Genomic DNA, 144,179 nt, shown 5'->3' with positions numbered 1-144,179 from the left:
AGTGCCAATTCAAACCCTAAAAAAAAAATGCTACAACTTGTCCATGATGTAGGGCAGTGCTGTCCAACTGGCGGCCCGCCTCTGTGTGGCCCCCCACCTGTCTGGCTGCTTTGATGGCTTACCTTTGAGTAAGCATTAAATGGTATCAATACTGAAATTAACTGGCCCCCTGCATGGTTCTCACCTCAGATTCAGGCTGTAATCCCTCTGTATTGTTTAAAAATGTAATCCCCTGTGTTTTTCACACCTTTTAATACCTGCATTGTTCACCCCCTGCAGAGTTCACACCTCAGGCTTAGACTGTAATCACTCCCATTGTTCACTTCTTCACACCTCAGAGATAGGTACTGTAGGCAGAGTATGGCACATACAGCCAGCATAGCGCAGGTAGAGTATGACACACACAGGCAGCATAGGTCAGGGAGGATATGGCACACACAGGAAGGGTAGGGCAGGCAGAGTATGGCACACACAGTCAGGGTAGGGCAGGCAGAGTATGGCACACCCAGTCAGGGTAGGGCAGGCAGAGTATGGCACACACAGGCAGGGTAGGGCAGGCAGAGTATGGCACACAGAGGCAGCATAGAGAAGGCAGAGTATGGCACACACAGGCAGGGTAGGACAGGCAGAGTATGGCACACACAGACAGCATAGGACAGGCAGAGTGCTGCCTGTGTGTGCCATACTCTGCTTGCCCTATGCTGCTTGTGGGAGGTGAACCTGGCAGGGGTTTGTTGTGGGAGATTGTTAGCAGTTGGAAATAGCCATTAAATGGTCCCTAAGGTGTGTAATTATGTACTGGGGGTTGCTGTGCTATCCACAGGGGAGGAGGAGGCATATGGAATTTAAGGGTATATCTTAATATGACATAATTCTTTCACATATGAATGATGGTTGATATCCCCACAGTAAGGACCAAGCATTTGGGATTTTGCTGTGCTACCACCATTGTGATGAAATAGGTGTGGTTTGAAGTGGGTGTGGTTTCAAAAAGGGGAGTGGTCAAAACTGGCTTCCATTAGCGGCCCTCCACCATGTATGCTAGAGAAATTACGGCCCTCGGCACCGTAGAAGTTGGACAGCACTGATTTAGGGAAATGAATGCTAGTTTGCCTCATATTGGTTATAATAAGTACAGTTGGCTCCTAGATATTGCACATTGCAAGTGCATTTGTAAATGAGTCCTCTGAAAATATCTGCCTTCCAAGCAACACTCCATTGAGCCTGCAGCGGACAGTAGGCCCCAGAAGCGATTTTGCCCCAAAGTGATAACATCCACTTTGGAGAAGTTGGGGACAGGGCCCCACGAACGAGGAATTAGCCAGCACAGCAGATTTTTTGATAGCACTTTCCAGGAAAGTGACATAGTCAGCTCTAGAAAGCAAGGGCAGTCTTAATAGCCCCACCAAGGAGAGATTAGATCCAGGAGTATTCTCCTATCCGGCAATGTTGCCTCAGTGTAGGGCCGCGGATTTAGAGATAGAGATAGGACTAGAATAACCCTGATCCCTACTCACCGGAGGACTCGTATGCTAGAGGTTATCAACCTGAAGGAGCAGATACTGCCCACAAGTCATGTCTGGAAAATATTGCATAGAATAATTTTCCTTTTTGCCAGTTCAATGTGTTGTTTGTTTTTATTTTGTAATGCTAGTAAGATGATGTTGTTACTGCAGCAGCACAAGGTTGCCTATCTTTGGACTACTCTAATGGAAATCAATCTGACACTTCTGGTACAGATGGATTTCCATTATAGTCAATGACAAGCAGTTTGATAAGAGCAACATTTTATAGAAATTTGCAGTGTAAACATTCCTTGGTGTCAGCATTTGTGTCTAACAGCCCTTAAGAAAACTTGTATGCAAATATTACATAACAAGAGATTCCCTTAATGATGGCTGTGAAACTTTTTATGAAAGGGTGTTCTTTGAGTTCTGTTTATAAACTAAAAACCCTGCTTGATTTCGGCAAAAATAAAGGTAAAGATCTTGTTTGTTTTTGTTGTGTAAAATTTCCACTGTCTTTTCACAGTAGTTTCTATGGAAACAGGCTAAAAATTTGTATAAGTGTGGGAAGCATACAAAATATCTTTATTCTCTTCTGGTAACATCAGAATAGTAAAGTGCTCAATGCGCAGAATAATTCTTTAGAATAAGTAATGGGAGAAGGAGGAGGTATAAAAAGGCCTAATATTCTACATTTCCAGTTTTACTGCAGCAGTGGAAGGTTTCTGTATATTAATGTATACCAACCAGACTCTGTGGTTCCTGACAATGAGGTTTCATTACACAAAAGCTGATTAAGAAAATCCATGGATCTCAGTGATGCCATAATAATATGCCTCATATGTTGTCACTGAACCTTTGAGTCTTACCCACAAAGTAGCTTTATACAGGGGTCTGCTCTTGCTGAGGCATACTGTGGATAGGCTGGAAAAAAATGAGTTATCAAAATGTGAGTTTAGAGTTAAAAACATAAAAACACACATACACACCAAAAAACAACAACATTCTATTCATTCCTATGAGATTTTTTTGAAGCGTATTTATTAAATGGTGAGTTATAACTTTCACCCATTGATAAATACACTTCTAAAATTCAGATAGGAAAGAATAGAGCGTGGGTGAGTTTTTATGTATTAATCTTTAAACTCTCATCTTGATAAATCTGCCCCCATAATATCTGCTAGTCCCTTTAATGGGGGGTTGGTGTAAAACATTTTGTTCTTATTCAGAATCAAAAAATTAATGAAGCTTACAATTCCCTTCTAGCTTCTAGCTAAATGCATTTTGCAAACAGAACAAGGACTATATATGGGTATATGTGTGTCTGAAATGTTTCCTTAACTTCTTCAAATTGACAGTTTTTGGTGTTGGTGATTGAGCTGTTGATAATTTTTCCAACTAAATTTTGGCAGTAGTAACAATTCCTCCATTTATGGTAGTTAAAAGTTTAGCATGAGTAAGGTACAGGTATGGGATCCCTTATCCAGAAACCCGTTATCCAGAAAGCTCCGAATTACGGAAAGCCCGTCTCCCATAGACTCCATTTTAATCAAATAATTCAGAATTTTAAAACTGATTTCCTTTTTCCATGTAATAATAAAACAGTACCTTGTACTTGATCCCAACTAAGATATAAAGATATTTAGTAGACTTAAGGTATGGAGATCCAAATTACAGAAAGACCCCTTATCCGGAATACCCTTGGTCCCAAGCATTCTGGATAATGGGTCCTATACCTGTACTTTTATTGTTTCTTTACAATACAGCAAAAAAAATGAATCTTCCTCACAAAATATCACCACCACTGCCCTCTGGCTAATAGCAGAGCATTCAGAGATGGTTTTGTTTTAAATAAATGTTCTAGAAATAGCCCATATATAATTTGTTTTTGACTGGTTCATGAAATATTTACAGTAACGGTGCTCCTATAACCTGTAAATAAGCCTGAAGTCACAGAACTCTTCTGCTGCTTTTAATATCCTTATATTTTACTAAATTGGATACATTTTTCCCTGTATAAGTTAAAGTCTACAACAGTAACCAGTAGAATGTCATAGCTGTCAGGATATAATTGCACTAATGTAATAAGAAGGCCTCAGGGCCATAACTAGGGGAAGGCAAAAGATGCACGTGCTTAGGGTACATGGGTGGGTTAGCGCTGTAGTAGACATATACTGTACCTCTTCTGCTTCCCTTTCCCTGGCTAACTGTATGGTATCAGCAAGTGTGCATGCTTTTAGTGGCTGCGCCATCACTGCTTGTGGCTTGGATGCCCTCAAACTTAGGCTTGGGGCAGGGAGGCCTGCGTATCCACTTTATTAAAACAAATAGAAATGAATCTCATTACACACTTCTGAACTGGCTTCAACCTTTAGAAGGGCATGGGAAGTGCGAAAACACGTAGGGTTATGCTCTCTCCTATACTTGCACAACAGGGACTACAGACAGTAAGCACTAAGGAAAATGGGCACACAATTACAACACTCGCTACAACTTAGATGGATTTATGACAGACATACATTTACAAAGAGGAAATTGAGTGATTTATTAGTTTTACAATGCTTTGTGCAAAGTAGTGATCATTTTTTTTAGTCCTAGGTGTTGGCCTAGGTAAGAGGTAGTGAAATCTAAAACTGCAGAAAGAATGATGTCACCAAAACAGAACTCACAGCTGGGGTAGTGCTTACAAATACACATACAGAAACTAAAACCTTTGACACATGATACTGGTAACCAGGGATTATAAACTGCATTCTAAAGACATAAGGGTCTGCCAGCAGAAACCTAGTAAATATGAAAAGACAAAAAAAAAAAAAGCAGGTTGGAGAGGTGCTTAAAAGGCTGTGTAACAGCATAACAGATTTTGGCCCCATATTTCTGATGATAAGCTCAAAGTAGGGATTCTAGGAAATTGTTTTTTTTTAAGAAATATTATAAAGTTTTAGTGATTTGCCAGAGAAGTTATTGGAGCATATTTTCACCTAAGGATGGCAACAGAACAGAATTCTTTATGCAGATTTCTGGAAGGGCAAAGAAAAATGAAACTACTTGAGGGTGCCAGTATGTTAATTGCTACTTTTTTTTCTGGGCCAGTGTTTTTCCTGAAAAATTAACAAGGAAAAAAGTAGAGCAGTCTCTTAACTTTTCCAGGCATCTCCAGAACAAACCTAATTTACGTATACACAGTTGAATGAAGTCTGAAAATTGTACTGTTCATGCATGAGTCTAAATCTGCTAAGGAATATATGAGAAAAGTGGTGCAGCAATGCAATGCACATTTTTTTCCAATAGGAGTATCGACCCAAAAACAAAACTTGAATTCATTCACTGGGGGTCCTTAAAAATATGACACATCCAGTGATTTTATCTTTCCGGCATTCCTTTCCTTTATTATATGTGAGGCTTTCTTGAAAATCTGGCAAAGCTGCTACACCTCTGCAATTAACTGCTTCTACAGTACTTTTACACAGAGCAGATTGGATGTGCAGAAACATTACACTGAGTTTATGACTTATTCTAATGTATGTAAGTTATACTATTAGTGATGTTATATTTGGTTGAGACCAAATTTGTCATTGACTGAAATGTGAAAATTGCAATTACAAAAATGTCAAAATAACAACTTTTGAACTTTCAAGACTTTGAAATTGCAAAGTCTATACAGATCTTTCAAGCATTTACAGAGCAGTCCTCCTGGATTTAATGATTGACATGCAAGCCCAATTTACTGCCTCTTCTGTATTATTGCTCTTCCAGTAGCAATTTTTTACCCCTTGATCATATAAAGAAAAGGCAATCATTCTATTGCCACTTGCAGTAGCAGTAATATAAAAATAGGAAAGTGATAGAGATCATAAGGCCCTTGGCAATGCTGATACATTTTTTTAAAGGGGATCTTAGATTCTTATTTTCAAATTCCCAATTAAAGTTTGTACAAAATTTAGGAGAACATTCCATTTAGCAGAAATAGTCTAGAGACCAGTAATCCACATATACTAGTGTTTTCCTTCTTGACCTAGGCTAATTTTAGTAATATATATGTAAGCAGAGATAATTGTGCCATGTTACTTTGTATCCTAAGGGTTTTAAATAAGGTTCAATTAAAACTTTATTTGAACAGTATAAACATGTCTCGGCGATTTACTGGCATCAGCAATCTCGTGGTATTGCTTGTCAATACACAAGGCTGATATACAAACTAATGGGGAAATTGTGAAAAAAATTACAAAACTTGCTACTGGTTTAATCACCTATAGTAACCTGTCAGCAGGTAGCATTTACTGTTCACCTGTTTGAAAGCAAGCATCATATTGGTTGCTATGGGTTACTGCACCTGGACAAAATGAGTGCCTTTTATTACATATGGGGAATACAGTAGATGCTAACTTGCATAAATGTAGTTTCTAATAAGCAATATGTTTTTATCAGTCTACTACAAGTTATTAAAGAAAAGCAATGGCCTGATTACTACTGCACTTGTGCAAGTTTAGCATCTCTGTTTGCCACTGAGCTCACTAATAGAGTTGAATGATAGCATGCTCCCCATAGAGGGGGGTCTCTCAGATACTCAGACAATCCAGCTGCTTCAGCGGTTTCTCTTCCAGCACTGTTGAGCAGGACAAAACTTGAATCTAGATTTCATGCAAGCAGTGAAATAAGTTGAAAAGAGTTAGAGCTACTGTATTTACACATTTGTGTTTTTCACATCTTGTCCATAGATGGCAGCATATGTGTAGAATTGTTGCTTTATCTGTAACATTCTTATTTTTCAGGAGTGGTAAAAAAAAATTGTTACATAGTTACATAAGGTTGAAAAAAGACCAGTGTCCATCAAGTTCAACCCATCCAAGTAAACCCAGCACACCTAACCCACACCTACCAATCTATACACTCACATACAAAAACTTTAAATACAACCACTAGTACTAACTGTAGATATTAGTATCACAATAGCCTTGGATATTCTGATTGTTCAAGAACTCATCTAGGCCCCTCTTAAAGGCATTAACAGAATCTGCCATTACCACATCACTAGGAAGGGCATTCCACAACCTCACTGCCCTCACCGTGAAAAACCACCTACGCTGCTTCAAATGGAAGCTCCATTGTTAGAAGGCAGTTTCCAAGAGCATACAAGTAAAACCTTGTTAAGTCATAACTGACTTTTATTGTGAATCACTTCAACTGAAGATAAATAAGTATTCAGCGTTTCAAATTTGAGGTAGCATAGTTATTTTGGTAGCATTCTTAGTTTAGACGCAGAGAAATCAACCCAGATCTAAAGCAATCCAGGTACATCTGGCCATGTCCAATTTGTCCAAACTCTATCCCTGGGCATTCACTCCCTTCACCTTTAATAGTGCTTCTTGCTCCAGCTGCTTCTGAAGATTTTGGATGTGACTTTATTCGATAGTGGTTCACCTTTAAGTTAACGTTTAGTATTGTAGAATGGCCATTTCTAAGCAACTTTTCAATTGGTCTTCATTATTTATTTTGTATAGTTTTTGAATTATTTGCCTTATTCTTCAGACTCTTTCCAGTTTTCAAATGGGGGTCACTGACCCCGGCAGCCAAAAAAACTATTGCTCTGTGAGGCTACAATTTTATTGTCATTGTTACTTTTTATTACTTATGTTTTCATTCAGACCCTCTCCTAATCATATGACATTCTCTCATTGCAAGTTCCTGGTTGCTAAGATAATTTGGACCCTAGCAACCACATAACAGCTATAATTCCAAACTGGAGAGTAAATAGTAAAATAATTAAAAACCCACAAATAATAAAAAATCAAAACCAAATGCAAATTGTCTCAGAATATCACTCTCTATATCTTGCTAAAACTTAACTCAAAGGTAAACAACCCCTTTAAAGGAGAACTAGTCTAAGTCTAAGAAAGAAGTCGGGTGGAAATGCTAAATATTATGTTTTAGGGTTTTATACCATCCCAAAGCATCCATTTACAACACATGCTCTGTACTGCTGTCAGTTATCTGAGCTTAGGGGCCAACTCACAATATACTGTACATAGAGAATATAAAAGTCATGATTAGGATTGCCACCTTTTCAGTTGTAGAATACCAGCCGGATCTTGATGAAGATGGGTTGATGATGAGAAGTGGCAGGGCAGGGACTTTTTGGGTGAAGCAATGATGTCAATGGGTGGGCTGCAGGCTGGATTCGGAGGGATCAAAACACTAGAGGAAACTAGAGGCATTGGGAAGATTGGGGCAGAACAAGATGGTTTTACTAGCCCAACCTTTGCCTGCTATGTTACCGGCTAGGTCAGTGCAATACCAGCTGGGTGGCAACCCTAGTCATGATAGAAGGATCATTAGTAATGCATTTAGATTCTTATTACATGACAGCTCTGGAATCAGCACAGTTAGCATCAGAATTTAATATTCTGTAGCATCAGCCTGTGACAGGCAACCCTCATTTTTCGCTAGATCATTTGTGAAATCCCATATGCTTAGCTTCCAAACAGCTGCTCAGAGCACACAGAGTTTATTGAAGGTGAGACCACAGCAAATATTTTGGTGCCATTCCCCATTCTATAAGTATTTTTATTCTTAGAAAAAAGTGATATTATATAAAGGCAATAGTAATAAAAAAGTAATATCTATAAAAATGTATGTATATGCTTAGAGCAGGAATTCCCAACCTTTATTAAAAATTAGAATTGCAGGCATACAGTACATATAAATACAGTACCTTTCAAAATAAACAAGAGTAATAAAGTTCTTTATCTAACCCTAATGGTGCCCTGTGTTCAACCTTTCTATTGAGACTTGGATTAACAGCCTGGGAAATGTACCACCTGTATCATCTACTGACTTAATTCTCAAATAGTCTGAAGTGTCTGCTTACAGGAGAAACTGATTTATCTTTAACAATCATGATCTTTTATGTTCTGGTTTAACCAGTCTTTTATTTTTCCCACCATAGGCATTCCTACCATGAGATTAAAGTAAAAATTGTGGTAGGTGAGGTCTCCAAAAATTCAAACAGAATACAAATACACCAGTTTTTAAAATGCAACAAATGTGAAACTTGAAAGCCTTTGTATTTATTAACAGGAGCAGACTCAGGCAATGCACTGGTTATTAATGAGTATGCAGCTGCAGAACACAGGACCAAAAGCAGAGTATCTGTATCAGTGCTCTTTAATGTGTCCAGTATGTTCCAAGGTTGAGTTTCAGCTGCCAGCATTCTTTATTGGGTTCAGATGGCACTGACTGCTCTGTACTTTGTTTTGGAATTTGTTGTTTACTTGACAACAGTGATCTATGAATACTGGGCGGTCCTTTTATTTATTTCTTTACACTCTTGTATGAAAGGCTATACAGACTACAAGCATGCAGATTTTGTATCTCAAAAAAATGTTGCAAAGCCACATTACTCATTGTGGCGTGCCAGTAAAAGAAAAAAAAAAAAAAAAGACCCAAACGTGATGTAATGTAAGAGAATGCTAAAGTTATTTGCAATATGTAGGCCTCTTCCTGTGCAGTGGTACATATTGATATCCTGTGTCTCTCCACGAGGAAGCAGAGCGAGAACACAAGAATGTATTTAATCAGTGCGGCACACAATGATTCTCTTTTTTTCTGATTACATATAGCTTTGTGTATTCATTGTAGATTGAGAAAGGGAGGCCATGGGCATGATATTCATTAGGCAGCTTTGCAGAGCATCCCTTTTTTTCTGGGATAAAGGACAAAGGCTTTGCAAGTTAAGCATGCTAGAAGGAAATAAACAGTTCAGTCATGCTTCATCGCTAAAGGGAAAGGGGGATAAGGAGAGGGGCAGGGGAAATGATGGCAGAAGGGGTGGGGAATGGAAAAATAAAAGTAAAATGAAGACAGCAGGATCAGTAGAAAACAAAAAGAAGAGGGATGGAAAAGGTATATACACATTGTTTTAAAAGAAAACTTTAAAATGTGTACATTTGGTTTCTACTTTCTCCTTGATTTGACTAATGTAAATATTAAGAGATAAATTCAAATATTTATATAAAAGACATGATTATGATTGCCCCTGTTTAATTGTAAAATACTGGCCAGAGATGAGGATGGGCTGATGATGTGAAGTGGCAGAGCAGGGACTTTTTGGTTGAAGTGATGATGTCAATGGGCACTCTGCAGGCTGGATTCAGAGGGATCAGAACACAAGAGGTAAGATTTTAGAAGGCATTGGGACAATTATGGGCAGAACAAGATGGTATTACTAGCCCATCCTTTGTCTGTTATTTTACTGGCTAGGTTGGTAATTAATTCAGATTCTCATTACATGACAAAACATTGTTCAAATATTTTGTTTTTCTTCTGTAAAAAAAGCATACATTTGAGCATAAGCTCAGTGAAAGGAGTACGATGTGACTCTGAAACATCAGCATTTTAATAAAGAATTACAATTCTGAGATAATTTTCTATAATGTTTTTATTGATTGAAATTAGCAGTTCTCTTCCAGAGAAAATTGAGTGGTAAAGCCATGCTGCTGTGTGCCAGGCTTTGACTTGCAACTGGATCTGTTTGTCCAGGTCTACCATCAGATGTCTCTGTCTTCAGCATATGTAATGTCAGTTTGGTATGTATCACGGACTCTCAAACTGTTATTGGATTACAGCTCCAATTTAATAGTTCAATACACAAATACAAATGGTCAAATAGAAATGAAAAGCTACACCAGTAGCTAAACCTGTGAAAAACACTCCAATTTCAGTTATAATAAAATAGTCAACCATATGCTGTCATTAATATCCATTGAAAAATGTATTGTGCCCTCTACTTAAATGTCTAGATCAGTGCTGTCCAACTTCTGTGGTACCGAGGGTCAGAATTTTTCAGACCTACGTGGTAGAGGACCGAAAATGGAAGTCAGTTTTGGCCAATTCCTTTTTAAGCCACACCTGCTTCAAACCACACCCATATTAACATTTTTAAAACTATATCCACATTCATGGTGGTAGCATACCTAAAAGACAAATGGTTGGGTCTCACTGCAGAGATATCACTCATCACTCCTATGTAAAAAAAAGTTCATTGAAAAGTTCATATTAAGCCATAACTTTAAATCCATATGGCTCCTTCCCCCCTGTGGATAGCCCAGTAACCCCCAACACGTAGTTTTACACACAGGGGGCATAGGGCAGGCAGAGTGTGACACACACAGACAGTATAGGGAAGGCAGAGTATTGTACACACAGGCAGCATAGGGCAGGCAGAGTATGGCACACACAGGTAGGGCAAGAAGAGTATGGCACACCTGCAGCACAGAGTATGGCACACACAATCAGCATAGGGCAAGCAGAGTATGGCACACACAGGTAGGGCAAGAAGAGTATGGCACACCTGCAGCACAGAGTATGGCACACACAGGCAGCATAGTTCAGGCAGAGTATGGCACACATGCAGCATATGGCAGGCAGAGTATGGCACAAACAGGCAGGGTAGGGCAGGCAGAGTATGGCACAAACAGGCAGGGTAGGGCAGGCAGAGTATGGCACACCTGCATCATAGGGCAGGCAAAGTATGGCACACCTGCAGCACAGGGCAGGCAGAGTACGGCACACACAGGCAGGGTAGAGCAGGCAAAGTTATAAGGAACCAGTGATGCAAAATCTGGCACTCAGTGAAAAGAGCAGTGTTAGCCGCAACCCAGCCCTGTCCTTACAGGTGCCCAATCACAATGCACCATACCATGCACCTCTTAAACACACCCAATAATTAAATTCTGCATGGCTGCACAGAAAGCAATTCAGTCTTTAGCATGTATTTTATATGGGTATCAGTGTAATGTGTTCAGACAGTAACTACTGTATACTCCAAGCTAAACTAAGAAACTCTTCTTAGTGGGGTTACTGCCTTCTTTCCAGTGTAGTGAAGTGTTTAGATTAATTAATAAGACAACATCTATGTCATATAAACAACCGCAAAAGATCCTCTGCACTCACCCATTATCAATATGTAGAAATAGGACATTAAGACATTCTGTGCATTCAGCTACTAAGAAATGCCCACCCCCCAGACCCAAAAGAGGGATTGTTTGTCCATACATTGCAATATACTTCAAGCTGGCCAACTACGTCAAAGTCATCCCTTCTGGCCAGTCCTACACTGACATATATAAGTAATTTAAGATTAGTACTGAGCAAAGGGACTAAGTTTTACCTGCAACATTCTTGCTTTCAAGGTTAAAACTCCCATATGGTTGCCCTTTTATTGGCTCCATTGGGATCACCTGACTGTAGCTGGGAAGAGTGGGGGCTACAACATGGAGCTGGCCACTGCTCCTGTATAAACAATAACACAAAAAAAGGGAAAAGTTGTGCTCAATCACTAAATTGTAAACCATTAGGCGGGGGTGCAATGAGGCTGTGACCACAAAATACATATAAACAACTGCAAAAGATCCTCTGCACTCACCCATTATCAATATGTAGATATAGGACATTAAGACATTCTTTGCATTCAGCTACTAAGAAATGCCCTCCCTCCCCAGACCCAAAAGAGGGATTGTTTGTCCATACATTGCAATATACTTCAAGCTGGCCAACTACATCAAAGTCATCCCTTTTGGCCAGTCCTACAATTATAAGGAACCAGTGATGCAAAATCTGGCACTCTGTGAAAAGAGCAGTGTTAGCCGCAACCCAGCCCTGTCCTTACAGGTGCCCAATCACAATGCACCATACCATGCACCTCTTAAAGACACCCAAGAATTAAATTCTGGATGGCTGCACAGAAAGCAATTCAGTCTTTAGCATGTATTATATATGGGTATCAGTGTAATGTGTTCAGACAGTAACAACTGTATACTCCGAGCTAAACTGAGGAACTCTTCTTAGTGGGGTTACTGCCTTCTTTGCAGTGTAGAGAATAGTGTTTAGATTAATTAATAAGACAACATCTATGTCAGTCTAAAGAAGGTATAGTTTTTATTTACAGGGGAGTTTCTGGGCCCCAGGCCTCATTAAGTTGACCATCTTTATGCAGCCCCCCTCAGTCCCCCCCGCCCCGGCAAGGTTGCCAAACAAGTGGATATTCCCCCGATATGCTCACCTGAGGTGGGCGGTATTGTTCTAATCCCATTGCTTGGCTTTAGGTCCAAAGGATTGCATTACAATAAATGGTTATCTGGACAATTTTTGGCCAAATGTCAGTTGGAAAGGCCCGTTGGAGGGCCCCATACACAGGCAGATAAGCTGCTGAATCGATCTAAAGGACCCAAATCGCAGCTTTAATCTGTCCATGTATGGCCACCTTAACTTTTACCCTGTAAAGAGAAAGCAATACAAAGACAACTTTCAATGCTGAAAAATATGCAATCAGAACCTCTCAGCCTACAGATGTTTAGAGATTTCCTTTCGAAAATGTTGTTAGTAGAAAATGAGAGGACAAGTAAAATAATACAAATCTGTTATTACTATAGACATAGATACAGCATGCCGGTCAGGGACAAATGCCTAATTTGTGGGCAGGAGAGCTACCATTTTGCTACATGATTCTTTTATATTTGATATATATATGTTCCCAGAGTCTTTTGTTTGTTTTTTTAGATTACAACTGCAACCCTTTTCTTATCGTTAAGGGAAACTGGGTGACATGTATGTGTATAACTTCTACTTCCTGTTCCCTGTGTCTGAATAGGCACCAGACTCTGAACTCCTAAATATTTTTTCCTGTTTGTTTAACTGTTTCTAACATTAGGCTGTTCTCTGATCGCATTGCTTGCTGTCTTTTAGAAGTAGTACTTCAGTTTTTTCAGTGATTTATGCAATACAGACCTCAAGTTAATCCTGACATTTTTAAATTTGATTTCAGTTTCTCCTGGTATTACCACACACACCTGGCAGATATGTTAATCCTAGATTGTATACCTTTGAATTGGTCCTGGTGGTTCCCAAGACTTGGATGTGGGGAGTTTCAACACAGATTAAAAGGTAGCTCCTATAGTATGTAGAAATAAAATGGGTGCTAAATGTAAGGCTACTGCCACACCAGGCTATTTTTCGGCCTGCAGATAATCTGCCAAAATTAAGTTGTATGTGCCTGCTAACGCAGTGGCTCTGGGAGCAGTGACAGTGGTAGGCTGAGGCGAGTGTAAGGGCTGACTCTTGGCCTGTGTTTATCCATAAGATGAGAATTAGCCTTGTGTAGCAGTAATGCCAGCGCCGGATTTGTGATGCGGGCACCCCGAGGCTGCCCCCCCGCCTCCCCCTGTGCGCATGCGTGAATCGCCAACCCCGCCCCCCACACAGCAAAAGCATGCGCATCCGTATAGGAGCAAAATTTAAAAATTTCATTGCGGCGGGGCGGCATGCCGCCCCTAAACTTCTGCCGCCCCTAAACTTCTGCCGCCCTAGGCCCGGGCCTTTGTGGCCTCTCCACAAATCCGGGCCTGAGTATTGCTTTATCACTTTTCTCTGATTGCCTGTTTGTGGATTTCTAGAGTGCATAGTAACCATTTCCTCTTTCACTGGTGTGGCACTAGCCACAGCAATACTGTTGGTATTTGGCCAAGCATAGTGCAGTACTTCCTCCTCCAGTATATTTGTGTTTTAATATCTGTGAAAACACTGCATTGCAACTGTTACTGGTCATTTGGTTTGGCACCGTGCGTGGTAGGGAAAGTTTTTTCCCTTCTATAGGGCTTATTTATTTATAATTAAGTGAAAGTGATAGGTACAATACAGGGCATAAAACTGTAGAGTTGGGAAAATAAAACAAATTCATTTTGTAATCCATTTTACATCCATTTTATCCAAATCATTCAAATTTGTATTATTCTAAGGTTTTTTTACTAACAGAAAATAGCACATTAAAATGTATTTTTGGTTTTGGTACTTTAAAAAAAAATATTTTAAATGTATTGTATAACTTATTTTCTTAACTCTATAATAGTTTGAAATATCATCTGGTGGTTTGTAAAAATGATCTTCTGGCAAAGAAATCCAAATTTTCAACTTAATGTTTTTCATTCATTGGGTGTGTACACTGGAAAGAATCTCCATTGTGTTCAAGGACCTCCATAAGTCATCCAGAGAACAAAAAATATTTTCATATAAGTAAACAAGTGTGTTGAGGATGAACAGACCTGTTTTCTACAGAGGAAATGTTTAACATAAGCCCACTAAAAAATGTTTATGAGGAAACTGTCTTTTCTATTGTTTTAAAAAACAAAATCACATTCTTTAGACACTGCCCTTTTCTCATTCATGATAAAAATATAAATGTTATCTAATTTGAAGAATAGGGGAATCACATTTACATTAAACACACGAAAAGCAGTAAGGGGGCCATTTACTAACTGCTAGATTTTTTTTTTCTGATTCAGATTTTTTAGTGGTAAAAGTTGGTGACTTTTAGTGGTAAAAGTAGTGACTTTTTCGAGATTTACTATGCGTTAAAACAGCTAGAAATCCTAGTTCGATAATTCACCAGCTAAAACTGGCTGAGATCATGTAAAAGTCAGTGGCAAAGGTCCCCTCCCTTCCCTGGTAGATCCATTTTAATAAATGCCAGACATTAGTGGAAACAAGTTTATTCGAATTTAAAAAGAATAAAAATAAATAAATAATCTTAGAGGTTTAGTAAGTCTGCCCCTATATTACTATCTTATTAATCAATATATTCTCTACAGATGCATATAGACAGCCTGTATTAAAATGCAAAGCCGACAATACTCTATCCTAACTACCTTTTGTTCTTTTTTGCAGACTTGCCTCTTCCTGTTCTGACAGTTGTTTTTTTGGAAAAGTCACTACCTGACCTTTGCGTTGGCCAATAAGAAAACAGATAACCTTCAGTGCCTTAAACAAGAGGGGTAATTTACAACTGCAAGTACAGTTGTGCTCCCACACCTTTTTCCTGGAGTTAGTTGAGTGTTACTTACCGTATTTTCTGGCGTATAAGACGACTTTTAAACCCCGAAAAATCAGTTCCAAAGTCGGGGGTCGTCTTATACGCCGGGTACTTACATATAGGGGAGGGGGGTGCCGCGGCCGAGTCCCCGCTCTGTGCAGGGAGTATGAAGCCCCACACACACGCGCGCAGCAGGGCATGTTTTACGGGCACTCGCGTTCTCTTCTGTGCGCTCTTCTGCGCTGCAGCGGCGGAAGTGACGTCACGCGCCCATTCATTTACGGAGATGTAGGTTCAGTGTCTTTTCCTAGCGTCTCGGTTACCATAGCAACCCGCTCCTACGGCGCACAGAACTTTACATGAGGTACCTGATCCAGTACAATATTATCCAGTATTGTGTAAACCAACAGAGATTATCAACGTCCCTGTATCTCCCTAAAAATTTTTTGATAGACTCAACGTAGTGTGTGAGTTGCAGTTCAGCTATACGGGTTGGTTTCCTGCATCTTGTTTATGCAACTCAAGTTTAGTGAGTGCAGCCTCAAAGCTCTAAGATTGGCAGCAATTTAAATTTCCCCATTAAAGTCAATAGGTGAAATTTGATTAGCTGTTGTTGGCTCCTCCCACTTTGGGGCCATCCAAAAATGTTGCTGTTTTATTTGGAGTGACCCCATGATTATGTTATTCAAGTTTGAAGTGTAGCTTCAAAGCTGTAAGAGTTGCAGCAGTTTGAAAATCTTCCCTGTCAAAGTCAATGGAAAAATTGGGGTTTTTGGGCTCATTTAGGAAAGCACAAGCAACCTGCTCTGGTGTAGGACAAAGAAGTGTGGAGAGTCTGGGTGTTGTACCCCTTAAACTGTAGGAGGAGTAGCATTTCAGAAAATGGGGGGTGCTAAGAAGAAGAAGCGGAAGAAGAAGCTGAAGTGGAAGAACAGTATGTTGTTTTTTTCCAAACCAACATAATAACCACAAGAGCATAAGTGGAGTTTGGTGCTGACTCTGGCCTATCACACCTGGTTCACAGCCAGATTTCCTTTTCATTCCATGAGTGTTCATGCGAATAGGGCTCTGGGCTTTGAACAAGCCAATTTTCATGGTGAAAGAGGAAACGATCTTCCCCAAACTGTTACCTCTGAATAAGTAACAGGAAATTTCCAAGTTTGTTATTGTTCACTGTACCTTAAAAAAACAGTGAATGACCATTATTGTAATGTTACTTACTGAGCAGGATGTTCCTCCTGCAAACCCGATCTTCTCCTCGGTGGCATATAAATGTGCACAGGTGCATAGGCACTCATCCTTGCCAATGCCGTCACATTCAATAGTGCGTCTGATGCTGATGCGTCAAACTTGACACATGCACGCTCTCTCCCTCTGGCCTTTAAATGCCACTGTCATTGCTTGGTTATCAAGTTTCTTTGGTCTCCTGGCATTGTTTTCCTGCTGCTTTGATTCCTGATCATGATCCTTACCTAAATATTGACCTTGAACGCTGCCTGCCCTGATTTGGGTTTGTTTCCCTCACCTTCGTCTAATCCCCTTGGTACTTCGTTTTATTGCTTTCCAGCTCTCCACTGCTGTGCTTTCTGTATCCATCCTCAGGCAAGTCTCCAGCCAGTGTGAGGCGCTTGTGAGCCTTCACACTTCATGTCTGCTGTTCCAGCTGGACAATTTTAGACCATTATTCTTAACCAAATTTTTCAGTTGACATTACACATATAAGTTCTCCTCACATCTTCCAAACCACAAAACCTGAATCATTGCTCCAGAGAAAGCATTTTCACTGCTCTGGAGTTCAATGTTATAAATATATACCTGTGTTGTAAATATGTTCTACTATACTTTGTTTTTGTCCCATATACATCAAAGATATTTAAATATATTCAACTCTACTTAAATAACTGAGAACAATGGCAATACTGTGGGGGCCTATTTATTATTCTGTGTAAAAAAAAAAGCAGCAAAATTTGCCACACGTCGCCAGGCTTTCCTACTTAAAAGAGAGGCATAATTTTGTTACCCATTTTTTCCTCCACCAGAACTTATTTAAGATAAAATCTGGCATTCCGGTGCCGAAGTTCAGCATTTACTTTATGCAGCTTTTTACACCGTTTTTTCGGGAGAAGTCGTTTTACACAGCATAACAAATAGGCCCCTTAAGGCTTTGCTCATAACAAAAAAAATTTGAAGATTATGAGAGTGTTCATAACACAAAAAATACATTAAAATATGGATGCTGCTATTCCCTCTCCTCTCACACTTCAAAAGCTAATTTTCCCACAAACCTTTATTTCTAATAAGTACCAAATTCTAAAGTGATCTTGAAAACTTGAATTGAAAAATAGTTTGAATTTCTGAAATTTAATAAATAAATATTCAAATGTAAAAATTTTGAATGAATGATTTTCACTTTAAAAAACTTGAATCATGGTAAAAACTTGAATTTGAATGCTGATAAATCTGCCCCATATTTTTAAAAAAGGACAAATTAATAGGACTTTTTCTGGGGATATATTTTACAATTAAGAAAGCTCTGAACAATAAATTAGAGCTGTATTTATCATGGATCATATTTCTTTTGCAATATCAGTTGGTTCCAATTTACTGCCTGATGCTTTAACCCTTACTTTGACCTCAAATAAGTAACTTAACCCAATTTTTATTCTTTTTTCAGAACAGGTGTTCAATATCCTGCTGCTGCTGCCAAACTCTAACACGTGACAGAAGGGTATTGTTGATTGCTTAAATCAGTTGATTAAATTCTGAGGAAATGATACATTTAAAAAACCCAGAAGGCTTTTATAAATGTGTAAATTCATTAAAATGCTCTTCTTACTGTTAGGGACGAATTCCTGACAGTTAGAAATTGTTAATAACTAATAACATTTGAACACATCTGCCTATAAAAATGAGTTTTTTGAATGGAAAATTAAAGGTAGTTCACTTTGACATTAACTATTTTTATTATGACAATTGTAGACAATCATCTTGGAACACTTCAAGCTACTGATCTTTTTTTATGATTTTCGTTAAATAGTTCTCCCATTTGTTGTTTAGATTTTTAGATTTGTTATTTAGGTTTTTTGGCTGCTAAACTTTATAGGACCCATTTGCAATGGCCCATGCAGTGTGCACAGAGATCTATAGACTGTTCTGTGCGTGGAATGCTTCCTGTTCCCCTCTGTCATCTATCAGCCCCCACCTTGCACATCATTCTGAGATGCAAGGTAGGAGTGGCAGAATGCCCAGCTTGCATTGTGGCCCTGTCCTTAGTGCCTGCTCTAAAGCTAAGTGGCACTTCCTGATTCTGCGCTTTTCGCTGAGTGCCATATTTTTCATCTTGTGCTCAATTCAGAGCGCCACTCTAGAGTTAGAGCTTAGGGGATGAACACTAAGGGGCATATTTACTAACCCACGAACGGGCCGAATGCGTCCGATTGCGTTTTTTCGTAATGATCGGTAATTTTGCGATTTTTTCGGCGTCTTTACGTTTTTTGCGTAAAAACGCGAGTTTTTTCGGCGTCTTTACGATTTTTGCGTAAAAACGCGCGTTTTTCGTAGCCATTACGAAAGTTGCCAAAGTCGCGATTTTTTCGTAGCGTTAAAACTTGCGCGAAACGTTGCGCCTTTTAAGTTTTAACGCTACGAAAAAAGGCGCGACTTTGCGCGCAAGTGTTAACGCTACGAAAAAATCGCGACTTTGCGCAACTTTCGTAATGGCTAAGAAAAACTCGCGTTTTTACGAAAAAATCGTAAAGACGCCGAAAAACTCGCGTTTTTACGCAAAAATCGTAAAGACGCCGAAAAAAATCGCAAAAAATACGAAAAAGTCGCAAAATGTTCGTTTCCAATCTGAATTTTTCCAATTCGGATTCGAAATCGTGTCTTAGTAAATCAGCCCCTAAGTGGTGCATTCTTGTGCCCCCTAGTGCTCTTGCACTTGAACCACCAATGGTCATGAATAACCACTTATGACTCCAACAACAAGTCATTGGTTTAAAGGGCACCTATTAGCCTAAAATTTCTTCCCCCACCAGTAGCGTGTGTTAATAGAGCCTGCTGCAACTTGTTCATTATGCACGTGTGTGTCGTAGGTAGGTGAGTCGCATTCACCACTACTATGTCACACACACTTGCGTGCTAAAATAACATGGCTTCCTGCACCGGGAGCTGTTGCAGGCAGCCTTGCGGTGGCAGGGGCTGTTTAAAAAAAATAAAAAATTATTGTTTCCCCAAAATGAAGTGCAGGCTCTATTAGCCTGCAACGTTGGTGGGTTAAGCAATTTCATGGTGATAGGTGTCCTTTAAGTGCCAGAATAGGAAGATAAGAATAAAAATAATAATACCAAAAAAATGTAGCCTCTAGCTCTAGCAACAAGGCAAGATTTTTACATTAACTTAAGAGAGAGGGAAATAACAGAATCCCACCTCCCTTTCCTCTAAAAATGAATTTCAGCTGTGAATTTGCTTAGATTATTGCAGCATCCTAAATGTTTCCAGAGACAATAGCTCTGTGGGCTGGCACAGGTCTGCAAAACTGTATGTCAGGTACTCCGTTTTACCCATCAACAAAATGACTGTGAGATACATAAGCTGCTTGTAACACATACGGCCAATGTTAATCCAGATAATATCATTATAATACATGTTTATATCCAATATTGATATGCCCACTGGTGGCGAAAAGCATCTGCTTCCTGCCTTTCTGTATCCTTAAAATAAACGGTACCCAAAAACCATCTGCTCCAAGCGACAGCCATGCGTAATTCATCATTCATGTAGTAAGTACAACTGTTGTGCCAATGTAAACCTCTGTGAAAGTAATAAAATCCAAAGCCAGTAAATTCTTTCTGCCTTTTGTGTGTAGCTTTGGTTTTTTTTTTTAATCTCTGTTGGTTTTCCTCAATAAATGTAAGACAGGCATGTATTAAAAAACATAAACAAAGCAATTTAATCGATATTTTTCTATATCAGACAGGCAGATGGTAGATCCAGATTATACTCCCTACTAATCGCTTAGGAAGTCTACAGAAGCATTGCCTGAAGAATTAGTCACCCGGCTACAGCTAACACTGCTGCTCTAGGAAGCTGGAAATCCTGTAACCCTTTGCTCTGAAATAGGATGTGCACTATATAGTTAAAGAAATACTAATAAATCCTCCCTGCTTATTCCTATATATAAGAATTCGACAACTGACACTGCAAAAATGTTTTTATTTTGCATGTGCAATGTGTAAACTAGCTGTGAAACATGAATTATTATTGTTTTATTTGCTTACTAACAGGGGGCTGTAATTTATTGAAGCTGACATTCAGCTTTTAAATGTAAGAGTTACTTTTGCAGTAAGCATGTAACTATTGGCAGTTATAAGGACCACCAGCTGAATAATTCACATGTTGAATGTTATGAAGGATGTTTCATAAAGAGGATGTCTTTATGACATAATCTCTCTATATGTGCTCTGCAAAGACTTTACTGGGGGAAGGGAGAGGCAGACCCACAGTTTACACTAGGTCCCATGCTTGTGCTTATTAATGTCACTTGACTTATTAAAATGTGTTGGTTATAAGAAATAGTGTACCCCTTCTTTAGAGTAGAAACCATTTCATGATATGCATTAAAAATACCTTTTTCATGTATGCGGTCATAGCACTCCCCATTGGCTTCTAATTATTTTACGAGATGCACAGACATGTTTAAAATGCTCCCTCTTGGTAACACCAGCTAAATAAACAGTAGCAGAGTCAATGCGTCTATTCAGAATTAGAGTTAGATAATAGGGGAAGACTAGGTACCCATGGGGCAGGAGGGTGCCATTCCATAAATTAGGAATGTTTACCAATAGAAATCTAAAGCAATAGCTCAGGGAAGAGCACTTATGAGTATTATTAACCTGTGGCTTCAAGATATCAAGCAAATGACTGCACTTTGATACTTGCATGTGCCTTCATTGTTAGTGTCATGGATGTTTATTTTCCAGAGTTTATTTTAGGGCACTAAAGCTACTGCGTTGACCCAGGAGCAGTCAATCAGAGCAGATTTTAGTGACCAAATCGAACTTCGGAGCCGAAAAAGGCTCCATGTGCCTGCACCCCACCCCTGATGCAGGCATATCCAAAAGCTGGTTGAAGCATAGGGGCTAATTGTTATGGGCTTATTTATCAATTTTCGAGGCTGTGAATTCTTTTTTTTTTTGTAACTTATAATTTTTATTGAGTTTTATAAAGAAGGGGGGGGGGGTGAAAGTAAAAAAAGAGAGAATATAAAGTACAAACAAGGTATATAAAACATATATGACACATTCATTGCATTTTTATTTTGGTAGCGATTGTTCTGTAAGTATGTTTGTTATTATTTATAAGTATTGTTTTACAGATCTTAGTCTCATATCTTGGGGGAATACCGGTCTGTGGAGCTTTAGAATGATGTTTTAGGGGTAGGTAACATATCCTTTTAGTTCCCATGTGGACCAGATGTTTAAGTAGGTAGTTGTTTTGTTTTGTATAGCGAGCATTCTGGATTCAAAAAGTCTGTTGTCGTTTACTTTTTTCGTAATCTCAGCGATTGTTGGTATGGTTGTTAACTTCCATTTGGAGGCTATTGCTAGCCTTGTAACTGTAAGAATTTGGTTGAGTAGTGCTTGAGTGTGTTGATGTCATTTGTCAAAGGGCTTGCCTAGTAGTAAGGTTGGTATTTCCTTAGGAACAGAGAATTCTAGAAGGTGGTTTAGCATGTTGGCTACTTCTGTCCATAGTGGTTGGAGAAGTGGGCATTCCCAGAATATATGGATTAAGGTGCCCTGTGCCCCACAATTTCTCCAGCATTGAGGAGAGCAATCTGGGAACAGTTTGTGGAGTTTATCTGGGGTGTGGTACCAGTGCATCATTACTTTGTAGATGTTTTCCTTTTGTCGCGCACATGTTAACATTTTTTTTTGTGTTGGACCATATGGAGTCCCAGTCCAAGTCGGAAAGAGGTGTTTGGAGTGCGGCGTTTCATTTGGCCATGTAAGAATGGTGAAGTGGTTGGTCTGGTGGTGGTTGAGTTAATATTTTGGAGGCTGTGAATTCTTTGTCGAGTTTGTCGAACTCCAAATAAAAAAAACTTGAATATCTCAAATTTTATGAGTTTATAAGCTCTAAAAACTCACAAAATTTAAGTTTCAGAATATGGCTTGACTTTGCCTAGGACAACTCCCATTGAGTTCTATAGAAACTTGCAAGCTTTTACATGGCAATTTGTATTTTTGTACAAATAAATGACCCGCTTAGTCTGTGTTTAACCATGAATAATTTTGCATAAATGCAAAAATATATAAAGGGTAACCTCAGCTCTCATTTAACTATTACAAATAGCATTTATAGAACAAAATGAATGTGACACACTTAAAAAATGTACCTTGTACTTTGTGTGTTCCTATAGATTTTAGTACATCTGTTTTGTCGTACATCGGAGCTTAGCTTGACCCCCCCCCCTTCTGCCCAGTGAAATACTATAACAGATTTTGTTGTATTCCAGTGTCCTCAGCTGAGCCTAAAGCACTGCTAATCAGAGCACAGATGCATGCTATGCAAGGAAGTAAAGCGTAAGCTGAAATCCTCTCTATTTGATACCATCCAACATTTCAGGATACAAAATTGTAGTGAATGTAAACACCTAAAATGATTGTGTAAACAAAAAGAAATCCAATCCATTAAGTTCTCTCATACCTGTTACGTTGCATTACACAGCAGACAACAGTCCACAAGTAAAAATTGTGTATCTGCACAGTTTTTCTGAAAATTATGTTTTCAATTATGTCAGGTATTAGGGTTGCATAATTCCACAAATAAAAGGATACTCTAATCCTATCATCTCTTTGTTGCAGAAAGAAGTTTACATAAAGGGTCATAAAGAAAAAAGAAAATGTGCTATTTACACATAATCTTCATTTATTTTGCCTTTTCCAAATGTTTTCATTTAAAAAAAAAAACAAAAAAACATAGTAATTTTATTTAAACGTAACAGGTTTTTTTCATTGTGCAGTACTTTCCAGATAGATGTATTATCTAAGTTTCCACTAAGGTTGATGCCACACAAGGCGGATTCTTGGAGCCATTGCATTGACCTGGGTGCAAGCAAACACAGCAGAATTCGGAATGAAACTGCATATGCGAGCAGTTTCGCGCCGAATTTCTCTGTGTGTGCCTGCACCTGGGCCATAGTTGTAAATGGAAAAAAATGAGCACAAATAAGAATAAAATACAATTTTCTAATATTCTTGGTTTGACAGATTTTGCATTGCTAACTTTAATTGCACATAGTGCTCTTTTAAGGCCTACTTGAAAGTGGCTAAAAAAATGTTTTTGTTATGATTTCGTTTGATTACATAGATTGGTACAAAATCTAAAATTATACTATAATAAATGATAATAATAAAAATTCACAATCTTTCTTTCCACTAGCAGAAGGGACACTAAACATATTCCAGATTCACAAAGCTATATTAACCTTTAGTGCCTCAGTTTGATTATTATGTGAATATGTGTGAGGTCACATGCATGTGCATAATAAGCAAGCTGCATGCATGTGACCACACCCTTTCAGCACTGGAAGCCTATGATTATTTGTCTGTGTGCACAAAAACTGCAAGGCCATGGTTTGTCTTAAAACTGTTTGAAATAAAGGTTTACTTTTCCTTTACATTGCCTCTTGTGGAATTTCCTTTAGGACCTGCTGCACTTTCTTAGTTCATGAGCATTTTCACTGCCAGCCTGCCATGTACGTTAATATTAGGAGAGATGTCTTGTGTTTAATCATGTAAAGCATATTGAAGAAGGCAACAGTTATTCTTTTGGGGTTTACTTTCTTCATTTAATTGAGCTGCTCTACGTACCACCCTTAGGGGCTGATTTACTAACCCACGAATTCGAATTGGAAAAATTCCGATTGGAAAACGAACATTTTGCGACTTTTTCGTATTTTTTGCGATTTTTTCAGCGCCTTTACGACTTTTCGGAAATTATCGCGACTTTTTCGTTACCAATACGATTTGCGCGAAAAAACGCGAGTTTTTCGTAGCCATTCCGAAAGTTGCGATTTTTTCATAGCGTTAAAACTTGCGCGAAAAGTTGCGCTTTTTTCGTAGCGTTAAAACTTAAAAGGCGCGACGTTTTGCGCAAGTTTTAACACTACGAAAAAAATCGCAACTTTTTGCGCAAGTTTTAACGCTACGAAAAAATCGCAACTTTCGGAATGGCTATGAAAAACTCGCGTTTTTCCGCAAAAATCGTATTGGTAACGAAAAAGTCGAGATAATTTTCCGACAAAATTGCAAAATACCTATCATTACGAAAAAAACGCAATCGGACGCATTCGGCCCGTTCGTGAGTAAGTAAATGGGCCCCTTAGAGTTACAGATGGAGAAAGCTCCTGCTCTGCCGCGAATGAAAGATGAAGCACAAGAGCGCAAAAAATGCTAAAAGTGCTGTCTGGTTCAATGTCTCCTAAAAAAAAAGAAAGAAAAAGAAGAAAGCTTTATTCTCATAACAGCGTCCTGTTAAAGTCCCCAAAGTGTTTTCTTTCCCTGATGCCTTTCACAGAGGTTGACTACTCACATGAAAACATTTGTAAGAATAGAAATTATCCTGGGAAATAAAAGTAGCTGATGTAATATGTTATATTACATTCAGTAACCAGCACAGTACCTTTCTATCTCGCTGCTCCTTACTTTTGGAACTCTATCCCTGAATCCCACTTGTCCGCCCTTTGTGTAATTTCGTATATTGTAAGATTGTACAGCGATGCGTACCCTTGTGGCGCTTTATAAATAAAGTTATACAAACATAAATACCAAGAATAATCTTACCGGTTTTATGGTACAGTAACCAGTTCCTATCTGAATGCATCCATATTTCAGAACTATGAAGAGATGTTTATGATAAGGCTATTAGATACATAAAACATAGCTGTTTCTTTTCTAAAAAAAAATATTTTGTTTCACATTCTGAGCATGCTATGACTTACTAGTGAATTGCAGTAAACATTAATAAATCTGCCCTTTTATAAATTCTGGCAACATTTTTTTTCTTGACTGCTGACTCTTTTTAAACATATGATCTCAAATGTGATCTGCTTTTCAAACCTAAAATGTGTTCTTTTATTATTTATTAATTAACTGTTGGTCAGTGCTGCGCTGCACATCAGTTTCAAAGGATGTAAGCCCATTCCTCTTTATAGAACAGCTTCAACAGGGATGTTGGTGAGCTTCTTGGAGGGAACTGCCTGCTTTAGGTTCCTACTCCATTTTAATGGGATTAAGGTCAGGTCGTTGTCTTGTTGCATTACCTGCTTTCTCCTGAGTTTCAGTTTATTTTATTCTCATCCATCCACAACACATTCTTCCAAAAGCCTGCTGCTGTATCCACCTGGTCTTTAGCAAGCTATAGATGGCTGCAATGTTCTTTTTTGGATAGCAGTGGCTTATTGCTTGCAAGCTTGTTCTTTAGGTGGTGGACTCATGAACACTGACATTCACTAATGCAAAAGAGACCTTTAGTTCCTTAGACTAGTCTGGAGTTCATTAAAAGAATATTGTCATGGAAACAGGTTAAAAAAATGCATCTGTTAATGGTGCAGTTCCTGCAGAATTCTGCACTGAATCCATTTTTTAAAACAGATTGTTTAATATTTAATTTTGAAATTTGAACTGGGGCTAAACATATGCTTAGTTTCTCTGATGCCTCCAGCTATGTGACCTGTCCTCTGATAAACTTCAGTCACACTTTACTGTGCTGCAAGTTTGAGTGATATCACTCATGTTCCCTTTCCCCCCCTGCAGCCTATCAAGAGGACAATGGGAAGGTAGAAAGATAACAGCTCCCTGGCAGCTGCATTGTTAAAAATGCTCCCATGCCCCACCTAGTGACAGAAATGACAAAAGCACACAATAGTAAAAATCCAAGTCCGGCTCACCCAAGTCATGACTCCTGCAATTACACTAATGTGTTACGCTGGCTCCTTCTGAAAGCTCAGATTCAGGAACAATGCACTGAGATGGCTGCCTACACACCAATATTGCAGCTACAAAAATTCATTTGTTGGTTCAAGAATACAATTTTAAGAGAATTATCAGCAAGGTAAACAGTGTTATTTAGAAATAAAAAGTATACCATAAAAATAATTTCAGACTCTGTTTAAGATCTTCAGGAGTATTACATGTGGTACTGTAGGTGTGATATTTCTTTGTCTACCACTCCTGGGGAGGGTAACAATAGTGTACCTCCATTTGTACTCAATCTACCTGATGGTAGAAATAGTTTTGTAACCTTTCAGTCTGGTAAGAATTGATAAATATTTTTTATATATTTTTTTGTTGGAGCCATGAGCACATTGCTGCAATTAGGCTTGGATAGTGTTGATTTGTTAGTGATTTTAACCCTTTATCCTTTCCAACACAAATCTCTTAACTGCTGGAAGGCAAAGGATTTTTTATACCAGTTTAGATACAAGATACATTCTTTAGCATTTTGAGTTAGAGGCACCGAAAACCTCTTTGGCAATGATCCAAGGATGCTGTCATGGCTGTTCAGCTTCATGATCATCACAGTATTGACCAAACAAACTTTGTCTAGGGAAGCTGAATTGCCGGCCAAGAAAATTCATATTCGCTGTTTTCATTTTGGGGCCTGTTCAAATAAACTATAAAACCTTAGAGGTTAACATACTTTTGCCCCACTCAAATATGTAATTTTGGATAATTTTCCGCATTAAAAAAATGTTTAATTATCTAGTTTTAGGACACGTGTATAAAACAGATCATGTTTAGGTCACATTATTGCAGATATATTGAAATATAAAAGGGTTTTCAACCTGTCAATCATATTAGTCTTCTGTTTATCTTCCAGTGTAAGAATGACCATTTAAAGGACAAGGAAAGGTTAATATAAATTAAAAGTAAGTCTAAAGGCATTCTTTTTAAGTACTTACTGCATATCTAAATTCCCAGATCCCTGCTTGCTTCTCTGAGATATGGTGCTGGCAGCCTACAGCAATGTAAAGACTACAGTGACATCACTGAAATCTCTCTCCCCTTCCTGTAGGCTGTTGCGGCAGCCTTCCTATTCTCTGAGCATGTGTGTAACTTGATCTTGTCTCCTGTTCTGAGCTACACATGCCCACCAGCCAATCAGAAGCAGATCTGCCAGGGGGAAGGAGGGAATGAAACACATGTGCAGTATGAAGCAAGGAGGGAAAGGAAGGGAGAATACTTTTTTAGAGATGGCTCCCTGTTCTAGAAAATGTGAAGTAAGTGTGACTGAGTAAATATTTGATTAGATGAGCCAAAAGTGTGGTGTTTTTACTAAACAATAGGAGGACTATTGGGCAGTATGCTTTTTAAATTTGACTTGTATTCTCCTTTAATTCAAGCTTATCTGTTATCTGCATATGAAACCCTTCATTTTTTTGGTGTTAGTGGCTCTTTAGAGAGGATATTGCAATAAATGTACCTTGTGTATCTATTTGCCTACAGCATCCATTACAGCAGTTGGAAAGAAAATGGCTAGTCGAACAGTCCTTATGAACTACCCACATATAATTAGATAATTCTATTAAGAGATATAACAGCTACATACAAAAAATATACGCAGAAAGTTGAAAATGATTTTACCACAGTGCTGGCAACTTTTTACATGTAGTGTTTTTTTGTCATTCTGCATGTCTTATAGTTTTTATTAAAATAATGGTGCCATACAAAGAACTCTATTGAGTTCCTGAACAAACTGGGGGCCTTATATATCTATTTAATTCCAAAACTTTTTAACACCCAAATAGCCATAAATGTCCTAAATGCTTTAGTGGATGTTTTCCATTGCCTGCCAATGAGTTCTGGTGTCACAGTTCTACCTGGTTTAAGAAGGGACATGATTCTAGGGAATATTAATTGTTTTGCATCTTGATACACATTAGGGTTGATTCACTAAAGTGCGATAAGCGGTATTGCATGCTTTTTTGCGCTAAAATTGACACAAAAAAGCACACTATTCGCTAAAGTATCGAGTGCGTTAAGTCGCATGCGCTAAATAACGCATAATCGCAAGGCGTTAATTTTAACGCATTGCGGTAATTCTCACGCAGAAATAATACTAATGCAAACACATAGATGCACTAAATATCGCATTAGTTTGTGCGAAAATTAACACCTACTTGGGGCAGGCTGTAATTATAGAAAAGTACAGTTCATGAGCTTTTGGTAACACAATAATGACTTTGCAGAGTGATTTATTCAAGTATGTGTTGGCCCTAGAGTAATGTATCCTCCAGTTTGCAGGGAAATGGTAATTTTCATAAAAGTAGTTTTCTGAAAGTAATGGCGTGTATGGCTAATATGGCACGCAGTTACAATTTGTGCGTGCTGCGTTAATTAGTGTGCGTTGCGTCAAATACCTCACGAAAATAGTCTTCACGACTTAAATAATGCAAACAGCATCGCATCTAAATTAACGCAAGTATGCTTTTAGTGAATCATGCGTTAAGTTGCGAAAAATAAGACGCGATAAAATTTTTAACGCATGCTATAAATAGCGCTCGTTTTAACGCACCTTAGTGAATCAACCCTATTGGGTGGTAGAAGGTGTGAAGGTTTTTGGTATTAAAAATATATATATATATGACTTACTTTAAAGAGTCATGTAATAATGTATGTAGGATTACTAGCAGCATGGAAAGGTGGTTTCCCTAGTTTAGAAGAATGTTTACCTTTTTAACAACTTCAATTGACTGTCTCAGATTTGTGAGGTAAAGTACTGAATAAATTTCATATGTGGAATAATTTGCACCACTGAATTTTTTGGGAGTCCACTAAACTGGAGAGGGCACCCTGGACCTTCATATAATGCCAAACGGGTTTCTTGGGACAGTAAAATTATTCTGAATTTATAGGGATTGATTAAAATGGTACATAAGTTTCTTCTTCAAAGCATCTATGGCACAGTGGCACACAAGTCAGTTGTTCCCTGTATTCTTTCCATGACTATATAATGGTTAAAGACCTCCTTTAGCTCTGGCCCCACAGATAAATCTTTTTTTTTTCATTTATTTTTTTTATTACTGCCTTTGCTAAGTAGTGACACGAGGTTGTATAATTGGAACAAAGGCATAAATGTTAATGAATACAACTGGCCTGCTGTGTAATGATTGGAAAATAGCTTACCCCAACAACAAAATAATAACTTCTGTGAGATATAGACCTTATTCCAAACTGAATAAAGCATTATACTGGAATAAAATGGCATTGTCCAGTGCAACAGATAAGCAGAATGCTCCTTTGTCTCATTACTATGTGCTCCAAATTCCTCAGCTCAGAAAGTATGGAATGGCAAAAAGTATGTCACTTTTTCTTTCTTGATAGCAAGTGGTCAACTGATTTACATGGTTATACTAGAAACTGATTCTAGTGTGCTTGTGTGTGTGTTGCCAGTGTGAATGAACAACAATCTCTGTAAAGCGATGTGTAAAATGCTGTTATTTTATCTATTTATATCCTGTTATTTATAAATCGCTGACACATTTCCGCAGTGCTGTACAGTGATTATTCATTATTCAAATCAGTCCCTGCCCCAGATGAGCTTACAATCTAAGGTCCCCATCACATTCACATATACTATGGGTGGTATGTGGGAGGAAACCCACACAGACACGGGGAGAACATACAAACTCCTTGCAGATAGTGCCCTGGCTGGGATTGAACTCAAGGCCCCAGCACTGCAAGGCAGAAGTGCCACCATGCTGCCCCAATGTAGGTCTCTCAAAATCCAAAACAAATCACTTACCTCAGGGGTGACTCAGGAACTAATTCACTAAAGGTGGATTGAGGAAAATACCAGATTGCTCTGTTTGCACGAAAAACAGTATGGAATACTGACTCAAGTCAGTATTTATTACTGCTGATTATTCATTATAAAATAAAGTTAAATAGACATTATTATGTGGGAGATCCCTTTGTTTACTTACATATAGAAAACATTTGGCACAGTACAACATTTTATATTGGAGCAAATATAATTTTGTTTTCCAAGATTTATATAGTAAACTATCTGCTAGTAAACAGTAGGAACTGTTGGCTTGATAAGTTGATCAAACATAAATGACTGACAGCTGTAGCCAGCCAATAATATCCCTAAAGCCCCTTTTTAACTACTGCACAGACTTGGCTTGTAGAGAGAAGGTGTGGCTTCCAAAAGGAATAGGTGCTACTGGAGCACTTGCCGTTATGTTGTGTTATTTTGCTGCGTGTCTGGGAATGTGATTGCTCAGTGGAACCCCCAGCATCCTATGAAGCCAGAGATTCTGAATTCTACATTACTTCTCAGATTTTTAGCACTTGACACCTAAGTAATCATTATAAGTGATGTTTAGGGCTGGAACGCCTTTCAGTATGAGAACTATTTATTAGTATACACCCCTATCTACTAGGGATGCAAGGAATCCAGGATTTCGTTCAGGATTCAAGATTCTGCCTTATTCAGCAGGATTCAGATTTGGCCGAATCCATGCCTCTGGCCGAACTGAATCCGAATCCCTAAAATCCTGTGACTTTTTGTCAAATAAACATGGAAGTTGAAAATGTTTCACCACACATGGTTTTCTTTAATGTTTTTGTTAATGTAACTAAACAGAGAATATAAAAAAAAGTTTCTACTACAAGCTCATTTTAAGAATTGGGCATTAGGCTACTAGGCTACTTCTATTTATAAGTCTGTTTATTAGGAAAGTTTGTTCTGCAGGATATCTTTATGTATGCATATATGTACACAGTTATAATAAACATTCAACCCACTAGCATTATAAGGCTGACTTTTCCTCTTTGCACATGGAAGAAATAGATATTTCCTTAAAAAAGTGAAAATGAAACTTTACTTTCAAAATTTTGACTTTGTTCCGTACTGAGATCTTCCTCAGAATCATCCAAAGTTGTTTCACTATATGTATATTCATGCATATTTATATTATATAAAACTATTATTTCAGTGGTTATGAAAAGGTTAAGAGGTTTTATTTCTTCTGATATAAAGTGAACTTGGTTGGCCTAACATAGTATAGCAAACAGCTTTTTCTGAAACCATAAATGTGTGCTCATTCTATTACTGAGAAATCTAGCAATGATAATAGCAAAGCATTTGTTAAAAGTATTAATATGCACAATTTAGTTCTTACCTCTCTAATCTGTGCTTTCTTCCGTTACATCTTCTTTATCATCTGTAGCATCTTTGGTTATTATTGCATTGGAAAGGAAGAGAAAACAAGTATTACTGTCTATACTGATATAACCGTAATTCAATTAGTGGGCCATTTACTAACCATGTAAAATTCCAACGCACATGACAAAATGTCCAAAAGTGTCATACAGAATTCTTCTGTATTTTATTGCATTTACTTAATTTAAGATAATGCAGCTTCATTTATTCCCACAATTTGTAACAATTAGGGGCCCATTCAATAATTTTTTTTTTCAGAAAAATTCGTATTTTTTCAAATTTTTAGAATTTTTCATATTGACCATGATAATATCGTTAAAATAGTACGACTTTTTACTGGTTTTCATTAACTTCTGCAAAAAAGGTTGTATTTTTCGCGAAGACTACAACCATTTCAGAATTCATTCAAGCTTTGGTATCGTGACTTTCTTTTGGCCAGGTGGAGCTGCAGAGTGCCATTGAGTCCTATGGGAGGCTTCCAAAATCATGCATTGAAGCTTCAAAGCCAGAAAAGTTTTCACGCCGTTTAAATCGTTCGGATACGAAAATTTAGTGACTTTCGGATCGCAACAACAAAATTTTAGTACGACCAAGAAAAGAATTTTCACGCAATTTTCACACATCAGAAATTATCGTGGTTACTCCGATTTTTTTTCCAATCGTGCTTTTAATTGGTTTCATGAATGGGCCCCTAAATGTTATATGTTTTATCTGTTAAATTATCATGCAAGTGATTGGTTGCTTGCAGTTAACTAAAGAATTCCATTTAAAACATATAAACATACTGTATATAAGACATTTTGGGCCTGATTCACTAAAGTGCGATAAAAATTATCGCACGCTTTTTTACGTTAAATAAGTCGCGATAATTAGCGCACGATTCACCATAGTATTATCGCGTGCGATAAGTCGCCATTTTCGCATGCGGTATTTTTCGCGCTAGTTTTAGCGCATGCGTTAATTTCCGCGCTGAAAAGAATACGATCGCATGATTCACTATAACTTTGACACGCTAAATAGCGCATTCGGCTATGCGAAAATTAATACCTACTACAGGCAGGCGAAAAATTATAGAAAAGTACAGTAAATGAGTTTTTGGCAATAAAATATGGACCTACAGTGTTATTTATTCAAGTATGTGTCTTTTTACTCAATTTTACTAAAGTCTTGGCATGTATGGAATTTCACTACTAATATACAGTACTATAGCGGTGAATATGTTGTCGCCAAAATATACAGTACTAATATTTTGTCGCGATAATGTACTGTACTGTAGTGGTGAATATTTTGTCGCGCAAAATACATTGCTATGTATATTTTGGCGATTTTTTTATCGCGATTTTGTAATCTCGCGACTTGCGGACATTTTGTGGCGATTTTGTAATCTCGTGACATGTGCGACTTGGGGCCATTTTGTGTCATTGAGCCTGCAGCCACCAAACTGAGAGGACCATGCCTGGGGTTTCTGATCTGCTACCAGGGGAGAGGCGCTATGTCATAAGCGTGCTCCTGCGTGCAGGATATGATGACCCGCCGCTGGGGGACTTAGGGGTCCACAAGAGGAAGAGGGCAATCCTGGGTGAGCTAAGAGAGGGTTTGCTCGCCGGGTTTGCCCTTGATGTGGACCCCCGCCAGCTCCAGAGTCTGTGGTCCGACCTGAAGCGCAGGAGCCCAGAACTGGTTGCTTAAATTGCAGAAGGTAATTATTGTACTTTATTATGCTTTTACAGTATACGTTCAGTAAAAGATTTACCAAGTAATTTGAACTAAAGGTACAAATGTAAGAAATGTCAGGGATGATGAAAGTAACATAGTAACATAGTAAGTTGGGTTGAAAAAAGACATACGTCCATCACATTCAACCATAATGCCAGTGAGGAACTGAAACGTTGGTCACAATAAACCTCTGAATATTATTTCACATCTTTGTGACTCCTTGTGAAAATCCTGTGTGTGCCGTCACCCCATGCCTGTCTAGATTTTGTTTTGCCACAGGCACCCAGGTATTATTGTTCCTTATGGTGTGCAGCTTCCCAGCACTTCCTATTGTAGGAAGTGCTGGGCCCGACCACCGGCCCCAGAGGCCCGACCTCAAGTGGCCCCACCACCGGCCCCAGAGGCCCCAGGACCCAGCCAGGCCCCAGAGGCCCCAGGACACAGGCAGGCCCCAGAGGCCCCAGAGGCGGAGGAGGCCATGGAGGCCCCGGACACCCCCCCCCCTTTATGCCAGCCACCAGGTTCTCCTGCTGACGAGGGAAGATCACGTCGGTCCATGCAGGAGGACCTGGACAATATGAAGGCCGAGCTGGCCCAGCTCTGGGGGGAAGTTGCTGAACTGAGGAGGGATGTCACCGAACTCAAGGGCAGCAAGCCCTAAGTTCCCCCCCCCCCTTTTTTTATTTTATACTATTAAGTAAAAGTTTTTAGTTTTATACTTTTGAACTGAGTAATGTCTCATTATTTTTCCTTCCTTGATATGGTATTCTATACTTTCATGTAGTTTCTCCTACACTCTTACATTTATCAGTAACAGCATCAATATGCTATATGGTTTAAATGTTTGCAAATATTCTGGCAACAATTTTGTCTTTAGCCCATTTTGCTGAATAGTAAAACTTGCGTTAATTAGTACGTAGCGTATTTTCTGGCGAGTGTGATAACTGCCAATCCAATGTTTTGTTGCCAGAATAATTGCAATATTATATTTGTCCCCATTTAATAAAGTGCCCATAACATATTTGCCATTTATTCTGTGTCTAAAATCTCCCACTTAATTTAAGCCACTTTAGCAAACGGACCCCTAAGTATTTGGCTAAATATTCTTAAATGCCCCCCCCCCCCATTTTATTATCTCTAACACTTGTTTTTTTTTCTTACTTATATTTTTATTGTTTTTTGGGGTTTTTTTTTGCAAATAAACTTTTATACAGCACCTCTCTAGCACTCTGTGATCTCCCAGGGCAAAATGTCGCCATTTTTATGCTGCCGATTGTCGCGTGCGTAATGTCGCGACAATTAGCGCATGCGATAAATAGCGTGCATGCGGAAAATACCGCGCACGCTATTTATCGCGACGAAAATATCGCATGAAATACCGCACGTAAAATAGCGCAAGTAGGCTTATAGTGAATCATGCGAAAATATACTAAATAGCGCACGTTTTATCGCACTTTAGTGAATCAGGCCCTTTATGTTATAGTGCAGCAATACATTATTTTTGTAATACTAAAACATTTTCAGCAAAATGGCAGCTCTGGCTTGTTTTGAAAATATATCCATACATTAAATATGGCCTTTGCAGTTAATTATTAATTAGCAAACAGTCTAGATATTCTAATGCCACAATTTAGTCATCTGTTTATTTAGCCAAGCTAAAAAGAAATTATAGTAAATTTGTAATTTGAAATCTACCAATGAAGACTGACTGTTACAGCCTATCTCAAGGCAGATCAAAGCAGGAATAATCAGAACCTGGGTGCCTTTCTGTGATGTTATAATGGTGTCATGTGAGATAAAAAACCTCCAATGTTTTTAGCCTGCTCTACATTATGATGTTATAATGCTTTTTAAACCCAGGGCAAGCCACTGTATCTAAGATACTAATTCTCATTGGATTCAGCTTACTTAAATAAGTCTAGATTTTCCCAGGTGCAGTAACCTATAGCACCCTCTCAGACATTTACTGGTCACCCGTTTAAAAGCAAAAATCTTATTGGTTGTCATGTGTTACTGTACCTGGGCAAACTTAGTGCCTTTTATTACAAATAGAGGTATGTTTAAATAATCCATTGAAACCAATAGTGACTATACTGCAAGCTAATCTTAGTGTATTTACAGGATATCAAAGATAATATATAAGTAATGTGATCATATAAAAGCAAAAGACCATATATAACATAAAATTCATACAGAATATATATTCACTTGTTTCCAGAATAAGCATTACTAATGTGCACATGTATGAAGCATTGCTGTTACCATACTGGAAAAAAATTGAATTAATGTTGCCCTGCAAACACATCCAATTTATTTACATTTTTTCGGTTTTAAGTGAAGCCACTTCTTTATGTATTGCTTATGCTTTGCACTCCACCAGTAGTTGTATTAAAGGAAAACGATACCCCCAAACAATGTACAAGCTCATATGTAAAACTCATATGTAAAACCCTGCCTTATCTAAATAAAATATTTTAATAAAAATATACTTTTTTAGTTGTATGTGCCACTGGGTACTCCTAAATAGAAAACTGCCATTTTAAGAATTAAGGGCCACCCCTGGGATCATAGGATTCACAGTGCACACAAACATGCTAGGCCACATTAGCCAATTAATGGACAGAGTTCTGCCTTTTGCTTCCACACTATTTCCTCTTACAGTTAGAGCTGCATTATTTCTAGTCATGTGATCTCTGAGGGAGCACACAGCCCATTACCAAATGGTGGATCAAGGGAAAGTATGTAAAAAGGCAATATTTACTGATGGTGAGATTCTTTAATAGGTCACTTAACATAATATAAACTATCTGTTGACAAGACTTGGCTAAGCTTGCAGTTTGGGCTGCACTGGCAGTCAAAAGGGAAGCATATTCTATTGTCAATCTATCAGTAGCATAAATGTATTCAGGACTGTAAAGAAATTATTTTATTGGTATATTTTTACTATAGTTTACTATAGTCTGTAGGGTTGAATGGGTTGAATGCATTTGCTTAATTTTACATTATATTTAAAGGCCCGCTAAAGATTCCAATTTTTTGTTACAGAATTGTGTTTGTTACTGCAGGGTCACTAAGGGGAAGATTTACTTTGCGCTAAATATTGAGCTGGGGAATCCAGAGGGTTTGCTAGCAGTTTAATATTGTTTCTGAGAGTCAGAGAAATGTTTTACGAACTGACACATTTATAAAATATTTACTGGTTTAAATCAAGGTTTTCATTAGTCAAAATATATTCATCAGTTTTTAGCAGTCAAACTCAGTTCTTTGCTATGATGTGTTAGAGGTTAGCAGGAGATTTTTTTTAACCAAATGATAACTATCCTTATAATAGATTAGGCCCAGCACAGTGCAAGGTGGTAAACTGGTAGAGATTGAAACCTGGCTGGTATTTCTCCAGCCTACTCAGTAAAATACCAGCCAAGGTTAGGGTTCAGTACCTGATCTGCCCCAACCGGTTCTTCCAGCTCTCTCTCCATCTCCCCCCAGCCAAAGTTTCCTGTTATCCATCTCATTAATATCACTTTATATTCAAGACTATTGGCATTTTTTACTATGTGAAAGCAGCAGGTGAACAAATAAAAGATAACAAGCATGTACTTGTGCATAGATTGTTAATCATTTGCAGAATTCAATCTATAAAGTAGTAGTTGAATTTCACTTTTACTCTTTTACATAGCCTCAATATCACTCCACCAATTCCAAGTGCTAAAGATACTAGTCTTACTTAAAATATAATATGGGTTTCTTCTGCCATTGTGCAAGCACTGCATGGTAAACATAAGAAGCTTTGCATGTAGTTTGAAGGGGATGTAAATGCAAAAAAAAATATTGCATGTACTGTATGTAAACCTAAAAAGAAGCATATTTGCAATGTGCTTCAATAAAAAAAGGTTTACCGTTCCTTTAAAAGAACCGATTCAGTGCAGTTGACTTCACTGTTTGTCTCCTCTCCCTTCTGAGGCTGCATAGAAGAATCCTTTCCTGGCCAAAGGCCAGGGAGGCAGAGCAGGGTTGTTTCATTTGTTTATTTGTCTTTAAGGTTAATTTCAGTAAGAAACAACCCCGCTCTGCTTCCTTGCCCTTCGGAATGCAGAGCAGTGCTGATGTTTTTCTTCTAGTCGGCTGGCTGGGAAAAGATTCCTGTACATGAAATATTGTTGCACCAGCCCGGGGTACAAGGTAAGCGATTAAAGTCACTTGGGGTTCCTTACATTTTGACACTAGGTCCTAAGCATGCTTGACAGCTCCCATACCTGTACTGTGACTTATTTAATATGATAAATAGCAGCTGCTTTTTATTGATGGTGACATAAGGCCAATCTTATCAGTGGTGCAGCCATTCCTTCACATTATCAGCATTTCTATTAAACACAAGATTATTCAATATAGTTTTCACAAAAATCTTGAACCAATATCAAGAGATGTAACTAAATTGATTGGATCTCCCTGTCTAATTATTTAGTTTCAGAATAGCCTAGCACAGGATATATTTTACACTTTTTTCAAAATGTTCCTCTTTTTTGTGATTATAAAGCATTGATTTTTTTTTGTCACTGGACTCACCCCTCCCCTAATAAAAAGGGTAATTTGTTCATAGGTAGATAAGGAGCTCTGAATAAACTAGCCCTAAGGAGAAGCATATTATAAATTGGGCTTTTCTGTAGACTGGTAATATTTTTTCAGCTTCTGTTCTGCTCACTAGAACCAGTGACAGCAAGTGTTATAGTAAAACCAGTTTCATTTTTTACATAGTAAAAAAAAAAAATAAAAACCATATATATTTCTTCATAAAATAATAGGCACATTTGTTTTGCAAAAACCCTATTCAATAAGCTCTAGTTAATAAATGATCTATACTGCCCCAGAAAATATCTCCACTTTTTTTGTATGCACATCTCAGTGCAGTTTTAATATTAGTATAACTAGCTAATCTAGTTATTAATAAGATATCCATATGATATTAATTCATTTTTCTATGTGCTAAGTCACAGGTATCTGCTTAGCGTATTCTAAAGAGCACGTCATTCATCCAGGTCATGATATATAGTATCTATTAGAAACAACTGGACTTTTCTTGTTTTTTTTTATCCGAGTGGCTTCTTCAGTTCAAATCCAGTCATGTACTTTGAAGGATTAACACCTGCATCAATGAGAATCATGGTACCTTTTTACAACTCTCAGTTTCAGCCAACACCTAACTAAATAAGTTCAATGGAACCATTATGATTGGATGCCTGTGACTGTACTACCCTCAAGGGTTTAAATGCCGGGAAATTCCCTACCAGTCATTTGAACTGAAGAAGCCACTCGGATGAGTGGTAAAACATTTTCAAGAAAAAACTCAGAAAAGTCCAAATGTTTTAGCCTAAATTCTAGTTGATAAATAGCAAACCTTATTTTTATTTAATATTTGTGTTTTATTCACTGAAATAGGTTCTGCACTGCTGGATCACATATTCAAAATCATTCAAAGATTGTTCAGCACAGTTTGCATGGTTTCTAAACCAAAAGTTAGCTTGCTTTCTGTCTCTATAAGTGACTCTGCTCTAGAAACCAGTAGTATTGAGTATTAAAAGCTGTGTTTGCACTGGCCAATACAGGAGCAACTGGCCCACTGGCTAAACCAACAGATATCCTATGAGGCAGCCTCCTATTGTTCAGTTTGGGCCAACAGGCCTAATAATTTAAAATGCAGGAAATTGAGAAAAGCTGCAGCCCCTCACATTTTTTTCTCTTAAAGGGGAAGTATATGCCTACAAAACACCTTTTCTAAAAATGGACAAAATAACTAGGATTTGAAATGTTAAAATTACATTCTGCCTTTTATTTTAATTAAATAATATCTGTATTTTTCTTTTGCGCTTTTCTTTTGCACTAATATCAAAGTTGGGCTATTTTCACTTACTTATGCATCCCACTTCCTTTATAAACAGCATCATTTGTTTAAAGCTTCCTATCTACCTTTAAAAAAACCCTCCCTTCTCTAAGAGCAGCCTTTGAGTAGCTCATTATCAGGGGCTTCTCAGTTGACTGGCAATTAGTTTTATCAGCTCCTCTGAAGTTGTTTGGGATCAGAATGTAAAACTGGCTTCATATTCTTGTTTAGTGGGAGAAATAACATAAGCCATAGATATTTCTTAATTTTCCTATTTAATATGAAAATATGTGCAGCACCAGCCTTATTCACTAAGCTCATGTTGAAAAGGAGTGTATACCATCTCTTTAATGAAGCATGTACTTACCAAAAGCAGGATGATCTGTCAAAATATCTCCTCTTACCTGGTACACATGTCCAGATCATCAGGAAGTATTTCAGAATTTTCCAAACTATCCAACTATATCGGAGCATGTATGACCAGTAATGTTGAGCGAATCTGTCCCATTTTGCTTTGCCGAAAAATCAGAGAAACTGCTGAAAAATTCACGAAACGGCAAAAACGCATTGACGTCAACACGCAACAAATTTAACAGGGGAGACATTTTTTACGCAAAAAATTTATTTCCAGCTTTATTTCCATGTATTCCACCAGATGCAACAAATTATCACTGAATTATCCTCTCATGCTGCTTGTATCCCCTGAATTTCCTTTCCTCCAGCCACTTCAACTTTTCAGGAAACTTGCTTTTGTCAGAGTATACAGCCTAATGTTATATGCACATGGGTGTTTTTTCCGCATAGTGAAAAGCAGGGATGTTTAATGCATTTCACCGCATGGAAGCGCAAGTGTTTCACTTGAATTGATCAGTCTGCCATGTGGCTTGTGCGCCCATGGGAGAACAATGCTGCACGCAATAAAAATAGAATATGTTGCTTTGGTAGACGGCTTTGGAGGCAGTAAAGGGAAGTGTAAACAGGGCCCATACCATATCTATGTTTTATTGTTAACTTTTATCCTCAAGTAATTATCATCATCAGATAAAACCCTTTTATACATAGATTTAAGATATTTATATAATAATGATATGAATGGTTATTTATTTTGTTTTACAGTTTATTATGACAAATAATCCTGTTATTGTATTGTCAAAAGTTGTTTCATGTGATTAGTGGTGCAATGTTGTGATTTCCACAAATGAAAGATTTTTTTCCTAGTGCCAGTAACTAAAGGTGTTTTGAAGCTACAAATATAATTGTAATGTTCAGCTTGTTTTTAGAAAAAAGTATTTGTTTCTGCCCCAATTTGTCTTAGGCTAGGAACTGCTTTCAAACAGAGGGATTAATTAGTCTGTTGCAGCACTGGCTTGTTTGTGTGCGTATGTCAGAAGAGGTTTATTGGCATTTGGCCTGGTTGCTTTATAGTGCAGCCAGCTGTGGAAGAATTGTCACATCCCTTCCCTTCCCCCCTCATCTTCTCTTCTTTACATCTTTCATCAATCATTATTTTCCACAACCCGCACTGCTTTTCCCCTGAGCTTAGGCTACATCCGGACTGTAAACATCAGCCAGTTAGAGCTTAAGAGGGTGGGTGCAACAGTTAAGAGATGTCCTGCCATTTGTCTGAGAGCAGCCTATGCGCTGATTATTATCCTGTACAAGATGTGAGGGCTCTGTTATGTGACATTTACACAGTCAAAAAAACGTGGGAACGGGATAGGGGAGAGACACATATTTATGTGTTCTTTTTATTGTTGAAAGTGTTAGACTGCACAGCTAGATAATAACAGAAAAACATTCAATGAATTTGTGTTGTTTTTTCTTTTACACCATAAGTGCATTGCCCAGAGCAAGTAATCCAAACTAGCAGAATATAGCAATCCTCGTGACCAAAATGCAGATTTTTATTGAAATTTCTTTGCATAGCTTCATTTTTCAGTTCAGTTCACTTTGACCCTTGCAAGAGCCACCACCTAATACACAGCAAGCTCTGAATTAAAAGTTGAAAAAGTTTTGATAGTCTTCGTAGTGCACCAGTAAGTTATATAGGCATTGAAATTGCTCATATATACAGCAGATTGCCTATATTACATGTATTTACTGTCTACCTGTTCATTTTATGACTGACTATTTTATAAATACTTGTTCAGTCCAAAGGGGTTACTGTGTTTTTGCCATAGGTATCTGTTTTAACCCTTTTAGAATAATAGAATCTGTAATCTGTGGCTAAGGCCACGATTTTACAATAAACATAGTTGCCTCCTGGTATGCATTCGTCAAATGATAACAGCAGACACCCAGTGACCAACATTCTGCTAATGTGCTTTAACCACCAGAACTGCTCCCTGCATCTTGTGTTCCTTAAGTAACTTCCAACTTCTTCCTGTGCTCCTGTGGTGAATTTTGCATACAGTCTATACACAGTTTAGACCTTGTTTATACAGGTATGAGATTCCGTTATCCAGAAAGCTCCAAATTACGGGAAATACATCTCCCATAGACTTTTAATCAAATAATTGACATTTTTAAAAATGATTTGCTTTTTCTCTGTTATAATAAAATAATACATTGTACTTGATCCAACTGTGATATAATTAACCCTTATTGTAGGCTAAACAATTCTATTGATTTAATGTTGAAATTAATATTTTTTTTTATAAATTCTTTATTTTGTTTTTAAGAATAAATGGGGTACAGAAAAAAGAAGGGGGGAGGGATATAAACATTTGTGATGATTGTAAAAGACCCCTTATCAGGAAAACTCCAGATCCCGAGCATTCTGCATAACAATTCCCTTAGTTGTACATAATACAAGTAGAGGATCCGTTATTCAAAACTCACTATCCAGAAATTTCCAAATTATGGGAAGGCCATCTACAATAGATTCTATTATACAAAAATAATTAAAATTTTTCAAAATTACTTTTTCTTTGTAGTATTAAAACAGTACCTTGTACTTGATCCAAACTAATATATAAGTCATCCTTATTAGAGGCAAAACAATTCTATTGGGTTTATTTAATGTTACAATGATTTTTCAGTAGATTTAAGGTATGGTGATCCAAATTACCCCTTATCCGGAAAGCCGGGTCCCAACCATTCTGAATAACAGGTCCAATATCTGTATTGTTTGTTTTTGTTTGTTTTTAATTGCCCATTATGCTTAATTGGTACTCTAACTACACAGTATTTTGTTAGAAAAAAAAATTGCCATGTTTATACATTTTTACTGATTATATTGAAGTTTTATTACTACATTGCTGTTTTATTGATTGTTTTTGCCTGTAAAACATTAATTGCCCAGCAAGACTAGTGGTGTTTTGACTGTTGGCTCTCTGTTTTTAATTAAATCTTTTGACAAAAACTGGGTATTTGCTATTTTCATTTGGGGTCTCTACATCCTATTGATGTTGGGTATCAAACTTCCCGCATTCATATTCTAGATGTTTTCTTTTTGTACCCTGAAACATAGTAAAATAGTAAGTTAGTTTGAAAACAGATGTATGTCCATCCAGTTCAACATTTATGTCCATATTATTATTAACATTTATTTATAAAGCGCCAGCATATTCTGCAGCGCTGTACAATAAGTGGGTTTCATACATTGGACATACAGAGTAACATATAAAGCAATCAATAACCGATACAAGAGGTGAAGAGGGCCCTGACCAAAAGAGCTTACAATCTACAAGATAAAACCTGTCTACCTGCAATCATAAATCTGCCCCTTACTGGTAGGAGCTTTTACTACATATAAAAAGAAAGGCAGTGGAGATCGTTTCTGAACAATGGGAAAATTTGCACATGGGCAACAACACATAGCAACTAATCAGTAATGAGCTTTTTTTATCCAGCTTGAGGTAGAGCAGTAAAAGCAAAAATGTGTGTGTTTGCCATGGATTGCCATCAAGTGCAGATTTGCCCATTGTTCATAAATGAGCCCAGGAGCCCAGTAGACCTCATTTACAATGTCAAATGCATTGTCAAACGGAGCTTCCTTCCTTAATACAGCGCAGACTGTGTTAGTCAGCGCTGTATTAGTGAGGGACAGGTAGAAGGAAACACGTAGTTGCCCTCCCCTCCAACCTCTACCTTGCTTGTCATTCTGAGGTTAGGTAGGAGCAGAAGAAGGTGCAGCCTGCTCCCCACTCGCTTATTATGCACATGCGCCTGACATAGGAGCGGTGAATATAAACCCCCCCCTCCTACGTCACACACATGTGCATAATGAGTGAATTGCAGCACTCACTCATTATACGCATGCGTGTGCCCCAACCCGGTGCGGGTAGCACAGTGCTGGCAGGGGCAGTTTTTTTTTTTTTTAACTATTGTTTTCCCTATCTGGAGTGTAGTCTCTATTAGCCCGCACCTCTGGTGGGGGAAACAATATAGGGCTGATAGATGTCCTTTAATTATTATACAGTCTTGATAAAGCCATTGCATTTTATTGTATCCCACTCTATATCACAAAGGATTGGATGTAAAGACATCCTTTCTACTTTGTTAATTTAAAGCACATTTACATTTTCTGTTGATCTTAGGAAGGGACAAGAACCTTTGTGTTTACATGGTGTGGTGTGGGTGGAAATTTTTGCATTGGAAGAGGTCTTATTATTAAGCTGGTTCCGGTAAGTTCGTTTTTTAAAGTACACATTAAAGTTCAGCATAATGCTGTTGAGGCAAAGAGTTAAACCAGTAGTGTGTGTGTCCCTCCCAAAGCTAACATTTGTACTTGTAGGTAATGTTTGTTCAAATATGCTGTTATATTTAAGTACCAGTAACAATGTTTAAACAGTGGGCTGCACAGTTAACAAATCAATTATATATCTGTTGTGATATAAAAACCTCATTTAAACACATTACTTTTTTCCTCTAATGGAAATATAAACATTGATTGGGTTAGTGGAAGTGGTGGAGAGGGAGGGACAACAAATTTTGGTGAGGTTCTAATACTTCAAGGGCTGGACATGGTAGTATTTAAAAAATGAAAACCTATTTTATTGAAAGTCATGTGCTGAATTCCAATTACCCAGAATGCATAGTGGAAGTCATAGACACATTTCCAGCAAATATAAAATTGCACAGTGTGAATTAAACTTCTGCAAACCTTCAGAATTGTGCTTTCTTGTACTAAGATTTATTTACTGATTATTTTAACAAAATTTACAAACCACCTTACAATTAATAAAATCTGTGGCAGCAAGCGCATTTGAAAGTTATTATAAAAGTTACAGCAAACGTTATAGGGAAAGAAAAAGCAAATGTGGGCACATCAGACATACAAATATATTGAGCTATGGTTGTGTTTCTAAGGGCTGACACAGTTGGCCAGTATTTTGAAAGGCACGTGTAGAGAGAGAGAGTAGTAATATTTAGATACTAGTGACCAGTGGGTATATTCATGGATTGGGCAACTTTGGGGACACTGCTGATGCCAGTTGGACCAAGAGGCAGATCAAGCTTACAATATTGTTAGACCACCCACTTAAGCCTGTCTCTGTGTCTCATTTCTGTGAGATCTTTCCCTTGGAGACATCAGCACAGTTTATGAGCCTTTCTTCAACAATTATCAGGGGACAGTTTTGTGCTGCTCCACTGAACATCTGGCTGCCAGAGCATTAATGACTGATGGAGGCTTGGGATGCTTAGGCTAATGTCACTCCAGTACAGCCTGAATCTCATGTGTGCATTTTAGGGCCAAAATCTGCCCACAATGACAGGTGGATTTCATTTCTCTCTCACAGAAGACTTCTTACTTGATTTCCAGTCATTTAGAGGGGTAATTTATGATCAGTGGGGCAGGGAAAGCCTGTTATTGTTAAATGCAAGTTAGAAATCACCAGTAAGCATGTAGTTCTAAAAAATAGCTAAAGACAGTACAGTACAGTTTTAAACGAGAAGGATCAGGTTAATCACCAAATATTAGGCACCCCCCAGTAATTGTAATTACTGTATATACTCGAGTATTAGCCTAGTTTTTCAGCACACAAAATGTGCATGTCAGGTGCCATGGGTCCCTCCAGACCAGCACCCTCTGTCCTTTGTGTGCAAATTAGGCCACCCGCAACCAGACCCTCCAGTGCCCTGACCCGCTCCCAAATTCATCTTCATCTACCACCCTCACCTGTCCCATTCTGCACTAGACATTGCACTTTATATTCTATATAAACCATAGTTTTGAAGGATTTAAACTCTTTGGGGAACATTTACTAATCCACAAATGCTCCGAGAGTATTTTCAGCGACTTTTTCGTACCTTGTGCGACTTTTTGATACTTTGTGACAAAATTTGTGCAACAAAATAGTATTGTTGCGTCGAGTACAAAAGTTTTGGATTCATTCAAGCTTCGTTATCGTGACTTTCCTTGGGCCAGGTTGGAGCTGCAGAGTGCCATTGATTCCTATGGGATGCTTCCAAAAGCATGCACAGAAGGATCAAAGTTGGAAAGGTTTTCCCGCTGTTTACAATCGTTCGGTACAAAAATTTCAGATCGCCAATACGATATTATCGTGACTAATATTTTTGTAGGCATTTTCGTGATATTTGCGATCTTCAGAAATTATTGTATTTAATCCGAATTTGTCCGGGATTCGAACTTGTGTTTTCATGAATGGGCCCCTACGTGTTTTAGCTTGGTTGCTGATTGAGCTAAGGGGGTAGTACTCTTAAGGTATCATTGTTGATACCATATTGTTTTTGTTGAACCTCTTCGCCACTTACAGAGCTAATTTACTGTTTGTCTTTGAAATATTTAAAAACATATACCCCACTGATGCCTCATTTAATGTAATATTATTGGTATTTATTTTGATTATTGAAATTTAGCAGTTGCTGCTGCACTTCCCACCCTAGGCTTATACTCGAGTCAATAAGTTTTTCCAGTTTTCTTAGGTAAAATTAGGTACCTCGGCTTATATTCGGATCAGCTTATACATGAGTATATACGGTACTCACCTGATACCCTGAGCCAGTGCTCCTGTTAACAGAAAACTGCACCTGCCCGGGGTACTTTCAAGCACCACAAAGCAATCCACTTTACAGAAGAAGATTGCTGCCAACAGGAACACTGGCTTGGTGTATCAGGTAAGTGATCGCAGTCGCTAGCAGGAGTTAACTAACATTGAGCCCCCTCAGTGATTAACCCTTTCCTTCTCGTTTAAGGGGCATGAATTTGCATCCCTTAGTGCTTTAGCACTTGCATCTGGGGAATGTGTAAGTAATCCCTTAAATTTGTAATCTGACAAGAATTGAGAGAACAATGCTTCCTGCATCATTTACTTAATCCACTGGGGATACTGTTGAATCATGATTTTAGTTGCATAAATACTATTATCATGAAAACTAAATAGAATTCATCTGTCACTTAATTATCATTGTTGAACTGGATCTCTTGAAAAAACTTTAGAGAGTTTTGATACAGCAACTTTGTCCCAACACATAAGGGCACATTTATCAAAGTCCGAATTTCGGATATTTCTAAGTACAATTGGCGAAAATTTGTATTAATAACGATAATTGCTGATGTGCGTTAATTGCGCGAAAATTTGTATCGTGGTCATACGAAAATATTGTGGTACGATCTGAATGTTACTAAATTTTCATATCTGAATGATCGTAAACTGAACTTTCTGACTTTGAACCTTCAATGCATGATTTTGGAAGCCTCCCATAGGACTCAATAGCACTCTGCATCTCCAACCTGGCCAAGGAAAGTCACGATAACGAAGCCTGAATGAATTCCGAAACTTTTGTAGTCGCACAAATTGACGCAAAGCATGAAAAAGTTGCGGAAAATATCGTCAAAAATATGCAAGTTCTATAAATTAGCAGAAACATGAATTTTTCCCATTTAGACCCAATCGTACTTTGATAAATGTGCCCCATAGGCGCAGATTTACAAAAACATCTCATATTTTTATTTTTAAAAGTTTGACTAAACTCATTTCCACAAATGTCCGACATATACAAAAAAATCTGAACTGAAAAAGTCAGCGCTGGAAAAAAGTTGAAGAAACTGCAACTTTTTCAAATTGTCACCCCAGAAGCTAGAATTTTTTGAATTTTCGCACAAAAAACAGTGTAAAAAATCCAAAACCTCTAAAGTTTCGAGGCAAAAGAAGAATCTTTCAGGAAAGGAACATGTGCCATTGACTTGTACACAATCTTGGCAAGTTTTAGTTGGCTAATTGTCAGATTTGAATTTTTAGCCATTTGGTCAAATAGTAAATCTCCAAATTTGTGATTTTTTTTCCCCCAACACTTTTGGAGCTACAAATCTGAATTGGAAATAAAAACAAAATCCGTCAGTTAGGAATGGCCCCCATACTGTTACCTTTATAAATTGCTAAGAGGTTAAAGCAAATGTATAAGTTGCATGTTTTGTTTATATTTTATAAAAGAAACAGACTTTTTTTTAGCAATAATTGCAGTTTGCAAAAACCCAGCATGAATTTGGGCACAAATTGGTTAGTACTGCTGCCTTACAGAGGTTTGATTCCAGCCAAAGCTCTATTTGGAAGGAGTTTGTATTGTCTCCCCGTGCTTGCATGGGTTTCTACAGGTTAAAGGAACAGTAACACTAAAAAATAAAAATGTTTTAAAATAATTAAAATATAATGTACTGTTGCCCTGCACTGGTAAAAGTTGTGTGTTTGCTTCAGAAAGACTACTGTAGTTAATAGAAATAGCTGTTGTGTAGCCATGGGGGCAGCCATTTAAATTGAAAAAAGGAGAAAAGGCACAAGTTACATAAGAAGATAACAGATAACTGTGTAGAATACAATGGGAATCTGCTACTTATCTGTTATCTGCTTAGTAACCTGTGCCTTTTCTCCTTTTTTCAATTTAAATGGCTGCCCCCATGGCTACACAGCAGGGTATTTATATAAACTGTAGTAGTGTTTAAGAAGCAAACACACAACTTTTACCAGTGCAGGGCAATAGTACATAATATATTAATTATTTTTATACACTTTCATTTTTTGGTGTTACTGTTCCTTTAATTGTCGCTCCATAACAAATCTCCGTTGTTGCGGGTGACTTATCTCCCTGCAATGCCATCCCACCCGCTAGAATGTAAATGGCATACGCGGGGCGTAGTCACTGAAGTTGCCTTGATAGGAAACTTTGGCGACTTCTGCAAATCGCATCCCCACGTATGCCATCCCACCAGCGATTTACATTCTAGTCCGTGGGATGACATTGCGGGGAGATTAGTCACCCGCGACAACGAAGATTTGTCACATGGCGACTAATCTCCCCGTGTGTCACGGCCCTTAGGAGTCAATCCCTAAGCTCAGGTAACTGACAGTAGCACAAAGCATATTCAGTGAATCAGAAAAAAACATGAAGAGCTTCTGAAGGCATCTTTGGAGGCGTAGATCTTCACAGATAATCAGCTGTGGTCCATTAGCTTTTTATTTCTTGGAATATTGAAATAATGCAATAAAACCCACAATAAGCATTTGACATGCAGCATTTATCAGTAAGATGTTTAAGGGCTCTGGCACACGGGGAGATTAGTCGCCCGTGACAAATCTCCCTGTTTGCGGGTGACTAATCTCCCCGAAATGCCATGGCATACGCGGCGGCGCGATTTCAGTGAAATCGCGGAAGTTTCCTCTCAAGGTAACTTCCACAACTTCACTGAAATCGCGCCACCGCGTATGCGATCCAACCGGTGATTTACATTTTCACCAGTGGGATGGCATTTCGGGGAGATTAGTCGCCCGCGAACAGGGAGATTTGTCGCGGGCGACTAATTTCCCTGTGTGCCAGAGCCCTAAATGCAAACATCTGCTTGGTTGTTGTGGGTTGCTAGACCTAGTGCAAACTTTGCTACTTTTACTTCATTATCACTTATGTGCAACTAAGTTGATCCCTTGCATGCACAAACAGAAATATCCAAACACAAGGATCTGGTCTGAAAACATGATTTGATATAAATGCAGAAAACAGATGCAGGAATATCATTTTTCTCTGTGTAACAAAACAAATGAAATTTCAGTTGCTGGTGCCTTGAGGACTGATTTTATTAAATTCTATTAAGTGCGAAGAAATTAACGTTGACCATATTTATTTAGAAGAGGGATTCCTATATGCGGAGTTAAAAAATCAAAGTGAAATCTTTTGCTATGTGACCTTTTTCAGACTTAGGAGAACAGTCAAAATAACAGGAAGAGTACATGATATCATGGTAAAAGATTGCACGTTGGTTCCCAGATTTTCTCTAACTTGGAACATTGTAGAGTTGTTGATTTTTGTCAGTTTTTTTTTATCTTTTAAATGAATGCAAAGCATGATGCACTCTAAAAGTATAGTAGAACCTTTATACAAATTCATTAGAGTTATTCATAATTCTGTCCTGTCCTTCACTCCTCATATGCAGTTAATAACTAAATCATGTCACATTTATTTAAGGAATCTTTCCAATATACAATCTTTTAAATGCTGACAAGATGCTACTAAAATTCCCATACACTCTCATCACGTATTGAATACTGTAACATTCTGTTAATTTTCCTTCCCCTCCATAATAAGTGTTGCTGCCAGGCTCATTTACCTTAGCAACTGCTCTGGCATTCCACTCAAAGACCCTACATCACTCTAATCACCACAATGTGTAATACAATCTTCTACTGATCTATTTCCCAACACGTCACTCATTACCTCTTCACATACACACATTCATGACTTTACTAGGTTTGTACACTTTGTATGGAATTTAGTTCCATCTGACTTTCTCCCAAACTTAAAACAGATTTCTTTACTGACACTTATCAGCTTAGAACTCCTCAGTATTCACTATGGGGCAAGTTTATCCAAATGTGAGATTAGAGCTTCATAGAAAACTTCTCCCACTTTCTATTCATCCCTATGGGATTGTTAGAGGCAATAGGTGAATGTCAGAGTCAGTCAGTGGGTAAAATCTTCTGTAGTGATCTTTAATCTCACATTTTGATAAATCTACCCCTAGATACTAATAACCACTACCCAGGGCCTGGAACAAGTTGCTGCCTTCTCTAACTGTGGCCCAGTGATGCAATGCTGTAAATAAATGCAACATGGAGAAGGTGGTATGCACCAGGATCGGAAGGAGGCACAGGCCACAACTGGGCCCACTCCTCCTTGTGCCGGAATTTCAATGTACATGTTTATTTTTTAACTCAATAAATGTTTATATTAAGATAAAAAGACCCATATCCTTTGGTTGTGAGGGAAAGCAACAGCTGACTGAGAGCTTATTCTATGGTAGGGTTGTTATTGTTTCAGGGGTTGCTTACAAGCCTTCAAACTTATTTTTTAATCCCAAAGACACTTGTTAAATTGACTTGGATTTTATTAAAATTTTGATAAGTTGTTTCTGAGTGACAAGCATTTTTTAAGAAAGCTAGACTGAAATAAATGAAGCACAAGCAACCCCATTTTGACATTGTATAACACCTGACTGATCAACAATTCTGGTGGATTCTTCAAACTCATTCATCTATGCACATTTTAATTGCAATTTTATTTGTTCATCTGGTGCCAAATACTTACCCTTGTGTTCTCTGCAGTGCCCTGATTTCCAGCACATATAATATTAATTATGTTAGGTCCCATATTATTATATTTTTTACTATTAAAAGAACAGTTCTTCTTTGCAAAACTGTTTTAAATACTACACATAAAAATCATAATGCATAGCTTTATATATTTTATTATTTATTATTGTATAATTCCATTTCTATAATGCAGGATATAGGTATGGGATATATTGTCCAGAATGCTTGGGTCCTGAGTTTTCCAGCCAAAGGGTCTTTCAGTACCTTTCTGTATCTGGAGCATAATTTCTTAAAGATAATAAACTATATTTTATTAGGGGACCTGTTGCTCTAAAAAATCATTCTAGATCTGATTTTATTAATATAGTTGAGCAAAATAAACGTTACTTGCACGATAATATAAACTTGGATATATTTAAAAAATTGAGTTTGAGAATATGGCTTGACTTTGCCTATGACAACTTCCATTGATTTCTATAGAAACTTGCAAGCTTTTAGATGGCAAATTTCAAATTCACGTTTTTTAAGGGCAAAAATACTCGAATTGAGAAAGAAAAGCAAACTTGACCATTGATAAATCACCCCCTAAGCTTTGCATTATACCAAAATCTAATGTATGAGCCAGAAAGGAGGAGCTTAGATGGTCAGCTCTTTTGAGCAGAGACCTCATGCATTGGATATTGGTTGTTTTGTATGTAATTCTGTATGTTCAATGAAACCCATTTATTATATACAATGCTGTGGAACTCATTGGCACTTTATAAATACATGTAAACCTTATATATTTTAAAATAAAGAATTTGCGCATGGGGAATTCCACATAATTTATGGAGTCCTAGAGTGGGAGACTTGGGGGCAAACAAAAGCAAAAGCATTTCTACTCTTCTGCTTTCTGATACGTGGTGTGCTGGCTCCTCAGTTGAGAACAGAGATCAGGTGCAATAAACTAGGAGAAGAGGAGCATATAGAAGGATAATGAAACTGGGCAGCTATATATATATATATATATATATATACACATCGTAAACAAAGCAAAGTGGCAGCTTTTTAAATGGTGCAGCAGCAAAGGGATAAAGTGGGAATGGGAGGTTTTTTTTCTATTATTTTGGGTCTGCTTTTGAAATGCTCTCTCGAAAAATGTACTCATAGCCAGTATCACTGTAACTGTTATAAAACTCAGGGGTGCCACACTGTGCTTATTATAAAACTTTGTAGTGCCATACTGTGCCTGTTCTAAAACTTTGGGTGCCACACTGTGTCTGTCATAATACACTGAGGGCCACACTGTGTCATGAAATGTTGGGAGAATTAAACTGTACGTAACATGAAATTTTGGGGGCCACACCATAACTTAACATAAAAAGATAGGGCCACACAGTGCTTGTTATATATAACACTGCATGTAAAATGCATGAAACATTGGTGGACCACACTGTGCATTTTGTGGAATTCTAAGTGGGGGGGGCACACTTTTTTTTTACCATACTGTCCAAACAAAAATTATTGCCTTCCTTCTACTTTTCATCTTTAATTTCAGTAACATTTTTAAAACATTACTAGCAAGCATAGTGCCCATTGGGCAATCATGTATGTACACAGGGCATTTATTTATATGTTAAACTGTCAAACAAGCAAAATCAATCATTGCCCAATGGGCATTATATTTCGTAGTAGGATTATATTAGAATCGTGAGCAGACAAGTGAAGGTGGAACCAAAGAGGCAACTGGATGCCTTGGGTACCTTACCCTATGCCCTGACAATGCCTGGGTTTTTTCAGTGACAGTGGGGGTCAGTTTTGCAATGTATCAACTGGGAAAGGTTTTTCACAGGTTAAACACAGAAGGAAAATGGAATATCTTTAAAACATTACTTTTAAAGCATTCATGTTAGCTGGGACAGCAGAAACTTTCATCAGGTACAAGGAAGCAAATCAAGAATGCAAAAAAGCTAACTGATAAACTGACAATCGCTATCTGATAAGCTAAAATAGAGATGGAAATGGGTTTTGCAGCTAGGAAAAGGAATCTAAAAGTATTTTTTAATTATGTAAACAGGAAAAAAAGGGGGTTGGACCCTTATTATCACAGGGTGTCAGTTGGTTGATGAGAACAGGCAAAAAAGCAGAAATTTTGAACTCTTATTTTTTATCTGTTTATACAACTGAGGAGCCAGCTAATTAAAGGCTCCCCTTTTAATAGACCCAATTCTAGTTATATAACTACTGATGCATGGGTCACTCAGGAGGAAATTCAAAAGAGACTTGAACATATAAAGGTAAACAAAGGTCCAGGACAAGATGCTATTCATCCCAGGGTATTAAATGAGCTTAGCACAGTGATCGTCAATCCTCTTCACTTAATTTTTCAGGATTCATTAAGGTCTGGCATGGTGCAGAAAGACTGGCAAATTGCTAATGAGGTACCATTATTTAAAAAGGGATGTTGTTTTCAGCCAGAAAACTATAGGCCTGTTAGTCTGACATGAGTAGTATGAAAGCTTTTGGAAGGGGTAATAAAGGATAGGATACTTGAATATATTGCAAATCACAATACTATAAGTTTGAAAAAGAAGAAAGAAATCCCTTTTAATGTTAGCGAAGAATATTAATTAGAAAAAGTAATATTGGTCTATATACTTTGTGGTTGCCTAATGTCAGTGATTGGCTATTAGGCAGCTTTCTCTCTCAACCCAGCAATAATGTTTCCAATATAAGCAAGTTAAACACCTATTTGAATCTCGGTGGTTATACCAGGTAATGGTAAAACAAATTCAATTAATTAAAACTGTGTCCTATGTGCAATTCATAACTGCAATCCATCACTGATGTCAGTAACTGAGAGGATCCTCCCCGTTTCGTTTCCCTTACTTTGAGCTTGCATCTGAGTGCCGACGTGTGCGTGACGCATGAAGCCAGAAGGGCACTGCAGGTCCGGTATAGCGGGGGGGGGGGTGGGGGTGATGGGGTTCTTTACCAGCAGAGAGCCTGCCCCATTAATGACTCCAGTTGGGGGGCAGGACATCTGCAACGGAACAGGGTTCATTTTGTGTGCTATTAAAGGTATAATGTCGTGATTTTTATGGTATACTTTTTATTTCTAAATAACACTGTTTAAATAGCAAATAATTTACTCCATTTAAAATTTTATTCTTGAATGAACAAATGTATTTTTTTTTATTTGTAATATTTGTGTGTAGGCAGCCATCTCTGTGCATTGTGCCTGAGTCTGAGCTTTCAGAAAGAGCCAGTGACTGCTTTCAAGTAAGCTATTGGTTCTCCTACATCCATGTAACTGAGGGAGTCCAAAGTCGGACTTGGATTTTTTACTATTAAGTGCTATTCTGATATCCACTGGGAGCCGCTATCTTGCTACCTTCCCATCATTCTGCTGATAAGCTGCTGGGAGGGGGGTGACATTACTCTAACTAGCAGCTCAGCAGCAAAGTGTGACTGAAGTTTATCACAGCACAGGTCACATGGCTGTGGCAGCCCGGGAAATGAAGAATATGGCTAGCCCCATGTGAAATTTCAAAGTTAAATATTAAAAAAAAATGTGTTTTTGAAAAATGTTTTCCCATGACAGTATTGCTTTTTCCTAAATGCTTATTTTTAATGTACCCCAATTGTGTTTGAACTGTTATCTTGGCCTTTATAGCCTTTAGATCTCTCCTGCCTTGCTTGAATGCTATGTTATACAGTTGGAATATAACTTCATTATTATTTTACTATCCATATATGGTAGGTTATACAGGCTAGTTCTTTGTTGACCATTACCTCATGTACTAACAGCTACCTGACCTCAAATTCTAGTTTTACTTTAATTATTACAAAAACGTTTCTTCAGGAATCTGAAATTTAAAAGCAATATCATCCTTACTCCCTTGTGAGTATGAACATGTATGTCAAGGCCAGATCACGTACAAGCATGAAGGGTGGTTGCAGTTTTCTACATCCTGCGTAGTGCTCTAGTACATACAACCTAAATGCAGACTGCTGTACATGGTACAATGGCAGGTGTGCTGATTTTGTTTCCAGAGATATGTACAGTATTACTTGGGTGTGGTCTCAGATTAGTATATGTTGGACTTCAAAGCAGCTGGGTCTGGGGTAGGTTGTTTTCATTATTGTGGTACTCTTCTAAATTATTGGGGTAAAAAATTAATTACATTTTGTTGTTAAACCACACTAAGGGACAGATTTACTAATGCACGAATGCTTGGAGCGGTCATTCAAACGCTCCGAGCGTATTTTCGCCGACTTTTTCTATGCTTGCGCAACTTTTTCGTACGCTTGCGTGAAAAAATCGGAAAGGTTTTCCCACTGTTTACAATCAAAAATTGCGGGACTTTCGGATCGCCAATACAATATTATCGTGACTAATAATACGATTTTTTCGTATGCATTTTCGTGATATTTGCGACCTTCAGAAATTTTCGTATCTAATCTGAATTTTTCCCATCCGGGATTCGAACTCGTGATTCGATAAATCTGCCCCATAATCTCAAATCTGTTGCTAAATGCAACAGAAAAAGATACAACCTGGTTTACTGGTGTTTTTTCCCCATTAGCATACATAATATAAGCAAGGCAGGTGTTTAATAGTTTTCTCTTGGGAGGCATAGAAAGAGTGTGCAGAGATGCTTTGCTAGGTAACAGACATGCTGCTTACTAAGCTAATTTGTATACCTAAAAATGTTAAATTAAAAATATTAGAATTTAATTTATCTATGATTAATACAAAAAACAAGCAACCCACATATGAATGTCCAAAGTGCAGAGATCACATCACAGGGTGAACGAATGGAGAGCTAAATTCTAAGGACCCATTATGCGGAGTCCCTTATTAGACCATGTTTATCAAAGAATGCTTGAAAAAAATTAATTGAACTATTGGTCAAATATTGGGAGTGGAGGCTATGGGGGTGATGGGCATTATTCACAACTATGAAATAAAATATCCTTTTTTGTTCCGTCACACATTGGAACTCTGAACAAAGAAAAAAAAATTTGGGGAGTAGCGGCTCTAGCTACCTTGCAGTGGGTCCCAGTCTTCTCTGTGCAAGCAAGGGCCAGAATTGTGAAAATCTGCCCTTCTTTGCACAAAAAACAAAGGGACCTTGTGGTGCTACAGTGAAAAACCTAAATATTACTTCATCTCACCTGGCCCTATAGCACAAAAATCTATTTTTGGTCAGAACCAGGATAAAAAGATTTATTTTTGTCAGAGTTTAGGGCATAGAAACAATAAAAATCTGGTGGTGGTGGGTATTGCTGGTAACCACCAGACACAAGAAGAATCTTAAATAAGCGGAGAAAAAAAAATGTATTGCTTTTGCTAAAACTTTGGGAGCAAAGGCTGTGGTGGATATTGTTGGCAACCATAAAAAGTGGTTTTTTTTTTTAGGTTCCTTGGCACAAGCCAGAGCTCTAAGAAGAGAGGATAAAACAAATTGCAAATTGTTAGTAAGCCCTCAGTGAGTATAATCTGTAACCCGAGACCCTGCTCTGTTGCTAATCTTAGTTCATCACTGCACTGGCCCAAGAAACTAATATCAATTCTTTGCTCAATGTGGACCCTCTCTACAGCCCTGGGCAGATGCACATAAACAGTAGAACCAAACTCCAGTGTTTCACATCCAACAGTCTGAGGGACCATGAACTGGCCCCTTGCTTAAGAAGTTTGAGGACCCCTGCCCTGGACTGACATGGCACCAGCAAAGTCCAGGGCCGGGATCTCATTCTAGCGAGTATAATTAATGGAAAGTGCCTAGCAAATGACACCCACTGCCAAGGTTGATTAGTTTTTTTCTCTCCTTTATTGGTACCTTAGTTATTGGGAGCTGAAGCTTTGTGACAGGTATTGCAGGAAACTGCCAGGAACAAAAAAAAAAAAGCAGCTGAAACACTACTTAAAAAATTTGGAACAGAGGCTCTAGCGCAGGGGTCCCCAACCTTTTTGACCCGTGAGCAACATTTAAATATAAAAAAAGTTGAAAAAAGTTCATAGGAGTTGACTGATAAAAGTTGTGAATGGCTATTTGGTAGCCCAATGTGGACTGGCAGCCTACAGGAGGCTCTGTTTGGCAGTACACATGGGGCTGGATTTAGTCCGAATTTTGGATTTTAAAAAGTACATTTAGGAAAATTTGGGATTAAACACGAAAATTTCTGAAGTGCGTTAATTTCCTGATAATTCACATTGTTATCGTACGAAAATATTGTGGTACGATCCAAAAGTAAACTGTGCAAAAAACTTTCTGACTTTGATCCTTCTGTGCATGATTTTGGAAGCCTCCCATAGGACTCAGTGGCACTTAACCTGGCCAAAGGAAAGTCATGATACCGAAGCTTGAATGAATATGAAACTTTTGTACTGGTTCCGACAAATACAATTTTGTAGCACAAATTGTCGCAAAGTACGAAAAAGTCATGCAAATGAATGAAAAAAAAATTGCAGAAAAAACACACAATTCTAAAACTTAGAGAAAAAATTAATTTTTAGTATTCAGACTCAATTGTACATTGATGGATGTGCTCCATGGTCCTTATGCCTCCAAGCCAGGATTTCAGAAGTAAGCACCTGCTTTGAGGCCACTGGGAGCAACATCCAAGGTGATGGGGAGCAGCATGCCGCTCCTGAGCCACTGGTTGGGGATCACTGCTTTAGTATTGTTGGAAGAGAAGGACCTGATGGCTGCAATACCTGCAGGGTAAAAATGCAATTATTGTTTTACTGTTACCTGGAACAAGTTGGCGTCAAAGTAAACAAATTACTTTGCTGTGGTCGGATTTTGTGAGCGGAAACTATAGTGTCTACACGTACAATTAGCAGCCATCATTTTGTGTAAAAGTACGAGCTGTGAGTAAAACACTAAACATGTGAGCGGATGACCGCGGCCTGCCGAACTCCCCACAGACACCCGCGTGTTGCTAGCAGCCAGTGCTTGTGTGACGCTGATTGCTCCGGCCGTGCTAGTCACTCCCCAGGCGGCTACGTGCCACGTCACTGCGCGTATATACTCTGTAGCCGCGACCGAACTGTGCGAGAGCGGGACTGCTGCATCTGAGGAACTAGGGGCAATTTCAACGGTGATGCGGGATATTTAAAAAGCGATCTGGGATATTTAAGAAGCGACCTAGGATTACGGGCTGTGTTATGAAAATCGGGACTGTCCTGCGTGTGTGACACTTGGGAGGTATGTTGGGCATTTAGATATTTACAATGTGTGCCTTATTTGAGCATATGCTTTTTTTCATCACTATCATCATCAAAACCATGCCTAGAATGCAAAAAGTTATACAGTAGTTAATATGTTTATTATTTTTTTAAACCACCAAAAAAGCTTTTTCTTTCAATTTCAGTTTTTATGGCGTGTTGCTTGTTTTCAAATTCATTTGCTTGAGTTTTGACTTTGCCTGTGCTTTTTGGGGAAATCTTCAGTGAAACAATCGGCACTTTTGGCTGGGGACTGCTATCGCTGCATTGAATGGGTTTGCTACATTTACTTGCCCTCTGCGCTGGGGATGTGAATCAACTATGTTATTAATTGCTTAGTGGTCTGTCAGCATAGTTATTTTCAATACTTATATTTAGGTCAGTGTCCCTGAATAGCATCTGGCAAGCGAGTTTCTCTTGCAAAATACTCCATATCAAAACAGTCACTTGGAGCACTAGGGATATGTCAGAACTATATCAATAAACAATATTAATAATTATTTTCATGAGAATGACAGCCTTTGATTCAGTTAGTTGTTAAGAAAATATGTAACTGTGTCATAGACCCATGCTGAGCATGTATACATTGATTGTGTTTTATTTTACACTGATTGTGCTCTAGGTTGCTGAGTATAAAAATATGTATTTTTGCTGTGTTACAGTGTGTCTGCCCCAGTTATTTCTGCTGTTACTATATGTGGGCTATGAGTATGCTTACGTATATTAAATGCAGTGCTTGGCATGTGGTTGTCCAGTTTATTTTTATTCTTTTGGGTAAAATGAGACTGAATACACAAACTCTTTTCCTATTGCATTTATTGGGATTTGTTGGTATAGATATAGAATGAGGGGGTATTTGCAGGTGGAGAAAAACCCATGCGTGTTTAATGAGTGTAATGCACCGTTTTGAGGACACACCCCTTTGGCAGACATACAACCCAGCAAAAGTGCGCAATTAGCCTTCCAAGAGTTTTGTCATAGCTTACATTTTTGGACTATAAAGTGCTTCACAGAGTTCATTATAACAGTGGAAATAAAAATCTTACAAAACAGCAAATTTGGTAAAACAGAACAGAGTTATGAGGAATTATTAAATTATTGTATTATTAAATAACATGATTTATTATTCATCATTAAGGCCACGTGGGAACTTTGTAGACCACATTCCTTTTGTAAAAATATTCTCCTTTTTATCTTGCCCTTCAGCTACCTTTTTCTGTTTCAATATCTGTCATCTTAAGTTAAGACACCTGATTAACATGTTTAAAAAAATAAAAAAAAGAATGTCTGGCCAAAGTGTTTTTTCTTTCTTTCCTTTAAGCATTATCAATCTTCATGTGCGGTTTATAGTTATGGATGCTGGATTTCTATTTACTTGTCTGGCCCACATAGCACAGACCACAAGGACACCTGATGTAATAGATGACATTTATAATGTTGCACCCCTGTATGACTTTAATAGTCATACACTACACATGAGAATATATGTGGACTTTGTACTTTTGGGCTATCTTGACATTTTGTCAGCTACTTTATACATGGGCTTGTCTTCCCATGATCTGATTATTGACATGGAGTAAACATGATGGATAGCTCAGTTTGGCCCACCGTGGGAGAAGACAAATTGCTTCTTGGCAGCGATCTTAAATTACTGAATAATTAACTAAAGCCTTGTTGGGTTTCTATACACTCATTTTACATTTCTTTTTGCATTCCATATATAATGTCATAATTGTCATTGAATTTGGCTGTCCAGCATGCTGTTTGTGATTTAATTGCCCCACTATGTAAAACAAGTATTGATCTAGGGTATAGATGCTATTTATTTCTGAGGGTTTGGAGAAAAATAGAAATGTGAGGTTGTTGGTGTAATGGGATTTTGGCTTCATGGGATCCAGGGTATAGTCTTGATAAGGTGGGTCTTCTTCCAGTGTTTAATATTTAGAGCTGAAGTGACATACATAAGACACGGAATGTCAGAGATGAACAGAAACCCAGAGAGTAATCTTGCCTATAGGAATGGAAATAGGATACCACCAGTGTTAAGATGGCCATACCTTCTCCGATTTGGTTGGGCAACTTGTCAACTATATTTCCCTACTATCTGGGTAAATTTGTCTGGTGGTACTTCTAGTAGCTCACACCCTTACACACAGGTGATCTACTATGCTTCCCCATGTGCTGGTTTTTAATGTGTTCAATAGCATGGTAATGCATGTGCTTATATGGCTGAACAGCAGCATGCATGTGAGATGTAAACAGTATTAATCTTAACATATAATGGACTGAATAGAATAACGTTAAATTCAAGCAAGAACACAGCTTTTTTGGCCCCTTCTTCAAGGCAGATGTTCTCAGGGTTGTTAATGTTTGTTGATAATACTTGTACATCATAAGTTCAATACATGAGGGTTGTTTTTAACTAAGAAATATCTATTTCTGTAATTTCTGATTCTACTATACAGAGCAGGAGCTATAAAAACAAATTACAAGACCACAAATAAGCCCCCTATACTTTGAACTGCCTCTTATCCCAAAGCCTATCAAAGACTACAGCTAAGGGGTTGTTTATACAGAGATCGATAACTTCAGTTGGACTAATGACCATGAAGTTGTTGGTTTTTTTTTTTTTTTTTTTTTTTTTTTTGCTATCTTGAATTTTGTAAATCGTATATGAAAAGTCAAACTATAATGGGTAGGGGTACAATTAAAGATAAATGCATTCTTTACTTTTGATTCATTGTACCAATGAGATTTGAGTAAAAGATGGCAAATGCCCATTCATGCAATTAAAGTATGTGGAGAATCATTGGTTATGATAAGGAAGTGTAGGGAGCATCAGCGTGATCAATGAGTCCATTAACAACTAAACATCTCACAGGTTTTGGGAAGAATATATGTGTAGTTCACTGTTACAAATAGTGGGGTTTTTTGCATGTTTAAGTCCAAAAGCTGCTAAAATGTGACATTTTGTTTGTAATGTAAACCATATTTATTTTAACATATAATAGACTAAACAGCATAACTTTCAAGTCAAACAACAAAACCGCTTTAGATATAGTATCTGTGGTGGAAGAATGCTAGTGGCAATTGGGCTATGTGTACAAAACTAAAACAGCTGCTGCAATGAAAAGACAAATTGGGTCACATGAGACAGTGACACTTGCCATCTGCATAAATTTATGAAGAGCAAAGGTATTGTTTTATAGAAACATTAGCATCACGAATAACAGCACAAACTGGGGCAAGTAGGGCATTGTGGGCAACTGGAAAAGAGGACATGTATACCTGCTCTGGTGTGGTCCAATTATAGTAGAATACATATATTTGTGGTGGCCACATAAAACTACTTCAAAACTGCATTCATACAGCTGGAGATTCTACCTGTTTAATGGAATATTTTGTAAAAACACAATAAATGTAAAATTAAATATATTTATCTCTTTTGTTCTTATCTATGATGTCATGCACCAGAATAACATCAATATTTGTTAAACAATGATGGGGTGGGTGTGTGTTTGTGTGGGTTTTTTTTTTTTTTATGGTAGGCCAATTCCATCACTGTTTTATACCAATCTGTTTAAGTCACTGGGACAAATTCCATTTCCAAGGTACTCCACAGTGAGCTAAGTTGCTAAACTTTTAACCTGGGCTTGGTGCGTGTCTTCTTTTAAAAAGTAAACCAGCCCATGCTTAGTACACTATGTTATAAAAGGTACTACGTTTGGTACAGGTCTAATCACCTCACCTATATCAACCAATCACCAGGTAGGATTTACTAGTTGCCTGACTATTTTAAACATCTTATTGGTTGCTATGGCCTACTGCACCTGGGCAGACTTAGTGCTTTTTATTATATATGGGGGTATGTCTAGCCTAGTTTGCCACTCTTGGGTCTGGAGGAAAGATGGAGTCATCGTACCCTCAAGTTCCCTCAGGGTGTTTTACTTTCCTTGTCCTTTAACACTTGAGAACCATTTACTTAGGGGCATGTTTTTCTAGGCATGATCTCCAGTGACAGGCTTGGTATCGGCCTGTCTGTGTGCTCAATGGGTTGATTTTGGCACTTCATGCCAAAATGCACCCTGTGTGCAGGCCAGTGCGCATTAATGGCAGGGCAGAAGGGAGCAGTCAGTACTTATCAGTATTTTAGTGGTGTAAGGTTTAAGGGCTCTGGCACACGGGGAGATTAGTTGCCCGCGACAAATCTCTCTGTTCGCGGGCAACTAATCTCCCCGAGTTGCCATCACCTGCCATCCCACCGGCGAAAATGTAAGGCGGCGGCGCGATTTGGGCAAATCGCCGTAAAAGCCTCGCGAAGCAACTTCAGCGATTTGCCAAAATCGCCTGTGCAGCATGTACCATCCCACCGGCGACTTGCATGTTCGCCAGTGGGATGGTAGTTCGGGGAGATTAGTCGCCCGTGACGAGGGAGATTTGTCGCGGGCGACTAATCTCCCCGTGTGCCAGAGCCCTTAGAAGGACAACATTGCATTTAGAATAATGTTAAAAGTGCAGTATTATATTTTATGGTATTGTAGCATCACAGAACAATAGTTTATTGGCTGCTGGTATCTGAGCACTCCAACAACTAGTTTAACATTGCAAACTAAGATTGTACAAAAGAGGAAAAAATCTACCATTACGGTTACGGTACATTGAAGGTGAGATTCCCTTTTAGCCAAGGATACATAAAATTAAAGGTGATGCGTGAGTTAATATAAAAATACATATTGCTGCAGGGCAGCACTGATTCCTATGTAACCTTTTCAAATGGATGATTGTGTCAGCATTTTTATAAACACATGGTGGATTGCTGATTAGTAATGATTTGCTTCTGTAGAATGCATTTTCCAAATGGTGTATTTTAATGTGTTCCAGCACTGTAGTTTATATTATTCTGTCTCATGTGTCAGTGCCCTTGAAATCTGATCATAAAAAGAAAAAGAACATATTTTTTTTCTGCCTTCAGTGTTGCTATCTGCTTGTATGGGTATATGCAGTACTGTTTCTGCCCAGTGGGAGCTTTACAGGAGAAGGAAAGGTAAAAACTAATTAAGCTTTATCAGAAAGGCCTATGTAAATACAGCCATAAGCACTCACTCTCTGTCAAAAGATTTGTTGCATCTCTTTTCCTGAGCCAGAAACACGCTACTCTCCTTTTCTCCCCTCTCTTGGTCCCCCCTCCCTCAAGAATGCTAAGAACTCACACTTCCTGAGCCAATCAGCAGGAAGCTTCCTCATAGTCTTACAAATTGAGCATGTACACTGGTTTGGGTCTTGGTGCAGGAGCGAGGCATTATGGGAACTTTCTTTACACAGCTCAGCGTTTTTTCTTCCTGTTTGGCTTCTGATCATCTGAACAGGTGAAATATGGGGAGACTTAAGGGCACTTGAGAGAACTGAAGGTATGCCTGCAGCTTGAGATCAACTTTTTATTAGCCTTTCCTTCTCCTTTAAAGTGCACAGGAGAGCAAATGCTGAAATAACCCTTTAATACTTTGCTGCAGAGCTGATCCATATTGTAGATTTCACTGTTTCATTACAATAACTTTCAACTGCGTTGTGATGGTACAAATGGAAACCAGACTGCACAGGTGAATTATTCTGTATGATTTCAAGGCAAGTCAGTATATGTGAGTTATTTGTTTGACTGCAAGCACCAACAATGATGTAAGCAAGCATTCAGAATTATTGCAATTGCATATAAAGGTAAATTATGAATAAAGGCTTAATTACCCAATCAATTCTTATTTGTTAAATAAGCATCTCTTTCATGGATAGCAACCAATAGTTGATGGGCCAATGATCAGATAATACAGCTGGGTCTGTGGAGACCCACTGAAAAGAACCACATCCAATGCAGTTCTTGTCTTACTTGCGGTGAGTCAGCAGCTTTTATCGGCCTATGTATGGCCAGCTTAAGTTTTATACCATACTTACGATTGTAAACAGGGGCAAAACCGATACGATTTTTTCACGCTAAAAGTACGAAAAAGTTGCGGAAAATATGATTGGATTGATCGAACAAACGCTCGGAGCGTTCGTGGATAAGTAAATGTGCCCCTATGCCTTACTCCAATGCGATAGCAAGCAACCAGCTGAGGAAGAGGGTCGCAATGTAACCTTGCTCTACAGAGTAGCAGCATTCATCCTCTTGTACTCATTACTTGCTAAATTTACATTAAAGTATGTTTTATTTTTCAATAATGGCCTCTTGGTTGGTTCTATAATTAATATCCTCCTTTACCTAGTATGTGAGTATTGCTAGATGGCCTTTTTAGGCAGATTCCAGCAGAAAATTGACCTGCACAATGAGTGTGATGCAAGCGGTACTTAGCCCCTGCGTGTTTATTCAAAATGTCTGACGAAGGGATACGCCCCCAAAATGTTGCTGCTATATTTTGCATAAACCGGCAGGGGCTTAGCACCGCCTGCATCACACTCATTGTGCAGGTCAATTTTCTGCTGGACTATGGTGAGAGTGCAGATGCCATTGTGCCATTTTTTTCCCAGTTCTTTTTTTTTTTTTAAATAGTGCTCCAGGAGACATCCAGTGTTTGGCATTTTTTTTTCATAACACAAACTGCCCCTGACTTATTTAATTGCTTCTTGGTCTTCACGATGCTGTTTATTAGATATTTTCAGTAGCACACTCCATATTCAAATCATATGGCATTTAATTGCTCACTGGTTAAATCACTAGAGTGTATCTGTATAGCTGCGTGCCAGTCCTGACCAATATTTGTATACTTTAGGAATAGTGATGAGTGAATCTGTCCTGTTTCGCTTGACCAAAAAATTAGCAAATCTTTTACACAGCAAAATAAATTGATGCACTTGCAACAATTCTTTTTGACATGCGACAAATTTTTCCATGCCAAATTTTGTCACCCGTTTCTTAAAAAAAATCTGCCAATGGCAAAACCTGGAAATTCAGAGAATCCATGCCTGGCAATTTTAATAATCTAATCTGCTGATGCACCATGTCAGCCTGTTCATGGCATATCAGGAGATGACGAACATGGCTGTTTGCCTGAACAACTGGAGAAGTAGAAAGGTGGCCATATGTCCACCTGAGAGTGCCACCATTTACAGCAAAGGTGGTAAATGCTTATTTAATGAAGACTTTACAAATTGTGTATTTGTCAGTGTAAAAAATAAAATGGAGTAATTTTTTTTCCCCACTTCAACATTAAGGTGTATTTTGGGTCCACAGTACCAATAAAATGTTCTTTATTCCAGATTGTAACAAAATCCATGGGAGTGAATACTTATGGAAGGCGCTTATAATATATGGATATTTAGTACTGGTATATGTCTTCAACTTTAGGGGTATTGCAGACATTTTGCTTGTTGGCCCTTCCCTTTTTCTCTGGCCTCCATAGGGTCTTCATAATTCATCAGCACAACCACATATCGTTCCTTATCGGTGAAATCATTAGGGCAGGAAGTGCATGTGCATGGACAACAGCTGGCACTAAACCAAAACGTTGCTATTAACAGAGAAGTGGAATGTTTAGTGACCCACAAGGGATTCATTCAATGAAGTTATTTTGCATTAATGTCAATAACACTGACAATGATTTCCCACGGAAGCTTTCCATCCTTGCCTTCCTTTTCAAGGAGTTCCGCTGAGACTGACAGTGATAACATGACATTTTGTGTCACAACAACAACAACAACTTTTCGTGGGTAATAAGGCTTTAAATTATGGTCATATTTATTTACAGTATGTGGATGCATCCAGATGATTCATGGTTATTTAGTTATAATACTGAGAAATAATATTGTAAATATATTTAGGTGTATCTGCATGTATTGTAGACAAGTCTAAAATGTGTCACTGATTGACTCTGACAGGTCCCTTTATATTACTGCATGAAATTTAAATCTTATAAAAACAGAGCCAGGCTGTAGCCTAGACACTAATCTAGCTTACTTAACCTTTGTGGTTTTGTTACTGGGCTATGGGAAAAAGCTCCAGACATTACATAGTAGCAGTTGTGAAAATATTTATATGTGGAGTTCATTACAATTAATTACTTTTGCATCCTCTATCACAATTCCTTATCTTAAATAATTCCAAAACTTACTCTTTATGGTCTCTTATTTTATTAGTTAACATACCAAATTTTTACAGAGGTGGCTCATATCCTCATCTGTTGGCCTATAGAAATATCTTTAAAAGTGTTTGACACAATGGAGCAGTAATGGGAGGGTAGTAATAGAATGACTGACTATTATTACAAAATACATAAAATGAAGTTACAGTACCTGTACGGAAATGCCCAGATGCAATCTGTATATTTTATGACAGGGGTGGGCAAACTTTTAGGCTCAGGGGCCACATTGACTTTTAAAATTTGACAGACGGACCGGGCCACATTTTCAGGTGTGTTTTCAGAAAACACTATTTTGCAAATGAAATTCAGTTTCTCAGTTTTTAGGGACAAAAGTTGGGTTTTTTTTTTTTTGTGCTGTCATGAAAAACATGTTTATTTCGAAATTCACAAGTTAATAGAGCTTCTCCAACAGACTCCTGCATTGAAATCCATTTTTCAAAAGTGCAAATGGATTTTTTTTTTTTATATTGAATTTGTTTTTTATATTGAATTTTAAAATTTTACATGGGGCTAGCCATATTCTTCATTTCCCAGAAAGCCACAGCCATGTGACCTGTGCTCTGTCAAACTCAGTCACACTTTACTGTTGCGCTGCAAGTTGGAATGATATCACCCCCTTCCCTTTGGCCCACGAGCAGCCAATCGGCAGAACAGTAGAAAGTTAGCAAGATAGCAGCTCCAAGTAGATATCAGAATAGCACTCAATATTAATTAATTCAATATTACAACTAAAAAAAAATACTTAAATTGGTTCAAGAATACATTTTTAAATGGTTGAGTAATTGCTATGTAAACAGTGTAATTTAGAAATAAAAAGTATACCATAAAAATCATGACAGAACATGGAGTGTCCTTCAGAGATGCAAAGATCCATTACTCTAATCACTCAGACCAGCTATTTTTAGACTGCATATATTTCACATGTTTGTGTATATTATACTATAAATAAACAGGCAATGATTTTCATACTTAATTCAGTAAGAAGAATGCATTAAATCTCTCCTTTGTTATGCATGTTATTTGGCATTCTTTACTTTCATTACAAGCAATTTAAAATAGTCTTAACGCTTTAAGTGCCAGCAGAATTTGACATTTCGGTTCCCCTCAGTGCCAGACGTTTTGTAAACATTCTGTGCTCTCTCAGTTTAGAGGCTTTTACTGGGGGCAGGGTTAAGTGTGTATTTCCACTTCTGGAACAAGATTTTAGAGCTTGAAATACAAAAAAAAAAAAAAATGCTATTTTTCATGATATAGGGATTTATACCAGAAACATATTTTATTTTATGGACAAAAATTCAACTGATTTGGAAAGCCTCATGTCTCCCGAACGTGCCAATACATGATATGTATAGTTTTATTGAGATTTCTGACTTCTATAGATCAAAAACTCCCAGCAGTAAATTACTAAATTTTCAAAGCATTACAGCAGAATACGGCATACTTTACATTCCAAAGCCAAAAATCCTGAAACATTAAGTTTACTCCAGGAAACCATACATTTTTGAAAACTACACATTCTGACGAATCCGAAATGGGTAACTATGTCTTCCAACTCCTAAGTACCAAACGGCAATGCTTTACTGAATTTAGCATTTTCTATAAAAAAAATTATGAAAATTCAAAAAAAATCGCCTCAAATCTTCCAATTTCAAGCATCATATCTCCCACATAGTATTAGGTACCAAGAAAACACATCCTAAATATGAAAGCCAAGGGTCCACTGAACGGTTTGATGCCCATTGTGCATAGGATCACTGATGTATCTGGAATTTAGAAACCCCAAAAGGAAGTTAGTACATACAAATTGCCCCGGAGATCTATTTTAGCTACTGAAAATTCAACACATTTACTGCATTTTCTGTGGGGTAAAAACACAAAAAAATACATTGACCCCCCAAAACCATATATTTTTGGAAAGTACACATTCGGGCGAATTCAAAATTAGTACCCATGTCTTTCTACTCCAAACTACAGAGTCGCAATGCTTTCCCAAAATTGTTGGTTTTGATGAAATACCTGAAAATCACATCAAATCTTCCACTTTCAAGCACCTTATCTCCCACATAACATTAGGTACCAAGAAAACACACCCTAAATATGAAAGCCAAGGGTCCACTGAACAGTTTCATGCCCATTGTGCATAGGATCACAGATGTATCTGGCATTTAGAGACCCCAAAAGGAAGTTAGTGCATATACAAGTGTATACACTGCAATATAAGCTACTGTCATGTGCATTATGCGGCATAAGACCCCCTAACAGTAAGGAGACCCTAGAAAACTATACATTTTCCAAAAGTACACAATCTGACAAAACAAAAATGGGTAAATACATCTTTCTACTGCAAACTACCAAGCTACAAAGCTATGCTAAACAGAACGTTTTTTTTGACATTTCTGAAAATTGTCACAAAGCTTGCATTTTACCCCATTATGTACCCCCACATTTTGTACCGTATCAACATAAAACATTCTAAATATGAACGCCAGGGGTCTACTGAACAGTTTGATGCCCTATATGCATAGATTTACCAAACTATGTGGGGTACAGGGGCACCCAAGTAAAAATAGTGCATATGAATTTTCACATAAGATGCTTCGGCTCATGCAGTTTTTGCACCCGGTATGTGTATTATGTGCCATACGACCCCCTAACCGTAAAGAGACCCTAGAAAACTATATATTTTCCGAAAGTCCACATTCTGACAAAACAAAAATCGGTAAATAAAACTTTCTACTGCAAACTACCAAATTACAAAGCTATACTAAACAGAACTGTTTTTGTGACATTTCTGAAAATCGTCACAAAGCTTGCATGTTGCCCCTTTATGTACCCCACATTTAGTAACGCCACTAGTCTACTGAACAGTTTGATGCCCAATATAAATAGATTTACCAAACAGTGTGGGGGTACAGAGGATGCCAAATTGAAATACAGCAGACAAAATGTCCATGTGCAAAGAAACATAACAAAGAACAATGTAAAAAGCAATAAAATTGATATAAATAAAAAAAAATCTAATTTTTTTTTTTTTATTTTTTTTTGCCTAATATCTGCGGGCAGAATAACAGTTTGAGTATTTTGGCTTGGGCAAATAAGTTTTACAGACAAAGTCAAGCGAACAACAACTATGCATAACTGAAAATGCTATAAAATGGCTAAACATGCAGTAAAATACCCAAAAATGCACCAAAATCACAGAAAATGTAGTAGAAACCTCCAAAATAATACACAAAAGGTATTGTGCAGTGCAGTTAGCGAATACACTATCTGCAATGGCAATAAAACATTTTTTTCAGGCAAGAATAAAAACGATGCGATTAAAAAAAAAAAAATTACAAAATTGTAATTAAAAGTGTGTAAGTGTGTGTGTGTGTGTACATTAGGTAAAATGTGTTTTGTGTCCATGTGTGTGAGTTTGCAAGCAAGTGTGAGTTTTCTCTAAGTGCTGTAAGTGATGAATGTGTGAAAACCTCCCAAAAATGTGTGTGTGAGTATAAGTGTGTATTAGTGTAATAAGTGTGTGATTGTGTGTGTATTTGCCACTTACTTGAGGTCTAGGTGAGGATCTGGAGGAGAAAAACCATCTGGCACACCAGCAGCATCAGCTCATGTGAGGGGGCAGGTCAGGAAGCAGGGGGGCCAGAGGGGGAAGTTGCAGAAGGGAGAGCAGTGCCGGGGAAAGCCACGTGGATGGCAGGTATGTCCCATGGGGCCCCTGGGTGATTGCACCCCAGGGGCCACTCGTTCCCCCCCTCTGATTGTTGTCTAGAAGCTGGGGAACGAGTGGGGAGCGAAGGAACGGCTTGAAAAGCCGTTCCTCCGCTCCCAGGTCCGGAAGTGCAGCAGGATGTAGAATCTACGTTCTGTGGCTCTTAGGTACTTTGATACACAGGACGTAGATTCTACGTCCTGTGGCACTAAAAAGGTTAATAGCCTCTCTTCCCCTTTTTCCCCTGTGTAAGATTTAACTGCTATATAATTTGCTGACTTTTCCATGCCAACTTTCATTGTTGCCATACACCATCAATACAATGAATCTTTTATGACCAAAAGTCATACCAGGGGAGCATCTCATTTTACATAGCTAACTATTCAGCTGCATATAGAAAGATTGTAGCGGATTGGTAAATCCAATATGCACTTAACATTTGCAGCAAACAATATCAATGTTTAAAAAAAAAAAATGTTGATTTGGGGGTAGTCGGCCCAGGTGCAGGCACACAGTGAATTTCATCTCCTCCAAAATCTTTTTGTCCCTATCTGTTCTTTGGGTCGGACTCTTAAAAAATGTAAGAGGAGTCCTGTCTTCTTCAAGTCTATTAATAATCCACTTTGATCTACTGGCTTCCGATGTTATTTCAGGAGTCCAAGCCAGAGAATGCTGCATTCAATAGCAATTCATGTATATTAAAAAGTTGCTTAGAATTACAATTTTTTTTTTTTTTTTTTACAACAAATAGTTTCCCAACCTTTTGGACAAGAATTCATTCAGATTTGGTAACATTAAAGCGTACCTGTCACCCTTACCTTAAAAATCTCCTACTGCTAGAATTCACATTCCTTGTTTTTTTTTTTTTTTCATTTTGTTGAGTATTTTCAAAGATACAGCTACTCGTTTCTGAGCGCTGTCAATAAAATCCAGTCTGCTCTGCCTCTATACCTAAGGCATAGAGGCATCTTCTAATGCTAACCGTCACCGCTCCTTTCTCCCCCATCGCTAGTTAATCTTGCGCTGTTTTCTGTAGAACGCTATGTTATGCGCACAATTTCATCTACTGCGCATGCGCGAGATTAAGAAGGCAGAAGATGGAGGATAAAAATGGCGCCTTCGTCTTCCGTACCTCAGAAGCAACGGGGGATTCACAGCATAATGGCTTATCTAACAGAGGTAGCAGAGGGGGATTAGAAGTCCATGTAAGCTGCAGATTGCATTGATATGCTTTTTAAAATAATCGTAGGAGGTGACAGGTCCGCTTTAAGGAGCATATTTATTAAGCTGTGTAAAATGAATTCGCTGAAAAAACGGTGTAAAAAGCTGTGTAAAATAAACAGAGAAGGTCACCGTCCGAACACCAGATTTTACGCTATAGGTCTATGAAGATTCTCATTCATCCAGGTCATGATATCCAGTATCTAGTAGAATTAAGTCTAAAACAACTGGACTTTTCTGAGTTTTTTTCTTGAAAACGTTTCACCACTCATCCAAGTGGCTTCTTCAGTTCAAATGACTGGTAGGGAATTCCCCAGTATTTAAACTCTTGATGGTAGTACAGTCACAGACATCCAATCACAATGGTTCCATTGAACTTGTTCAGTTAGGTGTTAGCTGAAACTGACAGGTGTAAGAAGGTATGATCCAATCACAATGGTACCATGATTCTCATTGATGAAGGCGTTAATCCATCAAAGTATATGACTAGAAGTGTGAACTGTTGTGAAACCGCCGGGGTAAGGATGTCAAAGCGGCATTGTATGTTGATGACAAGCGGTGTCGCAGGCCCCCCTCCTCTGTTCAGGGATGGTTTTTCCAGGCTGGCATAAATGGCCTCTTTCACACCTCTCTCAAACCATCTGTCCTCTCGGCCCAAAATATGCATGTTACTGTCCTCAAAGGAGTGTCTTTTTTTTCTTTGAGGTGTAGATAGACTGCTGAGTCTTGTCCTGAGGAGTTCGCCCGCCTATGTTGGGTCATTTTCTTACAGAGAGGTTGTTTTTTTTTCTCCCCAATGTATAAGTCAGAGCACTCTTCACTACACCGGACAGCATAGACCACATTACTTTCCAGGTGCTTGGGTGTAGGGTCTTTAGGGTGCACCAGCTTTTGTCTCAGGGTGTTGCTGGGTTTGAAAAACACAGGAATGCGATGTTTGTTAAAAATTCTCCTAAGTTTTTCTGATGTTCCAGCAACATATGGGATGACTATGTTGTGCTTTTTTATTTGAGCTTTTTTGATTTAAATATTTGTTAAATTTTTGTGATATTTAGTTTTATATAATCATGCTGATTTTTTTTTTTTTTTTTTCAGTATAATCTCTGAACATGACAACGGAAACAACATCTGGCATTGAATTAAATAATTCAGGACAGCCTGGGGATCAAGAAGAGCATACTGGGATTTCTAGTAAAGAGAGTAAAAAGGTAGAAGAAAATATAGACCAAGAAATTGTGAATAACCCTGGGGAAACGGAGCAAGTAATAGACCCACCTTCTCCTTCTACAAGTGCTGGGCAGCAGAGCCCAGGAAAACGACAAAAGGAGATACCTGAAAGCAAAGGGATTTCTAGATTTTTGCCTCCATGGCTTAAAAAACAAAAATCACAGAGTCAGGTTGATACAAATGAAAATGGAGACAAAAACATCCTCCGTGAAAAAGGTAGTGCTGAAGAGGGTTCAAGTCCCTCTCAGATAAAAGAGGAAGTGGATATTGGAGGTGAAAAAGATCAGCCCGTGGCAATAAAAGCAGATGATAAGGAAGAGAAACGGTCTATTAGTACAGAGATTCAGGTTTGTACATGTTTTTAAATAGAGTATGTTAAATATTACCGTATCGGTACAGAATCCATATCCAGAATGCTCATGCTTATCTTGGAAAACCCCAGGTCCTAAGCATTCTGGATAATCGGTCCCATCCCTGTACTTCCACAATTTGTAGCCAAAGATGAAACTTGTGTTCCATATTAATCCAAGACCATCATTTTTACTGTAACAAAGTAATTCTTTGCAACAGGAGTATCCATATCATTCCAAATAAAGATGCACCTTTTGTTCTAAATTCATGATGCTGAGATGATGGTGTGAAAAGTGTGGTGTGAACACAAAAGGTGTCATTTCATTTATATATTTTTACGATGTCTGTCTTTTATTATATAAAGCATTTTCTTTATATTTTGATATTGTTCTGTAATTTAGTGTTACAGAGAGATCAAATGGAAATATACTTTTCAGCCATGATAGGGCAAGACTGCAGCCTTCTTTCCTCCTGTTGCAATTTCCACCTGTACAGATTTGACTGGCTATTCACAACCAAAAAGCAACCCAAAAAAACATTACTGATGGAAAATGGATCTAGCAAAGTTCAATCTTGAGATCATGTAAATGATGTGTATTGTAGATAATTATCTAAATAAGCAAATAAGCTTTTCAACTTGAAATTATAAACTGCAAAATATAAGTGCTTGGCGTCTACTAAACTATTTATACCTATATATATTATCATCGATAGGTATTGAAAATTAATAAAAAGGGGTTACAGAATGAAAATGGTATCAGATGTACAATTTGCTAAATATGTTACATGTAGAGACTTTCAAATGTGTATGCAATATTTACATTTTTCTGGCGGACATGTTGGCCCCTGCAAGCAAAACTAAAATCCCCTACAGTAAGGTATCCCACATTTGATTATCATATGACCTATATTTGATAGCCTGGAGACTTCATACTTAGTTTTACCCAGGAAAACAATATATCGTTTTTTTTCAGGACAAACTAAGCTTTCCAAATTTGTTAGAATTTTGGTGTAATTCCAATTCTGTAACAAGATATAGGCTTCTAAATGTCTACAAAATTAAAAAAAAATATTTTCAATAATATAAACACGCCTACCAGAAACAAAAATTATTTTATGCACAAAAATACAACTGATATGGAAAGTCCCATGTCTCAAAACTCCCAGCAGTAAACTACCAAATTTCCAAAGCACTGCTTCAGAAAGCTGCATACTTTAGATTTCAAGGCCAAAAATTCCACTAACAGAAGGTTTATGCCAGAAAATTACACAGATTCTGGGTAATCCAGAAAAGGCACAACTGTCTGTCTACTCCAAACTACCAAGTTGCAATGCTCTCCTAAAGTTATTGGTTTTTATCAAAATTTGTGAAATTTAAAAAAAAAAAATCACTTCAAAGCTTCCAGTCTATAGTATCTTATCTCCTATAGGTCATAAAGTAACCAAATAAAACACCCTAAATATGAACGCCAGGGGTCCACTGAACAGTTTGATCTATCATTTCTGTCATTTCAGCTTCTGCAAAATCAACACATTTACATCATTTTGCGTGGGATAACGCTAGTAAAAAGTACGCTCACCCCAGAAAGTCATATTTTTGGAAAGTACACATTCTCCCAAATCTATAATGGGTACCCATGTCTTTCTACTCCAAAGTACCAAGCCACAAAGCTTTTCTAAAGTTGGCAATTTTGATGACATCTCCAAAAATCCCCTCAAAGCTTCCACTTTGCAGCATCTTATCTCTCACATAGCATTAGGTACCAAGATAAAACACCATAAATTTGAACGCCAGGGGTCCACTGAACAGTTTGATACCAAATATGTATAGGTTTACCCAAATATGTGGCATGTAGGGGCCCCAACATCTCCTGCAAAATCAACACATTTACATTCCTTTATGTGGGATAATGCTACAAAAAAAGTACACACACCCCAGAAAGCCATATATTTTTGGAAAGTACACATCCCCCCAAATCTATAATGGGTAAACATTTCTTTTTACTCCAAAGTACCAAGCCGTAAAGCTTTCCTGTTTGCTGATTTTTATGACATTTCAGAAAATCGCCTAAAAATGTTGCAATTTGCCGCATTTATCTCACACAATTTCTTGCATACAGAGGCAAATCACCCCAAATAGGAACACCAGCGGTCTACTGAACCGTTTTATGCCCAATATGCATAGATATACCAAAGTCTGTGGTGTGTACTGTACAAAATGAAAATAGCGCATATGGATTTCTCGCCTGCCAACTCAGCTTTTGCACACAGAGCCCCCTGACAGTGTATTATGTGCCGTAACACCCCCTAACTATACAGAGACTGCCAGAAAACCATATATTTTTGGAAAGTACACATTCTGATGAACTCAAAATAGGTAAAGTTATTTTTCTACAACAAAGCTACACATGGCAAAACTATGCTAAAAACAGATCAGGAACACTAATACAGGGATAAAAATGCAATAACATCACAACAATTGTGCAAATTAGTGAAACAACAAAATAAGTCACACGTCCGTGTAATTAGTGGTCAGAATATCTAAGCCAAAAAAAGTGTGTATACATGTGTGTACATGTGTAAAAGTTGTGTGACGGTGTGTGTATATAGGTGTAGATAAGTCTGCAAAATTGTGTGTGTAAATGCAAAAGAAAACCGCCTTACCTGTCCTGAAGCTTGCCTGGTCTTGGTGCTGCAGTCCTGGAGCAGGAAGTCCCCCTACGCAGTGTGCCGGCGCTGGGGGGGTGGGGAAAGCGGGACCAAGCAGCAGACGCGATGCGATCACGTCTGCTGCTTGGGGGTGGGCCGACATGACAGCCCCCCTGGCTCATTGCCCAGGGGGCTGTCATCGCTAAAAACTATCAGAGTAATCTTATCTGCCAAACAACGTACGGTGCACCTAGTTGGCAAATAAAGCCTTTTACTGAAATGACGTATGCCATACGTCGTTGGCAGTTAAAGGCTTAAGGTGGCCATACACGCACCGATATTATCGTACGAAACCTCGTTTCGTACGATAATCGGTGCGTGTATGGCATGTCAGCGAGCCGACCAATATCGCAGGAAGCTGCTGATATCGGCCGACTCGCCGATCGGCCAAGTTAGAAAATTTTGATCGGGCGCCATAGAAGGCGCCTGACCAAAATTCTCCCTTCAGAGCTGAATCGGCAGAAGGAGGTAGAAATCCTATTGTTTCTACCTCCTTACCTGCCGATTCAGCCCTGAATGGTGTGTGGCGGATCTGACGATGTTTCGTGCGACCGACGGTCGTACGAAACATCGTGAGATCGCCACGTGTATGGCCAGCTTAAATGTCCATATCTTATTAAACCATCAACAATGGTCTCCGCATGTCAGAAAATCAATTTCCATAATAAAAGTAAAAAGGCCACTGTACATTCTGCATTATATACCTGTTAAATAAGTCCCTTCTAGTTTTCTGAAGGGATGGGTGTGGCATATTTTGATACACTGAGAGTTTCCTATATGCTTACATTCTCATGTCCTTCTTTCCTTTTGGACTAATTTATTGGTTGCTTGTGCACTCTAACCAGTTGCATAAATTGAAAAGTCCTTTTGTTAATTTCTTCCTTGCAATGGCATAGGCAAACTGACTCCTATTACAAATCTAAAGGTGGCCATACACGGGCTGATTGTAGCTGCCGATATCGGTCCCTTGGTCCAAATCAGCAGCTTATCGGCCCGTGTAGGGGCAGGAACGAGGGGCATGCCCGACTGATATCTGGCCTGAAATTAGGCAGGTATCGATCGGGCAGGTTAAATGATTTAGTCGGATCAGGGACCCCATTGACTGTGACTGCGCCCATTGCTGCCATTATAATGGGGGATATCTGGAGAAGAACCGCTCCCTTGGCAACCTGTCTGTGCAGAAGTAAAGGATCAAAAGAGGGATGATTCTGAGGTGAATATCTCTTCAGCTCCACATTTTTAACTATGTAAATGGCAAAGATTGTTCTGTTAATGTGAACGCTTACAAAGGTAAACATCCCCTAAGTTTGTTACTTTTTTGTTTGCCTGTGATATTAATCTGTAAATTAGAAACTATGATTTTTTATTTTTTTACCTGTAGCCTACTAAGGAAGATAACAACATAGATGACAAACAAAAGATTGCTGATGAAAAGGAGGAAAAACAAGAAGGTGAAAAGGACACTAGAGATGCCCAACATACAGAAGGAAAGAAGATCTTGCACAAAACCCCCAAGAAGATGAAAACCGTAATGTGCAAAGTAAAATTGTTGGATGGGACTGAATACAGCTGTGATATAGAGGTAAGGGTATATAGAGGTTTCATGTAGATAATGTGATTAATGCATACTAGGGAAACAATGTTTTCACCTGTAAACTTTAATGGTTCACAGAGTCTTTGCAGCAATCTCAAAGATTCTTCTATAATGCCTTTAGCTGTTCTGAAGTCTTCTGTTATTTTTGGTTATCTTTAAGGCAGTTATTAACACAAGAATGCATGTTTCTCTCTTCATTTTCTCAGTCTCTGTTTCAGTTTTTCAATGTTTTGCTGAACTTTAATCAGAATACAGTAATTGACAAGTGTCTGTAATTTTTGCTTCTGCTGATTGAGTAGTTAAAAGGAACTTTAAAAAGGGCTCCTAGAATATGCCAGTATCTACTATTCTCCAGCCAAGTGTGAATACACGTGCAACAATTTATAATACTATTTTTACGACAGTATGGGGCTGATTTACTAACCCATGAATCCGACCCGAATTGGAAAAGTTCCGACTTGAAAACGAACATTTTGCGATTTTTTTTCGTATTTTTTGCGATTTTTTCGGCGTCCCGACTTTTTCGTAGCGTTAAAACTTACGCGAAAAGTTGCGCCTTTTTCGTAGCGTTAAAACTTAAAAGGTGCGAAGTTTCGCGTAAGTTTTAACGCTACGAAAAAAGCGCAACTTTTTGCGCAAGTTTTAACACTACGAAAAATCGCCAGATTTTACGCAACTTTCGTAATGGCTACGAAAAACTCGCGTTTTTACGCAAAAATCGTATTGGTAACGAAAAATTCGTAAAGACGCCGAAAAAATCGCAAAAAATACGAAAAAAGCGCAAAATACCGATCATTACGAAAAAAACGCAATCGGACTCATTTCGACCCGTTCGTGGGTTAGTAAATGTGCCCCTATGTCTGTCTAGTGATTAAGTTGCCGCTTGAAGACCTATATTGATATGTGGTATATTGACACCAGCAAGAGTGTTTCTAAATTAGATATGATTTAATTGTATGTTCAAAATACAAAACCTGAGTTAGTTTGCAGATCACTAAATTAATTAAAAGAAAAGACCCAGCTAAAACACATTTAGTGGTTCTGTGAAATTCTTTTGATAATTCTTTCTTCTGTGTTATGACTGCACAACTTGGTACCTTTCATATAAATTAGGTTTAACAAATCACTCTCCTTTAAGATTATAGGGTTCATTCACTAAAGTGCGTTAAAACAAGCGCTATTTATAGCATGTGTTAAAAATATTTTATCGCGTCTAATTTTTCGCATCTTAAGGCACAATTCACTAAAAGGATATTTGTGTTAATTTAGATGCGATGCTGTTTGCGTTATTTGTCGCGAAGACGCGTGCTAATTAACGCAGCACGCTACTTGTCGCGTGCGCTAATTAACGCACTTGCGCTACTTATCACGCGCACGCCATATTAACCATACATAGCATTACGTTTGTAAAACTACTTTTTTTGAAAATGACCATTCCCCTGCAAACTGGAGGCTGCATCACTCTAGGGCCAACACATACTTGAATAAATCCCACTGCAAAGTCCATATTGTGTTGCCAAAAGCTCATGAACTGTACTTTTCTATAATTACCACCTGCCCCAAGTAGGTGTTAATTTTCGCATAGAGTACTGCGTTATTTAGCGTGTCTAAGTGTTTGTGAATCATGCGTTAGTATTATTTCTGCGCGCTAATTAACGCAATACGGTATTAACGCATGCGGTTGCGCGCTAATTAACGCATGCGTTAATACTTTAGCGAATCACGCGGTTTTTTTTTCGTTCATTTTAATGCAAAAAAGCATGCGATAACGCTTATCGCACTTTAGTGAATCAACCCTGTAACCCTGTAAATCAATTTTTCTCCAATGGCTTTTATCAAAATATTAAAAACAAAGGAGCATTGTCAAGGGAGCCGTAGCTGACCTACTTAGTTAAGTCTCTTGCAGTGTTTAAATAAAATGTAACCACTTGGAGACTGCCAGTTAAGTGATCTTATAATAAGGCAAACCACTGAGTAATGATCAGTGCAATACAGTACTTTGACATTTGCTTGCCTGGTCTCCATTTGCTTTGTGCTACAATGTTGCTGTAATAAAAATTTAATCACAGAAGGCATTAACACACTACCTTGCATGGTCATGTAGCATATCTGAGCAGCTGATGCATATTGAAGCTGATGGAAGTTTCAAATATGCACAATTTTTCATGCCCCATGAAATTTCTTAACTTTTGCTCATTTGCTTGGAATTATGAATTCCAGTATGCTTTATTTTTTGGTGGACTTATAATTTTAATTTTGCTTAGCTAGAAAACAGTCTCTGAACATTTTGTAACCTTCTCTTGGGTAGACACTTATGTTTACCCAGGAACACGATATATATAAGCAAAATATGCTAGAATTTTTGTGTAATTCCACTTCTTTAAGAAGATAGAGGCTTCTGAATGTCTAACTGTACACTTGTACACTTCTAAAAAGGTGTATTGTATGTGTAAAAAAAACAAAAACAAAAACTTACCTTGGGGGGTCCCAGGAGTCTTTGCAGCAAGAAGTGCTTGGGTGGACGCAGGGGGGCTGGAGAAGGAAGCACTAACATGGGCAAGAAGTCTGGTCCTTGTACAATTGCAAAGCTGCCCCCCTTGGTTTGTTGCTGAGGGGGTTGAGGGCACATTTGACTCGCCAGCAGCAAAAGCCACCCGTGCGCAGAGAGAGCCTTTACTGCGAAAAAAATACATACTATTTTCTTGGCAGGTGTTGCCTTTTTCTGCAAGAACATAGTACCATGTGCTTGGCAGGTAAAGGGTTTATGTTTAGACTGACGGGTAGACCCTATTAAATTATGCCTGCGATAGCTCCAACTATTACTGGCATTTTAACCAAGGTCTCTCTCATTTTATTTTTTTTTTTCTGCCCTATAGTGACATCCTGGATGCTGAAACCATGTCAACCCTTAAATTTTCTACAACTTTTCTAAGCAACATTTAGAGCAAATGTACCAAGATTTTGGGGAACCAGTTAACAATCTATAACTGTTAGGCTACTAAAACCCTCTTACAGGAGGTACTGTGAAAAAGGTTTTAGATGCACCTCAGCTGGATCAATGTATTCATTTTACAGTAATTCTGGTATTTTTTTCTATTGCAGTGCAATACATACACATAAAGTGTGTGTGTGTGTGTGTCGATCGCAACAAATAGAGGTCCCTGTACTTCTAGTCTGCACGCATCCCCAGTAAACTTAGATGGCTAATGGCCATTTGTTTTTCACAGCCACTGATAATTCCCCTGATAATGTAAATGCGGGCATGTACATTTTACTAGGCATACTGTATGGACAAGCCTGCATTAACATTATCAGGGGAATTAGCAGCAGCCTGAACAAGCAGAAGAAAGATGTGGCCTCAGCAAGCAGGATTAGATCTATATTTCAGAATAGGTGCATATGCCATAAAGAAGGCAAATATAAATTAAAACAATGTTGCCTTTACAACTCCTTTTAAATAAGGCACACAGCAAGTATATTTAAGGGATGATGCAGATATTTCACTTTATAATTTATATGCTTCAATAAATTCAGACGGGCTGCATTGGAATAGCATCAGAGACACCATTGCAGTCAACATTATGTATCAGAATTGATTCACAGTGCAGAATGTTGTAGAATCTCTGTAAATTGCTACTGGACCGTATGTCGGCACTAAATAATAATGCATAATAATAACAATAAAAACAAGGGACCAACACACATTCAGCATATGCATCATAAAAAAGTTGTGATGCTAGGCTAAATAATAATTAGACCAAATTAATCAGCTTCTGTGACTGACAAACCCATTCATTTTTCGCTTGTTAATTTTAGATTACTCCTAAACTGGGACTTTCAAAAGCATACTGATCATCAAAATATAGCTTTAAAGACCCAAGACGGTGAAAAAATAATGAAAAGAAAGTAAAAAGTTTACATGTGGTGGGTTTATGCTTCAGCTTGTTCCACTGTTATAGACAGCAGAATATATAGCACATGTGGCACTGTTTGAAGTCCTATCCATTTAGGTAAGAAATATGATGTACCTCGTGTCTGAGGTTAAGCAGTCCTATTGACACTCCTCTAAAACTGCCCTAGAACTTACTTTAACAGCCCTAAACCTGGTTCCCAAGACATAAAGGGATGTTACATATATTAAATATCTTTAATTCCCTCTCATCTATTTAGATGCATAGCATGGGAAAACTCATTCACATCAGTCCCTGCCCCTGTGGCGCTTACTGTTTGTATTACTTTTAACAAAAAGGTGCTTAAAATTTAGAACTCGATATAATATCTTAAATGTGAACCCAAAAAATATGTTCTTGAATTAGGGAAAATTGAATCATTTTATGCAACTGTCCCATATACATTTTTTCCCAATGGCTAAAATTATTTGTAAATGTACTTGCAACTGAATACACTATGACAGTTCCTTGCTTTTTTTCTCTGCATTGCTAGTAGGGATGCACCGAACCCACTCTGAAGGATTCGGCCGAATCCTATTTAACATGTCGTAATTAGGATCGGAAGGGGTGAACATTTCTTTTCACCTAACAAATCAACCCTTTCTGAATGCTAATTGGCATATGCTAACTTACGCTAATTAGGATTCGGTTCGGCTGGGACCGCGGATTTGACCAAAACCAAATCCTTAAAAAAAAAAAACAAACAAAAAAAAAAAAACCTGGGATTCGGTGCATCTCTAATTGCTAGTTCTGGCTTCTGAAACAATGCTAAAGTCGATTTTAAAGGGGCAGTAATGTGATGAACAGGACTTGGCTAAACATACTTTTTACCTATAGTTTTAATGACAATTTTTTTTTTTGTTCTCTCTTTAGCTAAACAAGGCAAGCAGGAAATGTCAGTTATTCCATGTTTGGTCTCTTCTAGGTAGATAATTAGATTACAATTGCAGTGATTATCCCTCTGCATAATAATCCAACGGGGAGATTAGTAGCCTGTGGTTAAATCTCTGCTACCGCGGGCGATTAATCTCCCTGAAATTTCCACTGGCAATAAAGTGAATTAGTGGTGAAAAGGCATACATATTGTGTGTAGCTTCCTTCTGCAGGCAACATGTATACCTTTTCACTGGCAATTCACTTGGTTGCTGGTGGGGGTTGCCACGGGCAGCTAATCTCCACTTTGGCCAATGCCTTTAAGAAGGTCTGTACACAGGTTATCTAATTAATCCACTTTACAATGGCCAAATATGGGATTGCTTCATATACTTATATTTTATATGTTTAAAAGAACAGTTAACATTTTTTATTTTGCAAAGCCTAATTAAGTTAGTTTGCTTTTGATCCTGAACAGTTATGTCCCATATGGCCCCCCTCAAGTCACTGATTGGTTACTGACTAGTAACAGGTTAGAGAGCTGTAAAGGAGGAAGCAGTGTTCTGGGTATTATGTTAGACATCCATTGACTCCAGCCTTTATAGATTAATTTTTTGCCTCACTATATTAAAAATATTTTTTTATTTGGTACAGCCTATCTATTTACCCAGTTTCATTTTTACACTGAACTGTAGGCAAAAAAGTATGTTCAGCACAAACCCCAACATTGAACATATGTTGAACACGGGGGTATACTGCCCGTATATGTGGGGCTTTTGGTATCTTATTATTCACTAAGCAAGAAATCTAAAGCACTTTTGCTTACTGTCCAACCTCCTGTTCTACAGAAAAGCCCTCTGTAAAAAGGTGTCCATAAACTATAAGATCTGCTTGTTTGGTGACCTTCCATATTTCTCCTGATATGCCCACCTGTGTACCTAGTGACGGATGCATTGCATGCTTGTCATTGCACACACACCTTAGGCACTTTGGAGGCTGAATCAGCTGTTTCTCCACCTGTGAGAAAATTAAAATATTCTGTAATTCAAATCTGATCAAATACTGCGGACTGGTGGGTTTATTTATACAGAGTTCATTAGCTACATTGGAACCAATGAAATTATTTATGAGCTAGAGGCTTCAGTGCAGTTAACTAATACAAGTATGGAACCCGTTATCCAGAATGCTCGGGACGGGGGGTTTTCCGGATATGGGGTCTTTCCGTAATTCATATCTTCTACCCTTTAAGTCTGCTAGAAAACATTATTGAAACGGTAATTAAACCCAATAGGATTGTGTGTATATATACAGACTACAAACAACGCTTTTGGTCGCTAACATTGATACTTGCCAAAATGCTATGTTAAGCTAAGGGAACTTTTTCTTGTATGCATCATAACTGTATGGTAGCCTGTACATTTTTCTATCTGTCTTGAATTAATAAAAATATTCAATAAAATTGCCTCAAATAAGGATTAATTATATCTTGGTTGGGATTAAGTACAAGGTACTGTTTTATTATTATAGAGAAAAAGGAAATCTTTTTTTAAAAATGTGATTTTATTAAAATGGAGTCTATGGGAGATGGCCTTTCCGTAATTCAGAACTTTCTGGATAATAGGTTTCCGGATATGGGGCCCGATACCTGTAGTGCTTTATAATAGCAAAGTAAATAGAAATATATATGTGTTGGTAGAGTTGGTGTTGGTTTTATTTGAGCAAAGGTATGTATAGGAGTGTTCTACCCCTTTAGCAGATTATGCAAGGTATTGTGAGAAAATGAGTATTGGCTGGAAGAGAGCTGCTGCATAGTCAGACAGAAATAGTGCAGAAAAGTATAGATATTGTGTGCATGTGTTAATACTTCATATTTTTAATGAATACTGGAAAGGTGCTTAATGTTGGTGTATTTTCTTCTCATTTACATTTGTTTTCTTCTATACTGTAATGTCACCCACTGTGACCTATAGCACTTACATTTGCCCATTTGTGTCAGTATGTCTATGAAGATTTTCATTCATCCAGGTCATGGTATATCTAGTATAAATAAATTTGAAGCAACTGGACTTGTTTAGTAATCATTGAAGACGTTTCACTACTCATCCGAGCAGCTTCTTCAGACGAAGAAGCTGCTCGGATGAGTAGTGAAACGTCTTCAATGATTACTAAACAAGTCCAGTTGCTTCAAATTTATTTATACTAGATATCCTATTTGTGTCAGTTACCCCTCCCATATAGATTATAAGCTCTATGGGGCAGGGACCTCCTTCATCTTGTGTTTCTGACTCTTATTGCAACTGCACCTTGTATTTATTGTATTTATTGTTGTACTTTGTACAAAGTAGCGCTTTATAAATAAAGATATACATACATTCTAGTTACATTTTTCCTGATAAGCACAATTTTTCTTTCTGGTGAAAATGAGTACAGATCACTTTAAAAAGGACTGTGGACTACACTAATTGTTCCGTTGTGATTTTATAATTACGGGCAGCTAGGCACACAATAACGTCTGTGTTAGAGTCCTACACAGAAACAGACAGCGATGTTTTACTGGAATGACAGTGGCTCATAATGTCTGTTCAGAATGGCAGACTAAGCAATTTAAATAAATGCTTTTTTGCTGGCAGACCTCAAAAATGCTATACATTTGGGCGAGATGCTGAATGCCACAAATAGCAAGACATCCATGTAGGATTCCTATGGTGCCTCACTCATTTGGCTTGTGAAAATGTTTTCTTTTTATTAAGAAAAGAAAAAAATTCCCTACACTTTTGTCACTATCTATTTAGCCTGTGTTGATGCAACTTTACTTATTCAGCTTATGGCCCTCGTTCTGCCCCCCCCCCCCCCCCCCCCCCCATATCGGTTAGAAATCCTTGCATGCTTACAAACCCACCCAAAGAGTTGGTATTCATCTCTGTATCTCTTAATGGTGCAGGACCAACTTCATACAATGAATAGTCAAATACATGACAGAGGCAGTGTCAGGACTTGTAACACCCCAAGGCAACTAGTCAACTTTCCCTCAGGTTAATTCCAAGCCCCAAATAAAGACATCTTTAGAGCTGGAGAAACTTTTAGTAAAGAGAAAATAGATTTGAATACAATATATTATAACAAACATATATTTAGCTTAAACAAAGGCAACATGAGATCTGAGGGCTCCTTCATTCCTACATACTTTCTCTGTTTTTGCTCTTCTGTGCAAATAATGGCCCACTATATATCTACATATATTGAGAGGAATTAGTCATATGGCCAATTTTCAGTGGCCTGATACGTGATGATTCCTAAATATTGATGCACCGAAGAGGATCGTAGTACAAATTTAAATATCAACTGACTGCCGAAAGCTGCTTTTATAGCTTGTCAGTTTTGTCAGTGAGAAATGACTTGTGAAGATCCATTTTGCCATAACCCTACCTATACCCTTATTTCTTTGTAAAACTGCTGTTTAAATTGGTGCAGAACTTAAGCCCAAAATATGATGATGAATAAACAATACTGCAGTTTTAAAATATATAACAATAAGTGGCAACATGTTAGCCACTGTTGGCTAAAGAAATGTTGAATTTGGGGCATGAAACCACCAAAATATATGTATATTGGCTTTGCACTAGACACACTGCAAATTTTGCATTGCTTGTTACACTTAAACATTCGTTTTAAATGACCTGAATCTTTTTGTACTGAAGCAGAGTTGTTTGCACAAAGTTGAGCTGAGGGTCACTCTTGTGTACACACCCATTGGATGGAAACAGGATGAAAATGAACAGCCCAGATTTGTCCTTTTTCATGGTTTTGTTTTTACTCTTATGTTTTTCTGATACTGACTATTTAAACTACCCTTGGAGGCAATCATGGCTTGTTTTTGCACAAGAGAGGGTTTTTATTTTGTATACTTACCACTGTAAGATTGCATCCCTAGCTCTCCTCCAGGCACTCCAGTTCCCACAGTGCTTTGCACTCTTTTTTTTTTAATTAACAGGCTTCAATTTAAGGCAGGAAGCTGTGCACTGATACTGCTTTTAAAAGCAATCTTTACCTTTTACCTTTTTCTTTTTTTATGCAATATACTAAATTAGGTGGCCATCTTTTTAATGAGTAAAATTCTAGACTAAAAATCTTCAAAGGAAAATGTAGTGGTATTGTGTGTGTCTGCTTTTACATTCTTAACCATCTTATCCCCACTGACATACACAGTCCTTTTTATAGAGGGATTTTGCTCCATTTATTCTACAAGGTAGCCTGACAGTCACACTGATTGAATGCCTATTTGCATAGGCAGTCACAACATTTCTAAGGATTTAGAAATGATCGAAAGACATAGTGCTTTGAAAAGTGCCTTTTAGACAAATAGGTTTTAGGGTGGAGGCATTATTTTTGGTTGGACACATTGTTTATTTACCTGTGTGGAAGCTAGTGTCAACCCAACTTGCCTTGACATCAGATTTTGCAATAAGCTGCCAGTGAACTACACTTCAGTATGAAAAGATCGTCATAGAGTTTGTATTACGTGCCCCACTCCAAAGGAAGTACAGGCATGTTATTTGGCTACTGGTAAAATTGACCCTTGGGGATGTCTGTAGTGAACCACCCCTGAGAACACCTGTGGATTTGGGTCAAGGGAAAAGGTAAGAATAAAAGGATATGGCATTGGGTGGGTGTAGGTGGCCTAAAAATGGGTTAGGGTCTGATGTGTTGGATGGATTCACAGTCTTTTATAAACCTCTACAAGATGCTAGCAGTGAGTGATCCACACGAGGCAAAACATTTCAATTTCTGGTTTCATTGGTACAGTGTGCAAAATGTAAATATTTTACCTTACTTTTGTCTCAACAGAAACGTGCAAAGGGACAGGCATTATATGCAAACGTCTATGAACATCTTAATTTACTGGAAACTGACTATTTTGGATTGACCTGTCAAGATTCTGCTTACCAGAAAGTAAGTTTTATTTTAAAACATGTTTTTAAATGTTGGGTCCCATCTTTTATTGTTCCACGCCTTCATTTTCTGTTGCAGTGAATATGAATCCCTTCAACAGTGAGTTCCCCCATGAGACCCTTGAAGTATTTGGCAAATGTTTGTAGTTTTAACTTTGGTTTAGAAACTCTGAACTATTATAGAGTTTCTAAAGTATTTTCAGTAGATATATTATCCATAATGCTTAGAACCTTGGGTTTTCTAGATAAGGGATCTTTATGTAATTTGGATCACCATCCTTAAAGGACAGGGAAAGCCACAATATCTGTAGTATGTGGTAGCAACCCCCCTGCTGTACCTGATTGCAAGATTATTTTGTTAAAATTCTCTGCAGTACTCCTCCTGTGCCTGATGTGCACCTATTCATCCTCGCTCGCAGCCGCCTTTTTACTGCATGTGACATCATCAAGATGGCTGAGTGGAACAATATTAAACCACCCCTTGACCTAAGTGTGTCACAGAATTTCATACTCTTGCAAAAGTAAACAAAACTGCGCACAAGTGCTCTCAAAAATACTTTTGAATGCAAATGCCCTGCTTTTTGATTGTAACAACTGTGCAAGCTCCCTGGTGGATTGTGTGTATTTCTGATAGTTACGTTTTTTTTTTCTACAATGAGGCTTACAATCTGAAAAAGGGCTTGAAATAGAGGGGTCTTAAATTCATGGATGACACCACTGCACGTAAAGGAGATTAACTTCTTAGTAGACTTACCTTGTCTTTTTTAAAAGTCGTTGCACTCCCATCTGTTCTGCACACGGAGCAGTTATTGTTAATGTAAAAATACATTGTTTCACATTTTATCTCCGGTATCCGATTTGTGTGTGCCTGGAAGTGCTTAACAGGTTGATGCGCATTGGCTGTTCCCCACCTACGGAGAAAAGACAGACGGACAGAATATATAGCCTAGCGTGCCATAATCCTAAAGACTGGTTTACAGATTGTTGTTCTGTACCACGATATTGCATTTTCTTTTTTTTTTTTTGTGTGAATAAACTTCCTTTGTTGTCTGTTTCCAAAAATCGAGACATCATATGACTGTCAAATGATTAAAAAGAAATTAGTATAAGGCCAAAATGTCACTGAGCTGGCATTCCCTTGAAAGATAAATATGTATATATTTGGTGTCTTTGTGGGAAGGAATCATGGTTTTGTGTTCTGTATTCTGTGTCAAACTTATTTGGCACTATAAAATATGTAAAGGATTTGGTGAATTAGGCTGTTATAAGATGCATATCTGAGACTTTGTTTGCCCCTTTTGCTTTGGAGAAAAAAGAGAGAATTATCTTTTTTTTTTTTTTTTTTTTGGTCTTCACTCTGCCTGATACAATTTTTCCTCTTCTGGCCTATTTTGGTTTAAAATGCCCTAATTATGTGATCAAAAGTCCATGTTATGCAGCATGTTCAATGATGTCTCTCTCATTCTTGTGCAGTCTGTACAGTGAGCCATTTATAAGCCAGCTGTTGTGTTGGAGTGCAGCTGCAGAAGGGGTGAGCTGAAAGCCAGGCACTCTTGTATGTTAAGTGTCATAACTGCCACTGTCATAGACACTGTGCCAAAGGTACTAGATAGGAATCCCAGCAACCCTTGATATCACTGTTCTGTGCAGCTGTTATATAACAAGCTTCAAGACAACCAATAGTTTAAAATATATATATACACACACAAAAAATAGTATGAGTCGCCTGGGTGCAGTTACCACGAAAAAATCCAAGTTATAGTCACAGTTCAGGAACCGCTCACGCAGGTCTTATGTAGTTTTAAATCAGTTTATTCAGGTGAACAGAGGACTAACTTTGTGTTCCAGCCGAAACGTTAGTCCTCTGTTCACCTGAATAAACTGATTTAAAACTACATAAGACCTGTGTGAGCGGTTCCTGATACAGACGGTGAACCGCACTCACCGGGACTTCGCAAGAAGAAAAAACAAGAAGTTTATTAGAAAAAAGTCCAACGTTTCGAGCACTAACTCTGCTCTTCCTCAGGGACAAACCCCATATATATATATATATATATATATATATATATAATATATATTAAAAATAATATGTAAAATGGTAATAAATAGTCCTGATTTATTATAGTTTGTAATTATTTTAACCTCTAACCACATTATGCAAGTTAAAACACTAATATAAACAGGACTTTTAACATGAGGAACAACTGAGAAATGTGGTTCTTCATTATTTATCACACTGTATTTTCTGTTATTTTTTTGTTTGCTATTTGATTTTTCACCTTTTATAAGGTATAAAATAGGGCCCAGAATTTGTCAGTTTTCCTCCTTTTTTTTTTTTTTTAAATTATTGTTTTGTATGCTACATAACCATTTATTGTATGCTAATAAGGCAGAATCAATTACTACAAACAGGGAAAAGTGTAGTAAACTCAAAAATAATCCAAATATTTTTAAGCTCTCCATGTGTTTAGCCAGTGCTACAGAATGGCCACTATTGTAAATTAAACCATGTAAACAAAGGACTGAAGGATTCCTGTTAAAGAAGTATGTGCAGAATGTGATAATGGAAGAGAACCATTCAGTTTATCTAGTCTGCCTGTAATATTTTTTTTTTCTGTTGCTGAACTCTCTGAAATGTTGCCATCATATCATCTGTTTTCCTTTTTATACCTTTCTTCGAAACTACATGTCCAGGTCCTCATTTGATTTTATTTTGACACAAACAGTACTGCAGCTATTTAATACCCAGGGAGAACTCCTGTGTCATGGGAGTCAAAGAATATGGCTTAAGAAACCTTGCTTGCTTCTGTGAGAGCCTGCCATTTGTGAATTCAATGGATTTAGGTTGAGATGTAATGACCCCATAATTCAAAAGTTGAGTGTTGGCAAAATTTGCAAGCAAGTGTTTATTCCTTTCAGTGCTCCTTGTGTCTAGGGCCGGAATAAGGGGTAGGCAGGATAGGCATTCGCCTCTGGCACAGCGGGGTGGCGTGATCGGTGGGGGCGGAAAGCTTCAAGTAGTGACTTTTAACCATTATTTATATTGTTCACAGTAAAATTCAGATTTAAAGAGGAAGGCATGCACACCTCCCAACTGTCTTAATTTTCTGAGACTTGCATCTTAAAGGGCAATTTCACTTTCATTAGCAAAACTGTAATAACACATAGAAAGACCGAAATGTGTTCAAAACTTTACATAACCTGCCAAATTTTGTAAAATAGGAGTGGTATTTAGGGGGTGTGATAAAAAAAAAAAAACAGGCGTAGTCAAACAATTACGTGCAACATTTCTTTTTGTCCCTCTTTACATTTTTCAAATGTTGGAAGGTATGGACATGCACTTTTGTAACTACAGTAATAACACACCCTCATTAAAGGGAACCTCTCACCCTAAGAAATAATCCCAAATGTATTTTTATCATGTTGGTTTAGCAAAATAAACTTCACTTTCACTATATAAACATTGTTTTCTTTAGTTTTGGAATTGCTCAATTACAGCAAGTAGGCAGGTGCCATTTTTGTGGACACTATTAGTAAAGCAAGCTGTGTATCATGTCATGTTTATTTGATAAAATGGAGGACCAGGTGCGCATGACCACACACTGGCTACACAATTAGATTGTGAGGAGGGAGGGAAAAGTTATTTTCTGCCCACCTCTATGCCTAAGGAATAGAGCTGGGGCTGGCAATATATGATTGACAGCTAGTAATTTTAAATGCCTTTATAATTGGCATGGATGTGTTAATAAAAAATCAATTTGGGTTTCATGTTTTATTTTAACAGGACTTTTATTCTACAGCTTTTTATGTCTCTGTGACCGGTCCCCTTTAAAGGTTTCAATTTATGATGGAATCCCGAAATATGTGAATATGTAAAATGTTAAAGTAATGACTACTATATTGTCCTCGAAGGAAATAGTATGTTATAATAGCCATGAGCAGCCTGTTCTTGCAATTGCAGTTTTGTTGCCTTTAACATTAGTTTGCTTTTTGCCTCTGATTAGAACTGGCTGGATCCAACAAAGGAAATCAAGAGACAAGTCAGACGTAAGTATTCACTCTACTTATTTGTTTATCCACAAGCTATGACAGTGCCGTGAACGCATTGATTAAGAAACCATTTCAAGTGGAAACAGATGACATCCAGGAACTCAGAAAAGTTGAGATTGTGTTGATGTGTGTGTTGTTAATTGAGTAGATTTCTTCCCTAAACATTAGACATTAAATAAATCATATTTCAATTTTCATACGATTGCAGGAAACGTGCATGTAAAACTAAAGTGTTAGGATCATCTCTTCTAGTAGATTTAAAAAGGAAAATTTTGCCATTTTCAAAGCTCGTTGTTTGGCTGTTGCAACTTTAGCAGTTTAACACCTATATTAATAAATAACAGATGTAAACCTGTGTTAGCTAGTTTATTTAGAGAATTTTGAACTAAAAGCACTTTTTTGTTTGTTTTGCGAACATTCGGCGATAAGTTGCCACAGAAAATTTGTTGCACGTCAAAAAAAGTTGCGTCCGCATCAAAATGGGTGCAGCAAATGTTTGCTGACGTTTCGCAAAACGGTAGGCACAGTCATGTAAAAAAAAGTTCACCACCCGTGTTTTGCAAATTTTTCCCCGTTTCGCTAATCACTAGTTTAACGAATAGTATGTTATCTTTCACTATGCACTATAAACTATATACAAAAGCGTGTATTTAGATAATTACTTACATTTTTGTAATTTGTCAAGTCATTCAGGGTTTTACAGGTTTTCAGGATTTTTTTTAGTTTGGAGTTGCATGAAAAATGAAAATTCTTGCAGAAATGAGGATTTTGAGGTTTTTGTATTTGACTTGCATTTATATTTGTTTGCTATTTTTATATTTGGATTTTTAATAAATGAGTAGACATTCATGTGAGAGAAGAAAAAACACAAAAAATTCAAAACACGATATGAATTTTAATAAACAAGCCTCCATGTAAACGGAGGAGGATGATTGCTTTGAGCCAAACTTTGCCTGTCACTGGCCTGTTGCAGAATGTATTGTTCACTGTGTAGGGTGTAGCAAGAAACCAGGCTGTATGTGAAATCATACTAAAGCAAAATCTCAACGCATGGTTATTTTTAGTATGGTGTACATGCTTTTATTGATTTTGAATTTGTGAATATTAATTGTTCAGTGTACTGTATACTGTTAAAATACTATATAAATGTAACTTTGCAATTCCTGTTTATTTGCATATTTGTAAATAAGTTTAATGGAAATTATTATTTAGCGCTGATCTTATTTCTAACTTTGTCTATATGATATGCATCCTGTATATACAGCTTGTGTTCAGTGCATATACGTATATGCTACAGTTGTTGCAGGCCTAGGAAAAAATTTTGAATCCAGTCATCACTGTGGTTGAAAAATTAGGAATCATATTTCAGAATAAAAAAAACAACCCTTTGAGTGCTCTGGAGACCATGTGTTTATGTGAGAATAGAATAGCTGAACCATAAACCAGCTTTGACTGAATTCCATTCTGCTGTCTTGTTTACTTTGCAGCTCTCTTATGTACATACTCCGTTTCAGAACTGGTGACAGAAATGTAATTGAATAGTGCATATCCGATCTCCTTCATCTTACATCTATATATTATTATTTTCTATAGTTTCTCCTGCATTCCACGCTGTGCTTATTGGTACTCTGCCAAATTCTCATGCCCTCATCTGGAAGAAATCTACAAGCTGACTTCATATATCTGGTGTGGGGAGGGATGCTTTGCAGTTTTGCCTGAAATTAGGCAATGCAAATAGAAAGGAAAAATTCCAAATACATTGATGTATACATTTCACACAGTTCTTTATTTTTTTTTTAAAAAAATTACACTTTCTACTTGTTTTAAAATACTATTAAAATCTATTGAGCAATAAATTCTATTCCGATTCATGCACTTTTGTGCATTAGCCGATAGAATGTATTCGGCACTAAATGAGGATGGCACTGTAAAGTAAGTGGGAAACTGGGAAAGTATGGAGAGACAGGAGTGTATGCTTACTTCAGAGCCGACCCATGTCGGCCTAGGTTTCTTAGTTTAAACACACAACTGTTTATAAAAATGTTGAATGGATGGCTGAAACATGTATTTCTCCTTTCTAGACATACTGAGAATCAGGTCCAAACTGTCAATAGAAGAAATATTAATAATAAAGACACGTTTCTCTGTCTGTAACAGGCACTAATAGTTGCCTAGCCCAATGTTGTCCAAATTCTGTGGTACTAAGGGGCGGAATTTTTCTGGCCTACATGATGGAGGGCCAATAATGGAAGCAAATTTTAAACACTCCCTTTTTTTAAACTGCACCCACTTCAAACCACACCCATGTTATCACAAGAGCTTTTCAGACCATGCCCACAGTAATGGTGGTTGTGCAGTAAAACCCCCAAATGGTTGGTGCTCACTGTAGGGATATCACCCTTAATTCATGTGAAAGAATTATATTATGTCATATAATGACTATTTCCAAATGCTGACAAAATCATAGAACAAACCCCTGCCAGGTTCACTTCCCACAGGCAGAGTATGGCACACACAGGCAGCACAGGGCAGGCAGAACACTGCCTGTGTGTGCCGTAATCTGCCTGCCGTAACAGACATGCAGCATAGGGCAGGCAGTACATACAGTGACACTATGCTGGCACTGCTCTTAGTCTGTCTGAGGGGTGAACAATATGGGTGTTTACAGCCTAAAACTGGTTGAGGGTCACTGGGTTAAAGCGGTTGTTAACCTTCATGTCCAAATCTTATTAAACCACCAACAATGCTCTCTGCATGATGGAAATTACATTTTTCATAAAAAAAAGCCACCGTAAAAGCTATTAACTGTTAAAACAGTCCTTCTGTCTCTCTGATCAGATTTTGGAATTTCTGGTTGCTAGGGCGTTAACCTTAGCAACTAGGTAGTGGTTTGAACTGGAATATGAATAGAAGGGGACATGAAAAGAAGAATAAGAAATAGAAAGTAACAGTAATGGTAAAATTGTAAGCTCAAGCAACAGTTTTTTTTAGCTGCCAGGGTCTGTGACCCCAATTTGAAAGCTAGATGATGTAAAAGAAGAAGGCAAATAATGTAAAAACAATTAAACAAAAAGTAAATAATGAAGACAGTTCAAAAGTTGGTAGGAATAGGACCTTTTATAACGTAAGCTAATTTAAAGGCAAACAACACCTTTAATCCACATGAATGCAGAGTAAAATTCATGTTTAATATACACTCGGCTTGAACAAAATCAATACATTGTTCTATTTTAATGAAAAAAGAAAATGAATTGGGAAAAAGTTATTGCATAACACCTTGATATCTACCAACTGGCCAGCTCCAGGATATAAGCCCTATACAAAATTTTGGTGCATACAGCTCCCAACCTATGTTGGAGGCACCCAAATTCTAAAGATAATGGGAGAGCAGATCCTTCAGCTCATGAAGACAAAAAAGTCCAGCCAGTGATGTGACTGTCTTAAAGTCCGTGTGTGTCAGACACACGGCATAAAATCCTTGTGTGCGGAATAATGGTCACGGTTTGCACACCTTTTTGTGTTAGAAGCCCTAAGTGCAAAATATGTAACATGCCATACAAGGTCTGCATATATGTTGTGCACTATATACTGTCACTGCACCCACAAGATGATCTCTCACTGCAGATTATTTCAGCCTGAGAGGTAATGATACCAGCTCTAAAGCCCATTGGATGCAGTGGATATAACAATAGAACTACAAAAGTGCTGTACATATTAAAACACCTGAATTATTTATTTTTGTTCTTAAAGGACATGGTAAACCCCACACACACAAATTTAATTGGTGAACAGCCTCTTTGAAATCTTTCAATACCTGCCACACTGGTTGTCCAGAGGTTAACAGTAAGGCTGCAGCATCTCCTTAGTCACTTGGTGGGGGAGACGTGCCCAACTGATATATAATGTAGGCAAATGTAGGCTTTACTAGTCCTTTATGGAGAGTTTTCAGAGGCTTTGTACTAAAATAAGAAACACAGCTTTATACATTTTAATGGTATTAAACAACTGTTCATTAAAATGTAACAATGACAGCTGTTTATATTTCAGTGTAAATTAAACCTAATCTTGGTGGTTTGGTAATGAAACCTTACTATCATGTTCTTGAATACTGCGAAACCCCTATTGCTGCAAAAAGTGTATCCCTAAATGCATATTCACTGTACCATTTTCACATACTTTTTATATTGTGGATAATCTGTTCATAGTTATCTTTACAAATTAAGGTTACTGTATATAGCCTGAAATGCAAAAATTAGGCAGTACCAACAGTAAGTTTGTCCTTACCCGGGGTGAACCATTGTATTATATAGTGTGGCCACAATGAATCCTATTGATTGTTTACTGTTTAAGAAGTTGCATTCTTGCCATTTGAAAATGTGGTAATGATATTTATTGAGATGTCTGGACAGATTCTTGACATTTTCGTCATTTGGTAACATAAAAGTTCAGAACGAAAATGACCTTAACAGCTTGAAATCATGAATTATAAGGCATTCTAATTTTTCTTTGGACAAAACTTATTTTGTTACATTTTATCTATTAAAATAATTTGGCTCTTCCTTCTGAATCTGGCAGCATATTACTGGCTTTGTAAATAATAACTGAAACCGAAAACCTTGAGCACTTTTACTTAGGGCAATAGCAAATGCAATGATAGTTCTTGGGGTGGGTAACAAATTGCCCTTGCTCATGTATAAAGGCACATTAATCACCCAGACAACACAATGCCACAATCACTGTTTAGGTTAAAAAAAATACAGTAGTCAATTGAGATCAACCCCTCCCAAATTACCTGTTATATGTATATTTGATTTCATCGATCTCTGAATAAATTTGTACCTTTTTGCAAAACCCTATTTGTGCATCAGCTTTTTTTGTATATATATAATGTGTGTATAATTAAATGGTAAGGGCCAGCACTCTCTGGCATTATACAGGTATGGGATCCATTCTCTGGAAACCAGTTATCCAGAAAGTTCTGAATTATGGAAAGGCCATCTCCCGCAGACGTCATTATAAGCAAATAATTCTAATTTTTAAAAATGATTTCCTTTTTCTATGTAATAATAAAACAGTACCATGTTCATGATCCCAACTAAGATATAATGAATCCTTATTGGAGACTTAACAATCCTATTGGGTTTATTTAATATTTAAATACATTTTAGCAGATTTAAGGTATGGAGATCAAAATTACCAGAAAACCAAATTTCCATATTGCTAAAAATCCTGAAAACCCCAAGCCCTAAGCACACTGGATAACCGGTATACAGGTCAGTATATTCCCCTTGTAAACAAGGAAAGACATTGCAAAGCCAAACTTTTATGGTTGGATAAAAGTGTTAGTGTCGAGGGTAGTGAAAAAAACAGGATTTGAAAGTATTCATATTAGCAGGGACAGCAGAAACTTTTATCAGGTACAAGGAAGCAAATAAAGCATGCCAAAATGTATCAGGCAAGCTAAAATAGAGATGGAAAGGGGTATTGCAGCTAGGAGTAAAAGGAATCCAAAATTATTATTTTTTTAAATATGTAAAATGGGTAAAGGGGTGGGACCCTTAAATTTGCAGGGTTAGTTAATGAGAACAGGGCAAAAGCAGAAATTCTGAACTTATTTTTTATCTGTCTATACTGATAGCTGAGGAGCCAGCTAATGAATGCTTCCCTTTTAATAGACCCACTTCTAGTAATATAACTACTGACGCATGGGTCACTCAGGAGGAAATTCAAAAGAGACTAGAACATGTAAAGGTAAAAAAAAGTCCAGAACCGGATGGACCCATCCCAGGGTATTAAATGAGTTTAGCTCTGTTATTGCCAAGCCTCTTCACTTAATTATTCAGGATTCATTGAGGTCTGGCATGGTGCCGAGAGACTGGCAAATTGCTAATGTAGTTCTGTTATTCAAAAAGGGATGCTGTTCTCAGCCTGAAAACTATAGCCCTGTTAGTCTGACATCAGTAGTAGGAAAGCTATTGGAAGGGGCAATAAGGGATAGGGTACTTGAATACATTGCGAATCACAATACTACAGGTATAAGATCCCTAATCCGGAAACCCGTTATCCAGAAAGTTCCGAATAATGGAAAGGCCATCTCCCATAGACTCCATTATAAGCAAATAATTCTAATTTAAAAAAAAAAATATTTTCTTTTTCTCTCTAACAATAAAACAGAACCTTGTACTTGATCCCAACCTAAGATATAATTAATCCTTATTGGAGGCAAAACAATCCTATTGGGTTTATTCAATATTTAAATGATTTTTAGCAGACTTAAGTTATGGAGATCCAAATTATGGAATGATCCCTTATCCGGAAAACCCCAGTTCCCAAGCATTCTGGATAACATGTCCCAAACCTGTATAAGTTTGTGCCAGCTTGTTTTATGTGTAACCGATCTTGCCAGACTAATTTAATTGTCTGGCGAGGTGAGCAGGAACCTCAATGCTGGAATGGCAGTTGATGTCATCTACTTGGACTTTGCTAAGGCATTTAAAGTAGTACTGCACAGAAAATTAATAAAATGAGGAATATTGGCCTTGACCATAATATTTGTACTTGGATAGAGAACTGTCGGAAGGATAGATTACAAAGAGTGGTGGTTAACGGAACACTTTCTAATTGGGCCAGTGTTGTTAGTGGAGTACCGCAGGGGTCTGTCCTTGTTCCTTTGCTTTTTAACTTGTTTATTAATGACCTGGAGGTGGGCATAAAAAGTACTGTTTTTTATTTTTGCTGATGATACTAAATTGTGCAAACTATAAGTTCCATGCAGGATGCTGCCGCTTTGCGAAGAGATTTGCAAAACTGGACAGCAAAATGGCAAATTAAACTTTCATTTGAAGCAGCATAGGTAATTTTTTTACGGTGAGGCTAGTGAGGTTGTTTGATGGCAGAATTTGTTGATGCCTTTAAGAGGGGTTGGGTGATTTCTCAAACAAGCATAGTATTCAAGGCTATTGTGATACTAAAATCTACAGTTTTGATGTTGGTAAATATGGTTTATGTATGTGAGTGTATAGATAGGTCAGTTTGTGTGCTGGTTTCACTTGGAAGGGTTGAACTTGATGGGCTATTGTCTTTTTTTTTCAACACTATGTAACATGAAAAAGCAAAATTGAATTATGTTTATAGAAATCAATGTAAACACAAATAATTTCATCATTTTTATATCCTGTTGTAGGGACCCCATGGCTTTTTGTCTTCAGTGTGAAATTCTATCCTCCTGATCCTTCACAGTTATCCGAAGACTTAACAAGGTACCTTTTTGTTTTGACAGTAATTTGGCAATATAATGCATTTCTTTTAGTACATGCATCCAGAAGCTATTAGGCTCTTTAATAAAGTGATACTGATGTTTCTAGAGATTCTCACAGAAACATGTTTGTACTGCAAAAAAGAAAAGAAAAAGTCCCACCAGCCAGTTGTACCTGCTGTAATGATTGCGATGGAGAACTGCAGGAACTTTTCTCTAGCATGTTGAAGAATTCATGTTTTTCAAAACCATTCATTACTCTGCAGCTCAATGCTTCTCTTCTCTTGTGTTTCTTACCTTATGGTCCACCTATCATAAAATTGTTTTCCCTGCCAGAGGTGTGGGATAATAGTCTGTACTCTGTTTGTGGGAAACAATGGTATTTTGTCCAGAACATGCTCGTAGTAATTGCTATGTGACGAGCACCAAGCTCCTGGTTTGGATGCCCGTGTTATGCATTTGTATAATGAGGTGTATCCCAGCTTGCTCATGAAAAACGTGTGTGTGACATAGGATTGGTCATTAACTATAAATGCAAATATATAAAAGTGTGTATTTGATACAAGCATTGCCAACCATGAAGAATATTCAGTCTTAAAATAGGTACGGTACATACAATGATTTAGGCCTTATATTTCTCAAAATCTTTTTCTTTCACTCAGACAAGTTCTTCTGTGACCCAAATAGAAAACATTATTGGCATACTAACATGGTTAAAAGTTTTTTAGCAAAAGTGGAGCATCCTTTGATTGGATACTATTTTAAGAGTACTTACTGAAACCTACTTTTGCATTTAGATGATAACCCCTGGATATTTATATCATGTCGGTCCTTGATTGCAGTTCAGTTTACATATGAAGAGCGCAATATATTTTCAGCACTATAACGCAAGAAATTATAAATAGCAGGGTGCGCAGCCAAATTGAATATACAAAAAAAATTTACAGACACACCCTATAAAAATCTTCACAACTTTATTGTAGGATGTTCTTGAGAAAGGTCCTGGTGAGGACCGAAATGTTGGATTATATGTACCTATATAATTATTCCTTATTGGTGGTAAAACAATCCTATTTGGTTTATTTAATATTAATGTCCAATTATTTTTAATTAATAGACTTACGGTATGGAGATACAAAATACAACTACCTGAAAACCCCAGGTCCTAAATGTAGAAGCTCACAAGACTTGGTGAAAAAGAAAAAGATTATGGTTACAAACATCAAACTAATGTTTCGGCTGTCTCCGCAGCCTTTTTCAAAGTGAAAAAACAACAAACACGGCTCTATCGTCAGCCATATTTTGGTGCCAGATTGGGTTTATTAGTAGGGCTGTGTGTGTTGTGTTTTCACTTTGAAAAAGGCTGTGGAGACAGCCAAAACGTTAGTTTGACGTTTGTAACAATAAACAAACTTTTTACTTTTCATTAAGTCCTGTAAGTGTGGCATTCATTTCTACATTTATTATACTGATCTTTAATACTGCACCCAGGCACTCTTTTGCTGGACTATAGAATGCTGCACACACAGGGACTTAAAAAAGAACAAAAAACCTTTATTAATCCAACGTTTCGAACACTAAGGGGCCGATTTATTAAAACATGAGTTCGAATCCCGAATGGGAAAAATTCGGATTGGATGCGATAATTTCTGATCGCAAATATCACGAAAATGCTTAAGAAAAAATCGTATTAGGCACGATAATATTGTATTGGCGATCCGAAAGTCACGAAATTTTGTACTGAACGATTGTAAACAGTGGCAGAACCTTCCCGAATTTTTTGCCCTGGCGTATGAAAAAGTTGAAAAAATCGGCCGAAATACGCTCTGAGCGTTCGAACACTAAATGGCATTCTTCTTCAGGGTTTGTTTTGGAGTAATAAACATTTTCTTTGTTTTACCCGTCTGCTCCTCAGTGTAAGATTTTAAAGTGCAAGTTCCTGACTTTTACTTAGTTATTTGCATACACTTCAGTTTCACCATGTAGAAATTACAACTTTTTATACATAGTCCCCCTCATTTCAGGCACCATAATGATTGGGACAGTTGGCTTCACAGGTGTTACTCAGGTGTGCTGCATTGCTCCATTAGTGAAGGGATAAGATACCTAGGCTTGCATCTACCATTTGGAGTCTGTAGTTGCCATTGTTCAACATGAAGAGAGAGGCTTATGCAACATGTAGCGTATGGCGCATATTTTTGTCAAAAAAAAAAGCTTGCCCAGAATACACTCCATATGCTTAAAAATCCCCCTACCTGTGTCTGCACCTGAATGAACTGAATATGCTCTGGTGTAGGCACATGTAGCCAATATCTGCCTAAAAACACGAGAAATGCTTAATATTTTAAGCATATAGAGCGTATTCTCTGCAAGCATTTTTCGGCTTGACAAAAATATATGCGCCATACGCTATGTGTGGCTTTAGCCAAAATTCAAGGAAGCTATTAAGAGGTTGAAAAACAATAATTAAGGCTAATGCCAGACACTCTTCAGGAGGTAGGTGTGTCTTTGTCAGACTTCTATCCGCAGAAGACTTCATGAAAATAAATACAGAGGCTACACTGCAATATGCGAAAAAGTTAAGAGTCTGCAGAATTCAGGAAAAAGGTGTTATGGACAGACAAGACCAAGATTAACCTGTATCAGAGTGATGGCAACAGTGGAGAAAGTGGAGACCAAAAAAAAGGTCCAAACTGTCCTAGATCGAAAGCATACCAGCTTATCTGTTAAATATGGTGGGGGTGTTATGGCTTGGGCATGTATGGCCCTGACACACAGGTCCTGACACACTTATCTTCATTGATGATGTAACTGCTGATGGCAGTTGACAACCTTTCAGCTCATACATTTGCACATAATTAATCCTGTTGGCAATACAATTAATGATGTGCAACAAAGTGAGAAAATGGCATGCAATGGAAGTTGTGCTGCATGGGTCTTACTCTCTGCTGCCTCTAAATTAAAGTTGGGAAGAAGGGTCAAGGACCTCTCCAGTGTGTACACCAATAAGAAAAGAGTACACTTCCACTTCCTGTTGGGGGAAAAATGTATATTTTGTAAGTCCTACCAAAGGACGCCCCTTTTTTATGGTGTAAGGAATTACTTGTTCATATGATATATATATATATATTTATTTTTTTATAGATACTTGCTGTGCCTTCAACTCCGTCAGGATGTTTCTTCTGGTCGTCTACCATGTTCATTTGCGACTCACACAATCCTTGGTTCCTACACACTTCAGGCTGAGTTGGGAGATTATGAGACAAGTGAGCATAGTGATGACTACATCAGTGGTTTTCAATTTGCTCCTAATCAGACAAAGGAAATGGAAGATAAAATTGTGGAGCTGCATAAAACGCACAGGTTTGTGACTTTTTTTTTCTGAAGTAGTGGCACAAGGTGTGTTTCTCCACCACTGCCACCCAGTGAAGAATAGCCGTGATCAGCAGCAAACAAAATTACTCTGTCTGCCTTAGCTCACATAAGGGCATAATTATTACAGTGCGTAAGCCAACATCACCAGTGATGATACCCACAGCAACCAATCAGATCTTTGCTTTTGTTTTTTAACTTGTAGAAATCTAATCTAACTGCAGAAATAAAATAAATATTGCAAAAATATTTATTCTAGTTTGTAAGTCAACGTCCCCTGTCATATTACCCAAAACAACCAATCAGCAAGTTGTTTTGAACGGTCACCTACAAGTTAGAAAACAAAGCAAAGATCTGATTGGTTGCTGTGGGTAACATCACTGGTGTTGTTTACTTCCACAATATAATAAATATGCCCCATACAGTGTGTGTGCTTTTAAGAGCAATTATGTTTAGTTCAAGTTTTGTGAAGGTAAACTTTCCCTTTAATCTTTCTGTAGTTTTTTTTTTTCTGTAGGGGCCTGACTCCAGCACAGGCAGAGCTTCAGTTCTTAGAAAATGCCAAAAAACTTTCTATGTATGGTGTAGATCTACACTATGCAAAGGTAATGCTCTTTTTAACAATTTTTAAAATAAATACATACTTTGGCACACTGTGCCTTTTCTGCCAGCAGAAAAGATCTAGGAACACAAAAAACGTATATTTGCATGTGTTTACATTATAGGATTCTGAGGGTGTAGATATCATGCTTGGTGTATGTTCAAATGGACTGCTGATTTACAAGGACAGACTGCGAATTAACCGCTTTGCTTGGCCTAAAATCTTGAAAATTTCATACAAAAGAAGCAACTTTTACATAAAAGTGAGACCAGGGGAGGTAAGATTGAAAATATGCTTTATTAAATTGTTTAAGCGATGGTTTATTATATGGAATAAAATTAATTTCTTGTAATGTTTGATTTTAATATAGCTTCCCTAAGCTGTCATATAGCTTTTCCTATCAACATATACAAATTTCTGTGTCTACAATATAAAAACACTTGCAAAATTAGTTGAAGAGTTAGAATGAACAACATACCAGTTTGCAGCTCCAAAGGGAATAAATCATGCCAGGATGCCTATATTCATATCACTTAGCACATGCACGCTATGCTATACTTTGAATAGTTTTTCTGATGAAAAACATTCCCACAGAATAAAGCTTTCACCACAGTATGTCAGCGTAGGTGTGGCGTGGTGTTTTTCGTGGTGTGGGCACCACACATTGCATTGAATTTTGACCAAAAAGCTCTGACCACAGCATCTGTTACCATATCAAGCAGTTAATTTTTGCCTTTTGGCTAACTCAAGACCGTCATGTGATATTTTTTGTTCCATACATTTCTTTTATGCACTCCAGTACTGTACTGAACTATTAATAAACAATATATAGTATAATATAGTGAGGAGATGGAATCATTATGGTAAACGCTACTTTTTGTCCATAGGGAGAAGGTGTCTAGGTAAAAGAGAAGGGACAGTAAATTGTGCAAAATGCAGGAAAGTCATGCCAGATAACCAGTTTCAGTCTGTTAAAAATTGAAGCTTGGACAAATGTTCCACATTGAGCATGACAGTGACCTCAAGCACAAGGCTAGTAAGGTGACGGGAACCTGTTTATTCCCGGATTGGCTCAGGAACAAAAAGGACAGATGACTGTCTAACTAATGGTTCCCTTGGGTTCTGACCGGCCCGTGCAACGCTATTACACAACACAGAATGGCAAGTAGTATGTTTTGATAATTTCTTAATGCAAAAGTCATACAATGATGGCCTTGGTCCAGTTGCCAGACCGCTCACACAAATGCAAACACAAATATGGAACTAGAAAGGGTTTTTTTTAAAAGAAAAGTTGTCATTCTTTACTTAGAAAACCTGTTTTATTATGTATAAGTAAAAGATATTTGGTATTTGGGCACATATGGCTTGTACCATTTCTTTTGTTAACTACCTTGGAAGTGCTTCATTTATTTCTCTGGCTGTGTTCTAGATGGAACAGTTTGAGAGTACCATCGGTTTTAAATTGCCAACCCATCGAGCTGCAAAGAGGTTATGGAAAGTTTGCGTGGAGCACCACACATTCTTTAGGTAACTAAATCATCTGCTCTGTAATCATTTGTTACATGCAATGATTATCTGATTCTAAAGTTCCCCAAATAGAGATTTTCTTAGGGATAAATTGTACTATGTGATTCACATCAGATTATGATGAATGTTTTTTTTTTTTTTTAGTGCATCATGGTATGTATCCAGCATATATTTTGTATAGGTATTGGATCCCTTATCTGGAAACACATCTCAAAAATTCCAAAATTACGGGAAGAACATCTCCCACAGAGTCCATTCATGCCCAAAACAATTCTTCTTTATGAATGGTTGTTTTCTGATTGCTCACATTCTCTGATGTTATAAGGGTAGTAACATTTATACCCCAAAATGGCCAATAAATGAGCTTCACCTGTATGTTGATTTTATATTGAAAAAATGTGCGATATGCAAAGGTGAAGTAATAATCTCTGAAATATTAATGACTGCTTTTGACAATGCAAAGTACGTATCTGCCATTGATCGAGTATGAGGATTTTTCTTGGATGCAAGTGTAATGTGTGGAAAGGGTGGTTCACTTTTTCAATAGGTTTTGTAGTTTATCTTTTTTTTTAATAAATGATGTGGAACGGCACCAAAGTGCCTTTCTTCTATTCCTATTGCTTCTGCCAGCTAGGAAGGCAACCTTTCAAATGGATGAAAAGATAGGAATATAAGAACAGCAACTAGAGGCACGTCTCTAAGTCCCTTTAAAAAAAAAATATCAATATGTATTGATAAAGTTTTTAGATTTGGAGAGACTGCATACAAAATAATTTTTTTACAGTGAAACCACACTTTCAGCACATTTACAACATACACATATTGGCTAATTAATGGACACAAATGGCATGTTGGAGTTCATCATTAGTAGTCCACATGCAAAATGTTATGCAGTTCAATATAAAGCTAATAGTGCCTGTACATGGGACAAATCAACTGCAGTACACAATGTGTACAGGTTTGGAACCTGTTATCCAGAATGCTTGAGACCTGGGGTTTTCCAGATAACAGGTCTTTCTGTAATTTGAAGCAACATACCGTATATACTCGAGTATAAGCCGATCCGAATATAAGCCGAGGTACCTAATTTTACCTAAGGAAACTGGAAAAACTTATTGACTCAAGTATAAGCCTAGGGTGGGAAATGCAGCCGCTACTGCTAAGTTTCAATAATCAAAATAAATACCAATAAAAATTTTTCAATATTTATTTCAAAGAAAAACAGTAAGTGAGCTCTGTAAGTGGAGAAGAGGGTCAACAAAAACAATATGGTATTAACAATTATAACTTAAGAGTACTACACCGCTTAGCTTAATCCTTCAAAACTGTATATAGTTTATATAGAATATAAAGTGCAATGTCTAGTGCAGAATGGGACAGGTGAGGATGGTAGATGAAGATGAATTTGGGTGCGAGCCAGGGCACTGCAGGGTCTGGTTGCAGGGGGCCCAATTTGCAAACAAAAGACAGAGGGTGCTAGTCTAGAGGGACCCATGGCACCCGACTCAAGTATAAGCCGAGGGTGACTTTTTCAGCCCATTTTGGGTGCTAAAAAACTAGGCTTATACTCGAGTATATACAGTACTTTGTCTACTAAGAAATCATTTTAACATAAAAACAAAAGGAGAGTGTTGCCTCCAATAAGGATTAATTATATGCTAGTTAAGAGCAAGTACATGTTACTGCTGTATTATTACAGAGAAAAAAATTTATATAATTATTTGATTAAATTGCAATCTATGGAATATGACCTTCCCATATTTTGGAGCTTTCTGGATAACTGGTTTCCAATTAGGTAATCACATACCATCTTGCTATTTTAACATATCCTGTTGCAGCTATATTTTACACTTTTCAGTCCCTATAGATCAATTTTGGTTTGATTTGTTATGAATACAGTTCAGTGTGATCATGCTACGAACTCCTTTAGTTTCCTTATTCTACAACCTTATGTTAAAGCTATCCTGTTACAGGCTCTCCTCTCCTGCACAACCTCCGAAGGCCAAATTCTTGACTTTGGGTTCCAAGTTTCGATACAGCGGCCGCACCCAGGCACAGACAAGAGAGGCCAGCATAAAGATAGATAGACCGGCCCCATATTTTGAACGCACATCTAGTAAACGTGTGTCCAGAAGTCTTGATGGAGGTATTAATTAATTTAAATTAAATTTTTATTTAAAATAACGTGCTGTCAAGAAATTTAACATTTAAAAAAGATTTGTTGATTCTACTTTATATGCATCCACCTCGTCTGTCTGCCAGAGATTCAGTAAATCATTAACAGTCATATCAAACTGCCAAGGGTACATAGTTTATCTTTTTTTTTTTTCCCACAATTTTAAGTTTATAGATTCTGTCAGTTATAAGTAATACACAAACCGCATACTGTTTCACAGAGTAGTGATTACACAAAGACAGTTTTATCTCACTGATTGCATTAATATGTCTTATATTTCTATCTACTTTACACAAGTACTTTGTTTTCTTCCTTTTAGCTTTTTATAGTCAAAAAGCAAACATGACATAATAGGTGAATTTTCATTATACAGTGCTTTGGTGCCATCTTGTGGACAAATAACGCACATTCCTATTAAAAAGTAGCTACTTGCAAAGTGTTTTAGTCATATCGTTATTTAATATGACAGACTTTCATGCACTGGTGTAAATGTAATACATTGTATAATAAAGACAAGTCAATACAAAACTAGCAATAAAGTATACAGTACAGTAAACCATGGCTATTTTCTTTAAAGGAGAATTCCAACAAGCATTTTTTCATTAAGAAAATGTATTTTTGAGCAACTTGCCAGTTTATACATTAACTAACTAAAAGTCCTAAAGGAGAACTAAAGCTTAACTAAAAAAGTAGGACAGAATTGTTGTACATTATGTTTTAGGCTTCTGCACCAGCCCTAGGCAACGCTAGCCCTTTAGAAGGAACAATCTGTGCCTCTGAAGATGCCCCAGTAGCTCCCCATCTTCTTTTCTGCTGATTCTCTGCACATGCTCTATGCTGCTATTAGTTACTGAGCTTAATTTACTGTTTATACAATATAAATGTTACTATATAAGGCTGATTAGTAAATAAGACAAGTTATTAGTAAATGACAGCTTTTAAACCAGTACAATTTGCATCAGAATTTAAGAATCAGCCCTGTAGCATCGCGTCTAGGGGAGGGAGAAGGTTCGCGCATTCGCATTAACTTATGCGGCGCCATGTTGGACTAAGTTAAATATCCAACATGGCGGCCGCAATAGATGCAAACGAGCGCTCAGAACCAAAAGCGAGTGCTACATTTTTTCACCTTTTTTGCTGGTACCTTTCGAGCAATTGGCTACAGGTCCATGTGCCCTATCTATGTATGGGGTCAACTTTTAAACCCTTTCCTTCTCCTTTAAATAGGATCAGTAATAAAAACAAAAACAGCCAAAAGAACATGTTAAAAATGTTGAAAAGGTATTTCAATATCCCAACTGTACCTGCCATAACTATTGTCTGGTTCAAAACCAGCCAGGGGGAATGAACTTTTAGTTTCTTACCCAAGATAATTTAATTTATATTGAGATAATAAATTGGTATATTTATTATTATTTATGGTTTTTGAATTATTGAGCTTTTTGTTAAGCAGCTCCAATTTGGAATTTTAACAGCTATCTGGTTCAAATTACCCTCACAACTAGACATTTAGTCTCATTTAGACTAGGTTTAAATGAGAAATGGAATATGAATAGGAGAGAGCCTGAATAGAAAGGCAAGTAATAAAAAGCCTCAAAGAAATAGCTTTTTGAGTGCCTGGGTCAGTGTTCCCCATTTGAAAGCTGAAAAAAGTCAGAAGGGGAAAGCAAAAAATTCAAAAACTATAACAAAAAAATGAAAACCAATTAAAAAGTTGCTACAAATTGGCCATTATATAACATGGTAAAAGTTAACCTACTTACCAGTGAACCACCCATTTAAGACATTAAACTACTCTTTATTTTCACTAGCACCCATTGGTGGCACAACAGACCAGAGTTTACTTAAAGACTATTCTTATACTAAAGCTGATAATGCTGTCGATGGTATTGTCAAGGCACAAGAAAAGGCCATTCAAGAAGGTGCTGAGGTGTCTCCTGCTAAAAGTGCACAGTTTTTGCTTCAGAAAGATACAAAGGTAAGCATTGCATGAACCAGTCTGCTAATAGAAATATGAACTTCTTCTGTCCACAGATAAGGATATGTATTTGTAGTGCTGTGTCAATTGTGCATTAATGTCAATATCTGATCAGTTTCAACTTTATAAAATAAATCTAAGGTATTCTGACAATCAAAGATGAATTTGGCTTATACAATTTCTTCTGATAGCATTTGTTAAATTAAAGCTTAAAGGAACAGTAACACCAAAAAATGAAAGTGTATAAAAGTAACTAAAATATAATGTGCTGCTGCCCTGCACTGGTTAAAGTTGTGTGTTTACTTCAGAAAGTCTACTATAATTTATATACATAAGCTGCTATGTAGCCATGGAGGCAGCCATTCAAAGGAGAAAAGGCACAGGCACATAGCAGATAACAGATAAAACACTATTGTATTCTACAGAACTTATCTGTTATCTGCTATGTAACCTGTGCCTTTTCTCCTTTTTTCCAGCTTGAATGGCTGCCCCCGTGGCTACACAGCAGCTTATTATATAAATTATAGTAGTATTACTGTAGCAAACACACCAGTTTTACCAGTGCAGGGCAACAGTGCATTATATTTTTATTACTTTAAAGCTCTTTCATTTTTTAGTGTTACTGTTCCTTTAAGGAGAATGCAAGGTATCAGTCATATTTAGGTAAACGTTAAGGAAAATGTACAAGGAGCATTTAATCAGTGCACAATTTTAGCCAATCTTTAAGTTATCTTTTCTCTAAACGCTAATCAATCTCTTCACCTTGCCTAACATCAGTGCATGTGCAAATGAGATATCCTAACCTCTGCAAATGCCTGAATTTTTCTTTGGGGACCAAAGGATTGGAAAAAACTTGCACATGGTCAGATTTGTTTATGACAAATGCAATATTGTCCTAAACTGAAATTTTACTTGGTTCTTTTCATGTGCAAAAAAGTAACAGGGTAAAACTTTTGATATGAAGCATAACAAAAGTGGTGTAAAGGGGATACCGTCATTGGGCAATTTATATGAAAATCACAGCAAGCTTTCAAAACGTTTCAGGCCTAATTCAAAGCTGATCAGAACAAAGCTATTTTGGATTGCAAGCAGAGATTACACTCATGGGGAGGTGAGTTATGCAAAGAGGATCCAGGCTAGGCATTAATTAGACCTAAAGTGTGAAATAGATTACATATGACTGTAGTTGTAGTCTAAATTCAGTCCTATTAAAGGTTTTCATAAGTTTGTATTCCCACATATTTTTTTTCATTTTCTGCTTTAAAATTGTTGTCTGGGCTGTGGTTAGTGCTATTAAAAATTGTCCTACTAGTGTGTCCAGTTTTTAATTATTTATGGTAAACCAGTAGGGTTGCCACTAGGCCAGTTTTTTTTTCTTTTGCAGAAAAGATGGCAACCCTATAAACAGGTGGTGAGTTGTCCTCACTTCATGCATCTTATTGCACCAATGTGGTTTATGCAATAAGTGATTTTTCCAAAAGTGATTATGATTTTAGCCTACAATGGTATCACCTTTTGTTATGCTTTTATATCAAGTTTTTCTCTACTGGGTAACATTGTACAAAATACTTTACCATGTGCAAAAAAAAGATACACTACTTAACACCCTTCTCCCACTCCCTTGTTAGTTACTTTTTACATTCCAGTTGTAATTGGTCTTTGTGTTTCAAAAGAAAATAAAATAAAGAAGGTAAACTGTCAATCAGAGACAGGCACTGGAATTTATTTATGTGCACAGCTACATAACTTGTTGGTTTCTCAAAGTATATGATGATGATTGTATTATGCACATGATGTGTCATAGCACAAGAAAGGAGACCTCTGGAAGATAAAATATACCTTGTTTGTGAACATTAGCTGTATAAACTAACTTTCACATTAAAGTTATATAGTTGAGTAAACAAACCATGCTTTTATGGTAAAGCATATCTAACTAATATTTTCTATCTCTTTTTGTCTTTCTCTGCACTTTTTTTTTTTTTTGTTCTAAAAAAAATACCAACATTTAATATGTGATCATATTCACCTTTTGCTGCATGGGTTGCTGTAGCTCAGTCAGTCATTTTCACTATCATCCATTCTCAGCAATCATAACATTTCCGCAAACCTGCCAGCCATCCTGGAGATGGACATTGTGTCAGACACTGTAGATCCAGAGGGGGAACTACTTCACACATTATCTACTAGTGTAAATTATAGTTTGGAAGGGAGCCAAAGGAATACAAATATGACTTGTGAGGATAATTCTAAAGCTTGCTTATCAGAATCTGCTGCTATTGCCAGTGATATTTCTTATTTAGCCGTTAACTCTAATGAATTGTGCTTTAATAGTAAGCCAGTAGAGTGTGGCATGTTTTCACTTAGCTTTTGCAAGTTTTTTCCATCAAAATTTCCTTCCTTACTTGATGAAAATGGATATATCCGCTTTCCCAGTCTCCCAGAAATGTGCCTGTCTTTTCTCCCCTATGGTCTTCAAAACTATCTCCGCCTCACATCTCCTTCATTCATCCCATCCCTTCTTTTGATCTTTGTGCTACTGCTTTCTGCTTCCCATTCTGTCCCATTCTCTTTTACTCTTTCCCTTCCTCTGGCTCTGTATCTGTGCTACCTAGAGCCTAAGGCGTCCTCAATTGACTCCTTTTATGACAATGAACTGAATGATAAAGCAGAGGAAGAGCAGGTGTGTAACGCAATAGCTAAACTCTGCAGTTTGGCCATGCCTCTGTTGGCTCCTATTAGTTGGATTATAAACTAAGAAGGATCTCCTTGGGTTGTGGTAAAGACCATGTGGCCATCCTGTATCGAGACAATGGCTGTTTAAGCAAGGCAGAAGGCTATAGTCTGGGACAAATAATGCCTTCACAGATTCTTTGGAAAAATAAAGTTAATTGAAAGAAAAAAGTCAGATTTCCATTAGACCTACAGGGAAAGTAAATTAAAACTGATGGTAAATTGGCCTTTGCTGTCTCAAAGAACACTGTTATTTTATACCCCTATTTGTGTTTTTTAAGTATAATTTAGGTCGGAAGGAGATGGTTTCCTTAGGGTTGCAAAATAAGCATATAATCAATAAAGTCACTGAAGGCATCATGTGTACTATATAGTTTGTCAGTTTCTCTGTGGATTAACTTTTCCATTGACCCTGCAGTCACTGATATAGGACCTGTAATAGAAGATGCCAATGTGTAAAAAGTGCACAAAAACACTACATTGGTTGGCAGCTAGGAGCCATGCCTTGCATGTTTGCAGAAATGTCAAAATTCTCTTTGCTGCATGTTGTAGAGAGATTCAGCCTATAGTGAGATATATGTGGGGGCCTCTGTCTGTGTCCTGTGCCCTTTCACTCTTGCCCAGTTATACATTCTTGTGGCTATTCCTAATTTTTAAAATGGAATGCTGATTTCATAAATTTTTTTTTTATAATGCAATTTAAAGGGTTTTAAATAGGTCCTTTTTTTTTTTTTTTAATATACTCGCCTCTTGAACTTTATAGAGCGCTTTTGTGTCTTTGTAAAGGTTTTCTAAATTTTTGTTTCCCTGATTTCCTCAAATCTAGCCTTATTTTTTGATCTGCAATCATTAGAAAAACCACATTGGTTTCTTTTTCTGTTGCATGTGTTTTTCATTTTCTTAATTACAAGTAATTAAATGTAATTCTTGCTTGAATCTTTGGCTATATAACCCTTTTTAAATTTGACTAATATTGTCTATATTGTGGCCTTTAATATAAATCCTTTCATTTCAAATAAAATGTCATGAATGTTGCCCATCTGTAAGCTACAGAAAGGTTCATACTTATTTCTTGATGCCATATTGTATCTCGTATTATTGCACACAAAACTACCATAGACCTTTCTGCCAAAGGAAAAGTAGGCTTATTTCTACAGCAAGACTTTAAAACTCTTTTATAAAGCCTATGAGCAAATTCCAAAGATGCTTATGAACAGGAGAAAATCTTATATATGTAAAGGCAGATGCTATCTGTCCAGTCAGTGAATGCTATGGGAATAAGGTCCGAACTAGTGGTAGGCAGAGAAGGAACCTGCTTAGGGTGCAATGGCACAGGGTGGTGGGGTGCAAGGCATGTATTTCTTCTACCTATCCCTAGTCTTCAGGCTCCTGTGCCCCTCACCATGCAGTACCCCCCCCCCCCCCCCAGCATCACCACACATGCACAAGGGAGGGGCCAATGTGGCCATACAGGGTGTCCCACCTCGGTGTGTGTGCCCAGAATTCTTTTGAAGTAAACCCTGACAGTAGGTACCTGTGTTGTGCACACAATAAGATCATAATGCATATGACAGTTACCTGACTGACAGCTGCATTCTAGATAACAGTAAAGTATGAAGCAAACAATGCTGTTACACTTAGAACTTTGCTATATGAACAACGGCAATGCTGTATTTATGAAAGGGCAGACTTGTTGCTAACTCAGTTGCATGTTTGCATGATGAACTAGTATGGAGGGTGATCTCCCAATGAGATTCCCAATGGGGAAAAAAACAAAGCAAGGACCTGTACTTACCACCTGCCTATGACAAGCATTATGTACAGGGTTGCACCTCATACTTTGTACTATATTGGGCACAAGGTGCAGTGGCACAGGCTGCACTGAAATATATCTGTGCATTGATAAATGTCCTTTTGTGCCTGTTCATCCAGCAACATATTCACTCTTTAGAGAGGATTTAGAAGAATAGCATTTGATCCCCTATTTATCTTTCTCTGTATGTACTAAAACCACTGTATTCTACACAGCTTGTGGTTACTTGTAACATGTAAAAGTATACCCTGTAGCCCAATTTTTAGCTTGTGTTGCTGAACCCCAAACTACCTAAATGTGAAAATAGACAACTAAACTGATTTGTTCTAAACTTTTTTCCTTTTCACGGTCATGCTAATAATCTTTCTGCCATTGCTTACTGAATATTTACAGTCCCTGATGAAGGAAGAAGAGGACGAAGAACAAGAAAAACAGGTGTTAATTGTTTCTGCATCTTGTGCGGTTATGTTGGGGTAGCTTTAGGTGTGTGCAAAGCATGTACTGTAGATGGTAGCAATTCCCCAACTTGCTGTTATTGTCCAGTGTGAATTTCAGAACCATAATCTGTTATAAAAGCTTGTTTCTTTTTTGAGACTCGGTTATTTGGTTTCCTTTTACTTTTATTTGCTTTGAATTTTTTGTTTATCTAGCTTTCTGTTTTCGTTTCTAATTTTAATTTCACAGAGCAATTCCTTGAGAATAGAAGGTGAAAATATATATGTCAGACATAGCAATTTAATGTTGGAGGTTTGTATTATTACGTTTTACAAAGACTGCAAAGGTTGGCACAACACGCTGGCTGATGTTAAAAACACAGTGCATGAATTGCATGAGGGGGAAAAACTAGAGAAAAGAGCATGTTGTGAATTCTGCTGTAGCTGGCTGCCAGATGCTAAGGTTTATTTATGCACATACTTTCAATAGTGGCAACTGGGAATAACAGTCTACAATAAACTTACATCGGTCTTGCCTACTTGGCTTTCTCTGTAATGGATAAAATCATCCAAATGGAAACAAGTGCTAAACTTTTAAGTATGGTGACTGCAGGTTTCTGCAGATCTCTAGAGTTACTTGCTTTACTTTATTAGATGCTTGACATCAGAACATTGTTTTATGGAAAAAAGAGGGGGGGGGGGGTAAGGATCATATTTATCAAAAGATTAAAAGAACAGTTAGCCAGGCTTTTTACTGTAAAGTAAATGTACTCATCTTTTTCCTTAAAATAAATAACCCCACAAAAACAACAGAAAGTTGTGCCATAAAGCAACTTAAAAGAATGTGAAGGCACATGGTAACATATGACTTTGCCCCCAAAACACCTACAAAATGAAATTACCAAACATCTGTTTCCCCTGCAAAAGCCCTGCGTCACACCTAATCAAATTGTTATTTGTGGTTTAAACATTTTTTCTGTGTGCAGAATTGAAGTGCTTTTATAACCCAACTAATGCTTTGAGCTTCAGTAATATATACATTATATGACAATACAATAACCTCTTAAATAGAGAATTAATCAGTGTCTTTATCTGGCTTTGCAGGCACTATGTAAAATGGAGATTATGGAGTAATTCTATTTCTAATATATTTTTATTTTTTTTAATATTTTATTATTTGCACCGGTCCGGAGGAATTACATTTTCTCCATGATCATTTTATTGACAAATATTCTTCATTCAGTATTGAATAACTCTATATTGAATTGGCAAATTGTGGCTACCAGCTATTGTATTAAGTAAGGGCCAAATCTATGCATCCCCAATTTTTATTATATAGATAACATATGGACTGTTCAAGTATTAGTTGGGATGGACAGAAAATAATCCCATTGTATTTTGATGTGAACCCTCAAATTAACACATGGCCTCTGCTTGATCTAATTGTTGCCTTCCAGGTGGGTAACAAAACAGAATTTAATATTTATGGCCAGCTTTAAATATGTATAGAGCATGATTATTTTTTAGAAAAAAAAAATGTCTCTATAATATTGTCTCTCTCCTTTCTCAAGGCAAGCCTCCCTGATTGTCCGTGTCACATATGCTGGTATATTTGAGGGGCAATTGGTGTACACTGTGGAGAAACCAACCTTTATTTTTTATCTTTCTTCCACATTAATAACATTGGCATCAACTATTCTGTTTACTAGCCAGATGGCAACCCAGTATATAAAGCTATCTTCTTGTTCTTTGAGTGCTGCAAAGTTAGACCATAACAAATTGTTTAACCTTGTTTAACCTTAAGAGAAATGTCTGATCTGAGACCCTGTGTACAAGAAATTCATACATTTCCTTATGGAATGTTTGGCACATTGGCCACGTTCTGGTCTTGCATCGTATAATTGTTGCAAAGTCTACTAAGCTCTTCTGTCCGTAATTGCTCAATTTAATGGGTGCATATATCTTGAAAAGGGAGTCATTTTAGCATGGTTGACAAAAACCTGATATCCGCCAAATAATTACATAGGGCACTTTTAATATAGTGTAAGTCATGGATTTTCAGAACAGACATTTCTTTAATTATATATTTTTGCTAATTTCAAATGACTTTGTATTAGTGTAGAGCGTTGTCCTATTATTTTCTTTATTATTTTACTTAACCTGTCGCTAGGATCTGGATAAGACGCAGGATGAAATATTGAAACACCAGGCTAGCATTAGTGAGCTCAAGCGTACTTTCATGGAATCCACACCTGAACCGCGCCCTAATGAGTGGGAGAAGCGCTGTATCACTCCCGTGCCTATGCCGTCACAAGGGGTATGTCGCTACCTGTTCTTATGCTTGTGTAGTTGACTACTATGCAGTTAATTTAAAAATCCTAGGACAGAGTTTCTAGACTTAAATTTAACTTACTGTACTAGACCAGAGGTTTAGTAGTCCTATAATCATGGAGTTACTGTTTGTATTTCCACATAGGGCAGCACTACATCTGGTTGACAAGAAGCTTTGCACAGCTTCTCTTTGCAAATGACTGAAAAAAGCCATATACAGAAGGATACAGCTATTATAAATTGCACAGTGAGAATAAATACTTAATTGCAATACACAGATGCAATCGGGTCCCCCTAACCTGTTAGGAAAAGGGCTTAGAACAAAATAAGGAGAGTACAAGTTCATACATCAGGGGTGAGTTGCTGCAGAGGAAGGGAAAATTAAGGCAAAAAGACTAGGAAATAGAACGTTACAATATTAGAATATAGTAAAAAAGAATATTATAATATTGATGCAGACTTGATACAGCAAGAAATGTTTTTTCTCGTTTTATTGATTTTTAACCCGTGGCATAGTGCAGTCCAAATGTTTCTGCTGTTTTATTGAACTGTCCCTAAAACACTACTGCTTTCTTTATAGCAGTGCGTCTTTGGTCCATTATAGACTAATTTTAAGGTTAAGACTGGAAGCTGTGCATATACTTAAACACGGAATGCATTTGACATTGTATTTCTAGTTTTAAAACTTGTTACTGCTCCAAAACCAACATCTAAACGAGCACCAACATATTCCAAAGCAGTTTTTTTAAATATATATGTATAATACAATGTTGTGTGCTTTAGGTTAAAAGAAAGGTTGCTCTTAAAGATTCTAGATTTTTTATTTTCATGTATTATACTAGATGTACTGATACTGTTTAACAGTCTAATGCTATTATAATATTTTAACTCTGTAACTTAGTCTGCAGTATTGTTGTGCAGGCCAGCCTGAAACCTCCAGGTCAACAAGTTACGATTGATAAACATGGCAGGTGATGTTACCACACTGAGCCTTCCTTTAAAAGAAGTTCCCATGGCCCCTAGGCAGTAACTTTGGGTTTTGTCTGGCTCAGAAATCCAGACCTGAATAAAAAGCCTTGGAAGGGGTGGTTTAGGGTTGAGAGCTAATCGCTACTGTGCATATCACAAGATTAACCATATGTTGTGCTACTACTGGCAAAGTAAGAGCAAACATCTCTAATCATTTGCATTAGTTTTTTAAAGACTTTGCCCATACTCGGCTTATAATACTACTGTACAGTGTAAATACAGTGTAAATGTGTTTTTGCTTTTATAAACATAATCCATAATCTGACGTGGTGAAATTAACACGTGCAGTGACCTGAATGATCCAGTTAGCTTTGATCTTGTGTTCATTTAAATTAATTAACCCAAATGCACTAGTAAACATTTAACCAAAGTTTCCTATATATATTCATAAAAGTCCCCTTTGATGTTAATATTGGCAACTCGTATTGTCTTTTTCCATTATGTACATCCTGTAAAATGTTGTTTAGTTCAAATATGCAGTTAGATTGCCAGAATTGCTACTTTAGCAAATTCTACAGATAAAGATCAGTGCAGGGTTGAACAAACGTGAACGAGAACTTTAGATCTAGATTTTACATATATTTTCAGTGCTGGAATGATTAGTTTCAACTTAAAAAATAATTCTCTGACCCCTTTGTCCTGCTTGTGGTACGTATGAGGAATAAGGATTCAGATGGGTACAGATGAATGTGTTTGCTCAAAACAACACAATTTTTATATAATAATGTTAAGTACCTTATATTTTGTCATATTACCTATAAAACACATTTATTGCCCTAACTAGGACTTCTGTTAAGTCAGATAATCTTGGAGTAATCGCAAAACAGAAAAAATGAAAACGCAGTGATAAAGTATTTCGAACCATGGACAGATTGAGAGGCTAGATAATGTTTTATCAGAAGGGGGATAGAGAAATACAGCATTAGGCATGATATAGATCAGGGCAAAACGGTAATCAGCTGGAAGAGAAGGAATTGGGAAATAAAAAAATCTGTAAAAGTTCAGTGGATGCGGTGAGAAAAACCAATACCTCATCTCCCTGATAAGTCCTATTATTGCCTTGTTCTAATAATAACCGCATTTATCATAGATATTGGATTACTGCTGCTTTTTGTAAGGTTAATATTTTATATGTTAGGCACTAGCACTCCTGTCATTCAGTGATATTGGGTTGCCACAATGCCCTAGCTGCTACTATAATTAGAAATTGGAATTGAAAAAGTTCAAAAGTAACAACACCGAAGGCCAAAAGACAAATGTTGAATGAGAAAAACAAATGAAATTAAATTGAAATGAACTATGAAATCAGATGTTGAGACATCCACACAACAACCAAGATTAATGTCTGTAAAGGCTGAAGTATTGTATTGTTATAGTGGTGAATATTATTATATATACTGTGTGTATATGTATGTGTGTAATTATATATATATATATATATATATATATATATATATATATATATATATATATATATATATATATATATATATAGATAAAAAAGTGTCAGCACTCTCAGGGTTTACGCAACAAAAGCAAAGAAAATAGAAGTATTTTTAAATGCAGGTGATCGAGTTTATTTATCCAACGTTTCAGTCCTTTACTAGGACTTTCATCAGGGAGTGCAAAAGAACAAACATATCGGCGCTTTAAAAGACAAATTTGGCGCCACTTGAACTGTTGCTAGGCAACAGAACATAAACGGAACGTGCCCGTGTCATAAAACTTAAGTATAAGAAAAAGAAGTATAGTTGGTAATATTAGCCCGCCCAACCTCCACTAGCCATTGGCAACGCTAAATGTAAGGTACTCACAGCCCATGTTTCCACGATCGCCAGGCAGACCCCAACTCCTGACAAGCAGGAGTTGATTGCGCACACGTACAGTAGGAACGGCAGAGACGGGGCCGAGCGTTGCTAGGTGGCTATGGGTAGTGGAGACGCCGTATTACGTATCGGCAGTGCTCCCCCTCCTGGAGTTTTTCGGTATATTAACCCTCAGTCCAGCGCTCGCATAGCGCATCATTTGTAGACATCAGGGAGGACACATACTCGGTGGTAGCCGAGTAGCTGTGTCCATCCCCTAGTCATTTTAAGCCCGCAGTGAGGAGGGAAGGAGGGAAATGGGTACCGCCACAAGATCACGCATCCCAGGCCTGTCAATACCCCCCGCGGGGCATCTAGAGTCTACTGCACGTTACCAATACATATGTACCCCCAGCGGGGTAGGTGCGTTCAAGGGGCATTGCTCAGACGACATAGCCTCATCCGCATAAGGCACTACATGTGGGCAGATAGGGGTATATCTGTTGCCCCTTCAGGTGATCGCTCCAGGATCCAAGCAGGTGTGGGGTATGAGGGCGGACAATGAACCAAATATACTGACCTATGAAAACAAGGAAATTAAAAGTACACAAAATAATCTTACGATTATAGCATAGTACAACAATTCTGGATCTATTCAAAATAAAACCGGAGCTAAAAAGTAAAGAGCTGTGGTAGCGGCAAGCAAATATTACATCCAAACCCATGTCTTATGTTAGGAGGCAGAGAGAGGGCATGACCAAGCAAAACAAGCCATACAGTATAACAATGTAGTAGAAGCGAAGTGATACAGTGAGCCATGTAGCAGTAAAAGCCACACAGTGGTCACATAATGATCATTAGTATATACAAAGACAGAGTATAAATGGTCAGATGAAACATCCCAGCGGTAATGTTTCATTGAGGCCCTTAGGGGATACACAGTCCAATTTGTGGATCCATCTGGATTCTCGCTGCAGTAAGGCTTGGTCTCTGTTGCCTCCTCTAGACAGAGGAGGTTGGAAGTCGATGGCCATGCACTTGAACGTGGGTAAGGGGTGCCTCATTTTGAGGAAGTGTCTTGATACCGGTTGGTCCGCTTTGCCCTCTTTTAGTGCCTTGCTTACTGCCGAGCGGTGGTTACCAATGCGTTCCCGTAAGGTGGTGATAGTTTTGCCCACATAGAACAATCCACATGGGCAGGTGATGATATACACGACATATGAGGAAGTACATGTCAGTCTGTGATTAATCCTAAGTCTTTTCCCCGTAAGAGGGTGGGGGAAGTCAGGGCCCGTAAGAAGACATCTGCAGGTAGTGCAGTCAGGGCATTTGTAGCAGCCCACTTTTCTCTGTGTGGATAACCAGTCAGTCTGGGTTTTAGGGGGTCCTTTAAAGTCAGTTGTGACCAATAAATCCCTCAGGCTCCTATTCCTCTTATAGCCCAGCAGTGTACTTTTAATTTCCTTGTTTTCATAGGTCAGTATATTTGGTTCATTGTCCGCCCTCATACCCCACACCTGCTTGGATCCTGGAGCGATCACCTGAAGGGGCAACAGATATACCCCTATATGCCCACATGTAGTGCCTTATGCGGATGAGGCTATGTCGTCTGAGCAATGCCCCTTGAACGCACCTACCCCGCTGGGGGTACATATGTATTGGTAACGTGCAGTAGACTCTAGATGCCCCGCGGGGGGTATTGACAGGCCTGGGATGCGTGATCTTGTGGCGGTACCCATTTCCCTCCTTCCCTCCTCACTGCGGGCTTAAAATGACTAGGGGATGGACACAGCTACTCGGCTACCACCGAGTATGTGTCCTCCCTGATGTCTACAAATGATGCGCTATGCGAGCGCTGGACTGAGGGTTAATATACCGAAAAACTCCAGGAGGGGGAGCACTGCCGATACGTAATACGGCGTCTCCACTACCCATAGCCACCTAGCAACGCTCGGCCCCGTCTCTGCCGTTCCTACTGTACGTGTGCGCAATCAACTCCTGCTTGTCAGGAGTTGGGGTCTGCCTGGCGATCGTGGAAACATGGGCTGTGAGTACCTTACATTTAGCGTTGCCAATGGCTAGTGGAGGTTGGGCGGGCTAATGTTACCAACTATACTTCTTTTTCTTATACTTAAGTTTTATGACACGGGCACGTTCTGTTTATGTTCTGTTGCCTAGCAACAGTTCAAGTGGCGCCAAATTTGTCTTTTAAAGCGCCGATATGTTTGTTCTTTTGCACTCCCTGATGAAAGTCCTAGTAAAGGACTGAAACGTCGGATAAATAAACTCGATCACCTGCATTTAAAAATACTTCTATTTTCTTTGCTTTTGTTGCGTAAACCCTGAGAGTGCTGACACTTTTTTATCCATTTAAGAAATTTTTTCAGCTCTGGCACCTAGGTTTTGTCTGATCATTTGGTGTGCTATATATAGCAAAACGAATGGCGAAATGCAATGAACTGCAGCAGATCAAAACAAAGAAGTGAAACTTAAAGGAGAAATTTTATATAAAGTTCATATTCAGTTATAATATTCATCCTCCCTCAAAATGTGAAATGATGCAGAAAGAAAGATGTTTTGAAAGCATTTTACTTCCTAAAACTGTCATTATATGAGAGCTGCATACACAGCCTCTCTAATCAGAAGCCAGAGGGAAATGAAAGATGGGTCTCCCACAGGAAGTGGTCATAGCACTGACTGACGGGCTTTACTCAGCAGCAGCAGGGAAAACCCCTCCCAGTTTCCTTCTTCTGTGTCTCTCTGCTTGTGGAACTGTGGGGGGCAGCACCCTATGCATATTCACTGCACTTTAAGTAGCTGTTGCTGTGTCACTGAAGTCTATCAGGGCTGAAAAGTCTAAACCGGAAGCTTTCTAAAGGGCTGGGTAGAGCACAGTTTTTAAGCAGTTATGGACATATTTGACTGGCTTATGTATTTCAGACTGGCCTTCACATCATTACATAGTTTTTATTTTTGTTTTTTTAAATGTTTGTCTTATCAGACCCTATTTTGTATTGAAAATCCATCAGTGACTGCCTTGAGTCGATAATTGCTGCACTTAGGTCAACGAAGGGGTAATTGCAAGCCTTTTGCCACCACATGATTTCCAGCTTGGCAATCGCCCTGTATGCCATTGCCCTTAAAGGAGAAGGAAAGGCTAAGTCACTTGGGGGTGCCAAAATGTTAGGCACCCCCAAGTGACTTAGATCGCTCACCTCATACCCCGGGCTGGTGCCCCTGTACGGAGAGAACAGCACCAGCCCGGGGTACCTGCAATAGCTTCCTGTAGCGCCGCGCGCATGCGCAGTAGAGTGAAAAACTGAACTTAAAAAACAAAGTCGGCCTTTTACTCTACTGCGCATGCGCTGGCCGACTGATTTCGCCGGGAGAAGAGAGAGGAAGGAGGAAGCGCTTCCTACAAGTACCCTGGGCTGGTGCTTTTTTCTCCTAACAGGGGCACCAGCCCAGGGTACAAGGTAAGCGATCTAAGTCACTTGGGGGTGCATAACATTTTGGCACCCCCAAGTGACTTAGCCTTTCCTTCTCCTTTAACATGAATTTTTTTTCAGTATTAAGTTATTCTGTTAACCTTTGAATGTGGCAAGTTACATTTCTGTTGCCAAACTGCAATAGATTAAATAGTTTTCCTCTTTGTGTCAGTAGTAGATTATGGTTGTTCTTACATATATCATGCCATAATTTCTATTTCATTTAATAAAATCACATTTGATTTTTTGATTGGATCTTTGTTAGGCATCTTATCAAGAGCACACATTTGTCATTCGTTTGTTATTCATTTCAATAACCTTTGCTTTTACATTAATGTTAATTCTGTACTCAAAAAAAGCCTTCCTTTCTTTTAACTCTTTGCTTTCTGCTCTCTAACTTATTTAGAGCCTAGAAGAAGAAATAACATCAATTTTGTTTAGTAAAGAAAGCTTTACATGCATGAACTTCACCTGCGCTCCATCTACCCAGCGGCCAGCAGAGGGCAGTTTTATGAAAGATAGAGTAACAGCAGATACATTTTCTAACACTCATTCAGCACAGCCTGAGGTGCTTTTTCCTTTCATTCTTTTCTTTTTTTAACTTGTAACTTTTATCTCTGTACAGTATGCCTGATTTCCTGCTACTGCATGTTGCTAATCCGATATGAATATTATATTAGAATGTGGAATTTTTGAAGGCCTCAACTGAGGCCTCATTAGCGAAGCTGAACAGAAAGTGCAAAAAAGGTTGCTATTGGCCCTTTTTTTCCTCTTTGCACGCTGCTTTTGGCATATTGCTGAAGGCCTCTCTGCTCCATGTTGGATCTGCCCCACTACCTTTGGACTCCGCACTGACTGCGTTATATTTTATCTAAAAGTATGTAATAAAATTTTAGTTTTAAGTAAAACCCAGTCTAAGGGACAGATTTACTAATCCACAAATACGAATCACGAATGGGAAAAATTCGGATTGTAAACGAAAATTTCTGAAGATCGCAAATATCCCAAAAATGCTTACGGAAAAATCGTATTACTCACAATAATATCGTATTGGCGATCTGAAAGTCACAAAATTTTCGTACTGACCATTGTTAACAGCGGTAGAACCTTTCCGAAGTTTTCGCGCAGCCGCGAAAAAATCAGCAAGAATACGCTCGGAGCGTTTGTGTCTTAGTGAATCTCCCCCTTAGTCTGGGGTGTGAAAGTCCAACAGATACTGTCCTGAAATAATTAGAGTGTGTAAGGCCACTTGTATCCCCCCCTTTCTCTGAGTCACCTGTTGTGTCTGTCGGGTTTGGCTGTTTGACAGGCAGTCCCAGCACTTTCCATTTCTAGGTCACGTTTTTGTGGTGCTTGGTAGATAATAGTAATACAAGTAGAATTTGAAGAAGCATCCAATGAAGCCCAAATGTGTTAGCAGGGTGGATCTCAGGGACCATGGAGAACTGAGGTACCTCCTGGGTTTTTTGTTTTTGATTGTTTTGTGTACCAAATGTTTCATGTGTAAGACAGCCTGCTACTTGTATTACCATATTGTATATTCAGTGTCTAGGGCACATGTATCAGGTGGCTCCAAGTGCTTCTATAATTGTGCTTGATAGATATGGCTAAAACTTTCTTCCATTTATTTAAAGTTTAACTGTTACTTTATCCAGCTGCACAGACTGGTCCAATTCAATTCACATCCACAGACGACTTGTATTATCTGGTACATTTGGGCTATATGATTAACTTACATTTAACTGACATCTATAGAAGTCATTAGATGTACAACCTGCTGTACCAGTATATTTAACAATCTATTTGTTTCATATTTAAAAGGCAGCATTGAAAGTTGGTGCTTGTGTAACTGGATTAAAATTATGGCTCTGCTTTTATGGACATCCGCAAATAAAGTAGACAGGAAAATATCATGGATATTGAAGTTTTACATCCTTATCCACTCACTTTGTATGTGAGAGGATCGCATGCTGGTGATCAATTAAACCGCTAGAAGGATACACTTATTATAATTATAACTTTTGGATAAGATCTTTAATTGTGAATACAATCATTCAATTAACAAGGATAAATAGTATTCCACAGGAGAATTAAAGAATACTAGCCAATAGTTTAACAGCTCAAAATTTTAACCTTAATTAAAGAGATTCTTCTGCATTCAAAAATTTTCTATTCGTGGAGAACCTTCCTTGTTTTTGTAGAAAAATTAAGGTGTGTTGTTTTCATGTGCCAGTGGAATTCCTCAACATATTGTTATACTGCAACTCAGGTCAGCCACATGTCTAGGACTGCTGATTGCCTGTTACTGCTGTAGAGCATGTTTGGGATTACTTTGTGATGTGTGTATGTGTAGAGGAAGTCAAGGTTTTGCTGAAGCCAAACTTTCTATTTTTGTTTTATTTAAAAAATTTTATATATATATATATATATATATATATATATATATAAATTTGTTTGCAAAATATTTCACTCAGTGCAGTTAGAATTCATTTGATGTGTTCACTGTTTCCCTTCCCTCCAACCTTTTACCTGTCTGTCCATTTATTTTGTAATTTGAACATCATGTTGTGAAATTGTATGTTTTCTTAACATCAAAACCTGTGTGAATAGTCCTATGTTATGGCGTTTGTTTAAGGTTCTGTACCTTGTTTAAATGTATTGATTATGTCCTGTGGTTACTTTTCACCCTGCAGAATTTTATACCCAGAGCAAGAGGAATGCGCACTGGCCTGAGTGATGCTCATGAGGTGCTCATATTGTTCCATAAGTACTAATGTATTCATCTTAATCATCACCACATTTTTTTCTTTCACTTTTCAGTTGACTTCATTTTTTTCACCTCCATGACGTAAGGCAGACATCACTTAATTTTAGTTGCTTTATTTATTTATTTATTTTTGTTTTCCCTCATCCAATTTTCATTTAGAATTCAGATGAAATGGTAGAAGAGACAAAACAGTCAGATTCTGATACTAGTGAACCATCCATTGCAGAAGATATCAAAGTAGGAGTTAATGGGGAAGCTGACTCTTTCAATGATGCTGTTGAGCAGAGCACAGAAGTAGAAGATATAGAGAAGAAAGATAAAGAATCTTTGTCATCGTCAGATGGAAATAGTGACAGTGAAAATGAAGAAGCAGAGTACCAGACTGAAAGCAGGTGTTCTGAAGATGTGTTAAAGGAAGAACCTCAAGAAACCCCCGAAGTAGTAGTACAGACAGAAGAGGACAACCAGGTCACCAAAGCAGATGGTAGCTCAGTGACGGTTGCTCATTTGGAAGTGATAACTGATAATGTAACCAAAGAAGTAACAATAACCACGTTTGAATCTTGTGAAAATAATATTACAGTTAATGAAGAGGTCCCCCAAGACGAACAGCCTAAAATCAATGGAGATGTATCTCATATTGATGTGGATACATCATCTGAAATAATTTGTTGTTCAGAGGTAAATTAGCTATACTGAGTGAGTCTTCTCTCTTGACCTGCATCTCCATTCTGGGGTTTCTTTTCATTTTTCTCATTTCTTTACTTCCTTCTAAACCCAGAAGTCTATTTTTCAGTGAAATAAGCCAGTATTCAACAAGTATATTTTTGCTTGCTGACATGGCATTTTTTAGCATACTTTTTTTTTCTTTTACCATACTTTCATCTTTATTTAACTGCAACATTTTCTATTACATATATTTTAATGTTCCCTGTTTTGTCTTCAGTCTGGTGTTGTTTTCAGTTTGGTATGTTAATGTGAACATTGTCCTAATACATGTGAAGACAACTCTAGAACATTCAGAATGTGGTATAGACCTTAAATAATTGGCTATTTTTATAGATATAAACAGTGTGTAGTTGGTGATGAACGAATCTGTCCTGTTTCACTTTGCCAAAAAATTTGTGAAACTGCTGAAAAATTTGTGAAATACATTGAAGTCAATGGGATTCTCACTTATGCTGCTTGATAATTTTATTTGACGCACGCAACTTTTTTTCACTCCAAATACATTAAAATCAATGGGCATTTTTCCTCTGAGAATTTTTGTTGTGGCAAATTTTTACAGCAGTTTTGCAAAAAATTTACCAATAGCGAAATGAGGAATTTTGCTGCAAATCTATGTCTGCTGAAAAAAAAATTAGCTCATTGCTATATGTGGTTAGTTTCTATTTCTTTCTCTCTACTAACACCAGAATAACATACTGACTTTCCTTTAGCCTCCTGTTGTGAAGACAGAGATGGTCACCATTTCTGATGCTACACAAAGAACTGAAATATCTACTAAAGAAGTCCCTATTGTACAGACAGAGACTAAAACAATTACTTATGAATCTGCTCAGGTAGATATATCCTTCCTTATGTATGCTGTTCTTACTTCTCTGGGCATACACAAAACACTTCTTTGTGGTATGCAAAGTCCCCCAGCATTAGTGTGATTTTGCCTTTTTAAGTGCAGCTTGATGTGCTGATTTACTTTTAACTCATTAGTATTAAATGAATACTGCTTTAATAATCCTCTTGTCTAAACAAAGAAGTTATATTTTCATAAGAGACCTACAGTGTTGTAATATTGTTGGTGGTGTTTTTTTTCCTTTGTAACTTTACATACGTGCTGCTCATCTTTCTTTGGGGCTGGACTTTAACAAGATATAATATGTAGCACATGAGCTTCCAGTTAGACGGCCTTGTTTTCAAATTTCTTGATTCATTTGTCTTGATTTACATTTCAGCCACTTTTCAGTTTTATTCTACATGAACCATACTAGCAATAATCATTTTGATTTTGTGTTTCTTCAGCTATAATTACCCTATAACATCTTGCTGGTTAATGTGGGTTACTGCACCTGGGCAAACTTTATGCCTTTTATTACATATGGGGATAAATGTCTAAAGTACTTGATATCATTTGAATTTTTTTATTGAGTGCAACTAGAGGCGCGGATTAGTTGAAAACAACATTAATTCTGTATTTATACAGAAACAATCTTTGTTCCCCTTCCAATTTTTAATCATATCTCTTAGGTAGAATACAGAGAGAAATAAAAAGAAGCTAAGCAAAATATACACACTTCCACTGGGCGGTAACCTCTTTAATGGTTGATCACTTATATATTGTAATAAAATAACTATTTCTTGTTATGCTTTATAGCTGGATGACAGTGGTGACTTAGAACCTGGTGTATTACTAAGTGCACAAACCATCACATCTGATTCTGTTCTTACCACCACAACTACACACATCACTAAGGTAGACATGAGGCTATGATTGTAATTTTTTTTGTTTGTTTTTGCAGAGTAACATTCTGATGTTAAAGAAGCTGCTAAAAGACCCAGGACCTTTCTTCTGTAAATTTTTCACAACACTGTTGTGTTCAGACTCTCTTGCCTTTTAGCAGTGATAGAAGGGAATGCTTCTCAAGACAAACCTTTCACCCCATACTTATTATAAGCCTTGATTAAGCTGACATTTTATAGTGTTTACAGAAAATATATGCCCCTGTCCTGCTGGGGTTTACCCCTTTCTGCACAGGGCCAGGTAACCGTCTTGTTTTGGAGGTAACCTTGGTAACCCACTCGAGCACTCAAACCTTCTCAAGTACAGAGATACATTACATTGCAGACATTGCCCTGGTTAGAACTGAACCTAGGACCTCCGTGTTGAAGCACTACCCCACATGCTGTGCCTATAGTTGCCTGTAGAAGGGAAAACTTTGGAAAAAGAGTGTTGGCTCTATGTTGTTTATTGTTTGCGGGATCTTTAAACGTAAACCTTGATTAAACATCTTACATTCATGATAAATATTTATTGTATAGAAGATTTTGTTTTTTAAATTAAATAAATCGGTTGTGACTAGTTTAAAAATACTAAAGCTGTGTTACTATTAATTACTTAATGGATCTCAATCAGCAGATAATACATCATAAACTGTTCAGTGCATATATTATAAATGTTGTACTTATCTGTGTAGACAGGAAAAGGTGGCATATCTGAAACAAGAATTGAAAAGCGCATTGTCATTAGTGGAGATTCAGACATTGACCATGATGAGGTAAGCTGTTTTTAATTTTACTGCATTTATTAGTTTCTACAACATTTGCAATGCTGAATGCTTCTTTTTAAAGGAGAAGGAAAGTCATTTTGGCATTTTACTGCCAATAGATTTGCCACATTAGTGCCACCTAGAACGCTATATTTATTCTGACAGTAGCTGCCATTTTAGGTAGCTTACTTCCTGCAGTCTCTAGCCATTATAGCTGAGATCACACATTCCTAAGGTGGGGGGGGGGGGGGGGGGAGGGAGTCATAGTTAGTTAGTTAGTTACATAGGGTTGAAAAAAGACCAGTGTCCATCAAGTTCAACCCATCCAAGTAAACTCAGCACACCTAACGCACACCTACCAATCTATACACTCACATACATAAACTATAAATACAACCACTAGTACTAACTGTAGATATTAGTATCACAATAGCCTTGGATATTCTGATTGATCAAGAACTCATCCAGGCCCCTCTTAAAGGCATTAACAGAATCTGCCATTACCACATCACTAGGAAGGGCATTCCACAACCTCACTGCCCTCACCGTGAAAAACCCCCTACGCTGCTTCAAATGGAAGCTCCGTTCCTCTAATCTAAAGGGGTGACCTCTGGTGCGTTGATTGTTTTTATGGGAAAAAAGAACATCCCCCAACTGCCTATAATCCCCTCTAATGTACTTGTACAGAGTAATCATGTCCCCTCGCAAGCGCCTCTTTTCCAGAGAAAACAACCTCAACCTCGACAGTCTAACCTCATAGTTTAAATCTTCCATCCCCTTAACCAGTTTAGTTGCACGTCTCTGCACTTTCTCCAGCTCATTAATATCCCTCTTAAGGACTGGAGCCCAAAACTGCACTGCATACTCAAGGTGAGGCCTTACCAGGGACCTATAAAGGGGCAAAATTATGTTTTCATCCCTTGAGTCAATGCCCTTTTTTATACAAGACAGCACTTTATTTGCTTTAGTAGCCACAGAATGACACTGCCTGGAATTAGACAACTTGTTATCTACAAAAACCCCTAGATCCTTCTCCATTAAGGATACCCCCAACACACTACCATTCAGTAGATAGTTTGCGTTTATATTATTTCTACCAAAGTGCATAACTTTGCACTTATCAACATTGAACCTCATTTTCCAGTTTGCTGCCCAGTTATCTAATTTTGTCAAATCGCTCTGCAAAGCGGCAGCATCCTGCATGGAACTTATAGTTTTGCACAATTTAGTGTCATCAGCAAAAATAGAAACAGTACTGTCTATGCCCACCTCCAGGTCATTAATAAACAAGTTAAAAAGCAAAGGCCCAAGGACTGACCCCTGCGGTACTCCACTAACCACACTGGTCCAATTAGAAAATGTTCCATTTACCACCACTCTTTGTAATCTATCCTTCAGCCAGTTCTCCATCCAATTACAAATATTATGTTCTAGGCCAATATTCCTTAATTTGATCATTAACCTTCTGTGAGGTACTGTATCAAACGCTTTAGCAAAGTCCAAGTAGATGACATCAACTGCCATTCCAGCATCAAGGTTCCTACTCACCTCCTCATAAAAGGCGACTAAATTAGTCTGGCAAGATCTGTTACGCATAAAACCATGCTGGCACAAACTAATAGTATTGTGAACTGCAATGTATTCAAGTACCCTATCCCTTATTACCCCTTCCAAAAGTTTTCCTACTACTGATGTCAGACTAACAGGCCTATAGTTTTCAGGCTGAGAACGGGATCCCTTTTTAAATAATGGCACCACATTAGCAATCCGCCAGTCTCTCGGCACCATGCCAGACCTCAACGAATCCTGAAAAATTAAGTGAAGAGGCTTGGCAATCACAGCGCTCAGCTCATTTAATACCCTGGGATGAATCCCACCCGGTCCTGGACCTTTGTTTACCTTTACATGTTCAAGTCTCTTTTGAATTTCCTCCCGAGTGACCCATGCGCCAGTAGCTAAATTACTAGAACTGGGCATATTACAAGGGAAGCCTTCATTATCTGGCTCCTCAGATGTATAGACAGATGAAAAATAAGAGTTCAAAATTTCAGCTTTTTCCCCGTTCTCAACCAACTTACTCCCCCCCCCCCCCCCCGTGATAATAAAGTTCCCACCCCTTCTTGCTTCATTTTTTTTACTATTCACATAATTAAAAAATAATTTTGGATTCTTTTTACTCCTAGCTGCAATATCCCTTTCCATTTCTATTTTAGCTTGCTTGATAGCTTTTTTGCATGCTTTATTTGCTTCCTTGTACCTGATGAAAGTTTCTGCTGTCCCAGCTAACTTGAATGCCCTAAAAGCACGTTTTTTCTTACCAACCTCGACAATAACACTTTTATTCAGCCATAAAGGTTTTGCTTTGCGATGACTCTCCTTGCTTACAAGGGGAATATACTGTTGTGTATACTTGCAAAGCAATGTTTTAAAGATGTTCCATTTTCCTTCTGTGTCTAACCCCATGAAAAGCCTTTCCCAGTTGACACATTGCAGAGATGCCCTTATACTGGCAAAGTCTGCACGTCTAAAATTGAGGGTTTTAGTTACTCCCTTATAGAGCTGTCTCTGCAGCATTATCTCAAAGGAGACCATGTTGTGATCACTGTTCCCCAAATGCTCACCCACACAAATGTTAGAGATGAGTTCATTATTATTAGATATCACCAGGTCCAAAATAGAGTCATTCCTAGTGGGTTCTTGAACCGCCTGAAATAAAAAGTTGTCATTTAGCATATTTACAAACCTACTAGCTTTTTCTGACTTAGCCACCCCATTACTCCAGTCAATGTCCGGATAATTAAAGTCCCCCATAATAACAACTTGACCCAATTTTGAAGCCTCCTCCATTTGCAACAAAAGCTGGGCCTCATCCCCCTCATCTATACGGGGTGGTTTATAGCATACACCAATGATCATTTTCTTTGTGACCTTCAGCCCTACTGAAATTTCTACCCAAAGAGATTCAACGTTTTCATTGGTAATGTCTTTATTACATGGCTTTAAATCTGACTTTACGTAAAGACAAACCCCTCCACCCTTTTTAATCTCTCTGTCCCTCCTAAAAAGTGTATAACCATTTAAATTCGCAGCCCAGTCGCATTTATCATCCCACCAGGTCTCAGTGATACCTATTAAATCATAATTTTCAATACATGCAATAGCTTGCAGCTCCCCTAATTTACCCGACAAGCTACGCGCATTAGCCAGCATGCAGCGGAGATTATTACTTCTCCCTCTGATGTTTACATTAGCTAAGGGAGAATTAGAATTATGAGACTGCTTTCCTTGTAACGGAAGCTCCTTATCTGATAAACTATATGCCCCCCTCACTCCTCCCCCACAACCCTTTGCTAGTCCCCCTACCCCGTCTACACTAATTTTCCCATAGTATTCTAGCTCACCCACCCCCCCCTTGTCTAGTTTAAACACTCCTCCAACCTCTTAACCATTCTCTCCCCTAGCACAGCAGACCCCCTTCCATTGAGGTGCAATCCGTCAGGGCTGTATAGATTGTACCCCAAGGAAAAGTCAGCCCAGTGCTCTAGGAACCCAAACCCTTCCTTCCTACACCAAGACTTTAGCCACACATTTAGCTCCCTAAGCTCCCGCTGTCTCCCTAAACTTGCACGTGGCACCGGCAAAATTTCCGAAAAAATGACATTGGAGGACCTTTGCCTAGATCTTAGAGCCTAGATCCCTGAACTCACTCTTTAAGGTCCCCCACCTACCGTTCATTTTGTCATTAGTACCGATATGTACCAAGACAGCCGGGTCATGCCCAGCTCCTCCCAATAATGTGTCAACCCTGGCACCAGGAAGACAGCAAACTGTCCGGTTGAAGCGATCCACTTGACAGATTACCCTGTCCACTTTCCTAATGATCGAATCCCCTATAACCACCATCTGTTTAGGCCTAGCTCTGCTCTCCTCCCCACCACTACTAGTGAAACTGGTCTCCCGGCTGTTAGAGAGATCAGCCTCACCTAGAACCGCCAATCCAGAGTTCACACTCCCATCTTCTTCACACAATCTGGCAAATCTGTTGGGATGCGCAAACCCTGGAGCAGCCTCCCTTTTCCTTTTCCCCACACTAGATTTTCTAACTGTCACCCAGCTTACTGCCCTATCATCCTTTCCTTGCTCCCCTCCCCCCATACTATCTGACCCCACTAGTTCTTGTTCAGTTAGCAAGAGACCCCTCTCAAGATTGTTGATTGAACGCAGTGTTGCAACGTGTTCCTCTAGGGCTCTAACGCGAGCCTCTAAAGTGGCAATTCGCTCACATCCACAACAGAGGTATGCACTTTGGAACTGTTGTTCCACAACTGCATACATGCGGCAGGCTGTGCACTGTGTCAGACCTTCAATGTTGCTACCACTCATTCTCCCAGTTACAAGAACAGTTAAACAAAAATAGGTGTAAGGACTTGTAGTAAATACCTTGTTTTACCTTGTTTTTAACTCCCTTAGTGTTTAACTCCCTGAGTTTATAACTCCACTTACAGAGCCCCCACTTAAAGAGCAATCACTTACAGAGCACCTATCACCAGAGCAAGCTCCACTGGAGTGCCTGTGGTTCTATTTATGCAGTCTGTAAAGGTGAACTAATCAAACCCCACCCTCCTCAAGCTGAGGGTAATTACAAGGGAATGTAACCTGCTGTAAGCCTATGGAGCCCACAAACTTTGTAAATTAGCTCCAAAAACAACAATTACTTATGAAAAAAAAATAAAACCCAACAGTTAAAAAAACACAATGGTTTTGATAAAGTTAGTAAAGAATACTTATCCCTTTTTAGTTGAAATGAAAGCAAGTTGATTCAACCAGCCACCAGCCTGTTAGTAAGTCCTTAGCATTCTGGTGGGAGGGGGGAGCAGGAGAGGGAAAGAGAGAAGAGAACTGCGCAGACTCTGGCCCCTGGAATTAAGGCTATTTCTGAGAGAGGAAGGCAGACACTGGAACATCATGTTTACAAAAAATAGAGACAAGAAATCCTGTGTTTCTTTTGATAGAGGATTCAGTGCAGCATTACTGTAAGTGCTTACGGCTGTACAGTATTTACCTTTCTGATAAAGATTACTTCGTTTTTACCGTTCCTTCTTTTTTAAACTGTTATTAGAATTTGAGATTTAGAATTTTTCAGCTGTCATTTTAGGCTGTCATTTACATGAATAATTGTAAGCATATTAATCTTCAGTAGGAATTACTTCACTCCCTGATATTATTTCCACTTTTGTGTAACTGTTTAATGGTAGCTGTCCTGTGGAAGAAAACTTGGCAAAGAAAAAGGAGGGGGAAACAAATGTGAAAAACCAGTTTATATATAGGACAGTAGCACATTCTGTATATACATTTACCAAGAAATGCCCTCCCCTTTAAGCAAAACAGGGATTGTTAGTTCATATACTGCATCCCACTGGGATCACCTGTCTGTAGCTGGGAAGGGTGGGAGCTACAACATGACATTGACGTAGTTGGCCAGCTTAAAGTATACTGTAATATATAGCTAAACAATCCCTGTTTTGCTTAAAGGGGAGGGCATTTCTTGGTAGCTTAATGTCCTATATATATTGATAATGGCTGAGTGCAGAGAACATTTTGGTTTTAGTCTACATTTGAGAAGAAAAGTTGCAGGAGTTTTGTCAGTTATTATTTTTACCTCCGCTTTTCTTCACTAACTCAAATTTTGATATATCTGCCCCACAGACTTTATTTCTCTCTCTCTCTGTCTTTTAAATAGGCATTAGCTCAAGCAATAAAGGAAGCCAAAGAACAGCACCCAGATATGTCTATTACTCGTGTAGTAGTCCACAAGGAAACAGAGCTCATGGAAGAAGAAGAAGAGGAAGATTAACTTAAAGGTAAAGAATGCTATATATTTAGCATAGTGTTGAAGCACAATGTACAGATTTTAAGGAATGGATAATCTCTATATAATAATTCCAAAAGTCCATGAACTCTAAAAGCACTGCAAGAATTATTAACCTTTATTTATAAAGCGCCAACATATTCCGCAGTGCTGTACAACAAGTGGGATTCATACATTGGACATGCAGAGTAACGTATAAAGAAACCAATAGCCGATACAAGAGGTGAAGAGAGCCCTGCCCAAAAGAGCTTACAATCTACAAATAGAAAAGGTTGAGACACAAGGTGTGGGAATGGGCATGACCAGAATGCCAAACATTACTGATGAGACATCTCCTTTTAGTGATATGTCATTCGAGATGCCTTTAGAGGAAACTTTGGCAAATCACGGCGCTGCGTATGCCATCCCACCAGCGATTTACATTCTAGCGGGTGGGATGGCATTGCGGGGAGATTAGTCGCCCGCGAAAACGGAGATTTGTTGCGGCACGAGTAATTTCCCCATGTGTCACTGCCCTAGCAGTGTACTGTGATCTTGAAAAAATGGTTTGCTTCAAAAGATAGAGAATAGCAGCACTCAAAACATTTAAAATTCCCAGTCCCCACTTAAAATATGGGGAACTTTTTGACAATGGCAGATTTATAGACCTTATACCATTTATCTTAATAACCCTTTCTTAAAGGTATTTAATTTATATGCCAATACATGTATAGAATGCCACAATTTTACAGTGCTCTTGATAAAGCAAACAAATTGGGCAAGATTAGGGTTGCTACCTTTTTTTTTTTACCTTTTATAGCAGGCAGGGGCATCACATGGGGTGGGGTAATGGATGGAGTGGGCAGGGAAATGGGCATTTTATAGGCAGGTTTGGCCCTATAAAGGGGTAGTCAGCGGAGAGGGTCAGGGAAGGATAAAGGATTCATATGGAATTTTAAATTTGTAATTTCAGCCCCAGCCCTAGCTGGTGACTTAACTGCTGGGTTGGTCAATACTGGGCGTATAGTAACCCTAGCAAAGATTCACTGATTTGACAATCAGTTCGCTTGGGGACCTCGCCAAGCAAGCGGATCTTAACGTGTATGGCCCTTCAGGCCTACTAGATATTGCTAATTAAACGGATTAATGAAGTAGGCATCTGTCTGCAACATGTTAGTCCCCTCCCAGAGAATTGAAATTGCTTAACATATATCTGCACCCCCAGCCAATCCAGCTTTTCTTTCCTACTGACACCCATGATATTAATGTATTTCTTTTTTCTTTTTCTTTAGAAACATACAGAATATATGAAGATGGAAATTTTTATGAAGGAATTTGAACCATATGGACTGCTACTAAATTCACTGAATTGTCTGGTATTGGCAAGCATGACGGGAAGGCAAAGATGCCAACATAAAACCTCAGCTTGATATCTATACTGTTCCATACCTTTCTGCTTGTTTCTCTTTTATAACCACTTCCTAACATTCATAGCTTTAGCACAGTTTACAAAACACCTTACTCAACCATTTTTCCAGATTGTAGAGTTGTAGAGAATTCAAAATCCTTGTCACTAGCACAGTTTCTCTTTGTTCTTTATTAATGTGTCAGTTTAAGCCCCTGGAAATGGCACTTTTCAGACTTAGTTTATTCAAGTCATTTCACTCTTTAGAGTAATTGAAAAACAAAACATTTTACACGTTTCCTATATTTGCAAAATGTATTTCACTTTCACTGGTGTTTTATACCAATATTTGTACTTTAGAGATAAAAAAGTGAAAGCCAATTTTAGTTCTTTGTTACTAGGAGGGTTCAATGAGGAAATTTTTAATTTTGTAAGGGGATTTTATTTGTGCATATTAGTAAGCAGAGGTTCAGCCAGCCTTGTGTGGTCTCTACATTTTGTACTGCCATATTTGTGCTGAACTTTTCTGCTAGTTACAATAGATTGGAAAAAAAAGACATCAAACATTCCAGGAGAAAAAGATGCAAAAAAGGAGTATCACTGTTCCAAAAAAGGAGGAAACCTTTCTGGCAGCTTGTTACGTTTGTCCTACTTTGAATTTGAATATACATGTAAAACTTTTTTTTTTTTAATCTGTGTTTTTTTTTTTTACATTGCCAAAGTGGCTTGCCTGTAGTAAAAACGGGGAAAAATCTTATAACGGTTTATGCAGGTTTTTATAATGCAAAATGGATGCCGTTACAGTCCTATTGCAAACATTGAGAACCACACACACTTTTGCCACTAAAAGAACTGTATTTGTCTCTGTTTTTGTTTTGATTTACAGTTGACCCTTTGTATAGTTAAAATGCCAAATAGATTTATACCTGCTTCCAGCTGTATTAAGAATATTTTGCTTTCTGTAATACTTTTAAAAATAAAGTTTGTTTATTCTATTCAATGTATATGTTCTCATTTTACCTGAAACTTCTGGATGAAATTTTGGCAAAATTCTGACTGCTTTTATGTTTTTATAATACACAAGAAGTCACCTTCGAGTTGCATGACCTGTATAAATGCACTTAGCCTCCATCCTTGTAACTTTCTATGGTCATGGAACTCCTTGGTGCCTTGAAATATATATTACAATAAAGGGTTCATTATTTGCTGCTTATTTATTTTCCATTGCTTTATGGTTGGGATTTTAAGGCTTGGGGAAGCTGACTTGCCCCTATTCTTGTTCTGGGGAGGGGTGTGGAGGGTGCTGCTGGTGAGTTTCCAAATAAAGCTTCATGTTTTTTAGTAATGTGCATTACCCCCTCCCTCCTCATGCTTATACCAGTGGAGCCGGTGGTTAACTTAATCCGAATCAGATTGCGCCATGACCTCTCTGTGCCTTCCATCTTACACCATTCGAATAGCAAGGGGAGCTGTACTTTGGCAATAGGCAGGACTAAAAGACGCAAAGAAGCCCCTGATTTTTTTACCATAGGGCAGTGGCAAATGAGGAGATCGTAGGATCTCTACGTATCAATTGTAGGAAAGCTAAACAACCTGCGGGTCGCACATTTTATGTATCTACCTCTCCCTTCACTAACATTTGGATCGCCGCATTTAAACAAATTAAATGCACTGATCCGGCTTAATTCCATGGTAGCCTAGATTTCCTGCAACCTTGTTACATTGGGTTGAAAAAAGAGTCCATCAAGTTCAACCCTTCCAAGTAAACCCAGCAAATACAAACCTATACTGACCTATCTATACACTCATATACAGACGCATACTGACCTATCTATACACACATACAGACCCCTACTGACCTATCTATACACTCACATACAAACCAATACTGACCTATCTATACAATCACATACATAAACCATATATACCAACATCAATACTAACTGTAGATTTTATTATCAAAATAGCCTTGGATACTATGCTGTGATTAGTAATGATTCATATTTTATAGTTCAGTTGCTCCTCACTCTTGGATAGTTGTGTAACAGTCACTGCTAAACAAAAAAAGGCTGGGGTCTAATGTACAGTAAAAGAATGCAGCAGCAGTGTGTCTGGCAGTTCCTGTTATAAATTAGATGCAATAGCAGTCAGCATGTCCAGGAGTCCCATAATATAAAGGGATGTATCAGCAGAACAGATGGCAATAGGTAGGTGAGTACCAGGCCTTCCAGGCAGGGATGCAGAGTGGAGTAAGCTGTTGCTCTACTTTAAAGAAATGCAGCTGAGAATTTTATTTTTTTCATATCTCTCCATTTAGGCAACTTGATCTTCATGATAATTTCCCATTTAAATGTCAACCATCCTACAGTATATGCGTTTCCTGCAGTATGCGGAAATCTTTAAAATATAACACATTATTTAAGGTGGAAATTCCTGTGAGCGTTCCCTCAACCTAGATCTAGAATTCTCTCCTGGTTTATAGTGCAGGTTAATAATGGCCAACCTTTTCCTATAATTGGAATTTTTTTTAAATGTAAAATAACCAAAATAATGACTTTTACTGTAGCTCATTATGTATATTATTTTTCTGCTAAGTTGCTTTGTAATTGCTACCTAGCTATCCCTAGTAAATCTTCTAGAACATACCAACATACATGCAAATATGCCAGGACCACTGATAAACCAAGGTCATTTTTCTGTTTGTTCTCTACCGGTAACTGCCATTGGGCTTCTTAATTATTTCACATGCTGTACTTCTTAAGGCTAGATTTAAACATCATCATTTTTGGTTCATTTTTTAAATCACTAAAAGGGCACTAATTATATAATTTTTCAAAATTGTACTAGCCCTTAAATCAAAGCAATGTCATCCCATGCTTCAGATGTAAGTGTTACACTTTATTAGTGGTAATATTTCTTTCTACATAGAGTGGATCTAAGGGGAATGTAAAAATGTAGTTTTCCTTAATAAAAGTAAATCTAAATATGTAATTATTTTATTAGTCAGATGGCACAGCCAGATTCTGCTGCTGGGGTGGGTGACCCTCACTTAGCAACCCCTTTTGGAAAGAAACATTTAACATTCGGCAGTGCTGTTAAGCAGAAGTTATACGTCGAACATACAGATAACATACAAAACAACTGATGTGAAATAAATGTATAATCACAGGTTGCCTAGAATTACATTTTATTTAATTAACAAAACTTTACTTTTTACAACTTTTTACAAGCCCTTTAGACAGTATGTCATTAAAATACATGACGTGGTCTTGTTTTATACACTGTAGACTCTGAGGATATCTTAGAAAAAACTGGTCCACTGACAGTCTGCTTTAAAAATAAAATGATAAAAGCCAATCATCAGTTTGACTTGAAGGCAAAACATATCTCTCAGCACAGTCTGCAGATCCCCGAAGCTACTGCTTTGTTCACAAATTACTGATTTTCGCATTCACTGAGAATGACATAATTCTGTGCAAAAATGTTACTTACAGGCAATATTCTACCCTGGGAACTGACTATAAAAGTCTTTTGTGGAGGAAAGTAACCAGGCTGGTATCTGTGGATAGCTTCTAATCATGTAACATTCACATTGCACTAAAGGATATACATGCCATTTGGTGATGCTGACAAGAAATAATTACTTGAGTTTAAAAAAATATAAGACTAAGAATTGTCTGAATCATCTGTTAAATGTTTCTTTTTCCTTATTTACTAGATAGAAAAACATGAAACTTAGATCCACTTTATGTAGAAAGAAATATTACTTAGATTGTAAGCTCTACGGGGCAGGCACCTCCTTCCTACTGTGTATCATACCACATGGCACTTATTCCCTGTGCATTTACCGTATTTTCCGGCGTATAAGACGACCCCCAACTTTTGCAGTTAAAATATCCTCAATCTCCCCCCCGCAGCGTCCAAAAGCTCGTCCTCCCCATCCAGCTCCCCCTAGCGTCCTCCCCAACATGCTCCAGCTCCCCCCAACATCCTCCCCCACATACTTCATCTCCACCCAACATCCTCCCCCACATATTTCAACTCCCCCACATCCTCCCCCACATACTTCAGCTCCCCCACATATGCCCTGTGCATACGCGTCACGTCAGCGCATACAGGGCGCAACCTAAGCAGCCGGAGGAAGCAGCAGGCGAGCGGGGGGGTGGTGGATAAAGCCGCTCCTTTAAAGCCGGATGAATCAGGCGAGCGGGAGGGGTGGTGGAGGACGCTGGGGGCCCTGCAAGCAAGTACCCGGCGTATAAGACGACCCCCGACTTTAACCCAGATTTTTCTGGGTTAAAAAGTCGTCTTATACGCCGGAAAATACGGTATATATATATATATATTTATTGTATTTATTATAACACTTATCCTCCCTGTGTGTAATTTTGTATATGGTAAGATTGTACATCGCTGCGTACCCTTGTGGTGCTTTATAAATAAAGTTATACATACATATATGCATTACCACTTAATAAAGTGTAACACTTACATCTGAAGCATGGGATGACATTGCTCTGATTTAAGGGTCAGTAAAATAATGAAAAATTATATAATTCGTGCCCTTTTAGTGATTTAAAAAATGAACCATGATGAACCAAATGATGTTTAAATCTAGCCTTAAGAAGTACAGTATGTGAAATAATTATTAAGAAGCCCAGTGGCAGTTACCGGTAGAGAACAAACAGAAAAATGACCTTGGTTTATCAGTGGTCCTGGCATATTTGCATGTATATTGGTATGTTCTAGAAGATTTATTAGGGATAGCTAGGTAGCAATTACAAAGCAACTTAGCAGAAAAATAATATACATACTGAGCTACAGTATCTAATGAAAGCCTAGCAATGGATGTGCCCCTAAATGTCATCATTTTGGTTCTTTTACATTTTAAAAATCCTTATCTGTTATAGGAAAATTTGGAAAATGATGTATTATTATATTATTTATATACAGTAATAAGTGCTCCTTGGGCTAATGTACAGATGTGCGTTTCTTACAATGTGATGGCATGACATCTTTTAAAGATTCCAACAGGCCCTGATTTATAAATCACACGCCTCTAGGCCAGACGACCCTGTGCCCTTCCCCATTGGTGCATGCGCACGCACAGAGAAATCTTTTGCACGTCCCTAGTGCAGAGCTTTCAACCCCCCTATTTGTTTGGGGTTACATGATTTTGGTAGCTCTCCCCTGGTCTCCTGTCCCTGGTCCCCCAGCAGCATTCTCCCTAATTTTTGAATTCTCCCAAAGTCCTGAGGCAAATTTCAGGTGCGCATGCGCAGTAAGGGGGTAGAATTTTTTGGCTTCCTTAATAAAAAAAGCTTTCATTTTAAGTTGTCCCTCTGGCTTGTATGAGGCACTGTGTACACACAAATCATAGGCATGCATACATGCTAGCTTACATTAGCCAATGAATAAAGATGGCTGTGTCTTTTACTTCCACATTTCTTCATATTATATTTTATTGCCAGGTGATCAGTGAGTGAAACACGAAACATCATAAAATGGTGACTCAAGGTAAAAAATGAAAAAGGCAATATTTACAAATATGCATAAGCAAGATTCTTCAATAGGTCACTTTTCAAGGTATAAATTAGCTTTTGGTTATGTAATTTGTTTTTCTTTTAAAAAGGCACAACTTTTTAACAGCTTCCCCAGTTATTAAACATCCATCCTGTACCTGACTCTCCCATATACATATACAATTAGAAAAAGGCCTGATGTGCACCAACAGCACCATATTCTATTTACCTGTCAATATATTGGGAAATACACCAGAAAGGCTCATACTACTCTTTTGCATTTATCCACCAATGGATGTCACCATTGTAAATAAACATAAGCTCAATAAGTAATGTTTCTCATTTATGGATGTAATCCTGTCTTGTTTCTGCCTACTCTATAAAAGGAAAGGTATAAGGGAAACAGCATACATCCTGCTTGCATCTTTTCCCATACTTTCTTTGGTATTGTCAAAGTTTTAGGGGTCATGTACATGCCCCCTCTACCCCTCATGTATACAGCACTGCTGAATGTGGTTGTGCTGTATTTCTGGGTCAAACTAAATCTGTGGCATGGCACAGTGCAAAAAACATGTCAGATTGCATCCTTTTTTTGCCATTGCAGCCTTTCCTGCACTTAGTAAATAATCCTGTGTTTACAACTAAACAAAGGTGTCAGCAAAAAAAGAATATATAGATATGCATTTATATGTACATATAAATGTACATATGTGTGTATGTATTTCAGAACTGAGATAATTAACATCTCATTGTACATCTATTGTGATCTAATTAAAAAATCTTCACAGAAGAGTGAATTAACTGTAGGGAATATGTTTTAGAGTACACCAACCAGGGTGATCCTGGGCCCTGAAATAGACTAGGTGGCCTTTGTGGTGTCGCCCCTTGTTTCCCTTCAATGCTTCCTGCATTAGAAGAGTCAAAATTCAGATGTAAAAATCAGAATTTTATATCTTAAACTTAACAGGAGCAGCTTTTTGCCACCCCTGGTAACCCACTGGGTGCAGCAACCTGAGACAAGGATCTCAACTTGCCCCATGACACCAACAGCTTGATTCCAGTACTGAGCCATAGACCTGTTTGTCCTACTCTATCTTAAGTTCCTTTTCTGCAGCACCGTTAGCTTGTGCACTAAAACCATTATACAGTAGTCAGCAGCAAAAGTATTGGGTTATAGTGACGAGCCTTCCCCTGCCTGCTTATTTTGTCTTATTTTTATTATCTAGTGTGGTCTAAAGCAGACTGCGCTAGATTCAAAGAGCAGTCTAAAATAGAGCTCAGAATCCTGTGTATATTTGGACAGTGCCCCGCTTAGTAGGCAAAGTGCAAAAAAATGGCAGAATATGGCATTTTTTTCACTTTGCACACTGTGTAGAGCATTCTGCATGTCCCTATTAGTATTTACTTAGTATTTACAATAGTACTACAATTACACATTCAGAATTGGTTAAATGGAATTGTAACAAACTATTTTTGATCTTTATATTTAAATAAAAAGCACAGTGATGCAATGCTTGGCAAACTGAGGTTTGCTAGCATGTCAAAATATGCTCTTTGTACTTCTAATATACCTGTAGTTGCACTAAGTGCCACTCAATCCTGCCTTCTGTTCCAAATCAGGTGTTGCTGCGCCAGTTGATGCAGGGGAACCCTGGAGCTGCTGCCACCTTTTCATCAGTTAGTAGCTCCAGGGTTCCCTCAGCACTTTGCAACAACACGGGAAATTATGCCAGTCAGACTTCAAAAATATTTGGTGCAACTGTGCCTGATCTGTGACCCACTCAGTTTCATTGGCGAATCATGGCGAATCAGATGCAATTGCAAAAGGGGCAGTGGAATTGTGTCAAGTGATTTGGCCAGTTGCATTCACAATGATGCCAGAACTCTGAGGGAAAAATGATGCATTGTGGGAAAAAACATGGCACCTGCAGTAGAAAGAAAAGGTACACATATATTTCATGTACACATATATTTTCAAGTGGGGCACACATGGTAGGTAGGGAAGGTGTATATGTAAATACTCTTAGCAATATGTAATAAGTGTATAAATTTAAGAACATTGCTTGCAAAATAGACAGGCCTGAGGTAATGCCAGATAAATAAATCATATGACAGGTCAGTAAATATAAATGGCAATACTGTGTCTTGTATGGTCGGAGTAAATAGGAAATGTGGTGCATGTCCCAACTTCATTTCTCACCCCACACCGGGTTTCAAATTTCCTCCAACCTTTAGCCCCTCTGTACCTCCAAAACAACCCATCCCTATAGCCTGTAGCTGAGAGTAAAATCTTCCAATCCTCTTCATATTAATCCAGACAATTCAGGGCTAATTTGAATGATCCATATATATGAACACAAAATATTTCAGCAATATTGTTAAAATATGATTTTATCTGGCATTTGACTAGTTCTGCCTTTATACATTTGGCACAATTTTTTAGGAGCATTTGCAGTAAATTGTTCTGATAACAATGTTGAGAATGTGTCCCAAATGGGCTGGGCTTGTGTATGAAGTACAAATATATAAATTATATAAAACAAAGTTCATGATTTGCAGCTGTTTGTTATAAACTATAAACAATCGAGCAGGTCTCTGTATCATTTTGGTAAAAATATACTTCCAAATAAAGTATGTTTTTCACTTTAGAAAGGACTAGTAATACTGAAGAATGTTATTTCTACCAATTTTTCAGTTATATTCAGTATTTTAAGGTTTCTTGTACTTGCTTGATATAACTGCCAAGAGAAATAAAATGCATAATATTTCATTTCAGAGTTAATAGGAAAGAGATTGATATAATTTAAAACTCATTTTCTCCATGATTCCAAAATATTAAGAAGAAAAATTCAGGTTAAACCTAAGCAGCTTCTATGCACAAGTAAACTGACAAATGACTGGGTTGTAATATTTTGCTTATGCAGAAAATAAATTATATTAGAGATATTTGAATATCCATAAAACATATAGCACTAACCCACTAAAGGTGTTCAAAGTGTGAAAAATTGGCTTCATACGGCACAATTATTTAACACAAATGCCTCATTTTGCTCAAGTTAAATTGCTTGCAAATGGCTTTAAATTGTGTATGCCCCTGAGTAGGACAGGCTTGCCCTTCAGTTATGTGGCATTTTCACTTGCACAATATAATGCCTTAATTAGTTACATAATTACCAAAACAAGAGTGCAACAGTTGTCCCTCAGGGGTGTTCCAGGGCACCTGAAGCGGCCTTTCAGATGCCACCCCTCCTCATGTAACTTTCTGAGTTTCTATTGCAGATGCACTCTCTGCACTAGAATACCTGACATTTTTTTGGCCACCCCTGGTAATTTGCCAGCCGCTGCTACCATGGGGCAAGGTGAGAATATTCTTCCTCATAGTTTGTTCAAGTTGAATATGTTCTTCAAACTGACATAAACAGAAGGGATAATCCAAAAAAAATGCTTTACCTCTTTCCCACCTCCTTGTGTACAGCAGTGAGTTGTAGTTCATGTGGCTTTTCAAATAGTGGTTGGGTTTTGCCACACCCACAGCTCAACAATATGAACCAGAATCCACCAGAGAGCCACATACACTGTACTTGTATATTTCACCTGAAGAAGGTCCAGTTAGGTCTGAAACATGTTGGGCTTTGCTACTAAAAATAGAAGGGAGGCTATCAGAATATAGGTAGCAAGTGGAGTGAATTTTCCTTATGATTTGTATTATCAAGGTACTTTGTTGGTAAATAAATAGACTTTTTCGTATATTTTCCGTCGTTTACAATCGCTCAATACGAAAAAAATCGCAACGGCGACGAAATAGTCGCACAAAATACAATAAAGTCGCGGCGGCGACGAAAAAGGCACAACAAATACAAAAAAGTCTCGACAGCGACGAAAAGACAGCGAAATTTTCGTTTCCAATACGAATTTTTCCCTTTCGGGATTCGGATTCGTGGATTAGTAAATCTCAACTTTGTGAGGAACTCCCAGAGGAGCCGTGGGTGCTGCCTGCCACTGCAAGGAACAGAGGGAGTCGTGACCAAGCGTATGAAAGCTGAGAAGAGTCAGCAAGGCTTAGTGAGAAGCCAAAGTGTGCTAGAGGCTAGTGAGCTGGTATCCCAGGAGTGGTGAGAAAG

General features: G+C 37.9%; 1 protein-coding gene and 1 long non-coding RNA gene across 13 annotated transcripts; one reads left to right on the top strand and one right to left on the bottom strand.

The window, feature by feature from the left end:
- Window positions 1-57,215: 57,215 nt before the first annotated feature.
- LOC116410904 lies at window positions 57,216-57,648 on the bottom strand. Its single transcript, XR_004222725.1, has 2 exons — window positions 57,560-57,648; window positions 57,216-57,439 (listed from the first exon to the last, which is right to left on the bottom strand). It is a non-coding gene; the product is annotated as an uncharacterized LOC116410904 (long non-coding RNA).
- A 110-nt stretch (window positions 57,649-57,758) lies between these two features.
- epb41l2 (erythrocyte membrane protein band 4.1-like 2) lies at window positions 57,759-135,536 on the top strand. 12 transcript variants are annotated; one of them, XM_031902509.1, is made up of 23 exons: window positions 57,759-57,932; window positions 72,107-72,585; window positions 76,680-76,880; window positions 86,561-86,665; window positions 90,669-90,711; window positions 97,898-97,973; window positions 101,114-101,332; window positions 101,859-101,946; window positions 102,067-102,219; window positions 103,372-103,469; window positions 105,443-105,615; window positions 107,457-107,623; window positions 112,560-112,601; window positions 112,851-112,913; window positions 114,771-114,917; window positions 121,660-121,821; window positions 123,947-124,000; window positions 124,180-124,701; window positions 125,460-125,582; window positions 126,392-126,490; window positions 127,212-127,292; window positions 133,024-133,144; window positions 134,424-135,536. In XM_031902509.1, exons 2-22 carry the CDS (start codon window positions 72,121-72,123, stop codon window positions 133,135-133,137), a joined length of 3,195 nt encoding a protein of 1,064 aa, XP_031758369.1. In that variant the 5' UTR covers window positions 57,759-57,932; window positions 72,107-72,120; the 3' UTR covers window positions 133,138-133,144; window positions 134,424-135,536. The 12 variants fall into 12 exon arrangements, with proteins under 12 accessions (XP_031758369.1, XP_012819128.1, XP_012819130.1 ...); XM_012963674.2 differs by lacking the exon at window positions 112,560-112,601; XM_012963676.2 differs by lacking the exon at window positions 112,851-112,913.
- The last annotated feature ends 8,643 nt before the right edge of the window (window positions 135,537-144,179 follow it).

The sequence above is a fragment of the Xenopus tropicalis genome, chromosome 5 (genome assembly GCF_000004195.4).
Source record: "Xenopus tropicalis strain Nigerian chromosome 5, UCB_Xtro_10.0, whole genome shotgun sequence".
Taxonomy (NCBI): domain Eukaryota; kingdom Metazoa; phylum Chordata; class Amphibia; order Anura; family Pipidae; genus Xenopus; species Xenopus tropicalis.
The sequence above is the reverse complement of the archived record's forward strand: the minus strand, read 5'-3'. Positions and strand labels throughout refer to the sequence as shown.

What these genes read in the sequence shown, in the direction of transcription:
- epb41l2 (XM_031902509.1), top strand. Translation starts at nt 72,121, where the DNA reads ATGACAACGGAAACAACATCTGGCATTGAATTAAATAATTCAGGACAG. An exon ending in TAGATCTACACTATGCAAAG is followed by an intron (nt 101,947 to 102,066) that starts GTAATGCTCTTT and finishes TTTACATTATAG; the next exon opens with GATTCTGAGGGTGTAGATAT. An exon ending in ACGAAGAACAAGAAAAACAG is followed by an intron (nt 112,602 to 112,850) that starts GTGTTAATTGTT and finishes TTAATTTCACAG; the next exon opens with AGCAATTCCTTGAGAATAGA.